Genomic DNA, 136,139 nt, shown 5'->3' with positions numbered 1-136,139 from the left:
ACTGCTCAGCAACAGCCAAAATGTTGGCGTGTTACCAACGCTATTTTAGCCACAGATGCAAGGCACAGCACCATACGGGCTGCTGTGAAGAAATTAACTCCATCCCAACCAGACGCAGTACAAGGCCATCTTGAACACTGTCCTACACACAGCTTAATTTCTGAGAGTGTTCTTCTTGAAATCAGAAGTCTGAAATCAGGCACGCTTCTATGTCAGACTTTTTGGCTGAAGCTGCAGATAACTTCTAGCTTGAGTTTAAAGTAACCCAAGATACTGACCTTTCCTTTTAGACCTGTGTGATTTTGTTGGTGACTTTTCAGTCATGCTCCAAAATATACAAACTGAATTTGTTTGACTGTAGACACAAAGTCACATCTTTTCAGAGTGGCCAGGCTAAGTGTCTCTGTGCTTCAAGTGAATGAAAGGAAAATTAACCTAAATCACAGACCTGTCTACCAGACTCTGAGGTGATCGTGCATGATGCTTTCAGAAGAGACAGGTTAAATGTGCTGTCATCTCGAAAAATACTTGTGTCTGTCAAACTTGTGCTGAGTGCTTGCGGTTGCCCTGTTTGCATCAGTTGTCAGGTTGGGTCAATATGTTGCTGGGCTCTGTTTTGAATTCTCGCTGACCTTTTGCAAAGAAAGCAAGCTGGAAAACCGGGCAGAAGCTGACAAGATCATTCATATCACAAGAAGGTTCTCGAACAGAGGTCCCTTACTTCTCTAATGGGCAAGAAGGGTCTTTTGTCTCCTGTTCCCATTCCATACAAGTGAATGAACACTGATGTGTGTGCTGCCAGCCTTCTTCTGAGGGGAATCGGTATCAGGCATCCATCTGCATGGATACATCCCTGGTAAAAAGCGTAGTAGGTACAGAAGGGGAGCAGTGTAAAAGGTATTAGGACACAGCATAGTTTATCTAGGCTCAGGACAAGTGTGTCTAGTTGCAGCATATAGCTATGCTAATAAATTGTCCAGATAAATGTAATTCATTCTGCGTTAAGAGCTGAAGTCCCCAGTATCTTTATCTTACAGTTGTTTAAAGGAAACCTGGCACACAAAGGAAGGAGTTAACATGGTTAGGGGAATTATGAATAGTTCAATCGTTATTACAGCCAACAGGCCACCCATAAGTGTGTATCAAATGTTGAGCTCAGCAGGAGTTAGTTACAAAACTAGGACATTTAATGAGTCATAAAGTGCCGAGAATAATGAGAGATGGCATTAAACAAACCATTTCTGCCTCTCCTGGGCTTGTCCAGAGACGGTGACAAGAAGCCCTCTGCTGTTTCAGCTTTTCCTGCCGAAATAAATTTTTTGACTCACACTGAATCATAGCTGTGGCCGAGCTGCCTGAGCCGGGGAGCTGGTGCCGCCTGGGAAGCTCTGGTGGGAGAAGGAGAAGCTGGCAGTGAGCATCTCTTCTCCGCTCCTTTGCAGGGCATCGATTGTAGCAATTCATTTTCTTCTTCATTTTCTCCCTCTGCTTCCAGCTCCTTGTGGGAGAGGCTATTAATAGTCACGTAACATCGAAGAGTGAGAGAAGAAGAGGTCATAGAATAAAGTATGGTGGCAATTAAAAAGCTGGATGTCTGAGGATAAGGCTTGTTATTGGCTAATTGTTAGAAGTGCTTAACCAGCCAAGGGGTAACATTATTCCTAGGCTTCCCCTCACGATGACTGTCACCAGCAAGCTGCCATTGCCCCTACCAGCCTCCTCTGGACCCTCCATCACCTGCTGGCCCAGAGGCGGCATTGAAGCTCGGACCCTTGGCCTTAGCTCTTGCCTGAGCTGTCTGGAGTGTGTGTTGCATCTAACGTTGGACTCGAGTTCCCAGCTTGACCTCAGACCTTCCTTGTCATTTTGGCCTTGCCTGGACATCACTGGAGTGTGGCTGATCATGGTTATTGCCACTGGACCTGCCCTGAATACCTTGTTTGGCTCCCAGCTCACCTCCCCCCGTGGAGCAGCCCAGTCTTGCCATCCCTGGACTGCACTGTGACTCATGGAGCAGTGCTCAACCTCGTGACCGTAGGGATTGTATGTGGCACCAAGGATGGTCTCGTATTGATGCCAGTAAAAATTCAAAAAGTGGTTGCCGTAAGAGTCAGGGAGAGGAAACTCAAGTGTTGCAGGAAATGTCTCACGCAGGGTAAGGGGAGGCATCTTTTCTGGCCTGTTGCTCCTGACACAGATCACCACCAGCAGCTGACATTTCTTTTTTCCCCATTTCTCCCCAGGTGTTTTGCTCTGTCCACAAAAGAAAGGCTGGATCTGCCTCATTCAGTCTATCAGAAAAGTAGTGATGCCTGCTGTGAACTCTGCCTGCCTCCCTCTGACACAATGGAGGAAGCTCCGGATGGTGAGTCCTCCTACCATAAGACATGTCTGAGAGGCTGTAAGCCATCCCCTGGAGATCCTGTCTTTCCCCGTGGGCTGTGGAAAGACTCTAGTTTAGCCCAGATACTTCCCAGCCCTAGGAGTATCCCATGTGTGTCAGAGTGCCAAACGTTACACAGCCTTTATTGTCGCTGGAGGATGCTCCTGTAAGTTCTGCCTACACACATGGGCGAAACCCTGGACTTGCTGACAACAAAGGAGAGCCCTGCAAAAAATGGCTCTGGCCCACAAAGCTGTCAGATTCCCTGCAACGCCTTACTTGAAGTTACTTCATGGGTTTAGCTGGATTTCCTTTCACAAACAGAATCCGAGTGTGAGGAAAAGGCTGCTCTGCAAAGATCCAACCAAGAGGGGCCCGTGAGGCTTGAATCCCCAACAGATATGGCCACTCCTTCTCCTCAGGACAAGAAATACAGTGCCCCAAGGGCTGGTTCTGTGTCAGGGACTTTGCATGTTCTGGTGGGGTCCGCTCATGAACACCATCTTGGAGAAAGCCTCAGTTTGTGGGATCATCCAGTCCAAAACTTCTCCACAGCCCAAAATTAATTTTTAAATGGAAAAGGAGCAGGACTTTATAGACAATAACTCTTTAAGAAGTCACAAATTTCTTCTTTGTACAGGAAGACACTCAAGCCCTGTGTGGAGAAAAAAATCCGGCCTAAAATCTGTGATAGATGAGCCTTGAAGAAGAGGCAACTCCATTGTACAGCTACATAGAAAAAGATACTTTATTTTGCTTTACATCTTTTGTTGAAAGTCTGGAGCTTAAATTTTAAAGCAAGTCTTTGGGAACACACTGTGAAGCAGACCATCAGTATGAATAAAATATGTTAGCAGGGACATATTGAATTTAGTGTGACTGTTTGGCAATCTCTGTATCGCAGTGGGGAAGTACTTAGTTGTGGCAATGCAGAGTGGTTTTTTTTGCTCAAGTGAAAGACAGAATACAAATGAGGCTGTTGCTGCAGAATGCCAGCTAGTGGGAAAGATATACAGTGTCCAGCCTGGGTATTTCAATGTTTAAAAAAAAATGATGGCAATACTAAAACCTTAAACTTCTGACCTATAGAGAGAGAATGGCAGAGCAGTGCTTTCCTTGGGCTCTTGTTATCATTGTATAAATCAGGAACATTAACTAAACAAGAAACATCCTTAGCGTTGCAGAACCCTGTATCCATCAGGTTTCATCTGCCTTGTTGGGGAGACTGGGTAAGGCAGCTGCCAAGGTTAAAAATTGCCTCCTAAATTAACGTCTCCATACTCCGCTAGATAACCTCTTAGCAGAGAGGTTTGCTCTTCAGATAAACCACTTCTGTTTACAGTGGCATGTCCCCCTAATCCAGCCAATGTAATTGTGATTTGCAACCCCTAAAGGAAAGATTTCTACCTCTGGTGTGACCCTTGCAGAGCCCTACAGACACAGTGCTTTCCCCGCTCTCCTACTGCCCCTCGCTCCGTCCCCTTACATGCATCTGCTTCTCCCCCACTCACCAGCAGATGTTTTTCCTCTACCCAACCCTCTCCTCCCACACTCCCACCACTGCCAACGGGTTCTTTACTCTTTGAACATACTCTGACTTCCTCTGCCTCCTTCACTTGCTGCTCAGTTTTCTCCCTGCTCTTCCCTGGCCATATCTCACTCACTTTTCTTCCAGGCGTCTTCACAAGAAGCTCCAGTTGTGGTGGCAAACACGTGCAAAATGCTTAGCAGATAGCAATTGCCAACCTTGTGGCACTCTGCTGTCTGTTTCCTCTCATTGTCTCTGTGTCAGCCAACCTGTACACGACACATTTGGAGCAGGGGCATTCATGTTCTTCCTACTTCTCTTTCATTTACTTTAGAGTCTTCCTGTGGCCTGAAGCCAAGGGAAGTGCAAGCGGCCATCACACTGCTTGCTGGTCCTCCTCAGCGCGTGAGGGCTGATCGAACTCAGTTTCTGCAACTAGCCTTTTAGTTTTACAAACGAGTGACATGGTGAAGGCTACGGAGAAGGACCCGTCCATCTCTGTACAAATGCCTCGCATGGTTAATTCTTCCTTTCTTTGTGTGTCGTAGTACCATCAGGAGCGAGTTTGTCTTTGCTGAGGCACAGGCATGGTATCCCCACCTTCTGATGCTGTGTTGGTCTTGCTGCAAGCTGCTCCAGGGAGGCGGCTCCCTCTTGCTCATGTCATGGCCCACCAGTCACTGCAGTGACAGGAGCTGCCCACAGCACATGGTCACAAACTGAATGAGTCCAAGGGAAATGGCAAAGCCGAATGCTGTTATGTCTGTATCAGTCTTTCACAGCTGGCTGGGTTGCCTCTTCTGTTGGACCCTTTAATAGGGAGCCTGCATTTCTCCATAATTTCCCTGGGGACTGACTGAACACATCCCATCAGCTGAAGGAACAAGGGCAGTGACTCACCCCTCAACCTGCCCAATTCTTTCCAGGATAGTCCTTCCCACCAAGGATTGAGAACGTCTGGGATGTACCCACGGGAAAAGCTAATATGCTAAAAATCTGTTTGTCTCAAATCCAAATAAAAATTTGAAATATGGTAAATGACGCACTCTGCACAACAGTCACCAAAGTCAAAGTCCTTTTTCTTTACAGTTACTCCTCCCCAGCACAGAGCAAGACCCCGTTTCCCATGCCTTTGCTTTGCCCTGTGGCACTACATCAACTCCTTCACCATTCCTTGTTTTACTTCACTGTGGAAAGAGCTTGGACAAAGCAGGAAAACGGAGCTCCTAATCTTAAAAATCTCCTGCATATTTTTTTAAGACCAGTGAAACTATGAAGCTGAAACCTTTGGCTTCCTTGTTCTTAGACATAGTTTTTGCAGATGGGTCACAAGGGTGAGATCTGCTCCTGACAGCAACACTGCCCTTTTGTCAGGCAATGATGGAAAAGGTCTTTCTGGCCTGCAGAGCAGTCTCAGAGCAGAGTTACCTCTATCTGTACCCTCCCACCTCTGACAGTAGTCAAGCAAATCACTTCAGCTGACAGCTCATGGATTTTTATCATATTTTCTCACAGTACGACCTCTTCCAAATACCAGCATCTCTATCTTGTCTGAGTGGACCTATATTGCATCTGGCACCAGCTTATCAAACATTGGGTAAACCTGTCCAGCAGCTACATCTAGATTTGTGAGAAGATTTGGGACAAATTCTTCTGACTTGCTGATCACATAGCCTACTGCTCATACAAACTTCTTAGATGCCCTGTGCGTGATGCACAGGTACGCAGCTCCAAGATGTGACACTGTGGTGAGAGGTCTCTTCCCTGGAATCTCTTGGAAGGAGAAGCTGTCACAGCACGTTATCTGGATCTTGTTCAGAAGCAAAGGTGCAAAAGTATTTCTTGGTCCTAGAGTCTGGACAGCCACAGCTTTGATCGGTACTGAGTTTAAGCAGTTTTCTACAGAGGATACTGGGCTTTATCCATTGACCTAAGGAGACCTTGGGGCACTGCATGCAGCCCAGCTTCCTGCAGGGGGACGACCCTAGCAGTTTAGGGCTGATCGTGGTGTTAGCATTGGCTTGTCCTTGCCTGATACCTTGTTCCTGGAGGAAAACTCAGGGACTGAGTGAGATCTCCCTTGGTCAGAACATTAGTTGATCAGAGCATAGATATTTGGAGGTGACTTCTTCTGGCAAAGGGTTATTTTCTTTCTTGAGAGTTGCTTGTTGTTTGCACTCTGTGGCAGTGAAAGATCAAGATGTGACGAGGAAAAGGTGGTCATTAGTCCAGGGACAGGAGCAGTGAATCACCAGCTCCACAGCTGGAATTGCCCTCGTGACACTGCTTGACACCCTCCTGCTTTTATGGTCTGACCCTGTCTCAGGAATTGAGGTCTTTGGATCCACTCCAGGACTTCTGAAGAAATCATCAGTCTTTCCTAGCAGTGAGAGGTAGCGCTGAAAGCATAGTGGGTTAATGATGATGGTGATAAAAATACCAATAAAAATAGTCTGACAAAATTTCCCCCAACAACCACTTTCACAGATTTTCTGTTTTGATGAAATATTTCTGTTTTGTTTGGCAGAAACAGAAGCACCCTCTCTCCCTTCTATTAAAAAAATATTTTCATTTGTTTATTTTTCACCTCCTTTTCTCCTCCTTATACCAGTTGCTAAGGAAAACAGGAGTAAACAAGAGGGAAAAGTGAGAGGGATAAAGGAGAAGAAAACAATTCAGGTTTTGCTATTTTGAATACATTTTTTCAACCAAAAACCAGAAATATCGTCATGATAAAAATATGAGAAAACTCCTTTCAGCAAAAGCTGTCGGTTCTCCATGCTTCCTCAAATCAATTCCTGCTGCATTGTGTGTCCCTGAGTGTAGCAAATGCAGACTAGCATGAGGCATCCAGAAAATGTTGGCTCCTGAAAACATCCCTGGTTCAGTTTTAGAACTGCAGAAAAGCAATGGTAAACAGGAAATCCTATTTATTTTCTCAACAATTATCCATAACCGGTGCTTCACTTTAGAATGTAACTTTAGGTTGCTCCTTTCTGCACTAGTGATCAAAGCCTCCTGAGACTCTACATACGCTGGTCTGGTAGGTGTGCTGCAGCCTGGCCAGGTTTGCTGGAGCATGCTTGAGTCCTGCTCCAAGAGTGTTATTATTTATGTGAAACTTCAGCTGCCTTTCCTGAGATGGAATCAGCGAAGCTCTGCAGAAAGCAAGCGGTGAATAGCAGTGATGCAGCAAAACTGTTTCCTGCAAAAGGAGATCTTTTCTGCAAGGGTTCGCGCTGCCCTGCAGAGACCGAAAGAAAGTCAAAACAAGCCCTGTACTCCTATAGGTGGTATCAAACATCTTGTAGCAAAATTATTGTTCTTTATTAAGCTCTAGAATACTTTTCTGTTAGGTAGTCAACAATTATGCACAGCTGAATGGGGAAGGAGGTTTGAGCAATGCAGTCACAAACTAGTAAAACAGTGGAAGGGTTCCAAAAGGAAGGGATCTCTGATCTAATTCAAAACTTAATATACGTTTTCAAGATGTGTCTCGGCTGTAGCAGTAAAAGCAATAAGAATCAATAGTAATTCTGCCCAGTATGCTGGGTTTCAACCCAAAGAAAAATTCCTAGAGGGAAAAAAATAAACATTTATAATAGAAGCACTGCCCAGACTGGAGCTGTGATCAGTAATGCTTCTTCTACACCTTCATTCTTAACCCTGAGCTGCTTTCTGAGGGAGAAAATAGCTGCTGCCAAAATACTAATTACTTTAAAGAAGCTGCAGTGCTATCACTTCCAGAGAAACTTTCTATTGTTTCTGTGCACAGCATTAAAATAAGCATCTCATTCAGAAAATAATATTGAGGTTGCAATAGAGCTCTTCCAGCTGCTGTTTAACTTTCCCAAAGAAAACAACGTAGGGGACAAATGAAAATACAAGAGCCTCACTTACACAGAGCCCTCTCTTCACTGTAGGCAACACCGAATACGTAAGATCGCAAGCTGAGCTGAGACAGACCTCCAGGAATCCGTCCAGAGGGGTCCCTGGCAGACGGCTTTGGGGGCCGTCGGTGACAAGGGGAGGCTGGCATCTCGTTGGGAGTGCAGTGAAGCTGAGGGCTCTTCACCAGAAAGGACAAGCTGGTGCGATGGCCCTGCAAAAAGGCACAAAGGAAGAAGGACAAAAGCAATCTCCCTCTGCTTGGTCCGGTAGCCAACGCCTGTTGTGAAGATGCAACGTGTGGGAGGGCTGGAAAGAGAAGAAAATACACTGCCAGGCCCCAGTCTTGGTGGATTATTAAATGTCAGAACACCTTGCCATCTGATGATAAGGTCAAAACTCATTCTTAGGGCTGCTTTGAGAGGCCCATGCACAACACACCATGCTACAAAAGGGTGGGCAGGAGCTCTGTACCATTTCTTTGAGGCAAAGAGACAGGGCAGGGCTGTGCAGCCCTGCTGCCTGCTGGGGAATGCCAAGAGGCTTTGTACATGTGCAGGCCAGCCCATGGTCCCCATCACCATTATCAGTGGGACAGTCAGGTTTGGAGATGTCTGTCGTTCTTACCCATTAAACCAATGTGACTGATGAGCCTTTACAGTGATGGCTGTCCATCTCCTTTGTGGGAAGTGCTCATTTATCCCTCACTACTACCAGCTGCAGCCTGGTGGGTTGGGTCTAACAGCAAGCAGTGGGAGGCCTGATTTTGCTCTTGGGTCTCTTGCTGACCTTGGGAAATCTCTCCCCTTGCCTGCTTCAGTTTCCCTGCCTGTACAGTGGTAATAATATTTTTTATCCATTTTTGTCGACAGTTTTGGGAATTATAAGCAGACCACATCCCATATGCTGGAACTTCTTAATGGAGATTGCGTGTTCGGTTTTCTAAGGAACCCAGGAGTACATCTGGAGTGTCATGGTTGCTACGTTATCATCTTGAGGCTTGACCCTACTGTCACAAGGGAGGCATAGCCCAATGTCTAAGAGCTGAAGCAAAAATTTATCCATGGGAAGCTCAATAAAGAATCCCCTCCGGTCACTGCAAAAGGACCACTAGAGCAGATCCCTCCAGACTAAAAGGCTGGGTAGAAAGAGAACTCAACATCTGAGTTATCTAGGTGCTTAGTGCACGAGGTCAGGAGACAGTCCAGCTTTTTCTGAGTTCCTAATTCAGAAGTTTTGCCCAGGGACATTGCAGATTACTCATGTCACCTAATATTTGGAAATACATAGAGAGCCATTTATAGCACCAGACATTTTCATCTAAGATTAATGCAGTGGGACCGCAGTGCTGCCAGAACAAAGTCCCTCAGTACCGTCTCTATTGTGCCTTTGGCAGAGAAGACTAAAAGCCATTTGGCAACTGGAGGATATAGGTTTAAAAGGGGACAGAGTGAATGGTTTTAGTTGCCTCCAGTTGGGCACGAGATACCGAAAGAAACCAAGGGTCACATCACAGGGGTTTTTACAATGATGATGATGATGGATTCTCATTGCTACTGCTTCTGGTGGTGGGACTACAGCTCCCAGGCCGGAGTTCAAGCACGGAGTAGTAGTAGCAGCTGTATCGCATCGTGCGCATCTGCCCACCCTGTTCTTGGGGGCCTGCCTTGGGCTTTTTCAGTGCTTCTGCAGCCCACAGTTTTAGTGCCCACATTTCACGTGTCCTTTGGGATGAACTCCACCAGTCTCCTGAGAAGGCACCCCTCAGTCGCGTTGTGCTCCTCTTCGCTGGTGATAATTGCCTTTCCCTTGCTGAGTCTCCAGGGCTGGCTGCCTGGCAGCTCCGCAGCCTCGGAGGCATCTGGTGCGTGTAGAGAGACAAGTTGTCAGGGAGAGGGGATGAAAACAGATGTTTAAGACACCCATTAAAGACCTGCTGATGCCTCCTGGTGAGCCTTCATGAAATGCTGATTTGTATACATTTCTGCTTATATAAAGCGGATCCTTTCAATCTCCTGGTATTTTTAGTAGCTTGATCATTTGCATGGGAATACAATCTTAGTTGCTTGGGAAATCTGTATGTCCTAAGTCACTGCTTGCAGACTCCTGATCTTTTCCAGCCCAACAGGCTCTGATACCTGGCACTTGGACAGAGCAGTATCTTAGAGTGTCTTTTATTTTTGCTTTTACTACTAAATTGCTAAATTCCAATTCATATCCATTGTATCTGCAAAAAAATGAAAATAATGTTTATTATTGTTATTCCTTATTATTAAATGACTGCTTTGGTAAGATCATGTTTGCCTATTTTGCATGGATTTTTGTTCATATGGATGGAAAATTACAGTTATTTGTAACTCCATACACATTTGTATCTGAACAATTGTATTCATCGCGATCAAAATTAGTAGTAATTAACGATAAACGAAATCTTAGTTCAGCAAACTAAACGAAGAAGTTTCACTAATTCAGTTTTTGTTTCTTCTGACTTCTAATGTTTAAAAACAAAGTTTCATTATTCTAATCAGCAAGCCAAAAAAATGATGATGCTCCTGTTGGAGACCAGTCGCATGTGTCTTATCAGGAACAGCGAACAGTTTGCCAGCACCTCACAACCTGAAATGCATTTGCATAAATTCTTGGATGAACACTCATCAGTGAGAAATACATCTGGGAAATTACTTCTGGGTCCTCATACAGCATCAAAAAGCCCATGCTGGTTTGGAAATCCATTTGTTAGCGAAAAGGTGGCCAGCTTTGCTGCAAGCTAAAATTTTTTGCTTCCCAGTGGCTGTTGGAAAGCCTCGCTGTAACCCGCGTGGGACTGAGCCTCAGGCTAACGCAAATTACCATGCACACAGCGTTTCTTCTTTGTTTTACTGTCAGTATTCCTGAACTCACCTTATTCTGACTTCCCAAAGGCATCACTAACATCCTATATTTTAGCTTATATTTTATGTATGGTAAAAAAAATGAGTGACACAAAAATGGTTGAAATCCGTCGTTGCTCTGGTTGGATTTCTGTTGCCACCTCAAAGCAGAGGATATGCTGGTTGTCACACTGTGCTGGCAGTGGCTGCTGAAGAAGAAATAAAATAAAACGTGCTGTTTACCAAATGGTCTTTGCAGAAAAAGGTCACTGTCCTATTACTCTCTGCCCTGCATGCCACGGTGCTGAAATGGCCGTGAAGGAGGAGTGAACATCTGGTTCGGTACTCAGCTCACTTCCCACAAGGTCAAGAGCTGCAGCGAGCCTCACCTGCCCGTGCCCCAGTCTTTGCCAGACAGCGGGGTGTTTGTCCTGGGGGATGAGGCAGAGGGTTATGACTTCAAGCAGAAAATAAGCTTCAAAGTGCCTGATGCTGTCTTCTAAGTACAAGCTCATTTCCAAGAGCTCTGGGGGACAAAGAGGGAGATCCACTGCCTGGGACTCTTTATTCTTCATCCTGCTCTAATAAGGCTTTTCAGACATAGGGTGGCATCTCTCCTTTGCCTCGGAAAGGGACAGTCCCTGAAAACAGGGTGGTACAGACTTGCACAGCTTGTCCTGCGGTGCCGGGAAACATCACGGACACTGAGGCAGGGCTCTGATTACCGCACAAACCATGGGGTCCATGTAGGATTGAGCCGTATGGGGTCCACGTAGGATTAACCGTATCGGATGCTCTCCCAAGCCACGCAAAGTGACAGCCAGCTGCCTTCCCTTTTGCCTCAGCAAAAGTTCTCAGGTACTTTCTTCTTCTCAGACAGGGCTTTAGGTCCAGCCAAGAGGCTGAAAAGCAGGTATAGAGGGAGGTGGGAGAAACAGGACGTCAAACTTCTCCGGCAGGCAACCCCCCTGCCCTTGCTGGCTGCTGCGTCCCCTGGCAGGGAAGGGAGCCGTGCCCTCTGGTGGCAGAACAGGGGAGAAATAAGTTTAAAACCTTCCCAGATCTCCCGTCCAAGGGCACCAAGGCAGGATCTGTACACTCCGACCCTCGGCCAAAATGTTTGGCCTCTGATTAGGTTCGTACTGCCCTTGAAATTCGAGCGACTCCTGCGTGCGGTGGGCTTTCCTGCTGCAGTCAGGGTTTTCTTGCTGCAGCCAGAGGCTCTCCTGTCCTGGGCACGTCATCGTCCAGCCAGGACAGCAGATTTCGGAGGAGTCCTCCGGCGACTCATTGAGAACCTGCCCCGCTGCCCCGCTCGGTTATCGCAGCTCCGAAGTACGCAGCCAGGCTTATCGGCATTTGAGCACTTCAATACTGTCTGTGTCTCTCAGAGCTTTATAACAAGCCCGTCGCACAGCACTGTTAGGAAGCTTTTAACAGTTCGTGCTGAAAGATTTAGTTGACTCAGACGCAGATGCGTGTGACAAGCAAGCAGAAGAGTTCTGCTGCTTGCAGGGAGAGCCCAGACCAAATGGATTTTAGTAACAACACCTGTGATTAGGGTGAGTAAGCTCTTTATCAAACAGTGAAGCTTTTGTTTCCTACGCATGATGTCTTTATGCTTCCAGAGCAATCTTCTGGACAGTGGCCACATTGTAGCTGGCATTGGTGGTACCCGTCCCGCATGGGACCATGGCTTCACACCTTCCTAGGTGCTTTCCTTTCATCCTCACTTGCTTCTTTGGGTGTGAACTGCAAGTCACTGAAGAATGAGTTTCTTATGGTTGCCTTTCACCTAAAGGAACGTGGCAAAAACATCACATGTGAGCTACCTCAGCGCAGCATCTGAATGTTGCTTGAGCAACTGACCATCCCCTTCCATCATGCACAGGCAGGAGCCACCGCTGTTGCATCCACTACTGCTGACGTGACCTTGCAACCTAAGTTTGGAGATCCTCAGTTCGCAGACTGCTTCAATCCGAACGAAATGACATTGTTAATCCTAGGGACACAGAGCCTCCAAAAGGACTCTTCATTCCCATTAGCTTTGCCACTAGAGGAGGTCAGCAGCACCCTTTCTGCTGCAAAGACGTAGCTGCTGACTGCTCCCCTCCTGCATCTTTCCTTGCACAGACAGTTGGGTGCAGACCCCACAGGGTCATGCCCAGAGCCAGTGAGATTAGGGAGGGTGATATGGGGAGTTAGGAAGAGATATAGAGAGGGAAGTAATTCCTGAGCACCAGGTCCCCAAATCTGTTTCCTCGTCAGTACAGTGGTACGTTATCGTTAGCTGTAGTTTGAATACACTAGACCTGCTGACTTTAAAAGGACTTTCCAAGTGAAAACTCGAACCAGTCTCCCCCTTTCTGCCTCACCCTCAGCATTTCAGCACTATGGAGTAGTAGAGCAAGGACAGTTCTCATCACATGAGTCCTCTGTATCTTGGTTTCAATTTTCTACTCAAGCAAGCTTGGTGCTTGGTGTAACTCTTGTTGCTGATGCTGCAGGGACATGGAACGTGTTCGTAGATACCTGAAAAGGTTTGTGCATCGCCGTGGTTGCAAAGGTATCTCATCAAGTGGAGCTGTCTGTGCTTGGATATTTTATTTCAGTGATTATTAAGATGTTCTGTTGTGGAGAGCTCGGGAGAGCTTAGGTATGTGTATAGCAGTCTTTGAAATATTTAAAACAGCTCGTGTGAGAAGACTATATGGTCAGTCACACCTAACATTAATTGCCAGGGAAGGCTGATGCAATAGTCTGTTAGCTGAGAAATTATTTCTCTAACTGCGTGCATAGGGGGCTGCTCAGTTCGCTAAACCCAGGGGACCTGGGAAGATTGGTCTTAAATGATAAAATAGTAGACTGAGATTTATTTTTAAATGTGTCCCACAAACAGGAACAGAGCGCACAATCGTGGGCTTTTTATGTCTTCACAAAATGTGTTAAGAGCCAAAACCTGTTGGCTTGTTGTTTTAATATTTTTTCTACTTAATTTTTGCTTCCAAGTGGGAATGCAAAGCCTGAAATTAACCCTGAGTCTGGTCTCAGTTTCTGTTAGACAGAGCCCCGTGGGCAGGCCTGAGATAAAGCCCAGGATTCACTTTTAAGGCTCTGAAGAATGTATTGCATGAATACAGGTGGCACCTTTCCTGGTGTCTGACAGCATCTCTAGGTCTACAGACATATCAGCAGGCAAGAGGGGTCTGGACACAGCCATCCTATTTTGGTGGAGAATTTAGGTGGCTCGACATGACTCATGCTATGCCCCTCAGCCCTTGGACCTCTCATCCTGGTTTATTTAATAACAGATGCAACCAGACATGGAGCGGGCCATCGCTTGGCTAGAGCAGTGATGAGGAGAGCACCTCCCAGGTAGTCCTGCTGCCAGAGGTACAACCCTCTGATGCACAGAGGGATGGCAATGGGCTTTGGTCACCAACACACTGGGGCCAACGCAGGGGACTCGCCTGCCTGCAGTGCAGCAGCTTTCAGCAAGTCTCATTTCACTCTGTAGTGCCAGGCTGGCAACTTTTGTGATGGTTTTTGGAAGATACTTCTTTTTCAGTTCCCATTTGGCCTCCCCAGTGCAGATGCAAGTCTCCATGAACCAGACTCTGCATGGCCTGGATGGAAAAAGTTTACACAGGTGAGATTTTAACACAAACAAAATCTGCAGGAGGTTATAGGATTAACATTCACCCTGAAGGCATCAGGGGCTGCTGAGCCTCTTGATGAGAAAAAGGAAAAAAAGGGGAAATGGAGAAGATTAGATTAAGAAAACCAACTCTGCTTCACCCGACTAGAAAAATTAAGCTGGGCAAGCCTGCGAGGATGGCAGAGGGTTCAAGCACAGCAAATGTTCTTGCTATCGACTGACCCCAGCTCACCTACACCCTTAATAGTGTAGCCTGGAGAAGAGGCGGGTGACAAGGAGGAGAAGCAGGTGCCACAGTCAGTAGCATGCCAGCCCCAGCGCCGAAGTTGGATGTCTCCAGCTGCAGCAGAAAGGCAGGCAGGAGGGAAGTCGGGAGTGAGCTGCTGCTGTAAGGTGGCTCTCTCTTTCTCCTGCCACTGTCTTTTTTGGACTTACTGTTGGTTGAGCAGAGCTGACGTTTGTTCTGGTCCCATCTGCTCTTCGCAGAGCTTCCAGTAGCAAACCCGGCTATGGCAGCCTGATATTGCTTCACAAAATTAGCCCTCAAAAGGCTCTGGGACAGCTGCTGAAGGGAGAGTTCCACCTCAAAAAGTGGTACAAAGCTGCCGAGAAATGGGGTGGGATTGCTACACATCCACGACGTATGAACACATTGCCCATGGGCTTCCTTGACACAGAGTGGATGCAGTCAGCTCTCCGCTCCCTGCAGAAACCCACAGCAGGGGTTATGTCCGCTGGGCAGCATCCAGCCCAACAGGATCCTGGTTCTCAATTGGGTTTCTGAGATATTGGTGACATATAACCAGAGCTTATTTACCTCTGTCTTCTATGAAATGAGGTGTTTTGAAGACTCCTTGACACCTACAACAGGCATTACTGGCTTCTCCTCTCACATCCTGCCCATGGCAGGATGGTCTGATCTCCACCTGCGCAATAGAAACACAGATGCACATAGCTTTGCCATGAGTTTCAAGGTTGTAGCTACAACCACAATGTTATCTCCCTTGCCTCCAGCAGTTCCAGGCTGTCAGGATCAGATGTGGTGTCCTCCATAGGAGCATGGCACTCTGCCCATTCATACCTCCAGATGCCTCCTCAATCAAGGTAAGCATCATCTTAAAACCTGGGTGCCCCAAGACAGCTATTATCTGCCTGTTATTTCAGCAAGCTCTCAAAGAGCTGTTTTGTTTTCATTTTACAAGGGTACCTATGCCAATCTGTTCCTGGTACGAGTCTTTGGGGATTTCAGTGCACAACCTGAATTCCGCTCCTTCTGGATGCCTTTAGAGATAAAAAATGTCTCCTTTCTTAGTCATATTTTGCTTTTTTTTATTTTGTAGCTGGACGTTGCTTCACCTTCCTTTTTGAAATATTCCTTACAATGAAAATGCTTTATCCTGCTTAATGCCCACACTTCTTCCAACACACCTCCTAAAGTCTTAGAGTTTCTGTGACAGTGACATCTATTGCAGATGATGTCTTCAGATGGGAGACAAACACTCCTCTGCTATTCACTCAACACAGAACAGATGCAGCAAATTCCCCACACGCTCCTGTTTCCTTTGTGGAAGCAAGGGCAGATGCAAGAGAACATCTCTTTGGGGATGAACAGATGCTTCCCAGCAGATCAGGATGGCGTAGCTAGGCTGTGCAGTACCTGTATGGTACCCAGCCCATATTGCAGAAGCCATCTCCTGGAGCTCCTGCTCTGAAAGACGAGGAAGGGATCCCTGCCTGTCTCCTGGTGTAGACCTGCTGTCAATCCCTGTCCATGCTCTTATACTCAGCCCTAGGTCAGAGATACTTTCTGCAGCCCCAGTCAGTCTATGCAGTGCAGGATCTGTGCAGCAACAGTTCCCCTGGCCCTCCGCGGCTGCTACAGCCCTGGTGTCTTTTGGCAGTGCCGGTGGGATGGACGCAGTGTGCCACTGGCCATCCTGCCTCCGCTCCGGACAGTTTTCATCTACTGCCAGGAGATTTCTACCCTTCTGCTCTACCTGCATGGAGGATTGGGAAATGTACCTGTTGGTAAGCCAGCCTGTTTTCCTAGCTAGGAATAAGTAACTACCATTCCCAGAGTTACTGGTGGGCAGACATTTTATTCTTTAACATAAACCTAGACAAAATAGTTCATCAAAGATTTGCTATGCCTCTGCCACAACCTACTGCAAGAACACCCAACCTCCACCTACTAGATCCTCTCTAAGCATCTTTTATAAGTATTCCTCCAGTTCCTCCAAGTTAGGGATAAGGGCTGAATTTAAGCAATCAGACCATGTCATCTTACAAAAAAGCCTTTGCTCTTGAACTGGTTTGGATGTACAGCAAGCCAGCCAACCTTCACAGCTCACATACTTTTCAGATAGCTATTTGGCTTGCATCAGCTATCAAGTGAATGCATTGAAGCAGATGAGATGATTGTCCCAAATTTACACGGGTAGGAATGAAAACATCTTGCCTGGGATTTTCAGATGACTAAAGTGACTTTGTGTTTTCAGATCAATCTGCCGGAGAGTGACAGATGCAGTGGAGAGAAGGCAAATTTCATATTGGGATGTCACTACACAAATCAACTGAACTCAGATCATAAGAGCAAAGCAATAGAAAGGAGTTTGGGAAGGGGGAGAAAGGGTAAGTCATCTCTTCAGTTTGTGTACAGACTTTTATAATGTGGTATTCAAGAGAAGTGCTATTCTCCCCCTCCCTTTGCAGTGTCCTTTGCGCAAAACCTTAAGAAAAAATTGCTTTGGCTCTGTCAACATGGAAATTGCTGCTGCTTTTGCTCAGCATCAGCTCTGGTGGCACTGAGCACTCCAGGTTTCTTGCCCCATGTCTGTCCAGTCCCACTGCACATACTGGCTGTCTGGGTCCTCGATTCCCTGTCGAGACCCAAAGGGAGACCTGCGCAGGTACCCACAGTGATACAGAGGCATAGGTGATCATAGATAAGCCTCCTGCTATTGTGGCCCTGCTATGGAAAAAGCTACTCAGTGGAAGAACAGGAGGCCACAAGCTGGTGGCAGAAGCATGGTAGCCCTTGTCTGCTGGACCGGGCCTCTGAGTGCTGGAAACTTTTCTCACTGCAGCCTTTGAATGCCACCTGCATCTAGCTGTACCAGCCTTGCTCCCTCCCAGGGCACAATTTGGGCAGCAGGAGTGCTTTGGCCCATACAGGTTATACTGTTTCCCAAGGAGAGCACAGCTCTCTGGCCAAAAGGATTTTCTGGCCAGCATAATCACATTTACACGAAGGCTTTTGCCAGCTTTGCTATATTGGTTGGGGGTAGAGAGCAGGAGAGGGTAAATGACACTGTTAGAGAGAGAGCTTTGCCAGAAAAACTTTCAGTGTGGCTTAGTCTTAACAGCTACCGTTCTGGTGCTATATCTCTGGTTATTTTTAGTTTGCCTTTGCAATAGACAGATCCGTACCTTTCTCATGAATAATGTGAAATTTGCCAAGTTCAGAGTGCACATTTTAATTAACTCAGTGTTTGCTTGAAAGAAAATGATATTGCTGCACTTTCGTTTGATAATTCAATTAATACTCGCTGGGTGTTCACTCCTGACCTGCAAGCCCTCGTATTTAAAACAAGCTGGGGGGTGGTGGGGGAAGAAAGGCATTTTTTGGCAAAGAAACTGCTGCCCTCAGGCTATTAATGCATCTTAATCCTGAACAGAAAATGAAATCACTTTGGGCAGGTGCCAAGCAATACAATAACTTTCCTCTAATTTCAGGGAGTTCTTCTTGAACAGCCTTTCCCGCATGAAGTAAGAGCCATACGCCTAGGGCTTCATTCTGCTCTCACTTTACACCCATTTTATACCCCTACCAAGGCAGTGTCCCAGTAGAGTTTCCCCAGATTAACAAAAGAAAAGCTGACCTCATTGGTGCTGTTATTTATTACTTGTATTATGGCTCAGGGCTCGTATTTACTGTTGCTGACACTGGACTTCATGCCTGCGGAGCCAGAGGACACATTTTTTCTTCTGATTGTGCTTTTGAGCATAATTACCTCTAAACTGCATCATTTGCTGGTCCCCTGATAGTGTTACTCAGAAAGAAACATGCCTGAACATCTCCCTGCAAGGCAGAAGACCTGTGATAGTCATCGGGCTGCTCAAAGAAGCCAATCCTGTTGTCGCCAATTTGTCCCGGGGTGCGGTGCGTGGTCCTGTTTAGCTAACCCCTGGTTAACTGACCATACAAGTACGACACAGCCTTTCTACGACAGAGAATTCAGGATGGAAAAAAAAAAAAACCACAGAGAAAGCTCCCGAATAAATTTGTGAAATTTCTATCTATATATTGAATTGTCTAAGGTTGACGTTCATCGCCTGAGGAAGAAGCGACATAAGTAGCCGTCCCCCTTCTCTTCTCCTGCTCCCCTGGGGGCTTCTGGACACCTCTTATCCCCCCACGTGGACCTGGCACAAGAGGCTGTGGGGTGAATCAGATCAGCTCACTTATTCTGCTGGAAATTAACCCAGGAAAATGTCCGTGGGGTGAGCGTGCTGGTCTGAGTGGCTGCCCAGCCGTGCAATGATGGGGAGAGGTGCAGGAGCAGGATGGCCTTGGTTGCTGGCAACCCACACTTAAACATCCTCCAAGTAGTAGTTGGTAAGATGTTGGCTCCCTCCTTGATGTCGGCAGAAATGCAGGCGTCACGTGAGAGGGGAGCAGGAGGTGAGGGGAAGGAGCAGAGGGGAGCAGAGCAGGGGCACAGGGGATTTCTGGAAAGACAGCAAAAGAGGTGGGCTGGAGCTGAACGCTTTGTGGGCGGTGCGGACTGGTGAGGAGCTCAGGGCAAACAGATAGGAGACAAAGCGAGCTTAAAGGAGAGGGACTGGAAGGGAGCAAAGCACCAATGGGGGTGTCTGGTGGGGATGAAGTGCAAAAGAAGGTGTCCAGAGCATAACAAACTGTGAACAGAGGGATGTGGTGGGGAACAGATGCTACTGCCCCCAGACCTGATCCTGACCCTGACTTGCTGACTGCCCTCCCCAGCTGCCCCCGCTGCTCCCTGCCACGTAGTGAACAAGGCTGGAGTGGAGGAGAGCTTGGACGGGTGCTCCTGAAGAGGGGGGAGAACAAACAGGGGGGGTCTGCAAGGACAGAGAGTGAGCGCAGGGTTCTGGAGGGAGCAGAGTGTGACCAGAGGTCTGGAGGGGAGCACTGCACATATGGAAGCTCGCCAACGGAAAGCGTTTCTGCACAAACACAAATTATCCAGGGGAAAAAAAAAAACCAAACAACTGGGCAGGATGAGCCCAGTGGTGAGTGGGTAGCTGAGGCTATAGAAAAACTCTGCTTTGGCAGGCAGGAATGGTGTGCTGAAGGAGAAGGTCTTAACAGGGTCAAACCAGAAAGGGGCACAAAGAAAATTAGTGATGAAGAGCCATTTAGCACTTGAACAGAGAGGGCTCAGAGAGCACAGGCATCTAGAAGTACGCGGGGTGGTGGTACCTCATAAAATGGAGAGCCAGGGACAGCAGAGTGCCATAGGCATTGCTGAGAGAGGAGGGAGGCAGCAGAGGGCCCAAGCTACATCCAGTAATTAAAGCGAAGCATGAAGCAGAGGTACATCAGCAGGACGTCAGTGCGATGCATTGCACTGCACAAAGCAACAGGCAGATCTGGCTCTCAGGAATCCAGGTGAGAGCTTGTCATTTGAGGAGATGGAAAGGTACCTGGCCCTACCCACACGTGTGACTGCAGAGCACCTCTGAGGACAGCAATTCAGCAGCAGTGACATTGCTCTCTTCTTGACACGGCACAGAGCAGGAGAAAAGCGGTGAGGCATCTCTAATTCTGGTAACAGGGCCTAGGAGACACGCTGGTGACGTTGGATCTTCTAATGGGGGCACAGCCCAGCCGCCACCCTGGGACAGGGTAAAGGAGCCCGAGTCACGACGTGAACACCACCGCAAGACTGGCAGGTTGCAGAGACCTGCCTTTGGCACAGCAGGGAAATGCAGTGTTTCATGCAGGTATACATCAACGTGTCCAATATCTCCAGCTCTGTGCTATAGAAATGCCAGGAAAACTGGTCCTGGGACCAAAAGCCTTCAGTCCCTGAAATCTGATAAAAAATCTTAAAGTCTTCCTCACAGCAGAGAAAATCAAATGCTTTCCTGGATTTTGGAACATGGCAAACATACGCCTCAGGAACAGTTTGTCAGGGCCCTGAGTGCTCTCTCCCCCTTCTAGGATTTTGGCTGGCAGCTCCAGACCAGCTGGCTGGTCAGAGCTGGTGAGGAAAAAAGAGCTGGAGAAAGCTTTTGTGGAAGGTCCCCTGCATAGCTCTGCTGAGACGCTTTCGTGGGGGATGCCCCCTCCTTAGCCCAGGAACTGCTTTTAAGCCATGGCTCTCTCACGCTTGGCCCCCGCCTGAGCTGTGCCGTGGCCGTGTTCACGCCAGGCCGGTACCCTGCTGATGGGAGCCCTGACCCTGCCGTGGGGTCTCGACTTCCCGGCTGCACCTCGGACTTGCCTCGTCACTTTGGGCGTTGCTGCTCCCTGCTACGGTTTCATTGCGGCCTCCAGGCTGGGGCAGGGGCACTTATCCAGCAATGGAGCTGTGCTGCGGCAGGGGATGATGGATGATTTCTCTTCTGCTGCAGGGGAATTGAATCGGCAGGAATCATTGAGGATGACATCCCAGGTTCCCTTGGGATTCCCTTGCCAGCACAACCCCTCCCTGCAAGAGAGCAGTGGCTGCCTAAAATTATGAACCCAGAGGCGCACGCACCATGGCATCCACCACCGGCAAGACTCAGAAAGGACTGGGGAGGAGAGCCTGTGCTGCAGCTAAAGACAATTGAGCGAGTGGAGGAAGCACTGGAATGATTTTGCAGAATAATCACAGGGAAAGAGAGAAACATCATTATAATCTGTAGCTGCAGAGACTATTGACACACAGAGAAAGCAATAAGAGAAAACATTGCTCTTTACACACCCAAGATGAGATGACCTATCTGCTCTCTACAGCAAATACACTCCGTGTACTAAATGGTCCATCTGGGCACTGGCAGTTCAGGCCTGGCTGAGAAAGCAGGGTGTTAATGACTTTAAGAAGATGGCATTTCAAGTGGCTGCCTCTTAAAATACTGCCTATCCTGGAGATATGCCCCAAAAGATTCACGAAATAACACAAACCCGATGAAGAGCGGGAGTCACTCTTGATGACATTCTTATGCATGACAGCCCCAGTGAAAAACCTATCAAAAAAACCTAATAGCATTACCGACAAGCAGCAGAGAGTGCAGCCTAAAACTGAGTCACAGCAAAATGCAAATCCACACAGATGAACTGAATTATTTTGTCCACGCTGCAGAAAGAGGAGGCATCAGATTTGATTCAAAATAAAGAAAGCAGCTAATGAACAGCAACTTCCCTCTGGAAGTCAGCAACCGCACAAGGAATATTGACATACCTATCAAGATTTATACCATGAGCAGCATGAATGAGCAGCTTATGAACTGGGGAAGGGTATAAATGAGGAAGACTAAGAAGGGGTAGTGGCAAGGAAACCTTGAACAAGACCTCCAAAGCAATTGCTTTGAAATCAGGCTAAACTAGCAAAAGCAAGGCAAATACCACGTCAGACAGTTAAAGCAGTAGGAAGGAGCTCTGGTAGCGTATGGATGAACTGAAGCCAATGCTGCAGAACTACATTCCTAGAAAAGCACTTGTTTGCCATTGTCTGGATGTCAGAGTTTTCTCTGGCACATACTGGACCACAGGCTAACATTGCAAGCAATTCACAGTCCCCTAGGAGATGTTCTTCACAAGCCGCGCACTCCTGTACCACCGAGTCAGCACACAATTCTAAAACTAGAAAGATTCAAATTGAAAGGGAAAACATAATCAAGGGAACACAAGTTCTTCTAGCATACCTTCTTTCTTGAAATTTGTTGCAGAATAGGAAAAGAGGAGGAGGAAGAGTTTGAGGAAGGAATCCATAGTGATAGTCCAACACTTAACAGTGTCTACAAATACGTTCTCAGAAATAGCAAGAGAAGCAGAGTGTGGGATGTGCTGGATTTTAGAAAGAAGCGAAGAGAGCAGAGTGACCTGCACAAGAATAACAAGCTCCCTTGGCTATCGCAGGCTTTTGGAGTGAGAAAACATTGTCTGCAGAGAAAAGATGAAGGCTGAAAGGTAAGGAGAAACAGTGATTCCTAGCAAAACAGATACAGAGGACCTGAAAAAAAGATGGGTAAAGGGCATTTTGCTATAGTGCTTTATAAGAAGAAAGTAAAAGAAAACATAATTTTTTGACATTGTGTGAAAGCACAGGTAGAAGGAAATATTGGACATTGTTGCTCAAACAGAAACAGTACTGCAAGAGATGAATCATGGTTTGTGTTATTGGCAGTGACTGACAATTGATGCACTCAGTAGAAGATGCACTCACAGCCTACTTATTGCAAATTATTGTTAGAAGGTAGGTTTTGTTTAGCTACGCCATTAGCTAACAAATTTTCCAGCACTGTGTCGAATCCCACGAAGGTAATATTCACTCAGTATACAATGATGCCTGCAGTTCTTCAGATAAAGACAGTGGGGTGAGATGGTTCAGAAGTCCCTGGGACGTCAAGTGCTGTCCGTGTGATTAATGTGTCGCATGTGGGGGCCGTGAGGAGCTGGGAGCCAGCTGTCGACAGAGACATGCACAGAGTTGTTGTACCGTTAATACTTGTTATCATCTACAATTTCTGAGCTGGCCTTAGAAACGTTGTCACCAGCGGGGAGGCCATTTACACCACAAGGGATGTGCTCGCTAAATGACACAGTAGAGTTCAAATGCAATGGCGAGCTCTTCCTCTTCTGTCCGCTACCTCCTCCAGCTGCCCCTTATTTGAATTGAATGGCAGCCTATGTCATGCTCTGAGCTTTTTTCCATTTGTAGATGGGATGTAAAGATGGGGAGGCGAATTTTAAGAGAGACTCAGCAAGTGATTCTGGGATCCTGTTTCCTCTTGTTCGTGTACATGCGTGTGTGTGGAGATGAACTGAGCTGTGGGGTGGGAGGAAGGCTTGAAATCTTGACTTAATTCAATGCTGATCAGTGTTTGCTGAGGGCAATTGCAGCTAAGACAGTGCAAGACTTTGGGTGTTTGATATGGTATCAAAAGTGTCAGAGACTGACTCCTGCAATTTAGGGACATGGTTTAGTGGGACTTGGCAGTGTTAGATTTATGGTTGGACTCGATGATCTTAAGGGTCTTTTCCAACCTAAATGATTCTATGATTCTATGAATTTTAAAATTCATTAATTCAAAGAAGAAACCTGTCGTTTCAGACCAAAAAATGGAAAATGCCACCCAGCTAGAACCAAAGATTAAAAGACAAAAGAAAAACTTTGCCAATTCCTCTGTTTCTCTGAAAGCCCACCGTGAAGCCCCCAAATTTCCCACACGTCCACGAGGGGACAAACAAGCACTGAAGCAAGAATGGCTCTTCACCTGCAACAGGCGTCAGAAGAAAGAGGTAAGGGTTTTATCTTCCCTTTGAACACTAAATGATATTTTGTGTTGGTCCCAGCTGTGATCTAATTTTCGGCCCATCTCAACAGAAAGGCAACAATTCTGCAAGGGGAGGGAGATGGCCAGCAGGACTGTGCAATCTCGATCTCCAACCTGAGCATGGAGGGAGGAGAAAAGAGAGCTTATTTTAGAGGTGGGCTAACCAATGTCACATCCAATATGCATTTGCAAAGGACAAGTCAGTTCTGGCCCATCCCGAAGTGCCAGGCTCACCAAAAATATCAGCGCCTCATGGGGGCTTTTTCAAAGGTCTGTAATTTGAGCATTTTAGGACATTGAGGAATGTGAGCCGTTTAGTGAGATTAAGGAATTCCTTTGTGAAATTTGTGTTGCTTTCAGTCCTGCTGCACTGTCTTTGAAGGGTTTAGCCAACAGGTATCTACAGGCTGAGCTCCCAGAGAGTGGAGTTACTTAACTGGGAGGGCTCAGATGTCTCAGGTACTGGTTTTAGGGGACCAACTTGGTGGGCAAGACCATCCACATCCCCAGAATGGGTGTCACACAACGGGGATAAGTCTGGGAACATGCACTTACCACCCCAGGTTATAAAGTGTGAGATGACTCTGTTCAGCTCCCTCCGGCAAGAATAGTTGTGAGACCCAGTGTCCACATCTGCTCGCAGCAGACAGGTGACCGTGCAGTGCAGCACTGGTCCAGGACGTAGCACAAACTAGCAGCAGAAGGAACGAATGCTCTGTATTTACTTTCTGCAAATCAAGGTGCTTTAATCAAGTACAAGTTAAATGCTTAGGACAGCAGGAGCTGAGTGAAGTTTTGTGACTTTGACTTATGGATTACTCAACTGTAGCCATGTGCCAGTCTGCCACCCCGGCCAAACCTCAGCTATAAAACTCTGGCTGTTTAAGCAAATCTCAGTCCTGTTGTTTGTGAGGTCCTACAGTTGCATGTATTCAGAGTCAGAGAACTACATGGGTGGGAGGAGACCTCTGGAGGTCTCTAATCCAACCCCCCACTCCCAACAGGGCTAATTCTAAAGTTAGATAAGGTTGCTCAGGGCCAGATGAGTCCTAAAATCTCCAAGGGAGGAGATTCCCCAGTCTCTCTAGGCACCTATTCCAGTGCTGAACCACTCTGCCCTGCCAAAAAAATCCATTGGAATTTTTTTGTTGTTAAATCTGATTGGAATTTCCATTGCTGCAACCTACATCCATTGCCTCTCAGCCTTTCAGCTTGGACCTCTGTGAAGAGTCTGACTCTCTCATAACGCTCCTTTTAGTCAAAAACAGCAAGTAGGCCCCCCACAACCTTCTCTTCTCCAGGATGAACAAACCCAGGTCCCTCAGCTTCTCCTTATACATTACGTGCCCCAGACCCCTGATCTTCTTGGTGGACCCAGTTCAGTATATCAATATCACTCATACCCTGGGAAGACCAGAACTGCAAACAGTGCTCCAGATGCAGCCTCATGAGTGTTGAATAAAGGGAAATAATCCCTTCCCCTGACTTGCTCTCTTGCTTCTGCCGTCCAGTATGCATTTGGCCTACATGGCTGCTGAGGTGCACTTCTGAGTCTTGTTCAGCCAGTAGTCTTCTGGGAGCCTAAGGCCTTTTTCTGCAAAGGTGTTTTCTAGACAGTCAGCAGCCAGCCTGTGCTGGGAATGAGGGCTTTGCAAGCAGCGCAAAACTTTGCATTTGTCATTGTTGAACTTCGTGAGGTTTCTGCCAACCCACTTCTCCAGCTTACTTAGGTCCTTCTGAATGGCAGCGCTGCCCTCCAGCATGCCCACCACTTCTCCGAGTTTGATATCATCTGTGAACTCTTTCAGGTGTTCTCTGCCTCCTTTTCCTCCTGTAGATGAGGATGTCAAATGGTATTGGTCCCAGTATTGACCCCCTGAGGAATGTTACTCGTAACTGGCTTCCTATTAGACTTTGCAATGTAGACCTCTACACTTCAAGCTCACCTGTCCAGCCTGTTTTTCACTCACTTAGTAGTCCACTCATCCAGTCCATACCACCCCATGTTGGCTACAAGGATACTACAGTAATCCAACACTTCATTTTGATGGGGGAGAAATACAGATGCACCTAGACATCAGCTGTCAAAGAGTTTTCCTGTATCACATTTGGCCGCATCTTCTCTGCTGGCAATAGATCAGCTGGACCAAAGCTCTCTGGAAAGTGGTAGAGCGGGACGCAGGGCCAGAACTTGCACTTGGCAGTAAAACTGTCAGGGAGTTATGGCACGTGGCCAGAACCACAAGCTGTGCTATGCCAGTCACAGATGGGAAATGGAAATTTGTGACATTTTGTACTTCAACCCAAAATCTGAACAGATTTTCACGAGACCACATTTAAAAAAAAAAAAAAGAAAAGTTATCTTTCTCTCCCTGACTTATGTACCCTGCCAAATTTCATAGTCTTGCCGCAACACCGCAAGTATCGCAAGAAAAAGGAAAGTCACAAAAAGGTGGGGGAGGAACTTTTTTATTTTATCTCTAAGGAATGTTCCAGGTTGCCAAGATTTAGGAGTGTGAACTCCTCTGTAAAAATCAAAGGAATCAGGATCCAGTTTTTAGTTAGGGTCCACTGGTTATTTCTACCAGTTGGCCACAGCAACCAGTTAGCTGTAGCCCAGAAAGACTGGTATTTCTGCTGATAAATGCAAACACAGTTTCCTGAGGGGTCTGATATGGTCAGCCGAGGATCTGAAAGAAAAAAATGAAGGGGGTGGCTCCTCTCTGTCGTCTAAAGTTCTTGCTTCAGCACCCTGAATTTCTACTCCTTTCTGGAATGGTTAGAAAAACAAATCTGCACTGTTAAAACTATTCTTTTCCCAAGCCCCTTTTCAGAAAGCAAGGATGCTATTTCTGTAAGAACTTAAAAGGAAATACATGTCTGAGACAGAGAGCAAGAATGGAAAATTTCAGTACAAACAAACGGTGAATGTTTGGCAGCCGGGAGCTGACAGGGTTTTGTAATACGCTGTAAGAGAGGGGTTGTCTTGTTGGCTCTACCAACAGTCAGATTTCTAAGGAAAGAAAAAGATGTGCCTGTTGGAATGTTTTTTTCTTTTGCAGAAAATGCTCCAAAAGGCTGTTACAGTGGAGACGTAGCGGTTATTTTTTCAAATGGAGTCCAGTACGTTCCCAAAAAATGTCTGTCCCCTCCTTCTCTTCCTTTCCCGTGTCCCAGCCTTGGCCGAACTCTTTAGCCACAATTTTTTTCTTCCTTCTGCTGTACTCAGCCTTCCCAGCTCCAGCCCACTTCCTTCTGCCTTTATTTTACTGCGATCAGCCTTGCCAGCAGCGTGGAAAGGGAAACAAATGGCTTTAGCCTGTGTTTTCTCCACTCTACAGGGCTGTGAAATGATGGGAAGCTTTGGTGCAACCTTACCTGTCCGTCAGGTAGGTCAGTTGATGTTAAGTACCATCATTAGGAATACAAGACTGCAGCCACCAGGTTTCACAGCCTTTCCCATCTCCCATCAGGAAATGACTCGAGGATGTACATTCGTCCACAGATCATCTATTGCTTTTCCCAAGGATACAAAGCTCGTTGTGTTAAGAGGGCTTTGCTTTATTGTGTTTCCATACGCAAACACAAAAATGAAGCATTTCTACTACAGAGCAGCACTTTTGTTTGAAAGGTAATCAATCAACCACGAGAAGGTAAAATGGAGCTGTGTCTGAGGAGGAACACAATGTCCATATCTCCATGTCCTCACATCAGCTGAAGGCCACTGAGATGGCCTGCATGCTTCCCAGGTGCTGGGTGGGTGCATGGCTACCAGCTCTGATCTCCATAGGTTTGGGTGAGGGCAGCAGCATCAGTTTCTTCACAGGGTGGACGACTTGGCTCGTTTGATTCCCATCTGGATGCAGGGATCCTGTTATTTCTGTGCTCTTCTGATACCTTTGCCAGTTGCCCAAGCAGCTTGGAGAAGGAAAGGCCTGCAATGCAGAACAGAGTGGCGAGGACCAGATGGGAAGAAAAGGATCTGTATTGGGACAAGCCTCCTGGTCCTGAACCAGGGAGAAGGCAGTGACTGTGGTGGCAAAGGGTGACCAGGGGTATGTAGGACAGGAACGGTAGGATCTGGATTACTGGGAGGGATCAGACCGGGAGTGGGGAGACACAGCCAGAAGCAGCTGAGGTGGAGGGGCTGTGGTGAGCCTGAGGAGAGAGACTGGGAGGTGGGTGACTGGACAAGGAGCCAGAGGAGGGAGCCTGGGAGCAGGAGATGGACGTTTGGGGGTATGCCGGGGAGAAGAGGAGGGAGACTGAGCCTCAAAGCTGAAGGTAGGCAGGTGCTTTGGGGGCCGAGTGGAGAAAGCAAGCAGGGAGAGATTCGGAGGAGGGGAGGCAGTGACCGGAGAGAAAAGGGGACTGGGGTGAGAAACCAGCCCTGGGTACAGGAAGGACCGGGGCAAGGCAGGAATGAAGGAATCAGACTGGGAAGCTAGGGCTGGGTCCCACCGTCACCATCCGCTGCCCACCAGCCTCGGTGGGACGTGCTGGCAGCGCACAGGCCACGTCCTCTTCTCCTGACGGTCCATTTGCAGAGGCTGTCACTCCCCGTTGGTAAAGGCTCCAGCCCCACTGTTGTTCTTGGTGGGTATCCATCTGATACCACAGGGTGGGGGGTTTGTTGTTGTTGCTGTTGGTTTGGGGTTTTTTTTGGTTGTTTTGGAAGACGGGACAAATGAGAGTCTTGCCAAGTTGAAATGGTTTGAACCGTCAGGACATGGAAGGTTATTTCAGATTGTCCCTTGCATTGCAGTGAAACCCCAAGTGACCCCCTCACATCAGTTGCTCTTCAGGAGCTCCACATGTGGCCTCTGCCAGCCCGTGTGCTGTCACCTCAGCGAGGACACCCCTGCTCCCACTTCCCTGTCTCTTCCCTCCCCTTTTTGTGGGCTGATGTCGTTCGCCTCTGGGTGACACACTCACCTTCTTCCCTGAACAGGTACACCAGGAGACATCTGTGTGTGCTTACGGCGTGTCTAACCACCGCCTGCTCCCCAGCCAACCCGCACCTGCAGTGATTGCAGTGTGCCCTCTGCTGTCTTGCTGTCCACGTAGTCCGGCGTTTCTGAGATCTACAGAAGCTGAGCCTCTGCCCAGAAGCGAAAGCGCTTGTGAGCCCCTGCCCTTGCACCGCCTCAGCAACGTGTTGTCAGAGGTGTCCTCCCAAAATGCGGGAGGCAGTTCCTCGCTCAGAGCTGCCGTGGAAGGTGCTCTGCCAACGGCTTTGCAGGGGCTGTACCTCCAGGCTACGCCTTACGGAGCTCAGTCGGTATCAGCGTGGCTCTCCTGCATATGCACTGTGCAACCTGAAAGGACAGCAAGACCCCAGCCCTCAACTTTTGCACATGGACCAGTGACTAAAAGACATTGAAATATAAAGAAACACTTTTTTTTAAAAAGGAAAACATCCCGTGCAGGTGGGTCAGGTAATCTAGTTCTATTAACTACCCTCTTACTTCACTAGGTATCACCCTCCCACTGAAGGACAGGTAAATTTTTTTACAGGACCACCTGTCCTGTCTTCGCACTCTCTGATGCACCCCCACAGATCTGAATTCTCCCAGTTTATCTGCCTCAGTTCTGTCGTGTTTTTTTTTCAAACAACATCAGTATTTCCTCTTTTTTCCCTATTGCCTGTTCTTGCTTCTCAGTTGCAGAAGCTGACTCTCTCCTGGGGCATCCTGTATCTCTCCATAAACATGCGTGAACTGACAAATGATCTATCACCTTCTTACCAGAGCATCTCATCTGTTCAGAACAGGTTTCATCGGGGCAGCATTTCTTGGCAGCCAAGGAAAAATCACCATTGCTTTGGGGAAAATGTCTGATCTTTGCTCTGACCAAACAATGTAACTAAGTTGGTTTTGATTTTGTTTACCTTACCATTGCAGTATTACATTTGCAAGAAAAGGAAGAACGAGATATGACCCCCAAAGGGGAGAGTGATTCAGCTAGGTGAAGCAGTATGTACCATTAGTCTTAACTAAATTTGCCAGGTTTTCCTACTGTTGCTGTATCTGTGCCCAACAAAAAAAAAAAAAAAAAAGAAAAGAGGCCTTTAACCAATCTTATGCCTGATCAGACCAGATGAACAGGAGCAGGAGGTGGCTCTGTGCAGTCGAATGCATATTTACCCACTATTAATGAAAGAAATGCAAGTGGAGGAATTTGTAGAAAAGAATGAATGTAGTTAGTTATGTATTTCCAGTCAGCATTTTAGGTTATTTTTAGGTTTGTAGCAAGTTTACACTATTACTGCCTGAATACAAAACTGTAGAATGACCATAACTCCTAATTTGGAGCCAAAGCCTAAATTCAAGCTAATTCCCAATGTTGAGTAGAGTGTAGTGGCAGTGTCTCCGGCAGCGACTCAGGTCATCTGTGGCCAAGATCCATCCAGGTCCAGGAAGATTCTCAGATGAGCCAACAGGTCCATTTCAGATTACCGATCTCCTACATATGGAGACCCCTACAGATGTTGAGGAACCCCCATGTCTGGAGGGGTTGAGGGTAAGCTTAGGGAGGGCAGGAAAACACTAAAGGCTTCACTGGGACAGTGGGGTGGCACTGGAACAGGTGCCCAGGGAGGTGGTGGAGTCCCCATCTGCAGAGATTTTCAAGATTTGGCTAGACAGAGGCATGGTCAACCAAACGCGTGTTGACGATAGCCCTGCTTCAGACAGGAGGCTGAACTACACGACCACTGAGCTCCCTTCCAAACCAGCATTTCTGTGATTCTGCAGGACCACCCAAATCCCCATGGAGGCCCAGCCTGGCAGAGGTACCCAGATCACATCCCCTTCACTTCGATAGTCAGTTCAGCTCTGCAAACAGCTGCCAGGGAAGTAGTTGTGCTCCATCTTTCACCATCTAACCAGATGCTCGGAGCATTTACCTGGAGTTTGTGAGACATGCTGCTAGGCTTAGGATGGCAAAAAGGGAGAGAAAAGGAATTTTCCAACACTTTTGTTGAAATCATGGGCTTGTGAGTGAGGATACGTCAAACTCATCAAGCCAGTTGAAATGAGGTCTGGTCCAGAAGGTAGGGGTCATGAACTCTGATCCTAGAAACCAGGCCTGCCTATGCCTTTTGCTTCCCAGAATAGCCTGATAAAATGCAAAACATAGCATTGGGAATAGCGTAGGTCTGCCCAGACATCCCTTGTCCTAGGGCAGCCCTTGCTCATGGAGCAACAGAGCCCCACTCCTTCCCGGGTAGGGTGCTGACAGAGGAGTCCTGGCAAATCTTCCTGCAGCAACATAAGATGTGGTTGTGAGTATCTGTTTCACATCTCTGCTGTAGCTTTGTTTCCATTCCTAGAGCTGAGTTGGCTGGAAGGGGCCCTAAGTTCTGTAGGGAACCTAATTTCACTTCTGGATGGTTCTCATCTAGTGGCTCCTTAGCTTTCTTGCAAACATGAAATAAGGCATTGCTGACTTTCCTTCTCAAGGCAGATGAGATCATGATGTTTGGAGAAACTTCAGCAGAAGGCTCCAAGGACCAGAATGGCAAAGTTATGTGAGGATGCAGACAGGGGCTTTGTGGGTTCTTCAGATGGGACCTCCCAGCTTGGTGACCTCCTCTCCAGCTGAGCTTGACCAGATGGGGAGTCTACAGAGCGGAGCCTGATGCCTTTCCAGTAGCTGGCTTCTGTTTGCAGGAAGGGAGTTGCTTGGGTCTGTGCACTAAGCAGGTGGTCCAGCTCCAAGCTCCATACATGTCGTTCCCCCTAGCAGAGGATGATGCTTTGAGGGGGGGGGAAGAGGAATGGAAGAGGAATCCAAACAGAAAGCCTCACTTGAGTTTTCCTTCCCTTCCCCCAACCTCCTTTGGTAGTTTTGGGGCAATTCGATCACCAGACGGGGGGATCTAACAAAATATGAGTAGGTCTCAAGGGTGCAACACAAAGGCCCTTTGTGCTGTATGCTGCAGAGTTAATCATCAGCCACAGTTGTCTGCCACCAGTCTCTATAGTCAGTTCCACACAGCGTGATTATACCTCATCAAAGTTAATTTACCAAGCTGTTTAAACGGCTGTACAGTAGAGCGAGCCTCCCTCCCACCACTAGCATCTTTTTCAGCTGCTCCCCTGCTGAGGATGCTGCAGGCTGGGTGGTCCCAGCAACACCCCGCAGCATTTTTCAGTCTTGTCAACAGCCTGGAATAGGGTCCTTTCTTCTGAGCTCTTGGCTTCGTTTCCCAGCCTAAGTTACAGGAGTCCTGTGGAAAATGATTTGGAGGACAAGAGGCAGCTCTGATAATGGGAAACGTCTGTGAGGGATTGGAACATTGGCTTGTAATCCCCGGACAAAACTGCCTCATTCAGAAAAAGGGGGGGAAAAAAAGCATGCAGAACAAAGATCTTATTTCATTTCATGAAACGAGCACGTGATGTTTTCTCTGGAATGCCTTGCTGACAAACGGGCCCAAATTTTCCAGGGACCATGGCTTTTATTTAGGCTCAGACAAGGCCATAAATGGCTGAAAAGTATGTAAATTCACAGCTTATGTTAATTTGTCATTTCCAGGCTCGACACTAACTCAGAGCTAGGCCATTGCCAGGGTTGCGTTTCCTGGGGAGTGGGATGGTGGGAGAGGCCTCTATCACCCCCGCCCCCGCGCTTCTGGCCAGATCTTGTGTGCACGTATAGCTTTGCGTGGGGACAGAGTTCCAAAGCGTGGCTCCATCCAGACCTGCTGTGTCACCTGCCTGTCAAGCGTCTCCCACCAAACTGGGACTCAGAACCAGGACAGGTACCAACAGGAGCCAAAACTGCCAAGCCACGTGTTTTGTCTGGAGCAGGTGACCTTATACCTGGCTAAACGGAGCTAGATGCAAGCTTGTGAAAGACACTGGATGTCTGGGTTCAGTGGAGAGATTTTATTCAGCATTTTGGGCTCTAACAGAGCTATTGCTAAATGGCTTCACCTCTTGCTATGCGAATTCATGGACACAGACATTTAAACGGAGTCAAAGGTTCGGATCCAGTGAACAGACTCTGTTTCTAAAGGTGGGACTGCTCTAGTGTTAAAGTCAATGATCTTGCGAGCCTTAGTTGTCCAGCTGGGATTTGAGAAGGAGATGCCACACTTCCACCGCGAATCTGTCCCCTCCCTCAGTCTCCCAGCGCCAGGCAGGCCCCTCCGAATCTGTGCCATTCAGCTGGAACCTGCCTGTCCTCCTTTCCAAGCCCTCTCACGGTGCTTTCATCCTTTCCTTTTGCTCATGGCTTGCTTTGCTCATCTCTTCCAGTCTGTTGTGCTACCAGAAAGGTGCCTCTCGCCTCCCTTGCCTTGCCATCTAAGGTAGTTCAGTGGTCTCTGCAGCACTGCGCTGGCCCGGAGTAGTGAGTACAACATCCGAGCTCCCCCGCGCCGCTCTTCCAGTTTCCATTCTGCTGGGACAACTCGTCCAGTTTGCAATCACAGCTTCCTATCCACTTTGCCTCCTGTCACTAACATTTCCAATCCAGAAGCTTTCTCTCACACAGGTTGAAAGCTGTGACCTTTTCCTTTGGATTGGCTTTGCTTACAGCTACTTATCCTCTTCTCACACGTGAAAAGTCTGGCATAAATCCTGACCCACTGGGGCAGCTTGGCTGCAGCAATTAAAGGCCAACATGTTCAAATATGGATGTCTAAGGTCAGACACTTTCTCCATGCTTAGCACCTAATGCAACAGCCTGATTTGCAGGTGCTCAGCAACGGCATTTGCCAGCCTCTGTGGTGGAGCTGAGGGTGCTTAGCATCTCCTAGGGCATGATAGCTCTGGCTGAAGACAGGCATTGCACCCCTGTATGGGGGAAAACTAAAAGCCCTTGGTTTCCATCGCCTAGCCCAGGGCTGGGAGGGGAACCTATGATTTCATAGCATTGCTAAGCAATGACAAGAGCTAGTCTCTAGGGTGAGCTATGTTTACTAATACATTGCACATTTTTTTGCTTAACAGCGCAGTTTCTCATTTTATAAGAGTCCCTGAGCTAATGTTTGTGTCCTAGATCAGCTGTCCAAACTCACATTGCCAACTCCCAGGCTTTCTCATAGACCACCAGAACACCGAATTTGTGTACTGAACATCGCAACAGTCTGTTAAATAAGGCTGTGTGGACCTCTCCTCCTGTTCTCACAGACCCCTGGTGACTCACAGAGCTGCTGTTCCACACCCAGCCCCCACTGACCCAGGCACGACTCAAATAACTCAAATTTTGGGCAGCAAAATTCCTGAACGCCTTCTAGCAAGCATCCCAGGCTCTGCCAAGGGCTGGGACAAACAGCTGAGCGTGTCTGAACATGTTCTCTGCTAGCAGAGGATGAGAAATAGCTAGCAAAATTATTCAGTGTGGGTGGGAAAACCCAGGAACTTCTGTCCTCTGAGCCATACGCCTGACCTGCACAGTCCATGAGAGGTTTTTGTGTATATATAATGTAAGGGCAAGGAGTCGGTAGCTATGGGAAGTGAGTTTGAGATGCACTCTGACAGTCCTGTAACAGCGTTGGGAGCCAGTATCTGCTGCGGCAATTGTTTGCATGAATTGGTGGCATCTTGAGGTGCACTCAGTTTCCATCATCGCACAGCTGTGGACACATATTACCTCATGAAATTCAACAAGGCCAAGTGCGAGGTCCTGCACGTGGGTCGGGGCAATCCCAAGCACAAATACAGGCGGGGCAGAGAATGGATTGAGAGCAGCCCTGAGGAGAAGGACTTGGCGGTGTTGGTTGATGAGAAGCTCAACATGACCCGGCAACATGCATTTGCAGCCCAGAAAGCCAACTGTGTCCTGGGCTGCATCAAAAGAAGCATGGCCAGCGGGTGAAGGAAGGTGATTCTGCCCTTCTGCTCCGCTCTCATGAGACCCCAGCTGGAGCACTGTGTTCAGCTCTGGGGCCCCCAACACGAGAAGGACATGGACCTGTTGGAGCGCGTCCAGAGGAGGGCCACAAAGATGATCAGAGGGCTGGAGAACCTCTCCTATGAGGACAGGCTGAGGGAGTTGGGGTTGTTCAGTCTGGAGGAGAGAGGAGAGGAGAGGAGAGGAGAGGAGAGGAGAGGAGAGGAGAGGAGAGGAGAGGAGAGGAGAGGAGAGGAGAGGAGAGAGGAGAGGAGAGGAGAGGAGAGGAGAGGAGAGGAGAGGAGAGGAGAGGAGAGGAGAGGGGAGAGGAGAGGAGAGGAGAGGAGAGGAGAGGAGAGGAGAGGAGAGGAGAGGAGAGGAGAGGAGAAGAGAAGAGAAGAGAAGAGAAGAGAAGAGAAGAGAAGAGAAGAGAAGAGAAGAGAAGAGAAGAGAAGAGAAGAGAAGAGAAGAGAAGAGAAGAGAGAAGAGGAGAAGACCTTATAGCAGCCTTCCAGTACCTGAAGGGGGCCTACAGGAAAGCTGGAGAGGGACTTTACAAGGGCATGTAGTGATAGGACAAGGGGTAATGGCTTTAAACTGAAAGAGGCTAGATTTAGATTAGATATAAGGAAGAGGTTCTTCACTCTGAGGGTGGTGAGGCACGGGAACAGGTTGCCCAGAGAAGCTGTGGATGCCCCATTCCTGGAAGTGTTCAAGGCCAGGTTGGATGGGGCCCTGAGCAATTTGGTCCAGTGGAAGGTGTCCCTGCCCATGGCAGGGGGGTTGGAACCAGATGATCTTTACGGTTCCTTCCAACCCAAACCATTCTATGACTCTATGATTCTATGATTATGCAAGTTAGGAGACATCCCCAGACAGAGCTGCTCTGCAGAGGGTCACCTCAGAGGTCTCTGAGCTCCCATCTGTCATTGGTGGATTGCATGGTGCTGAGGCACCCAAAAGCCTCTACACGAAATCCACCCATCTCCCCAGGCTCATTAGCTCTGTGTCCACGCCCTCCCTTCCCAAAAAGGGGCTGGCTCCGTATACCCCAGCATCTCCTGTGGTGCTCCTATTAATCCAGGTACAACCCAGCCCTTTTGCCTCAGCTGTGGGAGATCCGACAGACCTTTATTGCCAGCATCCTTCATTTGAAGAAGCTGATTTCCCCGACCAATCTGCCCCCACCAGCAGACACTTTTTCAGCACTGCTCTGAAGCATCCTCCTCCAGGGGCTCTTCCACAGCACCTCCTCTGCCCAGCGCTGGAACAATTCTTCAGCTTTGGCTGCAAGCAGTGCTTGAGGAGGGTTCAAACGCTGCAGGGAGGGGAGAAGGGCACAGCTGAGAGAGCGTGGGAAGGGGGCTAATCAACACATCCCCTTGAAAAGCCCTCTGGCTCTTCTGGCACTGGCTCTCTGACTCAATAGTCAAGAGCTGTGGGTCCCACAGCCAAGCCGCAAGTGATGACCGTTGGTTGGCGAAGAGAGAGCGAGCCTGCTTCTTTACAGCAGGATGGCAGGCGTTAGCACCCTCCTGGGGAATGTTGCTGGGTATTTCAGTCGAACGTTAAGCTTGCCCCTGCGTGACGGCAGCGATTGAGAGGTGAGACAAGTGAGTGGCATGCGGAACACTTGTGTTTTGTTGCAAGTTGCAATATAATTGATAGGTTATAATGGCCTGTGCCTGAGCTCAAGACATCCTGGGTTGATTTCCTGCTACATTCATGAGCACAAACCCCCTACTGTTTCAGCTAATGGAGAAAGTGCTCTTAATTGTGTGAATCGGGATTTGCCGGTGGCGGACAACCACTCGCTCCGCGGTAATAGCGGGTTGGGGTGCCTGGGCTTATTGTATGGAACATGGCAGAGGCAAGTGCATCACTGTAGCTCAAGGATGCAGAAAGACAAGGTAGCTGAAATTTCAGCCTGCCACGGGAGAGTCTTGGGTTTGACTCTGTGCTCTACCAGAAGTGACCTTAGCAACTTCTCAGTGAACGTATCTGCAAAATGAGGGAGATAGTGGGGAAGGAAGCGCAAAGAAGTGATGATTCCTCGCTTACAGAGGAGAATAATGTCATATTTAACAGTATGTGCTGTGAAGTGCATGCAACATTAGGAGGTGCGGAGGCGAGTCGGGACTCCACCTAGAAGTGTATCACCGTGGCAGTATGTACCTGCGTGCTGGTTTGTGACGTACTGTTAGAAAAAGTAGAAAATCCACACTAGAAAATCCATCTTATGAACCGTATGGGCCCATTCAACTGCCTGTACAAACTCACCTTACCTTGATGCCGGTCCCAAGGCTTATTTTGCCAGAGTCCTGCAGTTGCCCATTGCATTACCAGACCTCTCTGAGGGGCTTTTCTGAGGTCAAACTCCAACGAGCTGTGGCAGTAGCACATCGGCAAGGACGCCACAAAATAAATGTGGGTACAGGTGCCTTGCTAACAACTGCCTTGTTTGGATGGAATAAGGTTCTTGCTTGTCTAAGCCAATAAGCCACATCTCCTCTGCACCAGCGTAGACGTGCCAGGCAGTCTCTATGAACCAGTCTCTGTGTCCAACCAGCATCCACACAACGGAGGAGCTGGGATGGCCCTTATTCCATACGAGGGTGGAGGGCAGCCCTGTAGGGGCCATGGGGCTGCCCGGGACCCCTGTTTCCTTCACGCCAGCTATTGCTCCAGATGCAGGAGCCGCGTTCATTGTGGGTAAGGAATCACAGGAATTCTGACAGGACCGTATCCCCCGAGCACAGCTAATGGGTTTGCTAACTCTTGAGCTGTTTGGCCGCGGGCTAGGAGCATCCTAGGGAGCTCTTTGAGGGGATGGTACCAATCTGCTTCTGGCTGGGTAGGATTTCCTTGTGAGAGTGCTTTTAGTTGGAAGGCTGTAGCAAACTTGTAGGACCAAACAGGTTCATTGGATAAGTCAGGTTGCAAGTGACCTCGGGAAGTCTGTAGTCCATCCTTCTGCTCCAAACAGGGTCTCTTCTCCAGGCTGAACAAGCCCAGTGCCCTCAGCTTCTTTACAAAGGGCATGTGCAGGGTCAAAAGCAGAGGCATTTCGCTTACCTGCATCATGGCCTGGCAGCAGCTGCAGTGAACTGGCATGAGGAACACGCTGAGACAGAAGCACGTTATGCTATTCAGGACAGAGGGACTGTTTCCACGCTCAGGTTTTGAGATAGATTTTCCTTTCCTGCACCACGACGTGGATCTGAGTGTAGTTCAAGGCTACGAGACCACGGCAAGTCCCCCTTGGCCAGGCTGTGGTAAATGCAAAGTGGATGTGGTTACGCAGGCTGGACACGGGTGCGGTTCTGTGCTTTGGCTGCTGCTGGTGAGCACGGCTTACCTAGGTGATCGCACCTGGGTGCTGGATGAAGTCTGTGAGGAAATGACACCTTGGAAACTTGTCTTAGGTTAGAAAAAACCAAAAATCTCACCTTGAATAAGGGATACCAAGGGTAAAGTTTAAGGGCCAGGCTGTCTAAAGGTATTTAGGCATTTTACAGCTCTAGCTAATGGAATATCCAAAAGCCCATCAAATGCATTAACCATTAGAGAATGCATTTTATACAAACCACGTAGCCTGCTAGCGCCAGACTTGTGTGCCCTTTGGTTAGCAATGTCCCCAGTAAAACCTGCAAAATAAAGACATCAATATCCCCAGTAAAACCTGCAAAATAAAGACATCTGCTAGGGGGGAAAAAAGGGACGGTACAGCACTTTACTACATCAGGTCTGAAATAGAGCTTTAAGCAATTAGTACAAATGCTGCAGCTGGAGCAGGAGCAAGGAATGGAGAAACTACAGTGAGGAAGAAAATTATGAGAGCAGGGAAATGAAGCAAAAAGCAAAGCTAGGAGAAGATAAAAAAATAGCTGTATTTAACAAAGCGCAGGCTGGAAGGTGACCAAACTACAGGAAAGTGATATGGATGCGAGAAATAACTGTGCTGTAAAAGAAGGAGATTTAAGTTATCTGCGTGTCGTGTGTATCCTCACATCACGGTTAATCACAGTTACCTCTTTCCTGTGTTCGAATTTTGGTTAGAAAAGTAACTCCCTGAGTGACTCTCCCTGAGCCAGAGAAGCCTGAGACCCGAGTTAGCTCACCCGGCAGGGTCCGTATGCTAGAGGCCCATCCTATTTCAGCTTAAGAGTTTGGGTCGTGCGCTGCAGGTGGGAAGCTGGGATAATGAGAGTCATCCAGCATCTTCCAAAAATCCAGGGTAGGAAGCTGCCTCCTTACTTAGGCACCATTCACCCCCACCAACCCGCTGCTCCCCGGTCGCAGGCTGAGAGCAAGGTGAAGCTCCTCGGGGGAGCCAGGACACGGCATGCTTTGGGGGTGATGAGAAGTCAGCACCACCACGTCAGGACACCCGGGAAAGGTTGCTGCAGGCTCGAGTGCTCGCCGGAGGCGGCGAGGTGTCCGCGCGATCCACGCGTGACAGCCTGGGGACTCTCGCGCCAACCTCACGCTCACCCCAGCATTCGCTCAGGTCCGACGCCTGCACCTTTGCCTGGGTAACCCCGCTCCAGGCTTTCCCCCTCATGTCTCGCAGCCCTGGCCTGTTCCTGCTGGAAGATCCCAGGTGTCCCTTGGCCCTTGCTCGGGCTCCGGTGCAGAGCTGCAGCTGGGTCCATGAGGAGGCACCGCTGACGTAGCTCAAGACGACGCGGATGCCTCCCGTCCCACACGAGCTGAGCCTTCTCAGCTACGACCTTACAAACCTGCTATTCAAAAGTAATACCCCGCTTCCTAATTCCGCCAAATAATGCTGCTGCAAATCTCTTACTCGTCAGCGAGATAGGCTACTGCTCCATCATGAAGGCCACTTGCCAAACAACTTGGTTTCTTGAGTTGTCACCTAAAATGCAGCGCAGGCAGGGCGGTCGCTGACTTCAGCACAAGGCTGCAATCACAACCCCGTCCTTCAGGGCTGATATTTCGTACGGCAGGGGGGACAGAAGGAGACGTGAAGGGTGTGGGTGGTAGATGGGAGTGAGGTAATGTGGAGAGGGTGATATCATGGTATAGCCACAAGGGCTGGGTGAGGGCTTAAGAAGTAATTTATTGCCACATGTTTAGCTTAGTTTCCCTAGGAAATGAGGCTTGCACAATCACTTTGGGTGTATATGCATGCACATGCTGTAATAAGGGAGAGGCTGCGGCGTGCGAGTAACCCTCATGAGACAGCAGAGAGTCCAGGGGAGTGATGCTGACGGTGCCCCAAGAATGGAGACAGCGTCAGTCGGAGCCTGCGCTTTATTAAACACAGGAGAGCGTATCCACCCATGAGATGTACACTTGCGTGAGCCCAGGCTTCGTTTGCGCTGCTTCTCAGGCAACAGCTTGTTACTGAGTTTCGGTTGTGTGGACACTTGGGCATATGTGTGTGTGTGTGTATCAGAATTTGTGGTCCCATGTGTATAACAAAATGTTTGCTTTAGAAGTAGCGGTGGCTGGAAAGTAAGCATCAGCAGAAATGAAATATTGATGTATGTAACAGAATAACATCTTCCCTGTAGAGCAATGATTCCCAATTTCTTTGGCCCACCAGAGCATTGCAACCTTCAAAATTTCAGGCAAGCATCGTTCACCCTTATGATGAAGCTTTTAGCTGAAAGCGTTTTTATGATACTACTTTGGTTGCGTAGTCAGCGATGATGAACTACCGTATCCATTACGGCCACAGCGTGAAACCACAGCTGTAAATGCATTTGCTTTCCCCTTATTTAGTGCTTCTGATTCAAGCTCCTTGTTATGGGTCCATCACAAAAGAGCAAAGATTCCTGGCAGACTTTATTACGCACTCAGGTAGTACACGCTGCTCCTTTGCAGTTTACGGGTTTAAATGGTGAAAGTTTGGAATAAACGGGAACAGTTTGTCAGATATCGTGTATTTGGTTACGAAATGTGTGCCTTTGTACACGGCGTTAAGGCTGTGCTGAGACTGTTTTGTGCTGCCTGTGACAGAAGAGAGAGAACACACCTCTTCCCTGCCTCGGCAAGTTTCCTGACATGACAGACCTCCACGCTCCCACAAACAACTCCGGCTCTGTCACCGTCATCATCTTTCCAGCCAAGCGCTAAAGCCGGTTCCCCCCCAGTCTACCAGAGATCCTCAGGCCTCGGCTGCACACACAAGTGTTACCTGATTTCAGGGGGGAGCTGTACAAACGCCCGTCTCCCCTCGTGGGCTCCTCTCCTCCTGCGGGAACACACTGATGCTAGCGTTAGAGATGCTCTTTGGTTTTCACCTCTACCCATTTCCACATGATAACAACTAACTTGAAGAAATACGCTTTCGTGTACCTGAATGCCAATGTAGAACGGAGGATTAACCCTTTACTTTGTGTTTCACATTCAGTCCTTTGATTACACAGAAAAAAACCCATGCTCATGGCAACCTATATAATCCAGCACAGCAGCTAATCACACGTAGGTGAGGTGACTGCCCCGGTACCGGGGTGCAGCGCGGGAGCTGGGAGACACCTCCTAGTGCTCTGTTCCCAAGGGTGGCACGAGTCACTCTTACCCTCTGGAAACAGCGAGCCTCCTCGTGTAGCACCGCTTGCGCAGAGCCGGGCGTCAAGAGGCCAGAAATCGATGAATCTTTTAAAACGTATTTATCATTTGCCACTCGTTTTTTTCGTATCGCGGCACTCGCGTCGGGGTGACTCGGGGTGAGCCTGATCCTATGATGCTTCCGCAAGCTAGAGACCAGCTGAGTTCAGCCATAACTCTGCCTGAGCTGTATCATCAGGCGAGGCAATCAATGACTGCAAAACAAAGAGGTACATTGTGAAAGGTGAGTTTAACAAAAAAAAAAAAGAAAGACAATGAAAACCACATTGCTTAGCATCAGCAGTGAAATAATTAAGACATCTCTTCAGGACAGATTTATAGGCTAGTACCACTCACAGACAGAAGCAGAACTTGCTGGGGAGGATGCTTTATAAGTGCAAAATTAGTAACAGTAATCCTGAAAACAAAGCAGAGTGAGGGAGCAGAGCCTGAGGAGGCACAGCTAAAGGGCACAGCTGCCGTGAACAGTCCAGATGTGGGCTGATCCAGGAGAGCTCTGTTCCAGAGTTTACTCCTTCCAGCAGGTTGCTAAAATAATCTCTGGGCTTGGTGAACGATGAGGGGGCACACCCCAGCACCTCCCACGGCGCCCGCCTGTGTTGAGGGCACAGAGTAAAGCAGGGCAAGGAGACAGGCGGGCGATGGGGACGCTCGGTTACAGAGCAAGGCAGGATTTCAAAGCCAGTGGTGTCATTTTTGGTTACAACCAACCTCAAAACTCGAGGAAAAGCCCTTGAGAACTGGTGTCATGGTGTCGCTTGCTGTAACAGGGATTTCTGTATGTGCCCAGTCTCTCCGCGTTGTCATGCCCTGCCTTCTAGCTACCAGAGGCTCCTGAAATTCAGAGATGAAGAGATTAAACAGGAGGACCACAGCTGTTTATACCCAAACGAGCCCCACCAGCCATTCCAGGCGGGATTTCGGCCCCCCGTGCCTGGCACAACGCCGTTCGGATCCTCCCGCATACGGGCTTGAACCCCCACTGCGAACCTCGCTGCGCCCCGACGCGAACGGCACCGGTCGCCGCGGCCCCGGGGCGGGAGCGGGCTGCCGGTGGCTTCCCACAGCACGGAAGAGAAGCGGAGAAGCCACCCCGTGCCTCAGTTTCCCCCTTCCGTGACAACGAGGGGGCGGCTGCCGCCCCCCCGCCGGGCCGCGCCCTGTGCCCCCCGCTCCTCCTGCCCCCATCAGTGCAGGGCTGGGGCGGCCTCCCCGGACCCATCTCCTGCCCGGCCGAGGCGGGGCGGGAACCCCGGCCTCGGGCACTCGCCGGGCCGGCGGGCCCCAGCCAGCCCCCCGGCCGCCCCTCCGCCGTCAGAGGCCGCCCGGCTCCCCCGTGGGGCCCGGGGGCGGGAAGGCCGGGGGCACCGCCGAGGGGCGGCGGGGGCCGGGGCGGGGGGGGGGGGGCCGCCCCCTCACGGCGGGCCGGGGAGGAGCCGGCCCCGGGGCGGGGGGAGGCGGCGGGGGTCGGGCCGGGGGCGGAGCCGCGGGCTGGCGGGTCGGGGTGAGGGGGAGCCCTCCCCTTCCCTTCCCGAGCGAGCCGGAGCACGGGGAAGGCGCCTCCGCAACTCCTCCTGCCCCGCCGGTGCCGCCAGCCGCCCGCAGGATGGTGAGCGGGGCCGCCCGGCGGGAAGTTTGGCGGCGGCGGCCCCGGCCCCGCTCGCCCCGGCCCGGCCCGGCCCTCACCGCCCCCCCGCTCCCTCTCTTGCAGATCTGGAAAACTCTCCCGCTGCTCTGCGCCCTGCTGGCCGTCGCCCGCCTGCGAGCCGAGGTAGGCGCGGGGGGGCCGGGCAGCGGGGCGGGGGGCCGGGGTGCGGGGCCGGGGGTCACTTTCTGGCCTTTTCCGCCGCGGTCCCCTTCCCCGGCGCCGCCCGGGGCGGGGAGCGGGAGCTGCCGGGAGCGGGGAAAGTAGCAGCCGGGGCGGGAGGGAAGTTGTGGGGCCGCCGGACCCCTGCGAGGGGGCCGCGTCCCCGCCCGGGCCGGGCCGCCCCCCCGCCCGCCTGCGGGCAGCCCCCTTCCCCTCCCGCTCCCTCTCTCCCTCTTTCTTCCCTTCCCTCCTTTACCGCAATGACACTGAGAGCCCCCCACCCGCAACCCCCCCAGCTCTGCTGACAGAAAATGAACGGTGCCTGAATTCCCGCTTGCGGCGGCCTCCGTAAAAGTGAGGTCAGAAACAAAATATTTTATAATTACGGCAGGGGAAATGTGGAAGTGATTTGAGGAAAATGAACTCAAGCTGGGCAGGGGAGGGAGGCCGAGCCTGCTTTCGGAGGGAAGCAGTCCCGCTCGAGGGGCGGCTCGTCCTCCCCGCCTGCATTTTTTCTCCCTACATATTTCTCCCAGATGGCCAGCCCCACCCTGGAGCATCGCCGTTTGGCTCCGCACAAAAAAATGCATAAACGCGCCCGACTTCCCCCAAACGGTTCCCTCTTTTTTCCCTCTTTTTCTGCCTCCCGCCCGTGGACCGCACTGCCCGGGTGCTGGCAAAGAGGGGGGGTTTTAGGGCGAAACCCGTCGCTGTCGCTCCGTCCCCGTAAGCAAAGCTCTTCGGCGAACTCCCCGCAACTGCCAGCTGCTCGCTGAAGGGACGAACAATGCAAACGCTGGGGCACGTGAAGAGCGGAGGTGAGACAGGGCGGCTGCCAGCCGACACTGTCGCGGTACAGCTCTCGTCGCGGCTGTCGTGAAGACCGAGGGGAGCGGGACCCAGCTGTAGTACGGGCTAGCGTTTCACATCTGCCTGTACATGGAAATATTGTAATACACTTTCTTCCCAAGGCATGACACACTTACGTAGTCAGCGTTTCCACACATCCTCTCCAGCACTGTCCTGAAAAAGCCAGATTGGTTTTACTCATTTTCTTAGGAACCCTAAATAAACCTTAACCAGTTCGGGTCGATGTACAGCAAAACCTCTGTAGGGAGGAAGCGCACGGCAGTGCATCCGTAAGATGGATGATAATAACAGCTAAATAGTGATGGCAGTGGTCTGAGTAAAGCCTCCTGGAGTCAGTCACCAGGAGAAGCGTAGCCAGGATGTGTTTGGCCCTTGATTTCTGATTTCGCTGGTGCCGCTAACGTTATGTTGACACGGTCAAAGTGCTAAATCCTGGGTTTTGCCTCGGGTACTCTAATTTGGAGTACCTGGATGGCTTCCCAAGTGTAAGTACTGTCATGTCTCTGTGCCTCATCTGCAAACCGAAAGTAAGAAAAACGTACAGCCATCATGTTCAAAGCTTGGTTTTAAAGGCCAGTTCATGCTTGAGTGGATAAATGAATAATTTGACTGTTTTCGGGGGTAGTGGTCCAGGTGTCAAACCAGTGACTGTCTTGGTTCGACGCCAGTCTAAGTTCAGCAAAACTTGAGAGTGATGAGTGAGGTTTGGGTCCGGTTTCAGGGAAAATTGACACCTCGGACAACTTTTGTTTTGGGGTTCGGTTTGATTCCTTGTTGCTGGTAGCTGCCGAGTGGTGACCATCAGTTCACTCACAGGTAGTATCCCACCCTCGGGGGTATCATCTGGACCTTCTCGTTTTCTAGGGAGTGGGCTGTGCTTGCAGGGCTTGAGCTGCTTGCATTTCAAAGACGGCTTTGATGGTTGCCCCCTTCTAAATGCCCTCTTGTTACCGCCTGTATCACTTAGTAAGATTAGCATGGCATTTTCCTGTGTGGTTTTCCCTCTTTCAGATTTTGGAAGTGATAACCTCTCTATTTCTTCTGTTTCTGCTGCAGTTTGCACTTTGTGCCTTTCAGTATGTTCAGAATATTAACACCGAGCCTTAAGCTTCTAATCCTTTTGTCGGCAAAACTATATCTGAACTGTGCTGGGGTTTTTGTACAACACTCATTTCTACAACATTGTTAGGTACATAATTAGAGTCTTTAAAGAAAGAAAGAAATTGCTTCAGTAAATGTTCCTGGCATGATTTTGTGCAGACTGGAAAATCTGAGACATGCCAAAACTTGGGAGCTTTTCTTGGCCTGGTTCAGTAATAGTCACAAGAGCAATAGACGGTGAACTGTACTCCTCGGATGGAAGCCAGCCACCAGCTTCAGACGGCCCTTTTTATCTCTTTCTTCCTGGGTCGGAGCCTCGATGAGGCAGCCCTTCGCTAGTATTAACAGGGACGCTACGGAGGCGAAGTTGCTCGTGCTCTCAGCTGGAGCTTTCTGAAGCAGATGGAGTGATTTTTGGGAAGCATCCCTCGCGATAGAGGAAAAGGGAGAGGCTGGAAATGTCTGATGAATGTATTAAAAGTTCATCAGTTGTTCGTATCCTGCTGGAGTAAGTTCCCTGGTTAACACCGGGGAGGAGGCCGGTCGCTGTTTGACTGCGTCCATGGGGTCTGAAGGGTGGCGTGCGGGAGCACTTCCACTGCTGGTACCACTCTAAACCAGCATCCTTGTGTGTCCCACCAGGATACTTCTTTCAGAATAAGAGTGAGGGTTTCTCTTCTTTCATTTTGGCTTAAACCTGATTCAGAATCATCAAGAAAGTTATTTTCACCATGAACTTTAGATGTTAGCAAAGAGGCTTATGCCAGCATGAGTACCTGGGTGCGGGCTGTGGACAGAAGTCCTTTCCTGAATCCAGCCTTGCCAAGAGGGGAGGTCACTGCCCTGGCCTGCCCTCTGCTCCTTGCCAGTTTTCTGGCCATTCAGATTAATCTCTGGGACCTGTAGCTGTTCTCCTGAACTATCCTTAACCCATTTCTGGCCAAACGAGCCAGCCTTTGGAAAGAGTTATGTAAACCGTTCGATCTGATTTGTCTCATTTTGGCTGAAGAGGGCTAGGGGAGGAGGGCTAGAGGCTCTCCTCTTGCAAGGAGATCTACGGACAGATCTGAGGGGGCTATAACCCCCGAGCAACACGGCGATGACAAGCATCTGGAGGCAGATTTATAACCTTTTCTAATAGCACCGTGTTTGCAGTGTCTACATCTGTTGTAACCCTGGGATTAATTTTTTTCACCACACCTCCTCTTCCCTCAGTGTAATTTTTCCATGTGAAAAGCTGAAAAGGGGATGTTACGGGGGAGAGAAAAGACAAAGGTTTCGGCCAAGTTCTGTTTGCTGAACTCACCTGAGCGCTCCCTCTCGATCCGACGTGACTGCTTTTGCACGTAGGGAGGGCAACACTCGACCTCGTCCAAGTCCTGTGCCCTTTTTGCCAGCAGAGTGCTCGTGTGCCCTGGGGGAGATGGAGCTGGGAGTCCAGCTGGTCTTCGTAAAGCCTGGTGTGCTTCCTCCCATCGTCAGCTTGCTTTGGTTAAGCTTTTCCCACGTTTTTGCGATGGTGAAGACTAAAAACTGCTCTTAATAAATTAAACTGGATAAATGAAAGTTGAGATCCTGATGTGATTGCGTCGCTGTATTTGGCCCTGAAGCCATCATTTTAAGAAGGGTCCATTTGCCTTTGAAATTTAGTGATACTTTGTAGGTAGTTCAGTCCTTCTCTTGCTGATATTTTGTCCACGGCAGTGGAAGGAAAAGACACTGTAGTGCCTATCATGTGAGTAACTTGGGCTGTTTTTAATATGCACGAGCTTTGTGCAATAAAACCCAGCAGTCACATGTAACCCACTAACGTAATAAAACTAGCTTCCCAGGTCTAGTCTAGCAGGCACATCTTCAGTCTTCAGTGGAAGGAAAAATTGCATCTGTTTTTCTCCTCCAGCTGGTTTTGGAGTGATAGGCATCTTCCTCCTTCAAATCCTGCCCTTGAGTGCCAGACCAGGCATTGCTGGAGCTGTGCCTCAAGGCGATAAGCATATTTTAAATGAGGAGGCAGGGAAAAAGTGATTCTATCCTGGGCACACAGCAAAGGCTCATCTGTGCAAAGCCTGGATTTTAAGGCACGTGCTGTGCCGTCGGGCAGCTGCTGTGCTGCGGCTGCGCCCGGGGATCAGAGCCTGGGAGACGAACCGGGTGGCTCTGTCTGAGGCACCTCATACCATGCTGAAGTCACTGGCCGAATGCCCCGTCTACAAGTGTTTAAATCACCTCCCCAGCTGCTTTGACGGGACCACAACCTCCGAGCAGCAGCGCGCGTGGTGCCAGCTCTGCAGCCGAAAGGATGCCGCGTAGCACGTCGGTGCGCGTGGCACCCTGATGCTGCTGCTCGGATGGAGCTGCTGTCAGATCCGAGCTGCTTTGTGCAAATTCGCGGTAGCTGAGTGAATGACTTTATCTGCCGGAGTGCAAATTCCTTGCCGGTAATTAACAGGGGGGCTGCTGCTGGGGGCTGCCTGGGGGGCAGCTCCGCTCCCCGCACGGGAGGAAGGGACTGGCTGAGAGTCTCCTGTTGCATTTTCCAGCTGCTGTTATTGGTACAGCTGCTTACCCATCAGGAGGCACCGGGGCACCTTTGATCTTTCTTGTGTGCTGTTACATGAGCTGGGGAGTGTTTCTCTTTGTACAGAAGAGAGTTTGTCACAAATCTCAGCCAGATGTGTCTTTCCGGGCTCGTGAGACTCCTATTAACCAGGCTGTGTTTTTGCCACATATCCCGTGAGCTGGATGAGATTGGTTCCCAGAAATGCCTTATTTAGCTGGGTTGTATATGACTTTGCAGGGGGGTCAGCTTCTGCTGTCCTGTGATGTCTAAGCTAATCTGTGAATAACCAGCATTTCTTCGGAGAGATTTATCCCTCACAACGTTGTCTCTGAGCTTAGCGAAAGAAAAGAGCAGCCTGCTGTCTTCCAGACCTGCGTCTGGGCGGCAGACACGGGGATACATCCCTCTCGACTCTCCCAGAGGTTGTAGATTTTGCCACAGCTACACAGCTAGTGTGCTAAGTTAGATGTGAGCTGGTTAGAGCAGGGGCTTATTTCTTCCTTCGCTACGGGACTCAGATTGCAATTCCTAGGCATTGCAGCAGTAAATAAAGAAATGGCAGATAAACAGGCCTGGAGGCTTCAGTGCTATATTAAAGCACAGATAACCGTAGCACGAGCAGCGACTGCACAATATTTTCATACTACCTGCTCTTAGGTGTGCTCCAGTTGTGATCTGGGATGAAGACACCAGCCAGCAGTAATGAGCGACTATGTCCCTTCTCGGCCGCGCAAACCAGCCACCCAGAAGTGAAGTTCATATATGTTTCTGTGAAATCTTACTACTTGCTCTATGCCTTAGCTCTCTCACGTATTACACTGTACCTCTCGGTTTTGACATCGGGCCTGTGGTTGCTTGGGGCAGTGGATTAGATGTGGGCTGCCTGCAAGAGATGATGAAGAAAAGCAAGCTCATGCTCCAGTCTGCATATGTGGAATTTCTTGAGACACCCGTGCCTTGTTTGGAGCGTGTCAAGGGTCCATAACCTGGAAACAATTTGGAGGCTCCTCTTGGACCAGCACATTTGGAAAGAACAAGGGGTTTAGGGTGGATGATCGGGGAGGGATTTGGTATCTCATTAGCTCAGCTGTAGGTGGATCCCACATTTCCACAGTTTGACAGCTAAGCAAATATTTTGGCAGAAGAAACTAAACATTGCTTGAAGACTGGAATCTGGTTTTTGTCTCACTGGGGAGAGGGTGCCAGTTCACCTGTGCTTCTGAGGAAGATACCCAGTGCACCAGAAGAACCGGGAGGTTGGGAGGTTCTAACAAGTCTTTCCTATCTCATTCGTCTCTGTATGGGCATTGCAGGACGGCTCTCCGTACAGCGCTGCCCTTGGCTGTACCCTGTCAGCTGCTGTCTCAGAGAGGGACCTCTAACCGCTTTCTCCAAATACTGTAACACTATGTAATGGACCCCATAGTAACCAGCTTTTCTTGTTGCTCCTTCTCCTTTATCCTTCCCTCATTTCATCTTGCAGCTCTGTTACACAGCACTAAAGCCGTAAGCATATGAATTTGTGTTTTGTTTTTTTTTTTTTTCTCTTTATCATATCTCTGTAGAGGGCCTTGCAATGGAAAGAGCAACAAACCAGCTTGAGGGAACAATGGAGAGAAACAGATAAAAACACCAAGTCAGAGCAGCTGGGTTTCAGTGGTAGGAGGAGAAGATTTGCACAACTTATGCCCCAAACCAGGGTAGCGCTGGGCTCTGAAGAGCAGAAGGACTGGTTGGATGGCTATTTGTCACCCACTGCTGGTTGTCCCTAGCCAGTACATGTTCCTCCTGATCCCATCCCTGCTACTAACACAGTCCTGATACAGCATCAAGAGGCTTTGGGAATATGGATGCTGGTGGAGCTTTCCATGCTCAATCAGCTCTTCCCCACAACGAAAGTTTTCAAGAAATAGTGATAGCGTCAAAGATTACCTATAGCCAGAAACAACTTCTTTGTTTCTTTATCTGTGAGGAGACCTAGGGAGATAGTGGAAGGACTTGCTGCAGAGATAGCTGTGGCAGGAGTAAGACTCAAGCCTGAAATGGTCTTCTGAAGCTTTCCAAGTCAGGGGAGGGGAGAAGAGGGCATTAAAATCTTGGATAACAGGGAAGCAAGAGTGGGGTGACAGGGGTGGGCTGGCAAAGGTACCTGCCTCTGATGGAGAGAGGTACTGGTGAACCTTCTCCTAACGCAGGAGCCCGTGGGCTGGATGTGCCTCCTGCCGTCAGAAACGCTGCCCTTGGCCGCTCTTTCCTTGTCGCCCTGCTGCCTGGGCGAGGCATTTTGGGGCTTGAGCATCAGTGGGGCAGAACAAGGAGTTTCTGTCCATCTGCCAGGACGGATGGAAGAGGGAGCATTCGGCAGGCGCTGGCAAGGTGCCAGGTTGGCCCTCCAGCGCCGCGCTGTCTGGGGATGGTTTTGATGGCGGAGTTTTCCCGACGATGAATCGATCTGGAGGACGGTGCCTGGGGGCCCCCCCCTCCACACTAGAGTGGCCCCTGCCATTTAAGTGCTGGTAATTGTAGCCTGAAGCCAAGAGCTTTCTTTCTGCATAACGTAACTCTTTGCATATGCACTCCTTGCTGCTCTGGGACTTTCTTTCCCTCCTGTGTTTTGGCCACTTTTTCATGTTTATGTTTGAGGAAGCTTAAGTATGAGGGATTGGAACTGTTGTCTCGTTTCCTATATGTAGGAGGAAGAGATTTCCTCAGGGAATTTTTGCTATGTCTGGATTGTTTCGTTGTCTGGGTGAGTAAAATTCTTCAGGGATAACCAAAAAGGTTGTGACCCAGCTCCGGTCTGCAGCTCATGCATTCAAACCCAGGGCTCTGGAAGATTAAGGTGGCAGCGGACCAAGCGTTCACGTCGAAGGCATTGCTTTCAGCTTGGCGGAAAAGCCGTGGTATTCCCGTCTGAGGACAGCGTGTTTGCTCCACGTGATGCAAGCCCTGGGGTATTCCGGCCTCTAGACAATGAATGCCGCACAAGTAGTAGGTGCCTAATCTTCTTCAGGTGGCACTGCCCTTCTCCAGTTGCTCTGGGGGCAGACGGCTGAGAAGTCAGGTTGCAACAGAGGCTCCGTTTCTCGTGTCCCCAGGACTGGGTTCCAGACCCGTTGGTAGAGGATGATGTGTAAGGGTAAGGAGGGAGTACTTTTAAAAATCTTTTTCTTTTACTTTAACTGCCTGATTTATACCCAGTGTGCAGATAAAGAGCAAGCCTTGGCGTCTGGGCTTGCTCATGCACTGAGCTTTGCTCAGCAAGCAGCACATTGCCCTTCCCGTGGCCAGGGCTGGGCAGGTGGCCCCTGCTGTCCCTGGCAAGGAGCATCCCCATGTTTGACCTGCTGCGGTGTGGCCGGTGGCACACATCAGTGGCTGCTCGCGGTGCCTCCTTGGTCACATCCCCTGCCGAGCTACAGATGGGGCGGTGTGACCAGCCCTGCCTAGCTGGAAGGAGCACTTTCAGGAGGGCGAGAGGCACGCCTTCGGGCCTTTGTTCACCTGAGAAGTGTACGCGGGAAGACATGTGCACGCTTGCAGCCCATGCATTTCACCAAGCTTTTCAGAGGGGCTAGTGACAAATGTGATAATGCTTTTCAAAATCATTCAAAGCATCCCCCTTTAGAAAAACAGACTGTTTCTTCTACAAGGTATCGGCTGCATGCCCTGGGATTAGTAGCTGCTTGTACAAACCGTAGCCATTAGTGTCTTGTCAAATCCAGTTTTACACATCCCCGATAAGTGATGCTCCCTTCCTGTTCTGTGAAAAACGATACCATGCTCTGGAGTATCTCAAAGTCAGTAAGTTTATCTTCATGGTCCTCTTCAATGACCAAGTAGACCATTAATCTTTTTATTCTGTCCCAATGGTCCTAATTACGCCCCTGTGTTCAGTGATAATCAGTGCAGTTATTTCCACCTTGTACACGTAGCTGGTTTATGGGGCCCCTCAGCAATGTGCTTCACCCACCTCTCTTAATCTCCTTGTAGCTCCCGTCCTCCTGTCAAAGCAGAATATTTTTCCCTGGCTGCCTAAAGAAACAGAGCTTGATGTGATCTTATTCTCTGTTTGTTGGTACCTTTGAACCTCCTCAAATAACTTTTAAACTCAACAGTCAGTTTCAGCCATGTTTAGCGAAGCATATTAATTTCCTACAATGTTCCTCTAAGTTTTGTAAAAATAGACAGTGTGGTACAGTAGTTACTGCCCTACCTGAGTGTCATGGTTTAACCCCAGGTGGCAACGAAGCACCACGCAGCTGCTCGCTCGCTCCCCCCTGCCAGCGGGATGGGGGAGAGAATCGGAAAAGTAAAAGTGAGAAAACCCATGGGTTGAGATACAGACAGTTTAATAGGTAAAGCAAAAGCCGCGCACGTGAGCGAAGCAAAACAAGGACTTCATTCACTTCTTCCCATCAGCAGGCAGGTGTTCAGCCATCTCCAGGAAAGCAGGGCTCCATCACGCGTAACGGTTGCTTGGGAAGACAAAATGCCGTAACTCTGAACGTCCCCCCCTTCATTCTTCTTCTCCCAGCTTTATATGCTGAGCATGACGTCATATGGTAGCCCTTTGGCCAGTTGGGGTCAGCTGTCCCGGCTGTGCCCCCTCCCAGCTTCCTGTGCATCTGGCGGAGCAGGGGAAGATGAAGAGTCCTTGACTTAGTGTAAGCACTGCTCAGCAACAACTAAAACATCAGTCTGTTATCAACATTATTCTCATCCTAAATCCAAAACACAGCACTATGCCAGCTACTAGGAAGAAAATTAACTCTATTCCAGCCAAAACCAGGACACTGAGGGGAAAGTTCCAGCGTAAGATCAGCTTTTACTACAGACCAGAGAAGTGTTTTATGAGTATTCGCCTTTGAGCGTAATTCATACCTTCGTAGCCACCAAATGCAATCAGCCTCGAGACAGGAATCTGTGGGAAGCAGCGTGTAGAACACCTTGTTGTTGCTCGGCTTTGCACTTTGTGGTTTGTCCTTCCCTCCTTGGCGCTCAGAGCTGTGTGCAGTCCCCCAGGAGGGTGTCGTGGAGGAAACTGAGCCAAAGAGTGCTTAATCATGGGGCAAAACGGTCTTTACCTGTCGCGTGAACGTACAGACACACGCACAGAGCCGCCTTACTCAGCCCCATTAGGGAGTAACTTGCCGGTAACTCCCGCAACCCAGGCCTGGGACGGGGGAGCAGAAGGGAGCGCAGCAAAATTTCCAATCAATGCGGATTATTTTGGGGATTTTTGGATCCTACTGGGTGAGTGTTGAATCTCGCTGCGGTATATGAATAACCTGAAACCGCACGGTGTCAGTGCAGCGCCTAGGCCACTCCTAACTTTGTGCACGTGAAAAGCAAAAGAAACAGGAGAACAGCTGGGCGTTAATACCGCCTCACAAATCACTGCCAAGCTCTTCTGCAGTGCAGCAGCACACGTCCGGACGCTGGGGTGAGTTAGGCCGTCCTGGCTGCAGATGCAAGGTCAACAGTAAACCAGCATTAAACAGAGACAAGTGTTGGTTGTATTTCTTAGCTTTGGGGTTTTGGCAGGGTGGAGGGATAAAGGGGACTCTGAGCATATGTGGTTCAAACAACTTCAGAGCCTGTAGGCATTGAGAAAATGCAAACAGACTCTTCTCTCCAGACCTATTTGTTCTTGCTCTTAGCATCACGCCATGATTTGTCTGTAGGCTTTGGGCAAGGCACCAAATTCCTCTAAGCTGCGGTGTTCACCTCTGTAAAATAGGGGTAATGATGGTGCTGTGCCTCTCAGAAGCGTTTATGAAGCTGAATGCATTCCTGTTAAGAAAAGTTTAAAAGCTCTCTTGTAGAAGGTGCAGCAGGCATTGCAGAGGGTCGTTATCCTTATCAACAACGATAGTAAGGAAAACGGCGATAAAATGTGGACCGGGATTGCTGTGTGATACAGCAATTTCTTGCCAGGCAGTAAAGGTGTGCAAAAAGGGCTTGTATGGGCCACGTTTAAGATGTGAGCTGATGGCCCACAGATGGGAGGGCAGAGGTGGTTGAATGTTTTTATGGAGCCGGAGAGAGAGAGGAAGGGCATAAGGTGGGAGAGCCGGGGTGTCTCTCAGTGGGGATTGCAGTTCTGGCGTGTGTTTGCCCTCGGAGGGGAGCAGCAAGCACCTCTCCACCTGTTTGTATCTCAGAGGAGACAACCCGGAGATGTGCTGTAAGGGGAGCACTTGACATTGTGGCAATGCAGATTTCCCTGTGAGCTCTATGTTCTAGTTAAGTAGAGAATCTTACGCGGGGCATAGTCGCTTGCTTTCCCTGACAGGTCTGCCAAAGGTTGACAAGGGAGAGATGATGGGTTAGTGATTTCCATTGGTTGTCATGGTAACTAATGGAAATTACTCTTTTTTTTTTTTCCCCCTTGTCTGTCTGTCGTATATGAAGATGTTTGTTAAAACAACTAGGAAGCATTCTCTCTTTTTTTTTTTTTTTAAAAACATTTTAACCGCTGACTTCTAGTCTTACAAAGTACATTGTTACCAGAATTTTTCTCGGGAGGTTATACAGAGTTTTTTAGTGCTGTAAAGTGTGTCCTGAGCAGAGGCATCCAGAGAATGCAGCTGCTGGCCAGTTCTGTGTGCTGAGCCGCTTCCCACCCCGAGACCTTCTGCAAGGCGCCTGCACGAATGTTCTCTCACCAAGAGGCCTAAAAGTAGGTGCCCAAGATGACAGGTAGCCCGAGTGTACTGTTTCCCATGTAAATGGTAAGCAGAGGATTAGCTGCGCTGAAAAAGTTCAAGCAGGATGAAAGGGGGATGATAATGCCAATTATTATAACTGCCAATCAGCCAGTGAGTTGTCAGGCATACTGACACAGTGACGGTAAAGAGCTTGGAGAATTTCAGATTAGAGGTGTGGGTGAAACACAATGTATTACTGTTTCATGTAAACATCAGCATGTCTTGTCACTAAAAACATGGCTGTCTGCCGACTCCACTGACACTAAAAGGGGCAATTTTCCCCACAGGTTAGTAGATGGTGAGGCCAGAAGGAGCTGTTGTGCTTTACGTCTGCCCTCTTGCATAATACAGCCCATATATCCAGCTTTTTTTATTAATTCCATTTGCTCTGGACTCTAAAGCGTGTCTTAAAAAACATCTAGTCTTGATTAAGTAATTACCACAAATGGAAAATACCACTGAGTTTGGTATGTTGCTGCAGTGGTTAATTACCCACATGCTGTTACACCTCATTTCTGGCTTGCATTTGTCTAGTTTTGATCTCCGGATGCTGAATCTTGTGTTTAATCCACTAAGCAGAAGAGGCCTTTAGTACCGCGCGTCTGTTCCCCACCATTGTAGCTGTGGTCTGCGACAAGGACCACTCCTAGGCTTATCTTTGGCAAACTGAGCAGTCCGAGCTCCTCCAGCCGACCCTGGTAAGGTACGTCTCCTGGTCCCTTGCTCAATACTGGGTCTCTGCCATTGCGTCCCCTTTCCCAGTCTGTTAGCGCTCCCTCGCCACGTGATGACAGGGCATCTCCATGTGGTGTTACTGGGAATCTGGACAGCCTTGGGCAATTTAAGTGGTAAAAAGAAGAGAGAAAAAACCAGTATGAGCCCTAATTTAATGGTAGGGAGTTCATATACATTAACGCACACACCATCAGGAAGCTGGCCAGGTTTTCATAATGGGAGTCTTCCCCCAGTATGCAAATGTGCTGCTGTCATTACTGGCTAAAACCTTGGGTTTGAGTTTCCTATAATACACGCTTAAGTTAAAGCTCAATATTTAGAGGCTTCTAGACCCTCTTGACCCCACAGGTGAGATGTGACTGGGCCGGGGGCCGGGGGGTGCGTGCTCAGCGCAGCTCATGCCATGTAGTGAGCAAAGGGCCACATCGCAGCACTGTGGCCAGCTGGAGCCTGTCCTCTGGCAGGCGGCTTCGGTCGAGCCCTGCTAGAGCTCGTACGCTCCCCAGCCAGTGCCCCGAGCACGGTGTCTCTTCTGTCGCAGGACCCTTGACATCAGACCAGTTGGCCGATGGGCTCGTGGGCCAGTTTGAGCACACAGGCTCCCGGGGCGGGGAGAGCAGCTAGCATCGTCTGCTAATGCGTTCGGCACAGTAGCGTGCTCTCTTGCATGCCTACACTTACAGTATCTAAACCAAGCGGTGATGGCTTGCAGAACCGGGGCCTGAGAGCTGTGAAAAGCTGCACTGCTGACACTGAGCATGTCTCTGTGCGCTGTGGAGTCCCATGTGAGCACTAGCACATACCGCTGTTGCTCTGATTTGTATTCCTTTTCTCACGGCAGCGACTGGTGGATGAACGAGGCTGTCTCGGGAGGGAGGGCTCTCTCTGATGTCGGAGGCTGGGTCTGTTACTAGGTGCGACTTGGTTTGTTTTACACACAGGCATCGGTCCTGGGACTGAGGGGGGCACAAAGAGCACGCAGGCCATCGCCCACCAGTCTGACCCACATTGGATACGGCTAGAGAGATGGAGGCCGAGCCAGCTCTCTTGCTGTTCACCCCACCCTTCTCAAACGATCCATTTCTAACCAAGGAACAATACAAGATTTTTTTCCAAGAGCAAATCTTGCTTGCTTGCTGTCCCAGGGGCATGGGCTCTCTTCGGAGATGTGTTTGTACAGAGCTTGTCACAGACTGGGCTGGATCTTGACTTGGACCTTGGGAAGCTTCTGGACTAAAAATGCATAATAAAGATTCAGGGGTTATTAAAATACCCCTTTTTTGTTTCTCTTTCCATTTCCAACTTTGTCTTTAAATACAGATGTCTGGGGGTTTTTCCTCCTCTCAGAGAAAGTAGAAAACTCTCTGCATTTCTCATTCTCGAGTCCCTTCCAGTTTACACTTCGGGAAGACTGAGTGGGCTAGGCTGAAGGTTTGTGCTTTCATAGCTTTAGGACATCTTCCTGCAAGGCAGCCTTCACTGGGTAGCAGAGGCATTCAAATAAAGAAAGCTCATGCACTTTTTCTGTGGGCAAGCTAGTTGGAAGTCCTTTTTTCTTTGGTCGCTGATGAGAGGTGAGAGGAGGTGGTTCCCTCTCCTGAGGCGATGTTTTCACCCTGCGTTCTGCCGTGAGCTCAAAACCCATTTTTTTAATAAAAGTCTGGCAAGAGGCAACAAAGCCCTGTGTTCCTCGGGGCTGTGATTTTTTTTTTTTTTTTTAAAACTTGGAGCCAAACTTCTTTGCAACCAGCGTGGAAAGGAGCGGTTTTGCAGCGGGTGCGAGCCGCTCTGCCCGTGAGCTGCCACGGAGAAGGGCGAGCGCCGCCCCTGCTGCTTTTCCTGCGTGCTGCCTCTGCCCCTGCGTAGCTGAAAACTGAGCTCTGCCCCAAAAAACTTCAGTTGGTGGGGAGGAGGGGGTACATAGCTTTTCATTTTTTGTCTTTGCACAGGCATGAGAGAAAGCGTGGGAAAGCAGAGCGCGGGGAGGGGAAAGGAGGTGCCTCCCTCTCTGCCCCGTCCCGTCCCCTGCTGCTGACCACAGCCCCCCATGAGAGGGGCACCTTTGCTGGCTGCTCATATTTTTGGATGCAGACAGAAGAGCATTAATTCTTTCTCAGAGAAGCTGTGGCCTGTCCCCATCGTTCCTCTTGTACAAAACCCGTGGGAGCCACCATGCGTTGCCAGGGTAGAGGAGCGTGGCTAGGTGGGCTTCTGCACCAGTGGCCACCCTGCTGGGGAGAGCGTGGTGGCTCGAGGGGAACGGGCTTGGGAAGGCTTCAGCAGCTTTGGCAGCTCCGAGGAAAGAGCCTGGCCAGCGGGTGCTGGGGTCTGGCGGGGGAGGCGAGGAGTGTGGCCGGCGTGGCCTGGAGCCGTGCCGCAGTTTGTGCTGGACACAGCCCAGGATTGCTTGCCCGTCCCTGCCGCGCTTCCCCGCGGTCAGCAGGGCGAGAGGCTGCCAGAGCCCTTGGCTGGGGCTGCAGCAGGGCCTGGCGCGGCCTCTCCTTCACGGCCTCCAGCAGCGTACAGCGGCAGGGAGGCGATATCCACCTCCCCGAGGGGCCGTCCGCCCACGGGGTGCTTCCCTTGCTGGGACGGGGGAGCTGTCAAGCGCTCATTTATTGCAGAGATGGACCCCAGAGAGCACTAGGTGATGTACTTAAGGATACCAGGAGCCATGACTGAAGGATGGACGTTTCTGCATCCGTCAGCTTAATTCTGCATGAGGGAGGCTTTGTGCCCTTGCTGGTACTCACGCAGTGTGTGGGCAGGGTACTGTCACGGACTGGCTGCAGTTGTTGGTGGAGGGGTGGGGATGTGCTTACCTGGCAGGACTTGTAAGGCCCAGTTTTGCTTCCCACAGACTTCCTATGTGGTACCGGATAAGCTGCTGAAACCCAGGGCGCTGAAGACAAATAATATATCTGACGTTTACAAAGAACAAGGGAGTTCATGTCTTAAATGGTGATATGGCTCTGGGACCGGCTACTTCAAGGTGAATGCTTTGGTAGGATCCCAGGTCCTACATCAGTGCATGAGATTCCTGAAGGAGAGCTTTCCACCTCATGGCTGTGTTGAGGTGATGATGTGGTGCTGTTCGTGCCTGCCCTCAGGAATTGGCTGAAGAACGTGCGTACAGCTATCTCTACTTTCAGATGTAGGGCCGTTCGTTTAGCCAGCAGGTGTTCAAACAGTAAGTGCCAGAGTCCCAAATTTGTTCCTTTCGCCCCCTGTCCCATCCAGCAGCATTATGTGTTCCTAAGAGGTTGTTGAAAGCATTGGGATGTCTTGGGGAGGAATGCCCGTGTTTGCATCATGATTTTTGATAGGATTTAGCTGTTAAAAGCCAGGCACACGGCGTACTGCTGGCTGCTGTCCCAGTATTAGTGTAGTCTGATCTCCCTGCAGTTGCATGGTTTCCGACAGGGAGGGGGGAAATTACAATGTCTTGGCTCAGATGAAGATACGAAACTCGGGTAAGATGGAGAAACACAGTAAAGTGCATGCATGGAGCACGCAGAAGTACAGCATTTGTCTCATGGACTGTTGCTTAGTGTGTTGGATGGCATATGAGCAGGGGAAGAAATTACATTGATGGGACTGAAGGAACAGGGTCCCCCTGGCAGGGCTGTGCTGACGTCCTGGTGTTTTGGAGGATAGGAGGCTCAGGAAAGTCAGTTGTGTTCTGTTATAACAAAGGAGTTGGAGGATTAAACCCGGGCAGCTGAAGTGCCTCCATGGCCATCAGGCAGCAGGGATGACTGGGCAGGTCACAAAGCGTGTCGTGAATTGCTCACGGGGGACACAAGCAGTGCCCCTTGCAGATACTTGATCTTCATCTGGTGCTGCACCCTGGACTTGATGCTGCTGACTGCAAGGGTAAAGGCTTCTCGTATAAATGATCACTGCTGGGACTGTGCTGGTCCTCGGCTGTGTTTATGTACAGGTTTCGCAGTCAAGGGTACCAAGTGCAAGAGCAGGTAATACTTGCACGGGTAAGGATTTGTGGTTCGTACGGTAAGTGAGAATCAGCGTCAAGTCCCCATGAGTGAAAACCTCTCACAGATCATCACGGAGGTGATAGCCAGTCGTGTTCACTCTGAGATACTTAGTCTCTCTTCGGTCCGGGCTGTTTTCTTCTGAGTTAGCCCACTGAAATGACTCAGGTCATACGTGCTAGAGCACTTACAGTGCAAGGAGGGACACGCAGCCAGCAGCTGGCTTTGCGTAGGCTGTGATCAAGGTGTAAGATGTTGTGATTCCACTAAATCTTTCATTGCAGGCTAGGATTATTCACCTTATCTTACTTTTTCCATAGGCTAAAGGAGAACACGCGTACTGTTCCTTCAGCTCAGCGGGATAACTTTCTAGAGCTGGTGCCTTACGTGTGGGTCTGACCTGAAGTCTCTACACCCTCGCAGGGTCTGGGCATTTGGCAGGGAAAGACTGGGGCAAGCTTTGCAAGTTTTATCCTCGGGGGGCTGTCAGACCTGCAGCAAGGAGCTTTTGGGGCTTCTTTGGAAGTGGTTTTTTTTTGGGTGGGTGGGTGGGTTGTTTTTTGGTTTTTGGGTTTTTTTTTTAATGTATTTCAAACTGAGCTAACCCAAATTATTAGGGAGCTGAAAAGTAAGGTGTGTTTTCTTTGGAAAACAGACCAAGAGGGTTTACTCAAAAACTGAAGTGCGATGTTGTGTTACCGAACCTTTCATTGCACGATATTAGTCTTTCAATAATTGCAAACCCTCAAGGTGGCCTGCAGCACCCTACATCTAGTTATTGTGGCTCTGTACGTTGTTATAATATCCCATGTTACTTCTAAAACCATGTGGGGTGAAACAGATCGTGTTATAGTTATTTCCTACAGCCTGCGCGTTTGTACAGGTAGCATCTAGTATAACTTTGTTCAGCGTGGCGAGCGTGATATCCAGTACGTGAGAATAATGTCTACACATACACAATGATATGTTCTTCAGCAATTTGTTCTCAGTATTCAAAAGGCTCCCGCTGGTTTCCTGGTGTGTTGAGTCAAAGCCAGCTCTAGGAACACGTTTTAATAAACGCTTTGGGTGTGTGAATTTCCTGGGTTTTCTTAAATCTTTGTTGAAAAAGAAAACCTATTGTCCCTTCTGAGTTTCCTGTCTTAATTTCTTTCGATGCACACCATTTTACAACTGAAATCTCTCCTCTGCATAGGAGAAGAGGGTCTGGTTACTTTAGGGATTGTGAAAATAGACTGCTTATACATTCAGGCGCTGTCATTCCTGGAGCCGAGCCCTGGAGAGGGGTGAGCGGTGTCAGAAGTGCAAGCCTTGGGGTCAGGAGAGCTCTCGGCTTCGTTATACCTGGTTCCAGCCGGAGGCGACGGAGGATGCTCCTACTCTGACAGTGGGCTCTGGGCTAGTGGGGGCATGAGTGGTGGTTGCAAGCCCTGCAGACCTGGCGTTACCTTCTGCCCCTACGGCTCCCTTCCCCCTGGGGCGAGCAGCAGGTAGCCAAACCAGTCTTGCCAACAGCAAAGGATGCAGAAGAGAGGCGCTGTGGCAATTTCGGTAGAGTAAACATCTTGCATTAGTTCATTAGCCCATTTACTTGCCCATTTTCTTTCAAATCTCTTCTAAGCCTGTCCCAGCAAGGGAGACATTTTGTTCTGTTCTTGTCTGCTCTTCCCCTCCTCGGATATACAGCCGCGAGTCTGCGATCTTACTGAAAACCAATGATCGTCAGCAGTTCAGTCTAATACACCGGGCTGCGAGCTGTAGTGGCTGAGGCACAAGCATGTATTTCTTTCTGCTGACTTTATTAGAGGAGCAATAAATTCTGGCTGGCCGACAAGGTGGACAGCCAAGGCTGGCAGACAGCTGTGCAAGCTAATGTCTTAAACTGCTGTGGCTGGATTTGCCAGAGGCTGCCTTCTGAAATCCTTAGTCTGCTTCAGTTTTATGTCTATTGGAGTTCATTTTTTCCCCTCTGAAAGTAATGGCAAAAATCTGCTTGTCTTCACCGGGTGCTGCAGGAGAAGCTGCTGTCCCACAGGAGAATCTCCTCTCGCCTCCCCAGCGCAGCCCCGGCTGCAAAAGAGCCGCTTAACTTCGCACACGGATTTTGCTAATGGTGCAGCAGAAGCTGGGGCTGTCCTGTGCTTAATTGAAACTGCAAAAATAGTGTGACCTTCTTTTTAGTGACTTGCCACGTTCATTAAATGGGGAATTTTCTCTGTCGAATACCAAATTTGTTTATACTGCATTAAGCGAGGGAAACTTGCCAAATATTTTATGCATGTTTAACTTAAAATGTGTCCAAACTCAGTGTGCTCCCCCTGTCTTTGATTTGATTTTGACATAAAGCATATAAAACACCAAGTTTCAGCCTGCCACAGATGTCTCTGTGGCGTCTCTACAGTTCCACAAACAAGGGGATTTGTAGAGAAACATTAACTCTGCCATTTCTACATCATTGCTAGCAAAGGGAGAGCGTGGCCGGTGCCCTCTCTTTGCGGAGCTGAGCGCCCCAGGTCGGAGCGGATATTTTTCAGGCAGTGTTCGGCTGGTGCTCTGGGCTGGGTTTCCAGCGAGGCTGAAGGCTTTTGTTTCCCTTCCCTATCACTAAGCGTTTCCAGCGTCTGACCATTAAGTTGTTTGGGGGGGAAAACTCTGCCCTGGCAGAAGAACTAGAGTAGTTCTGATGATTTTTTTTTTTTCTCTTCAAGGAGGTTAGAGGGAGGTGTGGATACAAAAGGTGAATAGGAGAACATCAGTCTTCTGCAGCACGGTTCCCAAGAAGCTGAGAAGCCAACCTCATCTGATCAGAGGGGTCACCTCCAATTCAAGGAGGGGTGATACATGGGAACCCCAGTGGTTGAAAGCATTGGTGGGGTTGTGTTTGCAAGTTGCATCACAGATACTCCCTCTCATTAGGGAGGCCTAGCAAAAATTCCTGATGTCTGGCTTCTTGCTGTTATATGGGAAAACAGATACACACAAAAAATGTAAGCATTAAATGAGCAAGCAAAAAAACCCCATGGAAATAACCTGTCCCTAAGCCAACGGAGCTGGCTTTGGTAATTGGAGATCTGTTGTGTGTGCAGAGATCTTGGCTTCCACTGCTGCTGTAAACTTTCAGGTTTCTGGGACGTTTCCCAAGGTCTGGCACAGTCACCTTCACTGCTCAAGCAGGAATGGCTGCTGTGCAGGTACCGTTTACTTCTGCGTGAGCCACTGCCTTGTCATTTATCTTGCTCTACCACCTTTGTTTTGCCTTGGATGTCCCCCATCCCGTGTTCCCAAGCTCCAGGGCGTAAATCCACTGAGCTGCAGCTCCAGCTGCCATGAAAAGTTCATTTCTGTTGGGAGATATGTGCTGCTTGGGTGACTGCTGCTTGGGTGATCAGGGCAAATGGCACTTGGAGGCCGTGCCTTGCTTGGGCAAGACCCTGGCCCTGCCAGGAGTGAGTGCCGTAGGGAGGTGCCATTGGGGAGGAGGAGATCTGGGACCCGTAGTGCTGAGCTCTGGCTACGGTTGGTTTGGCGTTCCTCGACGCTGTTTGCCTCTGTGGTACAGAGCGTTTGTAATTGCATTTTGCCGTCTGCTGCATCATCTATTTCAGCCCATTAGAGCATTTGCTGGTTAATTACTTGAGCCTACATCAAACCTCTGTAAGGTAGGCTGTCACTACATCTCCGTCACTGCAGGCAAAAACAAGCAAATGACGCCATCACCTCAGGTGGTCTTCATGCTCTGTCTGGAGATGTGGCGGCAACCGCTGACTCCATACCGCTAAGAGCACAGGGCTGGGCTTGTCCTTGGAGAAAATATAAAGAAGAAAACAGTTGAAGGTCAGAGATGAGGTGTGAGGCACCCATGTCCTTGGCTCTTGGATCCACAGTGCTTGCTTACCGAGTGACTGAGAGGGACAGCGGTTTCATCAGTGGAGCAGCAAAGGGTTTGTAGTACCTGCACATTCAGACTGCTGCTGGTACTCATTCAGGCTCTGAGCTGGATCCCACCACGCGGCTGGCTTGATGAGGGAACATAAAACACAGACTGGGGCCTGCTGCCAGGGGATCCAGGTCCCACACCAGGCTCTAGCTCCAGGGGATGGTCATGTCCTACCTGCCCTGCCCTCTTCCCTCTAGTCTCAGTCATGTCCTGAGCCTGCCTCTTCTATGCAAAGCATCTGCTGATTCAGTTCTCCACCCTTGTACTATTTGTCCTAAATTACTGTTTTTTTCTGGCATCAGCCCTGCTGGCTGTAATTACTGATGACCTGTGAGGGAGATGTAGTCCCTGCCTTTCATTTCATCGCTCCGTGCTGTACCCCAAGCAGCAGCTGCCTGTGAAATCCCACAGTCCCAGAAGAGCGCTTCTTTGGTCATCATGTTCAGCTAGTGCTTGGGCAACGTACTCAGGATCTGTGAGCCGTAAGGAGGATTGTTCTTAGCAGAGACTGAAGTTCCAGAAGTAATCAGATGCTAGAATGGTCACTGACTGCATGTAAACCGGTGATTTCCACAAACTCCCACTCACACAAGCTTGCTACAGTCTTTGAGAGATGCGGATAGCTCCCCACAAGCAGGAGGCACCGGGGTGACTCTGCCACCAAATTCAGGCTCCTGCAGCGGCGCTGAGGGCTGTTCTGTGTTCTGAGCACAACAGCTTTAACAATTCCTCGAACACGGGCACAACAACTTACTCAATCTTGTTCTCAGAAACCACTGACCTTTTTCTGTTGACACTTTAAAAAGGAAAAGTCAGTCTGAGGCAAACACCTGGCGTGGAAAATTTCAACCTGAGCAGTTCAGTGCTGGCAAACTTCTCAGCGACAGAAAAGATGGTTTCGTAAGGGGAAGAGTCAGGCTGCTTTTAAGCGTTGGTTTGCTACCCTTTCCGCCCGTAACGTGGGGTGACAGCTTGACTTCTGTGGATCAGCCAGCTCGACTGCTCTCCATTCCTCTGAGGACCTTCAGAGGAGGTCAGCCCGTGAAGTACAAACGCAAGCGAGGTTCGAGGTGGATCAGAGCTGCTGTTTCAGATACGCAGCTCGGTGTGCCTTGTTTTTTTTCCAGCCACAAGTATGTCTTGCAAATACCAGATGCATGGAAAACGATGCCTTTTTCTTGGCTGTTACTAGGTTTCCCGTCGTGGTGCTTGACTTCTCGCAGGTTGTGGCTGAGATTCTGCCATGGCTTTGGCAATGTCTGCATTAAGAAATGAAACATGCACAGGGCTGTTTGCTGACTATGAGGCCATGTGAGACAGAATGGCCCACATCTATGCTGTCTTATCTCCTAATTAGGGTGGCTGCATGTGAATTACCTCTTGGTTACCAGTGGTCTGGGCTAACCCCTAAACCGTGTCTGAGAACTTGCAGACCACACCGGTGGCCCTGCTCACGGTTTGACAGCCCGGGCGTTTGAGCTTGGGTGCCTGGGATTTTCCTGCTAGTGTCTGGCCCTCTTGAATTTCCCAGGGTAAGCGCAGGCTCCGAGCCTCGGTGCTCTGTGCCCATCCTAGAACTACCCAGTTCCCTCGATTTTCCTTTTCTGCGTGGTGTTTGCTGGGGGGCTCTCAGTCAGCTCTTCGTGGCTTCTGCTGCCTGGGGCTATTCCTGTCACCGGCTGAACTACAAGCGGCTTTGCTGGGATTAGCCTAGACGTGGAGGATTACTAGAATATCTGTGATATCTGTTATGAATTCACTCCATTTAGTACTCTAAACTCCTTCTCCTTACCCCTGGATTAGTAGTCTTAGCTATTGCTAATGAGTTTGTTAGAAACACCAGTATGGAGATGAACTGACGCTGGTGAATTGGCATAGTTCGATGCACGCCACGGAGGAGTCTTCAGATGGTTACAATTTCGAAGTATCGGTGACCCAACTGCAAGTAGCGTAGAGGCGAAAGCTTCCATAAGTCACTTATCCGGCATATGGGTTGTGTCCATGCTACAAAATGTCTTCTGTATTTCGGAGCAGTGGAGATCTATGCAGTAAAATACATCTCCCATGAAATCTGCTCTTGTCCTCCTTTCTCTCCATGTAAAATTCCTTCACCCACAGCTTCAAGGACAATGCTGCATTGCTGAGATGTTTAAGACTGTAGAATTTGTCTTGGGAAATAATATAATTGTATTTTTTCCGTAACAAAGCCATTATACTGTCAAAAGCTTGACTTTCTGTTGCATTAGCCGAGAGCCAGCAGAGATAGCTGGGAAAAGAAAGTGCTTAGCTTAACCTAAATTTTTTACTAGCGAGAAAAATGGAATGAAAACAAAATGAATTTATAATGAAATGGATTTATTTCTGGGCTTTCCTATTGTGCTGTTGTTTGCTTTCTTTGAGGGCGTTTAGAGCTGATTAGCAGCCTGGAGACAGAAGTCCATTATTTACCCAAAGAGCAGCCAAGAGCGGAGAGACGACAATGCAGCCTCCCCCCGTCCCTTTCTCTTTGCTCCATCCTCTGCATCCCTCCTGCATTCCCAAAACGAGCCTCAAGTTTGTCCTGAAGGGATCCTTCTCCATCAGGGAGAGGACAACTAATTCTGTGTGGTCTGCTGCCTTCTGTTGGAGATGCCAGCAGAGACAGAGGATTTGCTGGAGGCCTCTGGCTCCTCAGGGTCAGGTCCCCGTGGTGGGCAGGAGCGTGGGACGCCTTCCCGGGCTGCGGGAGGCAAAGGGCTGGCGTGGGTGTCTGAACCCATCTGTGCTTAACCGGCCTTCTTGGAAGCGGGGTCACAAGGGCCGTTCGAGGAAGAAGGAGGAGGATGAGCGTGTGGTCCCGCTGAAGAGATTTTGCAAAAATCTGCACAAAAGAATTGTTTCTTTCCATGGGAGTTAAAGCTAGGGGAACAAAGTGGGAGAGCCAGATGTGAGCCGGTCTGTGGCAGCATCCCTACCCTCCTCCTCCTCCCTCTCTCCCAGGGATTGTTCCTGAGCCCTCCACGTGCTCCGTCTGGGGCGGCACGGGCACTTAGGTACGTGAAGAGATCCCAGGCCTCTGCAGCAATGGTTGCCTGTAGCGTGGTGGTTTTAATTGCAGGATACGTAGCCCTGGTTTATTGGAGCAGGTTTACAATGTGGGGAAAATGCTGCCTTTTGTCTTTCAGCTACCCCCTGAGATAACAGCATGGCAAGTAATGGATATCAGCTCCAAAACAAGGAGGGGACTCGGTTCTGGAGGGGGCTGCTCCCTCTCTGAAACGCAACTAAAGCTGCCTCACGTTAGGAGCTGTTGTTCTGTTCGTTCCTAGGCTAATGCAATCAAGAGCAAATCCCTTCTACTTTCTGTCTCCATCCCTAATCTTGCATGTCACGTCTTGTTGTACGGAGGATTCTTTTTCCCTGGAAGGAACAGGAATTTGGCGGTCATGACTTATTATCCTGACTATAATCTTGGCTAAGCTTGCACTGTAGCAAAAATATTAAATTCAGTTTTGAAATTTTTCTTTGCCCTCTTCTGGCCATAAAATGGTGTTAAACTGCATATTTTCACCCCTGATTTGGCCTGTCCCCCAGATTTCCGCTGCAATGGAAGCTTTTTGGATCCCATGCTTCTTTAAAAGTGTTGTTGATAACAATCAAAATGGAGATCACTTTTATAAAAGAGCATTATTTATTAAGACAGACATCTGTTACTGCTATCTCTTTTCCTCCCTTATGCTGGGCAGGATGAGGGAATGAAATGCCAGGGAGGGAAATGTGCTGTTTAAGTTAAAGTATAGAATTCATATGCTTTAAGTTAAAGCATAGAACTTATTCGTATGCCAATACGAATAAATAGGTGTGAATTGGCCATGAATACAGTCAGTCTTGACGTTAGGGGAAGGCTCATAGCTGTAAGAGGGTTTTGAGATCAGGCTTTCAATGGGTGTGAGACAGGCAAAAAATAACATCCTTGAATCAGTATCATGTAAACGGAGTTGTACGCAGAGGGGGCACTGGTAGCGTGGAGATGGTCTTGGTGGCTCAAGAGGTGCCTCCCAGCCCCGTGTGCTTCCTACCTGTCTGTGATCCCACCAGGAGCTTTGCAGTGAGTCCGTCGCTCAAGGGCAGGCATTTGTGATGGAGGGTGTTGCTGGGAGGCAGTGGGACCAGTGTCTTGGGAAAGGGGATGAGGAAAGTCATCCGGACAGGCAGGGAGTGGGGAGCCAGAGCTTGGCGGGGAGGCAGGACACGGTCGGACCTGTCTCCGTGGCTTGTGTTTCACCAGCGAGTCCTGCCCCTCGGGTCTTATGAAGATCTTTTCTCAGTCTCCAGGGAGACTCCTGAACGACAAACAAGATTAAAGCTTTTATTTCTGACCTCTTTGAGAGAATGCAGTCATGATGTCCAAGTGATCATTGCTAAAAAAAAAAAAAAAAAGGGAGATCCAGTTTAAGTTTCCTTTTGACCAAAAGAGCCAAAACTCAAATTCTTACACCAAAGCATTAGAAAGGATTCAAAGACCATGACTGACCGAACGCCCTTGAGGAAACCGAAGGCTCCACCAGTACAAAGTTACAAGAGTAAAAATCAATCAAGAGGGGGGAAAAGCAGTCTTCAGTTTGACAACACAGGGCAAGGAGAGCTGCCGGCAGCTGGAGGAGGTTCAGCACTAGCAAACAGAGGGTCTGGCACTGGAGAGAGAAATTAAACAGCCAGTGGACAGCAGGAAAGGTTGTGTAGCAGAGAGACACCCCAGAGGACTGAGTTTATGACCAGGAGCATCTTTGCTGAAAACACCATGCCACAGCAGTAGTGTGAAGGGAATGCAACAAATTTCCCCTCTGGGCTGGTGGCTTTGCTGCTCCTGCCCGGGGCTCCCTCCTCCGGGCCAAGGCTGGGGGTGGGAAGGACGGTGCCAGGGGGACCCGAGGCTCAGCAGCGCAGGGATGCAGGGACAGAGCTGTGCCGGCCACAGCTCCTCCAGCAAGCCGTCGGTTGTGCTGGTGATCGGGTGGGTGACGCAAAGCCACCTTCTCTTCACTGCGATTTCTGTGAGGCGGTGTGGAAGGGGGCCGTTTGACTGTCCCTGTGATGGGAAACAAGAACGATAATTGCCTCAGGGAGGCGTGGGGGAAAGGACCCATCCAAAGAGAGTACCTAAAAAGAGCCACTTCTTTGCTTCGTCTTCCTTTACTGACTGTAATCTGTCTTGTGTGCATATGGCATGGTGCAGCTGATACAGAGAAAGTGCATGCCATTAATTCAGCCCACCTCTGAGTCATGACGGTGGAGGGAAATAGGAGAGTACTTGCCTCAAACCATATGACAACACACAGACTGCAAGGACATTGCTTTTCAGAGCATTCACCCCAGGAACAGGCCAGCCCCAGCAACAGGGGCTCCCTTGCACAAAGAAACGGGAAGAGCGGCCAGCTAAGGGAGTCTCACGGCTTTCGAAGCGGTCCCCTCCCCGAGTCTGCTGGCGTGCCTCTTGTTTGGTGGCACGAAGCAACGAGGGCATCAAGAGCCCCCCAAGACGGGGAGTTTTGTCTCTCATTTCAGTGAGGCTGAGATTTTTCCCTTTGGATCCAGCTGGTTTGGTGGTGTCTCTTCCACACTCTCTGGTGGTTGTTTTTTTTTTTTTTAAGGGGGAAATGTTTATAATTCCTTGTCTCGGCGTGTGAGGGAGCGAGGGCTGCAGCTGCCAGCCAGGCTCTGAGCTTATCTCTGCTAGCAGCCTGTGCTGCGGGCTGGCGTGATCCTCGAGAGCTGCCTGCGGCTCTCCTGAGCTGTGCCAGCTTCGCCCTGCCAGAGGGAAGGGGTGGGTTTGGAGGGGCGCAGGGCAGCCCCTTTTCTTGCTGGTTGTGAGGGCTGAGGCTGAGCTTCTGCATCGGTGCCAGAATTTAAGTGGGAACCGCTGGTGGGGACAGTATGTTGGGCTGAAATCCTGCCAGGCCACTGGCAGGCTCTCCCTTTAACACCACCATGGGGCCAAGCTGCATGCCAAGACCGCGAGCGAGCTTTCCTCCAGTGTTCGGGGTTGGGAATCTGGTTTGGCTTGTGCCAGAGGTGGGCAGGGGAGATGGGGTGCACGCAGATGTCTGCATTGCAGCCCCCCAAGCTCCTGCTGGCCGCTCTGGTGTTGCACAAATCCTGAAGTTTCTGCCCAAGACCTCAAGTGCTCTTTGGGTTTCCTCCCTATAGCACACATCACCGAGAGGTGGGCAGCGATGCTTCACGTGCTCGGTCTGTGATGTGCTCTGGGAGCCGTGGGGACAGAAAAGATGAGAAACACGTGTTGTTATTAAGGAGGTTTGTGTGCTGATAGGATCATGCTCTCGACATTTTGCACCATGTCTCCTTAAGGCCGTCATAGCCCTTAGGGGAAGCAGAGGAGCTGCTTTGTTTTCTGCCGGGCTGGTTGGGGGCCCCGGCAGGTCGCTGCTGGCCCCAAAGCAGAGGGGTTTGTGCCGGGACCTTGCAGCATACCTGGCGAGCACAGGTTTGCCAGCCGGCAGAGCGGCAGCCCTCTCTGCAGGCTGGGAGGCAGCTCCTCCTCCCCGGCAGCGGGCCCGCAGCTGCTTCGAGGAAAGCCTGCGAGCCAGGAATGTGTGAGGATGCCGGCGTCTGTGCGCGCTCACGGCCTTTCATCTCTGAAATGCGGCCCGGCCAGGCCACAGGGCAGAAAGCAAAACATCCTGGGAAGAGCTCAAGAAGTATTAGAGAATCGTTCGTGCTTTTGGAGGCGATTCAAGCAGCGATCCCTCTTCTAGGAACGCGGGCCGCGGGAGGCGTGGAGAGCCTCAGGGTCACTAGCAGGGCTTGGAGCCCTCTCCTTCTAGCCCAGGGCAGTACCAAAGTTCATAGCAAGTCCCTAACGCCTTGTCGCTGTCTCCAGAGCAGTGAGAAAAGAGAGACAGGCAAGTGCTTGGGTCTTTGTCATTGCATCTGGCTGGCACTGGTTGCCTGCCCTTGCTGGTTGGGGGCCAGATAGGCTACCGAAGTTCAAAAGCCCCGTTTTTAAGTGACTGCAGTGATGTGCTCAAGTCCTTTACGTCTCTGCAAGTTGAGTCACATGTGGGTGTGTGTATAGGTAACGACAGCAAGTCTCCTGAAGTCACCCATCGGAGAACGAGAGCTGGGGAGAGGACGCAGGCACCCGCTCCCCACCCAGTCCCGGTACGATTCGGACTGGGAGCTGCCTCGTTAAGTTTGCTTTGCTGGAGTGGCTCAGAGGAGAATATGCTTTCCTGAAGCAACATCTATCTAGGTTATCATAACCACCAAATGGAGCTGCGGCTTTATTTTTCTGTTTGTTTGGTTTTTAAAGTCGGCATCAACAGTCTTCCCAACTAGACAGGAAAAAATTCCATGATTGCAGAGAGAGGGGGAGAGAGATGTCTGCAACAGTTCTTCGTTATTTCCAGACACGGTCACGAAGAGCCAGATGGAAGGAGATGAAAGAATGAGAAGAATAGGTTGCTTTAGACACCAAATAACGATGTTTTAGGAATAAAGCCATGGGAATATTTTTTTTTTTAATTCCCTAGCTGAATCAGAGACTCAAACCAAAAATTTCATTGCGGGTCAGCTGAAATTCATATTTTATTCTCAACAGAAAAAAAGGACTGACCAAAAAAAAAGTTGCTAAGCTTATCAAAACATGTTTTTATTTTGCTCTCTTTGACGTATAAGTTTACATACAACACTTCATGAAAGATATTTCCAAATAAAAAAGGGAAAATAGTTCACTTCATCTTAGAAATAATTTTGGAATCAAAGCTGTTCCCTGAACTGGGCACAAATTTCCAAATAGTTTTGGTCAACCTCAGATTGCATTTTCTAGTGAATTAGCTCTCTGAAGAACGTTACCCGGCCTTATTTAGGAATTATAGGAAATCAATAATCACTTTTGTTAATCACAGAATCGCCTTCAGGCGGCCAAGGCTGGCGAGACTGTGCTGTCAGCCTGGCACAGAGGCCGCGGGGTGCTAAGGGGAGCTCTGCTCTGGGAGACGGGGGGGTGGCTGAGTCTGCTTCCCTGAGGCTACACGCGTGGGTATGGGGCCTGCCGCTTCCAGTGAGCACGGCAGAGGTTATTCACTGCTCGGTTACGTTTACCTTTCGTTTTATATACCGCTCCGCTGCTGTGAGAGGGAACATAGTTGTGACAGGTATATTGTGAGAGCAACAGATTGTAAGCTAAGAGGTCAGGCGGGTGTTGGGGAAATACCATCTGTCTTCCTTGCTGGGAGCCCGCACAGCGTAGTTTATCTCCCGTTCCCCCTCTGTTTATGCTGGGTCCCACGAAGGGGGACCCACGAGGACACACCAGTGTAAGCAGAAGCAGCTTGCCGAAGAAAAAGCCTGGGTGTTTGGCCAAGCACCTTGAGTGAGAGCGGGTTTGGCGTGAGCTGCAGGGAGCGGTGCGGGGCAGAGAGGCTGCGGGCAGCTGTGGCGTCGATGGCCCGGTGCAATACCCATCCTTGGAGCATCCATGGGAAGGCTGGAAACCCTCGGACTTCGGAAGTTTTCTTCTTTCCTCCCAGCTGTGGCAGTTACCATGGTGACAGGATTTTATAGTGTATTTCATAGCGATGCTACCAGTTTTCTCATGGCCTTCTCGCCTTATCAGAGCTCCCTCTTGGCTGCCTCAGTAAAGAGGTCAGCCATTAAGGGCAAGTCAGAGAGACTTACAGCGCTTTCCCTATCGCAGAGGGAAGCCGCTTCACGATAGGTGTGGAATGGTGTTAGCTCTGCACAGGGACGGTTTCAGGGCTGGCGGCTTTCTGGGGGATAGTAGGGGCAGCAGGAGTTGAAAAGAAGGAGCTGGTCCTAACTCAGGGGTCACAGTTCCCCTTGCACGGGGTCCCAGATGGCCCAACACTGCTGCTCTGTGGCCCCGGTGTGGGGCTGCGGGGTAGCTGCCTTTGCAGTTTAATGGGATTTGCTTGTTGCTGATGTGATGTTTCTGAGAGCAGGGGAAAACACATGCACGTCTATCCCTGTAGTTTGTATGCTTGTGCAGCCCTCCCTGTGTTCCTCTCGCAACAAGGATTTTGACTTAGTTTTTACAGCAGTGTTTTTCCTCTCCTCTTTCCAATACAAATGAGTAGGTGCACGCACCTTTCTGCCAGTTGTCAGGTCTTCAGTAGTGAAAGCTGAAGTTACAAGAACCTAGAGAGCTTTCTTTGCATCTGCCCACCTCCTGAAATCCTAGTTTGCATTTTGAAGGTTGTAATGTGACAAAGCTTTGGCAGACTTGCCTTCAGCTCCCTCTGGCTACAGGGACACAGTTTAACCTTTGACGGGGCCGTACCTTTTTGGCAGATGTACCACTGGTAAGTAGACTCCAGGTTAGTTCCCCAGCCTTCCCAAACTTCCCCCCTCTTGCAGGTTTGTTTTAGCCGGCTTGTGTTTTCAGATTTTCCCGTTAGTCTGAAAACTATTCCTGACTGTATGGTTTCAGGACGGGGATGCTCTGTCAAGACCACGGGCCAAGAAAAGTTGTCTAGACAAAATAATGCCTAATAATGGGGTTTATTCTGACCCTTCCTCACTGTTCCCACTGTGTAAAGGGGACCTCATGACTTTTCATGTGGTAAAGAAGCTTCAAAGGCGAGAAATGACTGTGGCAGAGAGCACTGTCCCCTGGGGATTCGCTCTTGCAGAGTCTTCTCCAGCAGAGCCATAGAGTGGAGCAGCCCTGAAGCTGCTCTGCTTTAACGAGGAGCTGAGCAAGTCCTTGGCCAAGGCTAGAAGATGGGAAGTGCAAAACTGGCTCATTTCCAATTCTGTTCTCAGTCTCCCCCCGCCCCGAGGCTGACTCAGTGCTTCCCTCCGATCGCATGGCGATTTCCATTGCTTTTTTGCAATGTGCTGTGGTAGAAAGCGGGTAAAGAAGGACCAAGGCGCAGAGCTGGGAAGAGGGATCATCAAATCCGTTGCATTAGTGATGGGAACAAAATTACTGAGGTCTCTTGCGCAAAAGGCCGGAGGCTGCTGGTAAACCTCGGCATTTCCTGCGCTCCACGTTCCTCTTGCGTATCCAGTTACTGGAAGAGGTGAGGAGATGCCATAGGGTTGTAAATCCTAACTTGCCTCCAAATGCTCAGCTCGTTCTTCCCTCCGTTGGAGCCAGGTAATGGCTGAGAAATGTGCCAGATTTGGATCCCGTTCAGAAATAAATCATCCCAGCTGGTCAGAAAAAGAGGCAACAAGACTTACTGGCAGGACCAGTAAAATCTGCAGGACTTCTGAGTGTGGGCAATTAGGGGGACGAAGGATGGAAAAAGAGGGACTGCCATGACACAGAAAGAGCTGTGGGTCACCACAGATTTAGAGGTTGAAAGGGAACATTTGAGGTTGTATATGGCACAAAAACCACCTCAGATTGGGGGTGTGTGTGCTGCTGAGCAAGTGCACCCCAAAATGGGGCAGATGGTCTCAGGGCTGTGGTGCTGCGCTCTGTGGACTTGGACTTCTTCTGTCCTGCAGGGGAAGGAGCATGCCTTTGGGAAAATGCTGGCTAGTGAAGAAACCTTCCTTTTACTGTTGAGCCTGGGTGTGCTTGGAGAATGAGAGGTGATGGGGTCTGTGTTTAATAGCTAGGAGGAGTCTGTGATCCACAGCTCTGCTCGGGTCTGGAGGCCGGGACAGTGCTCCACCTCTGCCTGCCTGCCCTGAGGAGGAACTCCTCATCCTCCTCGTCCTCCTCGTCCTCCTCGTCCTCCTCGTCCTCCTCCTTCACACCCTCCTGTCGGCAAGGCCTTCCTCTGACTGCTCCTAAGGTGCTGTGACTTGTCTCACATGCTACCCGCATACAGAACAGACCCCTCCTGTTGAAATTCAGGAGTCAATGCTGGTCTTGCTTTTATTTTTATGTTTTAAACAAAACAGGATGGAGAATTGCGGTTCCCAGAAGCCCAGCCACAGCAAAACAGAGCCTGGCCCAGGGCACTCGGTGTCTGGGAAGGATGGTCGTACCCCAACGGGGAGTATGACTTGTGTGTCAGATTGCGAAGTGGTCCTGGCCCCGGACCAGGGAGCAGAGGGGGCTGAGCCACTGCCTTCTGGTCGTTCTTGAGCAAGTCCCCTCCCTTGGGCCTTTCTTTTCCAGTCTGTCACATGAGGAGGATGATACCAATCTCATCCCGCAGGTCCTGTGGGACTAACTTCATTTAGGATGTTTCGTGTGCACTGAGATCCTTCCCTGTGCAGGAGGGTTATTTTCTTATCCAAATACGAGGTGATTAACTGGATTCCTCCCCCTGAGAACCGCGGTGCAGCAGCAGCACCTCCTCTCCTCCCGTGGGACTGACTCTGCCCTGCTCCCAGCCGAAGCCTCTCCAGCTGGGTTGGCTTGTGCAAATCAGTCTCTGATCTCCTGCCGCCGTGCCTTGCTGGGAGCCAGCGCGAGCAAGAAAGTTCCCGGTGGCTGCAGAGGAGCTGGCAGTTTCGCTGCGTGATGTGGCAGGAGGGAATCCAGCCCCTTCTTCCAAAAGTGCTGCAGGGATGGGTGGAGGGAAGAGTGCTAAGAGACAGCACAGTTTTGGGCCATCACATTTTTGAAGCTGTGAGTGCGAGGGGGGTTTTAGGGTGAGCGGCAGAGCGAGGCTGCAGCAGGGAGAGCGCTGCCAGAAACAAGCTCCCTTCCTTCTAGCAGCCATTTTCCAGACTTGTTTGCGGTAGAGATTTCCTCTTCCCCAGACTCTCGTGTCATTGTTCCCCTTATGGGGCCTCACCGGTCATTGCCTTGTGGTGGAAAATATGAGGTTGTGGGGGCCAGAGCACAGACATTCCTTCCAGTTTAAAAGGGAAAACAGAGTCCTCACGCAGCGGAGTCCCCAAGAGAGGTGTGCCTGGCTCCGTAACTGTTAGCAGCATCGCGCTGTAAGAGAAATCAGCTGTTTGGCAGATGCCTTTCTCCTCTTGATTAGGTTGTGGGGAGAGAAGCCTTCTTCCTCCCAACTCCTGCTTCCCTTTCCTTGCGGGCACCAGCTCCTGCCGGCTTGCTGTGGGACATGAGACGGCCGTGGCTGGTGTGTTAGGGCTGCAGTCGTGTCAGGGGGCCAGGCCATACGCCCACTGGGGTCAGTGGGGAGGTGGAGCTCTCTCTACCCACCCTGCCGATCTCTGCAAGGCAGTACTGCCAAGGCAGTCCTTTGTGTAGCAGCAGTGGCATCAGATGTCTTCATCTCCCTGACAGAGCCACGGACAAACACCCGCAAGCAGGCTGCCACAGGCAGTGTTGTTCGTCCACGGCCTCATGCAGAGGTCACCGGCCTGGTGGGCCCCTCTCATCACAGAGCTGTTAGAGCCTCACTGCTCTCCCGCTCGGTGTGCTGATACGATGGACGTGGCTGGTTCACGGATCACGGCCTGAGCAGCCAGCAAGGCAGGACGGGTCACACGCCAATGGGTGAGGTACAGGTTTTGCAGAGAGGGAACCTCCTCTGAGCTCTGGGAGTTGCAGGTCCCTTCCTCTCTTGGCTCCTTGTCTCTGAATCCAAGTTTTCTGGGAACACACCCCAGTTCCCAGCATGGGCAGAGATGTATGCTCTGGCTTGTTTCCCATTAGGGAAAGTCAGCTAGCATTAAATATTCATCTATTAAGCATTCAAAGGCCTTTAAGGGGTTGCATTTTGTTGTGTGATGTATTTGCAGCAAGCTGATCCTGGATGTCAGCTGAGAATAGGTGGAGGGAGAGATTTGGGAAGGGGGGTGGTGAGTGGGGACTGGGTTGGGGCACGTGCTCCTCCGTGGCAGGCATCCCGCAGGGCGCACCGCAGCTCCCAGCGCTCTGTATGGACGGCTGTTCGCAGCCCTGGGTTGCAGCTGGCCGAAACACCTCGGCGGTGGAAGCTCCGAGGGACAGATGAAAGCAGAAGAGAGATGGGGTCCGTCCTCCAGCGCAGGGAAAACGCTGGCGAGGGAGCACAGGGGTCAGCATGGGGGAGACTGAAGGGGGACTGGAGTCGCGGCGGGGGGCTGGGGTGAGGACCTGCCCCCAGGGCTGCAAGCGGCGGCGGTGTTGAGTCTGCCGAGACAAGAGGCTGAGCCAGAGGAGTGTTTCACGGGGCTCTGCAAAGGAATTACAGCCTGGTTCCCTCAGGAAGCAAAGCTATGTCAGCAGGCTGTCTGTGCCTGTCTGTCTCGCCTCCAGTGAGTCTTGAATCTATCGGCCTGTTTCCGCCGCAGCTGATAAAGCGGTGGAGGCCTCCGAGATAATGGGATCCAGCTGGTTTTGTGACTCTAGGTGACTGGCTTAATGAGAGGGGCCTGCAAAGACCCCCTCTGAGGAAGGAGTCCATACGCTGCCCTGTAACTAGCTGACAGACAGGCCACGCAGAGAGAGCTGTTGGAAACGGGGCTTCATTAGTTCTGCTGCATGCGGATGGCTTTAGGATTTGGGGGAGGGAGGAATCCTGAAGTTTTAATGGTGCTGGACCCCTTTGCATCCAGCACAGACCTCACACTGACACCCTTCAAAGAGGATATTGTTAGCATATTGTCAAATGTGTCTGGTCGCAGTGCCCTGGGGAATCAATCCAGCACTGGTCCAGACTTTGCCTCACAAACATCTTTTCTTTTCCTTTTTAACTAACTAGTTTGGGGACAGCCTGTTTTCGAGCCTTGTGAGCTGCCCATCAAGACCTTTGCTGATCTGAGCCCCGGGACATGTACCCTGTGCCTCCCAGGGGCAAGGGGAGGGGGACCCCCTGCGGGGGGGTGGCTCCAGAGGGGATCCCGCTTTGGGGCTGGATAACACCAGACCTGAGGACGGGTGCAGCTGGAGACCCTGCGCCAGTGGGTTCAGCAGCCTCTGATGGCAGCTTTCCTTCCAGAGTAGAGGATATGGATCACTACGCAGCCCACCATGCCATCCTAACAGTGATGATGTCCTAGGAGGCAGGTTTTATTGGAGAGCTGAACTGGGAATCAGGCATGGTTCAATCCCGACACGCTGGGTTTATCTCTGTCTTATCTTTGACATCTGAAAATCAAACCTTCCAAGTCGGACTTAAAGGTAGTTTGTATGGGGTTTCTTCCAGAGTGTACAGATGTCCTGAGGCAGTAGCCCTAAGGAAAAGAAATTGCAATGTTCGCCTTACTTATCTATTTATGGCAAACCCAACGTCGGGGGTGCCTGCTTGTTTCACGCTAATCTGCTCAGTTTACGCTGCTGCCAAATTTCCGCCTCGTCACACCAGAGTGTTAGAGGATCCAGGGAGCTGCCGCAGGAATTAGGTCAGGTTTGAGGGGAGGGACGGGCTCTTTGCTTGTTAGCCGCAAACCAGAACAACGAGACAAATGGCTGGAGGTGACAGGCCGCCTGTCCTGCGTGCCCTCCAGCGAACACGGGATCTGCTCTCCCTGGAGCTCTGCAGGAGGGCACGCTGCCGAAAGAGCTGTTTTGCCCAGAGCCACGCTTGGGTAACGGGTTGAAACGCAGGAGCCAAATGCTTTCTCGGTGCCATTGCTGTACAGGAGTTGCTAAGTTTTCCCGACCGCCCCGAGCTGCTCTGCTGCCCAGCCCTTTCTTTGGATATCACAGCACAACGCAGCGCCTCTCCCTCCCAGCCCCACGCCAGGGGAGAGGGGAGGTTTGGGAGCCAGGAGACGTGGCTTCTTGTCTTAGCTTTCTGCATCGTTGACCTCGCACATTGTGTCTCCGAATCTTTCTGCGTTGAGGAGAAAACATTGCCAAGACAGCAGCTGAATGAAGCGCTAGATTTCGTGGCTGGATGCTGAGTTGGTTTAGAAATTGTGCAGGCAGTGCTGTTTACAGGTGGCACCTTAGTGCGTTCGGAGACCCCTTGTATCCCTACTCCTGTGTCGGTCGTGGCAGGGAACAGGCAAAAGGGATGTGGACTGGCTGAAATACCTAGCTGCAAAGCTCATTTTTCCCTGTCTGTGTGGAGGGAGTCTATTGTGAATTGTGTATCTGCTTATATCTGAAAATTTTCCTCCCAGCTTTTGCTGCTGCCTTCCCTGAGGCGTGAGAATCTGTGCAAGTCCCGCAACCCCAGACGTTATTTCGGTGCCCTTTAGTTTTGACTTATCCGTGTGGTACTCAAGTTTGTATAATACATGGGATGGCCTCCCGGAGGAGCTTTCAGTTCTACAGCTCTAGAGCACTTTTGATTTCCTTGCACATCAGGCAGGGCAAAAATGCAAAGCCTTGATTTTACAGCAAACAGCACAGAGCATTATATCACGGGTCAAGTAATTTTTACAGATTTCCACAAACTGATGCCAAGAGGAAAAAGACCTGCAATTGCTGCTGATAGCAGAAAAGCTTTTTACTCATGCCAGTAGGAGCAGAATGGCAGGTAGTATTTCTCCAGTGCAGCGTGGGCTGCTGAGAAAAAGACTTTTGAGATCTCCAAGAGGAGATTTTGTATGGAAGGATGTGCAGAAAGCAAAAAGCAGTTGTTTTCAAGCACGTTAACTCATAGCAAGGCGGTCTCCATGCTGGTTTCCCAGAGCATGCGTAATGGCAGAAATCCCTGCTGCTCCCTTTGGGCAGCGGGGCACCGTGGACATGCAGCTGCTTGCATGGCTCTTCTCTGCAGGTGGAAGCTCGTTGTTCCTTACAGAGGTGTTTTGTCACTGAACTGTTAATGGCTTCAGCTTTCACAGGCTGCGTAGGAAAGTCCCCGTTTCCACCAAGTGACGCCAGGCAGTTGTGGCTCAGCATGGGCCAAGGGAGAGCTGCAGCGAGCAGGCTCCCTTGCAAAGCCAAGGAGCCACGCCGCCTCTTTTCCTTCGTGCCTGTGGTCACTCATATCTTGCTGCAGACACCGCGCTGTTTTCACGCAGTCCCACCAGCGCGGAGCGGGCACGGCCGCTTGTAGGACCTTGGGACCCCGTGCAGACCCTCGTGTGGCACCGCGTGTCGGCGCATGGAGCCGCGCTCGGTCCTGGACATCCAGGCTCCGGCAGGTGCTCGGAAATGCTCCCGACATCTGCGCTTACGCTGTGTCGGGGGTCTGACTCCTCAGTGCTGGTTGCTGCTAGAGATGAGAAACAGCCCTTCCCACTGCCTAATTTTAGCTCTCCACCTTGAGGCCCCGCATTGCCGGTTGCCATGGTGATCCCTCACCGCCGGCACTGCCGCCGGCTTTCTCTCGCCCGCGGGTACCTTGGAAATGTCTCTTTTTCCTCCTTGCTCCCCAGGAAGCAACAGCTGAGGCAGAAGCATTGCATGTGGCTCGCTGCACTGTCAGTTCACGTCTTCTGCTTGGCGCTTGCCTGTTTGCACGCGAGAACCCTTCATCCACGGGGTTACGCTTCCCAGCCCCCCTGAAAGCGGCATGCTCCATCCCATCCCATCCCATCCCATTCCCATTCAGCAAACAGTCTGGGCTATGCATTTGTGACGCTACCCTGAGTTTCTGGCCCGTGAGCCGTAGCAAACCGCTTTCTCCACGGTCTTTGCCCAGGAAGATGTCTGAGGCTGTGCCCCTGCAGAGGCCGCGGGGTGAAGAGCCAGGAGTGCCCCTGTGCCGTGGCGGATGCTCGGAGTGCAGGCGCTCCTGCCCTGGCTTCATGCCCGCCGCTTTTACGCCTTCCCACTTGCTCTCTGGGCAGCAAAGGAGTAATTAAAAGCATTGCCCAGATGGAGAGAGCTTGGGCATCTCACCTGAGGCGGAAGAGGGAAACCGCCTTGTCACGGCTTGCGGTGTAAATGCCACCGTGCAGCAATTCATTAATAACGACTCTCTGCCCTTTCCCTTCCACCTGCCTGAGCGCGCTGTGCACCGGGCCGAGCAGCACTTCCCAAGCCCACAGTGACAGAAAAGGCAATGGCAGCTCGCAGGGAGGAAGCAGTGTAAAAAACACGATTCCAGCCCCCAAATCCTGAAATTCATTTAAGGATGATGGCATTTAAACATATAATACACTGTGGAGTCTTTTTTTCTTCTTTTTTTTTTTTTTTGGGTGACCTGGCATTTAAACTTTTGCAGTTCACATTCTCAAGCTTTTACATGGTAGGTGCAAAGATGAGCTATTTAGTATGGAAGTGGCAGCTGTCATTCCTGCTTACTCACATGACTTCAGCAGATGGAGCTTTATAAAGAACAAACATGACAAGGTCCAAGGTAAGATCAGAATATCTGTCACAAGAAACTAGTTGGGCTGGTAGCATCTGGGAGGTCACCAGAGAATCAGGAGTGAATATTATAAAGCCTCGTTTGCAGACCCCCCCACCGTACTCATCCATTCATCCACCGCCGTCTCCGTTATATTCCCAGTTATGCACAGGAGACTCAGGCATTTGCTGGGAAGGCGGCCGGAGGCTGCTAGAGAGAGCTCCCACCCTGCGGTATGCTGTGAACCCCCTCAGAGCCGCGTGGTCGTACCGAGCGGTAGCGGCGGTGACTCCTAACTTCATCAGTGGGCAAGCTGGCAGAGGAAGGCGTTTTCTGGCTCTTGCAGGAGGTGAAGGCGGGATCTGCAGCAGCAGATCCTAACACCCGGCAGAGGAGCGCACCTTGAGCTGCGAAGCAGCCGCAGCGGGTCAGGTTGCAGGTGGGTGGATGTAGGGTAGGAGAGGTGATGTCTGGTGAAGGAAGGAGGTGAGGCTCTTGGGGATTTGGGGAGGGGGGCATACGAGTAGGAGAGGTTATGGTTTGTAGGTTGTCGATGGAGAAAGTATGGTTTGTGGGGCGAGCATTGCGAGGATGGGGGGCACGGGGCTGAGTTACTGCCTGTAACTTCCCTGCGGCACTGGGCTGGAAGCTGAGAGCTGCTTCCACTAACGGTGGAGCCAGCACCCAGCCTGGTAGCTCCTGCCAGGGCCGCTGCTGCCAGGAGGGAGGATGAGCAAGCTGAGTCTGCGAAACCCCGTGCCAGAGTGAGAGGGCAGGCAGGCAGAGTAGCTTGCTTCCTTTCTTTCTCTAGCAAACCCCTGGGGAGGAGACAGCCGTGCCGGGACGTGGCAACCAGCTCCGAACTGCTGCCAGCCTAAGACAGCTGAAAACAACAAAGAAGCAACCACCAAACCATCTTGCTTTGATTAACAAGAAAAATCAGAATAACGTGGCTTTCTAGCCTGGCAGGAGGCAGGTTGTCCTCAGAGGCTGTTCTGGCGGTGTCACCCTGCCAGCATCCCCACCCCTGGTCCCAGGGGGAGAGCTGTGGGATGGCTCCTGGGCTCCGGCGCTACAGGGGAGGGAGCTGTGGCCAGGACAGCCGTGTTGTGGGCCCGGTTTCCAGCGAGCTGGCGAGGGGAGAGGAGTCTTGCAACCCAAGCTCGGTCCCTGCGGACGCCTGCCGGGGCCGGCTGTGGTTGCAGCGGTGCCATCTCAGCCCAGGAGGCAAGAGCCAGGTTTGGCATCGGTGGGCACGGCGGTGAGGCTGCTGCTGGCGGCCGTGCCTGGCCACGGTGAGGAGAGGCAGAGCACTGCCATCTATTGCCAGGCACCTGGATTACAGACTTTGGTGGGTGGCCATTCAAAGCCCTGTCTGGTTCTTTTTTTCCTGGTCTTTGGTTCGGCGAAGGCGTGGGCACGTTGTTCGAAACCCTTTAAATCGATCAGCGCTTAGGTGCCTACGGTGCATTTGAGGTGTGGGAGTGCCCTAGCCAGACTCCAGCCTGGGAGAATTTGTTTTTTCTCCGTGCTTTTTGCAAAATGAGTTATTCTTCCTTTCCTGCCCTAAGTTGCGTGAGGTTGCTTTGTGCGGTGAAGCACTCGTGCTGCTCCATCCCACCCCAGAAGCGCCCAGAGCTTTTACCCCAGCCCTCCCCAAAAGGCAGCTAGGGAGAGGTGGATGCAGCAGATGGGGCAGCGTGTCTTTCATAGCTCAGAAATGACGCGTGAAAGGAGGACGAAGGGGCAGAGGGAGGATACCAGGCTGTCTTCATGGGGTGAGCAGGCCTGGGACGCTGCACATTTCTGAGCTCAGACTGGTGTGTCTGAATACTATATTTTCATTTTACAGGATAAGCAGCGAGGCAGGAACATTTGCAGAGAGTAGGAAAGGTGTTTGTCGCTATGTGAACCTGGAGGGAATCCTGCAACGCTTTGAAAAGACCTTCTTGGGCTCAATGACCATGCAGTAGGCCAGCAGACAAAATATTCTGAAGACCAGGGCAAGGTCACTCAGAAAATGATCTGGCTGTCGCTGTGGGCTGTTTAGAAAAGACAACAACTCACTGTGAAATTGTAGTTTAAAAGCAAAACAAAAAAAAAGAAAATTAGGATAAAGAAGCAATAGCAGAAAAAACGTGCTCAGCATTTGTCATTAAATGTATCAATAATGCTTGCGCCTCAGGCAAATTCTGCTCCTTTTTGATCACCTGCTTTCAAAAGTGTATGATGGAGGTACAAAGATACCACAAATGGGCAGAGGTTAAGAATAATACTCAGATAAGAAGGTAAAAAAACCTTTGTGTATTAGAGAGAAGAGTCACGGCCGATGTGGTTGACCTCTCCCACTGATTATTTTACATTCCTCCATCTTCTGTCTCTGATACAAAACTGTTGAGGAAGGCGGTTGGCTAGCCTGAACCAGATACTTACCTTCCAGGTGGAAAATGTTAGATGAAATGAGAGTCACGAAAGAAATTAATGACAAAGCAGGGAGTTAAACCAGGATCTCCAAAGTCTGAACCCATGGAACAGTCTTCTCTTAAAAAAGTCTAAGAAAAAAAAGACATTAAACTGATAAAAGTAAATGGTGGTTTTATTGAAAACATGATTAACCTGTGGAAATCTTCCCTGCTAGGTGTCACCAGTTTGGCAACACAGGGGGACTCAAAAAAAAAAAAAAAAAAGATTTGACAGTTACGTGAACAATAAGAATACTTGTGATGACTTTGGATAGGAGAAGACTGTAAACCGTATAAATTGTGCTGCAGGGCATGAGTCAACTGCTGGCTGTCAGGGGCCAGGAAGAAATTTTCTCTGTGAGAAGGTTACAGTATAATTATCTATGACAGTGTTTCCTCCTTTGAAGTGTTTAATCTTGACCAGTGGAGGCAAGATAACGGGTCATGTAGTTTTGTGAAGGTTTTTTGTGACAGGGGCATTATCTGGTGCCTGATGGTGATTTCTTCTGCCTGTTTGGTATCACACCTTTCTCCGGGGTTATGTTCATCTTCTTCTTAAGTGTCTCGAGCAAAGACATTTCTGCTCCCCGCCCTCCCTGAAAAAGGTTTTGAAGATGGCAGTCCTTGACATGAGCGAATTATTCTTGCCATTCGTGCTAGATTTTCTCTTGCTCGTGTCTGCTCCAGTTCTCCTAGGTGATTTTCCGGGAATGACCTTAAGGAAGCCCTCTCTTGCTGGGGCTGTAGCCCTAGCTCTCGTGTCTGCTCCTGGTTATTGTCTGAGCTGTCCACCTATTGCAGTCATGTCTCTCGTGTTCTGTAATCTGTGTGTTACAGCCTTGCTGCTCTTTGTTCCAGCCTAGAAGTTAAATGTGTTATCTTTTAAAGCTATGTTGCTGCTCTTCTGGGTAACTTGATATATTTTGTGTCCTTTACTTTGTATCTTGCAGGAAGAGCCAAGGAGCAAATCCAAGATCTGTGCCAATGTTTTCTGCGGAGCTGGGCGGGAGTGTGCAATGACAGAGAAGGGAGAACCAACCTGCCTCTGCATTGAGGTAGGAGGGCGGCACAGCTTCTCCGTCTGGGATGGCTGTCACACCGCCACCACCCCCCGTCCGGGTTTCGGTCGCTGGAAGGATCCCATGATGGGATGAGGCTACGGCTGTTTTGGAACAGCTGCAAATTCACAGTGGCTCTTCAGACAGCAGGGTCTTTCCCAGTGTGGTGTGGGAGAAGAGCCCTGTAGGGTAGATACTGTCTGGAGCTTGCAGCTGTGCTACTCACACAAGTGCCTAGGGTCTTTACATGCACAGGAGACTTGGCTGGAGGTCTTTTGTTGGGAAAGCCCAGTAGGGTATTGATATGCAGCTGGCCTTGGAGGGCACTGTAGGGAGTGGTCTGCGAGCTCCAAGACAGCCTGCCCTCACTGGCGTCTTGTTTGAGGAGGTTTCAAGCACCCTACTAAAAATCAGCTTTTGTAAAATGGAAATAATTGCAGCGGAGTGCTGTGAGGATGAATAGCTCCATCCAGCAGGGAGCTGGAGATGATTAGAAGAGCCTTTCCCAGCTGTAGAGACACAGTGTCTCCCTACTCCGCTCTGCCTCGTGCTTTCAAACCATTCCTGCCTGGCTCCTGGGAATGGGTGTGAGGCTCTTTGTTCCCACTTCCCTCAGATCCCGCAGCTCCGATGCGGCCAGCCTGGGCACTGGAGAGCGAAATGCCCTGTTAGCAGGAAGAGAGTCTGTCATTCTGGCTAGGCTTGGCCAGGTTGAAAGGGACACAAGAAAGAAGCCCACAGCCTGAACAGTGGCACTGGTGAACTCTCCCTCTGCTGTAGGGTGTGCTCTTTGCTTGTGGCTGATGGCTTATTCTACATTCGGTTGCAGAAAGGTGGAGCAGAGTCTACAAAGAGATGCAACAGAGCTGAGCAAGCAGAGGTGCACAGAACAGATTCACAGAAACACCTCTGGACAGGCACATCCACGGCACACAGAGCAGCACTTGCAGGATTGCACTCAGTATTTACGCTGGGCACCAATTTCTCTGCTGGGCTCTGCTTTCAGGAAGGCTCTTGTGGTGGTGGCGGTGACAGGGGCTGGGATAAAGTGAAGCCTTTGAACCCGCACCCACAAGCTTCTCTGTGTGGGTTTTTTTGGGGTGGCGATGGGAGTGTTCAGCCTGCTCCAAACACCTTTTGGGCCAAAGGGGCTGTGCCAAGGGCTTCTGTTGAGTTGGGCTGATGCTGGGACTCACCTGCCTCCCGCTCGCTGTCCTGAAGAGGCAGGCAAAATGCTGTCTTCTCTGGCTCTCTCACAGCAATGCAAACCTCACAAGAGGCCTGTGTGCGGTAGCAATGGCAAGACATACCTGAACCACTGTGAGCTGCACCGTGATGCCTGCCTCACTGGCTCCAAGATCCAGGTGGATTACGATGGCCACTGTAAAGGTAACCCTGTGTCAGGGAGCGATGAGGGCTGGCTGCTCTCTAAGGGAGGGAGCCGAGCGTGATAGCAAGGCAAGGCAGAGGTCCCGCTGGCCAGGACCCTGTACTACGGTTGCAGAGCTGGGTAACCAGGGGAAGCCTGGGAATGATAGCCAGGTTCAACCAAGAGTCCAGATCACCAGGTGAGTTTGTGGTGATGAAGTAGGCCTGAAGTCAAGTCATGAAATCAGGTCAGCATCAGTTCTGGTGATGGTGACCAGGATCAGGCACAGGCCAATAATTGCCAGACAAGGCCATAGTGATGCAGTCTATAGCAGGTCTGAGATCAAGTTGGGAAGACAGTCACCAGGTCAGGGCCTAGATCAACAGGGTCTATGGCAGGTACAGGAATGGTTGCAACAGAGCGGGAGACAGGCATACCTACAACATAATCCCAGGCAAGGACTAGGGGCTGAGACATCAGCTGAAATGGAGCTCATGGGTAGGGAGTGTGAATGGAGGCCCTAGGTGAGCTTGGCAGGGCCATTAAGGCCCTCATTAGTCCACTCAGGACCCTGACACCTTGGCTGCGGTGGGATCTTGGAGCTGTTGTCTCTCTGCGTTGCTGGAAGGGGGGCACTCAGGAGAGCACGGCAACTTCTTGCTCCTGCCTGCCTCTCTCTGGATTCAGCCAGGCAGGTCTCTCAGTCTGCCTGCTGGGGAAAGGTCAGGATAAACCCCCAAAGCCCATACTACCATCCATGTTCATGAGGGACCTCAAGAACTTTAGGAGCAAGGATTTTGTCTCAGCAGTGGGGCTGTTTAACTCACCCCCACACCAGCCGCACAGTAGAAAAGTGTTTCCTTATGTTCAGACAGAATTTCATGCATTTAAGTATGTGCCCGCTGCCTCTTGCCCTGTCACTGGACACTGCAGAGAAGAGTCTGGCTCAGTCTTCTTCATTCTCTCCCATCAGATTTATAAACGTTGATGAGATTGTCCCTGAGCCTTCTCCAGGCTAAACAGTCCTCAGTCTCCCCTTGGGGTGATAGATGTTCCAGTCCCTTAATCATATACGTGGCCCTCGCGTTTCCAAAGCCTCCCAGGTTCTTCTGCTCTTGCCCAAGCGGCTCCCAGGGTGGGAAGAGGTTCGTATTGCTTCATGTTGCATCAGAAATGTCCTCTTCTGTCTTTCCATTAACAGAGAAGAAGTCTGAGAAACCAGCTGCAAGTCCAGGTAAGAAGCCATCTCCTTTCTGGCTGGGGCCTCTGTATGAATTTGGGAAAGGAGATGGGGAGGAAGGTCTGCAGGGGAAGTTGCACAGCTCTGTGTAAGAGGCATACCTCTGCACTGGCTGTAGCAGAGTCTGAGTTGATAAATCAGCTGAAATATGATTGCCCAGCTCTTTACTCCTGGGTAACCCTTCAGAGCTTATACATCTCCTGGGCTCTTCACTGTGCTGGGATGTCTCAGGGACTCGGAGCACGTACAAGGTGCAGTGAAACCCAGCTTGCCCCTAGGGTCTCTTTGATTCCCTGTGCCTGGTTTCTCCCCTTATGCATTGCCTTGTGTACTTAGACTATGGATTTTGGGGCCACGGCCTGTGCTTCATCAGGGGATCCTTCTCCCATCCATGGCCTCTACGTACTGGAGCTGTATAATCATCAACTTCAGCTTCCTAGGACAGATGAGAGCAAACCCTCGTACAAGCTTAAGGGAAAGGACCACGTCAGGGCACGGCCACCGCCGTAAAGCAGTTTTAAGGAAGTTCAAAATTAAACATGCAGAATCTTTATGTTTGGTTTTTTTTTTTTTTTTTCCTTTGTCTGTCTCATTGTGATTGTAGTCACTGGATTCAGAAGGAGATCCTTAGTGTGTGTAAATGACATGAATGCACACTGATTCCCCTTCTGGCTCCATTGACCTCTGGGCGGGTGTGACAACTCACAGAAGACAGAAGACCTAGGCTTTCAGTTCTGCTTCTAAATTCATGGTTTGGTACTAGCACACAAAGTGATGTCCACCTAGAGAAACCTGTGACTGTGGAGAGCACTGCGAACAAGCCCAACTTGACCCCCTCTCATTTCCAGTCAGAGTGGACAAGTCAGGGCTTTGAAAAAACAAAATCTCCTGAGACAGGAGGCCCTAAAATTCAGGTCTTGGGGACAGCATGGTGGAAAGGCTTGCTCAGTCTAGTCTTCGCCCTTGCAGAGGATAGAAGTTTTGGTACTTGAGGGTTGACGGTCGAATGCCTGTTCTGCACAGCATCGGGAAGCCTGGGGACGCGGTCAGTCACCTTCCTCCCTCCGTCCGGGGACTCCTCACACCAAGATGAGTCAGCTCTGGGTTGCTCTTCCACAACCTTCAGGGCCGGGAACGCAGAAGAGCTTTGGCAGGAGTGTCGTTTTCTGGCCTTGCCACATGGTGTCACCCACAGCCCATCAGCTGTGGCACCTCTGCTGGGATCTGGCAGTGGAGCATGCCGGAGGGGCCTGCAAACTGCCATCAGGGCTGGCCGGCCGGCTTTTATTTCCAGTCGTCTCTCTGTGGTCTCCCTGCCACCTTCATTTCTCTCATCCTTGGTTTTTCTTCTGCTACACCTTCTCCCGTTACAGTGGTCTGCTACCAGTCGGACAGGGATGAGCTTCGTCGCCGCGTCATCCAGTGGCTGGAAGCTGAGATTATCCCCGACGGCTGGTTTTCCAAGGGCAGCAACTACAGTGAAGTCCTGGACAAGTATTTCAAGGCAAGTAGAGCAGCTCCTGCCTCAGAGGCCAGAGAACGCTTCTTGCCCTGTCACTGCAAAGCAGCTGCCATGCCCTAACCCGGGAGGCTCCGGTGTGTGATGGGCCTGTCAAACTGGGGGCCAGAGAGGTCTGATATGTCCCACAGCGCGATGCGTTACGGGCTGCCCGCAGCAGCTGCTGATAGAGCCATCGGCATGGCTACGTGACAGCCCAGACCTGGAGCATCCCTGGGGATCTGACCTGCCCTGGGGAAAAGGAGGAGGGCAGGCCGAGTGTGCCTGTGGCAGGGGAGAGAACTGATCTTGGGAGACGAAAGATAGCCAGAGGAGAAAAGGTGGGTGAAAGTGCTGGAAATGCAGGAAGGCTGGGCAGGGGCTGCTGATCCTTTGTGCCAGACAGTCCCAAGGCCACGTTGAGATGGGGATAGGGGACACTTGGGGGCTTCGAGGTGGATATTTGCTTGCAAGGAGTACGGCCCAGTTGTGACTGAGAGCTGGCAGTTCCCTAGTGCTCTGCAGAGAGAGAGGAACTGCCGTGAGTCTCAGGCCCTGCAATAATCCCATTCCTCTTCCCTCCTCCCTGTCAGTCTGTCCTTCAGCCCATCCCCACCCCCTTTGGTAACCAGCGGATCACAGGCTTCTCCCATGGTCCTGCCACATGCGCCGCTGCATCCCTCCCCGTCACACCCGGCTCCTGATAAAGACTTCAAAGCATTCAGGATGGAGCTGGAGGAGCAGGTGGGGAAAGGGGGAGAGTGTTTAAATCATAAGCTGTTGACAGCGAGAGATTAATGGTGCCTGACAGGAGTTAGCGCTGCAAGCAAATTTGCCATGGCAATGGCACCCCCTGGTGAGACAGAGGAGCTGGTCCCCGCGCTCCAGAGAGCATCTTCACCTTTGTAGCCATTAATGCTGCTCTGTCTGTGGAAACCCACTTGTGACCCACTGCCTCGGGCACCCCCGCCGGTGCCTGCCAGCACCTGAAAGCTGCGGCGTCCTGCGGAGGGGAGCTGCGCCGTCCCTCCCCCTGCGAGCGTGCTGTCCCCGGCCGCCTTTGCAGAATCTCCCCAGGCCATGGGCTTTGCTGAAATGCATGAGCCAGCCGCAGGCTTGCTCCACTGCCACCGCACAGCCCCGTCAGCCCCAGGCCTGTTGGGGGCTGGTGAAATCCCGTGGCCGCAGCTCAGAGGCAGACGGCCTCATGCTCTTTTTATTGTCCCCTTTTTTCTGGAGCACTGATCCCAGGCACAGGTGGGTGAAAGTTTCCATGACAAAGCCGTATGGGACCAAAGGGGGAATGTCCTTCTCTGTCAGGTGGTGGTACCCCATGTCAACAACCCTTAAAGCTTTGAAATACTTCTAAAGCAGAATTCAGAGCTTGGAGCAATTTGGGACAAACACAAGCAAAGCAAACTAAATGGGTTCAAACACACACAAATTTGTTTCACCAATGAGGCTCTGCTGTAGCTGGAGGAATTTTGCCGTGCCCAGCCCCAGGGCTCCTCACTCTGCCCTTGGAATGGCCCGATTCCTGCCCTGCAGGTAATAAACACGGGAGACAAAGGTGACATGAAGCTTTTCGCTTTTCTCCTTGGTGGGGAGGTTTGTAGATGTGGCATTAAGCTGTTTCCCTCCTGGAAGCCTGACTTGTGTGGATCACTGGGATGTGGGCTGTACAGCAGGCAGGCCTTGACCTTGGAAGATGTTACTTCAAGAGGAGTGAGGCCAGTAGTGGGAAGCCGCTCTGTTTTGGAAGGTCTCTGGGGGAACACGTAAATGCATACCGTAGCATTGAAAAGCAAGAAAACTAGCTTAACTGAGTCTCGGTTGTTAAGGGAACTGCAGCCACTTTCACAAGAAATAGCGGGACGAGAGGCTTCAAAGTCTAGTAGAGGTTGAAACATGTTAGTGGAGCAGTTACACACAGGCTACGGTGCGCAGAGTAACTCTCCTAGCCCTACAGGTTTCTCCTGAACCACATAGAGGTAACAACAGGCAGTGTCTCTTCCAGCATTCCTGGAAGCACTGCACGAGGAGACACAGTGACCTGCCCCAAGTCGCACAGCAAAAACAAGCCAGCGGCAGTCTGTGTGCAGAATTCATTTTCCCCTCCCAGCAATGCAGCTGTCTCTGAGGGGGCCCAGCAGCTCCTGCTGGGTGCCCGGCACTGTGATATGACATCTCCAAACAGGAAGGCAAAACGCAATTACTTCTTTGGGAGTACAGCCAGGATTTCAGGGCTAAAAATCCTGCTCTTCAATGCCAGGAGTCCTGTCGGGACCTTAAGAAGTTGGTGGCGAGGCGTTGTGCCATCGCATTAAATTGCTCTTTCTTTGGGATGGGCAGAAAATGGCTTCCTGTGATTTTCCCTGTTGTCACTGTCACAGTCCAGGCACAGCTTTGGATTTACACGTATTGGAAACCTCCTTGAATGCAACTGGTCTGCTCTAAGGCAGGCGGTATAGAAGAAGGCTAAGAGCTGGCTGGGACAAAGAGAAGAAATGGGGTTAGAGCCATAAATCAAGCAGCAGGAGGTGAATGAGAGGCAGTGTAGCTTATCGGTGAGAACAAGGCTAGGATCATGTCTCCCGGTTCTGATGCTACTATGGATATGTTGCTGCTTTTCTCTGAGCCTCTGTTCTTTGTGCAAAACAGGGCTGATGCAACGTCTTTCGCTAAAGCTTCAAAAATGCTATGTATGGAAGAGGGAGAAAGAAGGGCTACCCTGAACTGATAAATCAGACTCTCTCACATCTTCCCATCTTTCCCTGCAGAGCTTTGACGATGGCGATTCTCGCTTGGACTCCACTGAATTCCTGAAGTTTGTGGAGCAGAATGAGACTGCTGTCAACATCACCACCTACATGGACCAGGAGACCAACAAGCTGCTCAGGTGGGCAGTGGGCAGGAGGCCAGAAGGAGGGCCAGGGGGCCAGACATTGCAGAAGGTGGCATGAAAATCCACTCATGGAAAATATCAGTTAGGGCTTGGACTAACAAAGATAACTGTGTATGAAGTGGCTTCTCACTTAATTAGGCGTGAATACCACCAAAAGGAGCAGTCCCACCCCTACCCTTCACGTTAGACATATATTCCAACCCTCTTTTGCCTTAAATCTAATAGGTGTGCAGCCAGAAGGTGAGTCGGGCGACGGAAAATGTGTTGTCTTTTTTATTTCCTAATAAATTAGCTTTCCGGTGGACTTTACTCACCTTTTACCTGGTAGCTAGAGCCAGTGCAAGGAAGATGGTGGGAAAAGACAGCTCACGGGCAGCCTGCAGTTAGAACTGGTGCAAGCATCGCATGAAAACGTAGTTTGAGAGGTTTCCATTTTTCTGCGTGTGCGACTGAGGAGAACAGGCTGCTTGTGGTTAGGCTGTGCTTGCGCCTCTACTCATGTGACAGCACGTAGATGTCAACAGGGTCCTATTCCTGCTCTTCTGAGCATCTCCTCAGTTCCCAGCCCTTCGCCAGCCAAGGGAGTATTTTGCGTCTGTTTTTCTTTTGTCTATACGCAGTGAAGTTTCCTTAGAGAAGCCACTTCTGCCAGGCATGTCAGAGCCTTCCGAGTTATTACTGGTTTTACTCATCTGTACTCCGAAGCCAGCAGAGCAGGGACCTGCCTGGTACAGCCCTGTGCAGAACATGCCTCTGTCTTTCCTTTCAGGGGACTCTGCGTAGATGCCCTCATCGAACTGTCAGATGAAAATGCTGACTGGAAGCTCAGCTTCAATGAATTTCTCAAGTGCCTCAGCCCATCCTTCAACCCACCAGAGAAAAGTAGGAACTCCTCATTTATGTTGGGGAACCACAGGGGTCCTGGGAAGGGAGGAAAGAAAAGAGACCAGCTTTGGGCCAGACATCGGATGCTGTTAACTCCGCTCCCAGAGATAATGTTGATACACGCCTGCCTCCCATCCGACCGGACCCCTTGTCCCTGCATTGTCGAAAATACTGCTTTTTCTGTCCCACAGCTCTTGCGATGAAAAAGGTTTGGATTTTAGAAGCAAGTAAGGGCATAGGTTGAATGGATATGGTATGCTTGGAAGGTCAAGGCATGTATTTAACAGTGCGGAGATAAATCATGTGAGGATTTCGTGTCTGGATAACTTAGGAAAGTCGGACCAGACCAAAGTCCTGCTATGCTCTGCGGAGAGCCTCCCTGATGAACATCTCAAAGTTCACTATCCTTCCAAACCGTGCTTAGTGCTACAGTTCACGTGGAAGCAGCTTCGTGTTTTGCTGACCAGGCGTGCCTAGCCATTCATCTGATTGCCTCCTCAGGGGGTGCTGGTCCAAAGGTGCCGGATTTACGTCCCTCTGTGGTGGCACCGAGGAGCAGACAGAGACTATGCTTCTTAGGGAATATTAAGTTGAACTCTCTGTTGCCTGTTTCAGCGGGAAGCTAGGGATGCTGCACCTCCCGCAGAAAACATCATCAGCTGGTTTTCACTTAACACCATACAGGCCCTTGAGTTCTTTGGGGGCCTTGACTTAAACATATAATAGATCTGTGAGAAGAAATGCGAGCTGACATGAGAAACCTTTTTTTTTTTTTTTTCCTTTCTTTCTCAGGACAACAGCAAATACACAGATAATTTTCCCAATTTCTCCCCACCTGGAATGGGAATTGTTTCAGAGCAACCAAAACTTTCATTTGGGGGGTTCTCTTCTATGTATCCAGATTAGGAAAGTCAAACAATCCAATATTGAGATTTCATTTGGAATTGAGAAATTGAAGTGTGTTCTTTTGAGGAAGCAAAATGACATGTTTGCCTTTCCCAAGTTATTTTTTGGCTGATTTCACACACCAAATTCAGTGTGAATGTTTTAGTCATTATGAAACTTTTGGTGGTTAGGGGAAGGAAGGCCTCCTCCAAAACCATGTACCTCTTCTCTCTCTAGGCGTCTCCAAAGTATGTTGTCTTTAGCCTGCTCGCTATCTCACAACCACTGCCCTTGTTTTGTGCCTCTCTAGAGTGTGCCCTGGAAGATGAAACCTATGAGGACGGAGCAGAGACCCAGGTGGAGTGCAACCGCTGCGTCTGTGCCTGCGGGAACTGGGTGTGCACGGCAATGACATGCGAGGGTCCGTATGCTCTCCAGACAGTTACTGTACTTGGTTTTGTACAAAAGGGGGTTTTGCTTTCTATTTTTCCAAGGGCACCAGCTATCCAGATTTCTTCTCCCTCCAGCTCTTCCTCAGCTTCTCTATGGGTGGCTTCTGCATCACCCTCCTGTGCTCCGTGTTGGCCAAACCCAAGCCAGTTTTGTTTTAGAGCTCAGAAGGTGTGTAACTGGGCTGGGGGCAATGCTGCTGGGGTTTGTAGTTCGGATTTGGTGTCGTGAAATTTCAGCACCAAACCTTCCAGAGCAGAGCTGCTCTGCGTCCAGCTGACTTGGGGCATGCACAGACCAAATAGGTCACTGTCTACAACCACATGTTGTAGGCGTGAGCAAGTCAGCTTTCCTGTATGCGTGTCCGTATCCTCACTGTACCTGTGTTTACGGTGTCTGTAAAGCAGGAGCTAGGGTCTTGTCTTGCCCCCAGGAAGGAGATAGGAGACTTCATGTAGTAACGTCAAGAAAGCACTTCAGCTTCTTGCCATAAGAACTGTAGAAGTAAAAGAAAATAATAGTGATGGAGATGAAGGGAGGTGGTGTTCATAGTAAGGCAGGGTTGTTGGTCTGTCTGTTCTTCCTCTGGAAGGTCCATGTTACAACTGTGGGAGGTCATGGTGGGGTTGTGAACAGCAGCTCTCTGCTTTGCCTTCTCACAGATGCTCCAGGGCCAGTGGAAAGCCAGCTTTCCCCTGCCTTGGGAAACGTACGGGTCCTTTTCAAGGAGCCACGTCCACCCTCCCAGCGCTGCGCTGCATTTTTCTGGCCTTCTTCCCTAGAAACAAGGCCTCTGCGTGAGCTTAGTTTTCAGTGCTGTGCGGCAGCTGTCAGCAGTACGTTGGTTCAGATCTATAGCCAGTAGCTTGGGCAGATGAAGGAGAGAGGGGAGCAGCAACAAGTATATCTAGAGTTTCTTTCACGTTTGCCTGGCCTTCTGCAGCAGAGGCTTCAGGATCACCTCAGTTCAGATTTCGCTCTGGCAGCAGGAACTTGCCTCAGAAAAGATAACTGTAATACTCCTAGAGCTGCCAGAGGAGCTGTGGGTAGGTCTCAGAGGTTAAGCAACCGAATGAGAGACTCTCTTTGCTGCCTCCCCAGGAAAAAGCTTCAAAGTTGCTATGCAACACCCGGTCTTGCTGCCTGCTTTGTTCCCTGCATCCATGGCAGAAGCATGCAATGGGACGATTCCTTGACCATGTCAGAGCAGCAGAGGGGTTAGAGGCTATTGTTAGAGGGATAATGAAACTAAAGAATCAGATCAGATACATCAGCAAGTTGCACCTCCACTGAGTGAAATTACCTCTTCATTAAGCATCAGTTATTGTACTTGGATAGCACTGAGCTTCCATTTGTTCCCTACAAGAGGCCAAGACGTTTGAACTAATTATAGGTGCTTCTTTTAAGTAATATGCAGCCTCTTCCGTGTGGTTTTGTTATTTATCACGTGGGAGGGAGAGACAGGGACAGACTGGATACCCAGGTTCTGAAGTCCCAGGCAGCCGCAAGGCCCGTTCTCTTTCTGAGAAGCCAGCCCATACCTTCCTCCAGCAAAGCTTTCCTAAGGTTGGGATGCGCTGTGGCCGACCTGCCTCTTCTTGTTCTCTGTGGTTCGGCCTCTGAAATTTGCATTCCCCATTTGTGATAACGCCGAGCTCCATTTCTGCTTGCAGGGAAGAATGACAAGGTGCCTGCTCAGAGACAGCGACCTGATCAAGACTTGACTGAGGAGGAGCTGGCTAGATACGTGCAGGAACTGCAGAAGCATCAGGTTAGCGTGAGGCTGGGACGCTCTGCTCACGCTAAGTCCCTCCTTGCTAGAGGGGTTCCCTCCGTTTCTGTCACTTGGAGACTTCTGGTAGAAGGGGGAGCACAGCAAAGGGGGATCCCTGTTGCCTATGGGGACAAACACAGGTGTGGGGCTTTGACGTATTAAGCCAGTGCTGGCACTGCTTGTGGATGGACCACAGGCTTCAGGGCCGTGCCAGCTCCTGTGTCAGCGCAGAGCTTCACTTTTGTGCTCTCTTTCTCTAGGAGACGGCCGAGAAGACCAAGAGAATGAGCACCAAGGAGATGTAAGGGGCCTCCACACCGGGGGAGCCCAGGAGGATGGGCCCAACCTGCCGCCCTGTCCTCCAGTGCTGATCTCAGTATGCACAAGTGTCTGCTACAGTTGCCCAGTCACAGATATTTACATTGTATAGCAATGGGTTATTTGTTTTGTAATACACAGAGAATGGGGCCAGGGAAGGGGAGCAGAGCCCACCTGTTCAGGGAGCTTCATTGCTGGGGCCTTGGAAGGCGGGGAGGGACTTACAGCAGCCTCTGGGACCCCTTCCCAAGGCAGAGAGCTGATCCCCTCCAAGAGCTCACAGGGATTTCTTGTTCCCCTGGATCTGGGGAAAGGACGGAGGTCAGTGCTGGATAGAAAAGGGGGTCTTCGATTGATATAATTGTCAGCACCGGCCTTGGCTGCAGAAATGCAGGCCCGGCAGTTTTGTGGCTTGGCACGTGTGCTGCAGGGCATCGCTAGCCAAGGACCTTGCCCTGCTTACCCTCCCCTTTGGTTCGAGCTCCTCAAAGCTGGGCAGCCTGGTGTGACACCTGGAAGTTGTGGTGCCATGCTGCTGGCCTGAGTCCAGCACGTTCCTCCTTGCTTTCCACCGGACCGTCCCCAGCAGCTCCTCCAGTACATTGTGGGCTCCAACACAACACGGTTCCTTTTGACCTCATCTCACTCTCACTCTCCCTGCCCCCTCCTTAGAGGTGCTCTCATATTTTTTCTTATCACATTCACATGCTGACTCCCCCTTTTGTTTTGTTCTTTTTTTTTTTTTTTTATTACTTTATTTCCTATGGTAGTAATTCAACTTTTGTATGTTTCGTAGCTCTAGATCTTTCAAGAAAACCCAGCCTGTGGGTTTTTGTTACTGACAGTGCTGTAATGCCCATGCACAGTTTGTATCGCACTGCGCTCGGCCACCGCCAACACCACAAGCAACTTGTGAGCCCTGCAGTACAGGGTATTTCTCAACTGGGGACAGCAATGTCCTCATGGGAAGAAGAGACAGGGCTGGATGTAATCAGTTTCACCAGGCACGGATTGACACTGCAGCTCTCTCTAGCTCTTGCTCCCTTCGCTAGCGTTGACCGTGTGCTCAAAGTCCGTGCTCGTGCCTCTCTGAATTGCCCAGAGGGAAGTGCCAGGTAGTCTAGAGACAGAGGGACCAGGCAATCCCATTAGTAGGGTATCTTAAAAGGCTTGACTACATAGGAAACTGTTCAGTGGGAGTCTGGGCTGTTAGCCATCATCTTGGGTTTCCCATCTCCCTCTGGGGTGAGGCAGCAGCAGTAGTCTTTGATTCCGGGTCTGAGTTTGGAGCCAGGGCTGGAAGCCTCCTTGCGGACGCATTTCACGGGGTCTTTGATCAGACCATCTTTGGCCACCCTCGCATCCCTTCGTGGGTCATTTTCGTCCCGTTTCCCAGAGCATTGGTCCTAGATACAGGTGAAATGCTGTTTTGTTGACAGTCACCTCTGTAGCCTCAAGCCCAGCTGATTTTCTCCTGCAGCTGTCAAGTGTACTTCATACGCTCACACACCTGAACGTCCTGCTTCCACATTCCCTTCGTGCCCCTGCTGTGCATCCCAAGCAGCTGCGCATCCCCTGAGTCGAGACGACTGCTTCTGACTTCCATCCTCCTGTTTGTGAGCAACTTCAGCAGTTGCTGCCAGCTGTCTCGCAGTCCCTAGTGCTTACTCAAGCGAAACTCCACTTGCATTTGCATAACCATGTTCGGTTTGAGTGAAGATCAGCAGGGCTTTTGTCCCAACCTTCCCCTTTTTGCACAGTGCTTTCCTTGGAGAGGAAGAACGAGCTGGTACCTAGCAAGTGTAGGCAAAGAAAAAAGCTTGGTCCCTCCTGTGGTCTCGCCCACGAGCCAGATTTGTTAAAGGCTGTCTGGCCTTGGAGCTGGTTTCCTGATGCGAACCCAGAGGACTTCCATTGACTTTGGCACAGCGCCGCATTTCCAGTGAGAATCATCATCTACCCCGCCATGCTCGGAGGTTTTGGCGTAACAAATACAGAAGGGGGCTGGTTCTTTTCCCATGAGGGTCTGGATGTGAGAAGCTGTCACCTGTGAAGGTGAGGGGGATGAGTCCGTAGGAGCTGAGGGTAACGTGGGCAACACTACACTGGGATGGAGTCATTCTTTGTGTGCTGGTGGCACTGGGGGAAGTGGTTGGTGGACCAGGAGCACCCATTAGACATACCCTCGCTCCTCCCCAACAGCATGAGCGGAACAGCTTCATGTGCTGGATCTGGAGTCGCAGGAACATCGATTAACAATGTTTTGCTTCATTCCGACCCTGCTCTGAAAGGTGGTTCGTGCCTCCCAGCTCACTTCCTTCCAGCTTGGATCATTAAAGTGCCTTAGAAAAAACACAACAGCTTGCCTTAAAGGCTTTCCCTGGAAGCGGGTAACATCTTATTGTCCAGTCGGGAAAATCTCCGACGGGGAGAAGCAGAGCATGTGCAGGAAGGGGAGGCTGATCCACAGCTGAAGGGCTTCTGTAGGCTGCATTATGCGATAGGTTCTCTAGTCCCCCTCCGGTCTCTTGTGGACGTGCGGCCTACGAGGACGGCTGCCGGGGTCAGCTGGAGAGGTGGGCGCTGGCGGTTGAGGTTTACAGAGCTGGCGCTTGCACCGAAGGCCGAGGGATGGGCTGCTGACTCAGCCGAGCTCTCTGACAAGCCATACAACGTAGCCTAGGGTACCCGGGGCAGCGGGGTGGGAGTGCGGTAACACGCTTCCACGGAAAGGGCTGCTGCCTCCGGAGCCTGTTCCTCCTTGTGCCCTGGGAGGGACGCGCAGCTGTGGAGAGCGATGCCAGTTCGAAGGGCTGCTGTGCCCGAAGGGGACCGAGACATCTCGCCTCCCCGCGCCGAGGGAGCGGCGAGCGGCTCCGTACCCCGCAGCAGGCTGGGCGGCCGCTAACTTCTGCAGGGTGAGCTGGCTGCTGGGGAAGGAAGCGCTGAATTCCAGCCGTTCCCTCTGGGACAATCGCTGTACAGACTGCAAGGGGCAGGGAAAGCATTTTTTTTTTTTCCAAAAAGCCAAATTTAAGCAACAAACAAAAAAGTCCCACTCCTCCCTCTATATTCCCTCCTGTACGTGTGTGAAATTTATCAGTATTCTGTAGGTTTCCTTAGTGCACTTATTTTACTTGATTTTGTAATTTTTTTTGAAGTGGGGGGTTTGGATATTACTGCCAAATAAATGAAACAAAATTTAAAAAATAACACGTTTTGTTTTATTTCTCACAAGCCACATTCCTTGTTTAAAAAAAAAAAAAAATCAGCTGTCTTTTTGCACATTTATACCCAGATCTCAATGCGCTTGACAAATGTGAGACACCACTGTCTCTGTTTTATAGCTGAGGGGAAACTGAGGAACGGCAGAGAGAAGTGGAACGCTGCAATCACGTGGCGAGCCAGCGGCAGAGATGCAGCCGGCAGCCGTGACTCCTGCCTTCAGCTTTTAATGATGAGATTGCTCCGCAGTCCTTTCCGTATCCCCCGTTGGCTCCCCCGGCACGTGCTCCGCCTGTGCCGTTGGGAAAGAAAAACCTGGCAGCTCTCCGTGTGCGATGCCATCGCAAGATGAACGTGAGTTAGGGTCATGCTGCCGATGGAAAGGCAAACCGTTGCGGAACGGGAAGAATGCAGAGGGACGCAGGCAGTGGATTGCGGGGCGATCGCTCTGTCCCGTGTGGCATCGGGGCAGCCTCAGCCGAGTCCCTTCTGGTTTGGGCAGTGCCGTTGACAAACGGGTGGAAGGAACCCGGAGACAAGTAAAAATAGTAACTAAAGGCCTTGAAAATGTGATTTGCGAGGACAGATCGGAAGCCTTAGGCACAGTTAAGAAGGAAAGCTCTAAATGTTTGTCTTCAGGTGGAGACTGCTACCGAGATGAACGTACCCACCTCGCGGTGGCGGATGGGACGCTAGCTTCAGTTGCGGCAGTCGGGGCAGATCCAGATGAGACATCAGGGAATGCTCCTGAATGCCGAGGTTAGCAAAGAACTGGGAGACGCTTCCTTAACAATTTCACAGACTTCCTCCCTGTGTGGATTTTAAGCGCAGACTAGAGTAACAGCTATCAGGAACAGACCAAGCTGGTCCTACCCTAAGACAGGAGAACAGGCTGGTGACCTTCCCGAGGTCCCTTCTCATGCTGATGTGACCTTATGAAGACAGGGCTGACTGGCTGATGCCACCTTTGCTGCACTGAATGATGAAATGGCCTTTAAGGGTGTCATATAACAGGAGGATCATGTCTTACTGTTCAACATTGCCTCTTACATGTTACTTTTCACACCAAATGGCCTCTTTGGCACGTACCAGCTGCTGCGTCTGCACTCTTAACTCTGGCATTCCCTGCCCATTCACTGCTCAACTGCAAAGTGGGTCTGCTTTATTACTTGAATTTCTACTGCTAGAATTTCCTAGGATTTTAAGAAGGAATGAAAGGAAGCATCAGCCACAAATTTAACTAGATGGCACTATACTTTGCGTTGTGCGTCGTGCATACTTAATGAAGCGAAATGATTTTGGGGTGGGAGAGAGGAAGGGCAAAAGGTCTGTTGCCCACTGCTAGCACAGGCCTGGCAAGGCCTGTGACCGGTCTGCTTATGGAGTTAAGCACACGTGAGTGTGAGCGAGCTGCTGCGCTATAGCGACATGCACTTAATCACAATTCTCCAGCACTGTTAAGCTTCAAACTGAGAAACAGGCTATTTACATGGTTGATCAAGACTCTGAACTGCATTTGTAAGGTATTTATTAACTTTTAATTCTGAAGATGGGAGAAAACTGATCTGTAATAAGACTTGGTTCCTGAAAAAAACGGAACCAGTTCACAGGACACAACTTTCGGAGAAGACAGGCTTAAAGCACTGCAGGAGGCAAGAGCAAAATCCAGATGACCTTCCTCTTGTGCTTAAATAAACCCTCCCACAAACTATCCTGATCCAGCTGAAACAGCACAACCCTTATAGAGTGGGCAAAATTATACTGAAAAGAAATAACTACACTGAAAGAAATAACTATACCGGTACAGCGGCCGCTCTTACGCAGCTGTCTCAGGGTTCACATCAGGGGTCGCATCTCTGAATCCATAGAGACCTAAAAAACAAACGAAGCAAGCGCAACGGAAGGTGGCCTGTTCATTCCCACCCACTACGGCACACCCTTTCTTGAAGGCTGGGCACAGCCCTGACAACTCCCTGCTCTTGGGAGCGTGAGCTGTCGCTTCAGAATATTTGTAGTGGTAAAATCCAGAGCTCATAGGAGCGCCAAAGGAAGGACAAGTGGACCATGGGTTTCGTCCGCACTACCCTGGCCACCTTTGAACTCACCATCATTACTGCTTCACGCATTGTTTTTAAACTCTTGGCTGGCACAAGCCAACCGTGGTTTGTTTGTGTTTCTTCCACTCTAAGACGACAAAGACTTTTGCGTATATGAAGCATTTTAAGCAGTGGGAGATTGCCACTCCCTTCTTTTTGGTTCCTCTGTGCATCACAAGGAAGCAAGTCTGTTTCTTAAGCCCGGACTTTGTCAGGGCAAAAGTTCCCTTGGGCTCTTCCCCCTTCTCATTGTCATCACACATGGCTGCTGCTTCTTCCCGTGGGCGATTACTGATTGCACCGCTGTGAACCTGCGTCCGAAGGGCGATGAATTGAAATCGCCAATCTCGAGTTGCCTGCTTGTATACGGTACAACCAGGGTCAGCTCCGTATCAGTCTGTAACCTGCATCAGGCCTCTTCGCCTGACAGACTTAGGTGGTGTAGATGAACTCCTGCCAACGTTCAGGATCAAAGCCATCTTTTCACACCCGGGCAAGGAGATACACCGAGGTGCTTCTGGGCAGGCGTCTCTCTTTCGGTGCCCGGCAAGCACCAGAGCAGACAAACCCTGGGCAGACCACCGGCCGCCGCGGGCCAGGCCCCGCCGCCAGCGGCGGGAGGCCGTGGGCACCGGTGGCCCAGAGCGCGCCTTTCCCTCGGGGGCTGAGGATGAGGGAGAAGGCCAGGAGGAAGGCTGTTTTTTTTAATTTTTCAGTCAGAGGGACTCAGAGCTGCAGCGCGGCCCGGGCCTGGCGTACAACCCTTCGAAGGGAGCAGGTGCCATTCCCAGGCCCCCCCGCGGGCACCCGGCGGCTCTCCACAGCCCGGCTGGTCAGGCCCGCGGGGAGCGGGCTGTAACGGTGACCCCGGCGGTGAGTAACGGTCCCGGGGCAGTAACGACCACCTCCCCGCCGGTGCGGGGGCTGCTGGCCCCCTTCCCACAGACGCTGCCCCCCCCCCCGTATGCTCGTTCCGGGGCCGCGGCGGGGCTCGCTCTCTCCCCGCCGCCAACCCGCGGCCGCCCCGCAACCTGCATAAGAGCGCTCGCCCCTCTCCGGCCGTGGGGGCCGTTCTGGCCCGGGATCGAGCATGGGGCCGCGAGGTGGGGGGGGGCGGGGGGGGACCGGCGGGGCTATTCAGGTTCCGGGGCGGGACGGGGCGGGGCGAGGCGTGGGAGCCCCCGGGGTGACGCAAGGGCGGCGGCGCCGCGCGGGGACGTCGGTCGGGGCGAGCGGGATGGCGGCGGCGGCGGGCGGCCCGGCCCCGGAGCTGTCGCCGGAGCCGGCGCGGCGCGGCCCGGCGGAGGGCGAGGAGGAGGAGGAGGTGGAGGAAGAGGCGGCGGAGCTGGAGCTGGCGGCGGAGCTGGAGCTGGCGGCGGAGCTGGCGGCGCGGCGCAGCGCGGAGGCGCGGCGGTTGGTGCTGTCGCCGCGGCGGCTGTCGGGCCCGCTGCCCGCCGGGCTGTCGCAGTGGTTCCCGGCGCTGGAGGTGCTGGACGTGAGCGGGACGGGGCTGGCGGAGCTGGGAGCGGAGCTGCTGGCCCTGCCGCGCCTCCACACGCTCCTGGCCAAGAACAACCGGCTGGGCGGGCCCGGCTCGCTGCCCAAGGGGCTGGGGCAGGCCCCGCTCGGCCGCTCCCTCCGCGTCCTCAACCTCAGCGGGAACCGCTTCGCCGAGGTGCCGCCCGCCCTGCTGGGGCTCCGCGGGCTGCAGAGCCTCAGCCTCGGCGGCAACCGCCTCCACGGCATCCCGCCCGACATCCAGGAGCTCCGCAGGTGAGGGCAGGGCGCCGGGCGGGACGGGCCCCCCGCGCCCCCGGGGGCCGGGCCTCTGCCCGGGGGGGACGAGGAGAGCCCCCGCGGCCGCCCGGCAAACCCAGCCGGATTTCCTCGCCGCGAAGCGGGCCGCCGCCGGCAGCACGCCTCGTGTCTCGCTCCCGCTCGGGGAGCGACTTTTGTTCAGCCTCAGATGTCTCCAAGCACCGCTGCCGCTAACGTGGCTCTTCCCCTTCGTCAGGTTGAGTTACCCAAGCTCCAAGCCGCTCTTCAGGCGGACGACGGGCCTTCTGCGCTCGCAAAATGGGCGTCTCGCTCGGGATCTCCTAGTCCTCGGGCTGCCTGGGTGCAGGGGAGGCTCTCCTAATGACAGCGTGGTTGGTATGAGTGTTGACGTGCAGAAGGCGCTCTGTGGCTTTGCTTTAATACAGAGCTCTGGATGACAGCAAAATAAACCCCCCGGTCTGGCGCAGCTCACGGCTGCACGATGGACAGCACAGGATAATAAAGATCTGATTGTGGCTTATGCAAACAATAGGGCCTTTCTGCTGGTACAGCTCCAGTCTCATCAGGGTGCTTGCTCGCATGGTTGGGTTTCTGTTGTATTTCTCTCCACTCATCCAGCCCGTGTAGATCTGTCAGATCAGCTGATGGGTCTTCCGAAGCGTAGAGCCCTAGGCCGTGCTCAGGTGCAGTGGTACGTCTGGCTCTGGGGCTAGATCAAATCACCGCAGGCCGATGACACAGAAACCCGCGGCTGAATCACTGCAGTTGGGAACATTGGTGGGGTGGGAACAGATCTTGGGTAGGACTGGGTATTAACTGCCCGCATTGACCTGGGATGGGTACTTCTGAAGGTCATCATCCTCCTGGGCAAGCCGGGGACCGTGTTCTGACTCGCGTGTTACACGCGGGCACCTCGGTGTGTTCTGCTGGTTTCTCAAGCCTCAGACTAGCCCCTGTGTGGCTCTGTGCTAAGAATTTGGGTCTGAACTTTCTTCACCCCAGCTCTTTGCCAAGGGACTTGCCAGAGGCAGCCTCTCTCACGCAAATTCCAGCAACCTTGACCCTAAGTAGCTGGATTCACCCCGATGGCTCAGCAGAGCTGCATCCAGTGGAATCATGGGATGCTGTATGTGGGGTGCTGTCTCCCATGGTCCTAGGTTGGAGGTATGAGGACTGCTTGAGTGCTGGCGGGAAATGGCTTTGTCCACTGCATACAACTGGGTGTGCGTCTTTTGCCCAGATGGCACAGCATGCACCTGTTTGAGGATCTGGAGCAGTGCTGGGTTAAGCTAAGTTTGAGAGATCCTATGAGGCATTTTGAGTGCTAGAGAACGCTCGTGCCCATCTTGGCAGAGTTGGGCTGCGTCCTAGGCTGGGGCTGTCGTGAGGAGGAGGAACCTCAGCTTTTGCTCTGTTCAGAAGCAGTTGCTTCAGGGATAACGGCAGGAGATGAGGACAGTGGCACCAGCATCATGGGAGAGAAGGCCAATGGAGGGCGGCAGTCGTGCGTGGGAGATGATCCACGTTGCCTCCATAGCATGCCTGGTAGCATCCAGGACGTGTTTGGGATCCACTTGTTGCGCCCACCTCTGAGGCAGAGGCTCCCTGCTGCTGCTTACGTGCTCTCATCTGTGGTTGTGGTTTCACTCTCTTTTCTTTTCTTTTTTCTTTTTTTTTTTTTTTTCCCCCGAAGAAGACAAACCTCAGTCCTGCTTTATGTTATGCTGCTGACCCCGGAAAGGTACTGGGCTGCGTGGCACTGCACGTGGTACCCCAGTGGGCTGCGTGCTGTGCTCCGTGCTGTACCGCTGTCAGACTGCGGCTGCATGGTCACTCTGCCTTCTTCCTCTGGCCTGCCCTGAAGCAGGGCTCCTGTTTGTCCTGTCCTGCAGCTTTTCGTGGGCTGGTCGTGCTCGAACCCTAGAATGACAATTCTGAGAGGGCAAATGCGGACAAGGCTATTGAACTGTTTATCGTTACAAAGTGATGTGTCAGGTAGAAAAACTAGACGAGACCCAGCTTGTGTCCGCTGCCCGCGTAATCACTGCTAACTCATTGAACTTCTGCTAACGTGTCACCATAATATAGTTGGACTCTAGCTCAAGATAGCGAATCTGCGCTCCACCAGGAGTGTCAGCTTCTTTACCACTATGCCACCAGTGACCCTTCTGTATCTAGGACTGCTTAAGTAACAAAAGGAAGCAGCAGCACACTTGCTTGCCAGAGCTGGGAGAAAACAATACTTCATGATCCAGTATTCCTCCAGAGGGAATCCTGAATCTGCTCATTGGGAGCCAGATAACCAGTGACCTGATACCCTTGCCAAAAAGACAGTAGATAAGTACTGGAGAGGAGCTGCTGCCAGACCGTCCTCCCGCCTGCCAACAAAAGAGGTGTCCGTATCGTGAGCGTGCATAGTGTTGGAAGTGGGTAAAATGAGCCTGAGCAAGACAGAGCAGAGCCGGGTGTTGTGGCAGGGAAACACGGAGGCATCTGTTTGTTTCTGAACTCTGGGAGAGGAGGTGGGACCTGGTGTAGGCGTTGGGGCTTCTGTTCACCTCACAGCTCAAGCTGCAAGTGTCCATCTCGCTGTTGCTGGCAAGCCAAGACTTAGAGCCTTTTTCCATATGCAGCTTCCCATAAAAGAAATTTTTCTCTTGTCTCGTGGTCTCTGACGCCACAGAGGAATGCAGGCAGCACTTTGACCAGACACGTTCCTCCTGCTGGTACTAGAGTTCCTGAGGCCAAGCAGTTCTCTTCTTCCCGTGACCCTGGCAGCTTCCCATTTGCTCCAGTCACTGATTATAGAGCTGGGCAGAGTTGCAGAGATCTTGAAATACTTCTTGTGTTTCCAGGGAATGTTTGAGCTCTGATGAGATTTTTTTTTTGAAAAAATTTGTGATAACTAAGCCTCATGTCTTTCCTCTGCACCCCACACAGTTTCTCGTTGTGGTTTTTGAAGGGGTAGCACGTCCGTTTTAATGAAGGCCAGGAATACAGCAGGTAAGGTGTCTACGTGGTGAAGTTGAAAGAATAGAAGGCTGATGGGTTTGATCTGCCAAAGTGATGCTGGCAACTACAAATGCAAAGGCCCTGGAATGAGAGATGTGCGCCATGTGTTGTTACTTACACGAAGATGACAAAGCCACAACTTTGCAGCAAGGTGGGGTCAGGCATTTTGTGCAAAAACTTTTCTTAGCACGTTCCCAGTGATTTGGCAAGTCAATGAACAGCGATAACAACCACGGCCAGTCCTGCTGCTGTCTTGTCTGACTCCTTCCAGCTTTGGCCATCTGCTCCATCCTTGCCCACGGAAATCTTTGTGTGCAGCGTGAGATCCTGCAGAACATATGTGCCCTTCACCTGATTATCCGTTGCCTCCTAGGCTGTTGTAGAAGGGACCACCTGTAGATGTCCTAATGCTTGCAGCTTCCTTCAAATGGCTTCACAGGTGGATGATCGTGGTTGCTCTGGCGATGGCAGCAGGGTGATGCTGGTCATAGCGTGCTGGCACCAAGGATGAATAGCCTTTGCTTCATGTTTTCCAGTAGGAAAGCATTGTGGAAAATGCAGTGCTCTTTCCTCCTAATTCCACCATAAGTGTCTATGGTGACCTGCAACAGCCTCTTAAGTTTCTGAGAAAGAAGGTAAGTGTGGGCCCTGCTGAGGGCTTTTTTTAATCGTGTTGAGGCTCCTGCATGCCCACCACCCCAGTTACTGTCAGCTAGCAGTGTCAGTACAGTGCAAGGCCTGAATTGCAGCATTGGCTGTTGCTGTGAATTTAGAGTAGAAAAAGGACCAGATGGATGAGAGCAGCCCTCTTTGCATTGCTTTCCTGTTTGTTGCCAGATAAAAGATGAGCTTAGCATAGGTAGACATAAGCGTCATCTTTTCTGTAGTTCTCCCTTCAACCTTGACCTTGCTCTGTTTTTGGTGTGAGGTGTTATGGTCAGTCACTCTCTCTCAGACTCGATTCACAGCCTCCAGCAGCTCCTGAACTGTCATCTGCATGGACATCCCGCTGCTGCATTGCTTGTGCGTGTCCTTCCTCTGCTGATCCAGCTGGGGATGCGATAAGGGGCATCGTGTATTAGAGCTGGTGAGCTAAGAAGCGTGGTCATCTGCTTGTGCCCGTTCTGGACAAAATTTGTAGGGCAAGCCTGGTAAAATACAGCTCTGATCTTCACTGGTCAACTGTGGCTTTTGGCTTAAGGGTGCACGGATTGCCCTCATCAGTGTGCACGCTTGGGGAAATGTCTTGCAAGTGTCCTGTAAAGGGAAGAATTCTCCAGGGCTTAGCAAAAGGCAATCGATACCTTGAATCTCCTGATGTGAATTTCCAGTTTAGTCTTACTCTTCTAGTTAAGACTCTCGCGCTCAGTAGAGCGCCCGGAGCAGCTGGAAAGAGCTTGGAAAAGAGCCAGGCTCTTTCCAGGCGTCTGCCATGCGTGCTCCTTCCCTTCTTGCTTGGATTCCTCTAGTAAAGCCCAGTTGTGCAAGGGCTGGGATCAAAGGCCTCAAATGCCTAACTGGATTCATCCAAGTTTTGTGTAAAGGCTTAGATGCAATGAAAACCAGAGTATTTGCTTTTATTCGTGGGTAGTATTAAGCATGTTAGACAAGCGTACGCTTAAGAACGGGTGTTACAGTGTGGGAAAAACGGCAAGCGAAGCTTTGATAAAGATACAGCATTAGGAAATCTGCTTGCTGCCTCCCTTTTTCTTCCCCTCTTCAAACGTTTTGCAAATAGTTTTCAGACGACCGTTTGATCTTAAATTTGCGTGTCAGCAAAGGCTATGCAGTTCTCTCAGGAATTAGCAAATCGTAGAACAGGGTTAACAGGAGTGTATTGTGGGCTGCTTTTAAATTCCTCCCTTGCATGAGCCTCAAAACTGCCCTGGAAATTTCTCGCTAAAAAGTTTATCTTAAAAAGACCTGGAGCTATCTCAGGCTCATTATTTCATTTTTAGATTACTTATTTAGATGCATCTGTTTGATGTCAGCTGTTAAATTTTATCCAAAGAAGCGTCTGTGGGGAAACGGGGTGGATTGAAAATTTGAGTATCATCATCTATGCCAGAAGACATTCTCCCCTTGTTTCAGGAAAGTGTCATGGTAATTGATAGGGTATCAAAAATACCTCTGGTGCTCAGAGTAGGCTCTTCTTACTTACTGTTTTGGGGCTTTTTGATTTGTTTTGTGCTGTATGAGGACCTGGAAGCCTCAAGGCCATACTCAAGCAAGAACATACAGTCTCTCGGTGTGTTTAACTTTGCCACCACCTGAAACAATTCGTAGTTGTTTGAGCGTTTCCCCACTCCCTTCCCATGTGTAAAAGGCTTTACACAACCGCCCTACAGCCCGGTGGTACGAAATCCCCTGCTAGAGAGGAGCGACACACGACGGGCTTGGCGTGCCGGCGGCTGCTTGGCAGCAATTAGTACTGAGCGAGGGGCCTGCGGGATATGAGGCTGAAAGGGACTCTGGCCTTTCATTAGTCTAGTTGTAAACATTGCTAAAAGGCAGGAGAGAAAGTGTCAGCCCCCATTACTTACTCTGTCAAATGGTTGGGTTTTGGGGTTTTTTTTTCAGTTTTTGTTGAGATGGATTTTGTTAGTGTTTGTCCCCTCTTGCAACTTGTTCAGCCAGATCCTGTGTTGCAGGTTGGAAGTACATAATTTATTCTAGCTTCAGAAATAGGAACTGAGCTTACGTTTGTTTGAGGCTGGTTGCGCTCTGGCTTTTATAAGGTCCTGGACTGACTTTTGAAAGTACAGAAAAATCGCAGCTCTCCCTCTGTGTACACAGCGATGCAGGAGACCTTAGCTGGCTGGTCCAAATGACTATGCAGATTAATGATTGTCAGAAAAACTAGGCCTGAGTGTGAAAGGTTAGTTAGAAGTATTCACTAAGCTCGCTCCTGCCTCTGTTACGGTCCTCCCATGAAAAACTATGGTGAATGTTGTCTCGTTAGAAGGGTTCTTCTGTGAGGAGGGCAGAGCTCAGCAGTGCTCTTGCTCGTCTTACCGAGCAGCAAACTGTCCCCCAAGCAGGACAGCTCCAGAGCCAGCATTACCTTGGCCTCTAGGTACGATACGGGCTTAGTACGGCACGAAAATCAAGCCAGGAGTAGAAGAGCTGGGAACGAACTGTGGCCCCAGTGGGATCATCAGTGCTCGCTACAGAAGGGTTGGGTCTCTTGGAAGTCCTTGCCTGTGTCGTGATTAGCTCTGCTCAAACAATTCTTGACACTTTAATTTGATGCAGAAATGACTGTTAATTTCTGCATCTTGCTCAGCCGAGACTAGGCTAGATCCTTCTTTCTAGCAAATTGTATTTTGGGGGGCAGGAGTTATAGATTTCTTTTGCCTACTGAGCGGTGCTTCAGTGGAAGCTATAAGAATATCTTCGTTGTGTTTAAAATAAGGTTCTTTATAGTTTCAAAACCTTCTCCCTGTGCTTTTTAAATAAATTTACCATCTAATTCATATCTTAAGTTGACGTTGGAAATTCTGATTTTGCTATAGTAGGCTGAGCCCAGTGAGTTGTTAATCTATGGACCTCAAAAAGGTGATTCAGACAATAGGTAAAAAGAAAACAATTTTTAAGAAGCTCTTTGTTGCCACTGAAGGAGCTATCTTATTTAGTGGATTTTTAGTTAGAGACAGTTTGTAGACTGATCTTGGGGCTTTATATCCTAGCTAGTATAACCGAGTGTTCTCATTACACAGGCTGGATTTGAAAGCTGTAAGTAGTTTGTAGGCAGAGGTTTTGCGTGCTTAGTTTGTGCAGTAAGCTGCTCTTGAAACTCTCCGCATTTCACGCCTAGAAATGAACTTCGAAACCATTTTTTACTATATATTTTGCACCCGTCTTCCCCTTCCCCAGTAGTATGTGTTTTTACACAACATGGCTTTATGGGCATTATTGTCTTCAAACACAGAGAATGAAGAGTTAATTATTGACTTTTCCTAGGAAGTGGAATCTTGTACACATCTAAACCTTGTTTAAACATTGAAATCCACGTTGCTAGAATTCCCTTGCCCAACAGTTTTCAGTGTGGGCTCCAGCAATGGCACGGAGTTAAAATATGCTGAGGAATTGTATGATCAGCAGTTAAGTCCCTAATGAGAGCCAAGCAGCCTAAATCTACCTTGGGAAACAACGGAGGTTGAAGGAGGAATTTTGGTTAAAACTCAGGGCTTTGTTAGGGGATCAAAATTTAATTAAAAATAATCTCCCCTTGATGTGGTGTCTGCAGAGCAACCTTCCTCCTGCCCCCACTCCTCACCTACAGGTTGTCTGTGGAAGGGAGGCTACTTTTGAACAGTGGGGGTTTGGTGGTGGTTTTTTTCCTGTGTACTTTCTTGCGTGTTCAGAATAACCTCCAAATGTGCTGTCCCGCTTGATCTCTCAGCTGAAGCAACTATAGTTACTTCCTTTCATATAGTCAAATTCAGTTTAAATCTAAGGCTTAGAAATGGCGTAATTCTGTGCCCACTTTGTCAAATCTCGGGTATTTAGCTTTCCTCTGACGTACTCCAAAAAGGTAAGCAAATCCAGGGGAAGTTAAGCTCCGTGAGCGTCTCCTCGTGTGTTGCAGTGGTTCTGTTGTTCTGTTCTTTGCTGATGGGCAGGTGGACCTCTATGCTGTGTTGGTGGCCTCTCTAGCCCAAGCAGATGCTGCCATTGGATCTTTGGGGTTCAAGTTTCTTGCAAGAACTCAACAAAATAGCCTCTTCTGCTCCATTCCAGGGGAAACTTCTTGCAAGAACTCAACAAAATAGTCTCTTCTGCTCTTCTGCTCCATTCCAGGGGAAGCTTCTCTGGCGCACCACACACGCTGTGGCACAGTTGCAGGGTTTAGGCCTTCTCTGGGTTGAGCACCGTGTCCTTTGGGTGGTTTGGTCGTGTGTTCCTTTGCCAGCTGTATCTGTAGCCTCTCTGAGGTGCTGCAGTGAGATGGAGGTGTCTCCTATTCCAGGAAAGGCTGACGGAGCCTGGATGACTTCTTTCTGACCTGCGGGGAACGCTTGGTAGATCACAGGGGCCATGTACACTGTAGTTAGGCAGCTAACCCAAGTATGTACCGGAGATATTGAACCAGCATGAGTACCACAGACACCTGCGGACAGGACCGTGAGATCCACCTGTTTCGGGCCTGGGAAGAAGTGTTGTCTAGCCCGTGATGAGCAATGGTGTCTCTTCCCAGCCAGAAGTACCCAAACTGAACTCGCCTTTGTTCTTCCAGGCAAGGTCTGAGGACAGAGGAGGAAAGCTATTTGGCTCTGTGAAATGGGGAATTGAAGCTAGTATGTTGAAGAGAAGTGCTTGCCAACTGTTTTTCCTAGAAGGGCAGAGATGCACAGCACATACTGGATACTCCACCTGGCAGAAGGGTGCTAGTGCCTCTCTTTGTTCCTGTCTCCCATCCAGTCAGTTTTCACGGGACGTCCAGGGAATTTATTCTTTTTATTTAGGCAGAAACTGCAGTTAAGCCCAGCTAATGTTTTTGGTAGCTTTGGGCTCCATGACTTCAGTATACTGAAATCAGTCTACCTGAGAAATTGCGTGCGTGTACTTGTGTGACTTAGATGCACTCTGTGCTGTTGCGGCTGTGGTGTTATCGGTGCGTGAATTGTATCAAAGTGGGACTGGCTGCCTCTGACTTCTGCTGAAAGGTTGCATTTAGTCACCGAGGAGTCAAATGATGCCACAAAGAGCGACTAGCGCTTGTGCAGGGCCAGGATTTTCAGGGAGAGCCGCTGCTCTCTTGCTTTGCTCCTGCTGAAACTGAGAACTGCTGGCTGCAGCGAGAGCTGCGTCAGCGCCGCAGACCCCACGTACGCAGGCTGCTCTTCCTTGGAAATAGGAGCAGGAGCTTTGCGTGTGGGGTTGGTGTAGGAACACATGGTTGTCTGGTGCCTGCCTGCAGACGTAGTGGTGACTGCAGGAGGCTGGAGGTAAATCTCAACATTATCTGTTGTGAAACAGCAGCTCTGTTGTAATTTTGATGTGCGACTCAGCTTTCCCCCCCCCCTCCAGCAAATTATCTCATACATAGTCATCTGTATTTTTCTTTAAGAAATGCAGGAAATGAGAAGACCTAGTGCTAAATGAAACTGGAAATGACCTTAATGAAATAACGCAGTGTTTTCGCTTCTCTTTTTCAGTTTAGAGTTTCTGTACCTTGGAGGGAATTTCATTACTTCAATTCCACCTGAATTAGCAAACCTGCCTTCTCTGAGCTATCTAGTTCTGTGTGACAACAAGATCCAGAGCATTCCACCTCAGCTGGCACAGTGAGTATTTACTGTCATCAGCCACCAGCTGTAATTAACTCTTTGAGCTTTTCCTTCTGCCTGTGTGGATAAAAGCACCTAGGAGGACCTATTTGTCCTTCAGTTTGTTAATGTGACTAGACTTGAACAAGAAGATCCTTAGCATGGTGCACTGCAGGCAGACCATGAATATATAATATGGAAATCTCAAAGGGTCGTGGTAAAAAAAAAAAAAAATGTCACCGAGTATACACTGTAAGGTGAACTAATAGATTTGTACAGGGAGCCCTGAGAAGTACCTGGGTAACTCAAAAGATAAACTGCCATGCTACCGTATTCTTAGCCATGAATGCTTGGTCTGTTTTGTCCTTCACCCAAAGCCTTTTTGTGCGTGCTTTTGTGTTGTACCATCCCCTGTGTTCCCTTGGCATTTCTTACTCTAGGGTCTCAGAATGGTTTAGTGTTTGTTAAATCCTACAGCACAGCCCTAGAGGATAAGTTACTGCTTTTCTGTTTCATAATGGGGGAAAGAGGACACTGCAAACTCTGTATGGGCAGCCTGAGATGGCAGGTGAAGAATTCAGTGTGTAGCTGTAACCCAAAAAGCAATTGAATGGCAGCACAGAGTTTTCCGAGTTGGAATTTGATGGTGTAGTGGGATTATTCTTGATGTACGATGTCCAGTTGTCTTGTACTGGTTTGAGAGCATCCCTGGATGCTGTGCTGGAGCGTTGCTTTGTGCTTCCTGAGAGAGGAGAACGCCTCTTCCAAGAGCCAAAAAACTGCTTGTCACCCGTGCCGATGCTAGCCTGGCCTGACCTTGCCTAGCTTTTGAGATCTGGTAGTATCACAGCGCAAGGCGATGCAGCTGCAAGCAATGAAAACATGGGGTTTTCCAGGGCTGGCTGCCTACCAGCAATCATCTTTTTAATGCATGAGCGAAAGCAGGTGACTTATTCAAAAAGTATTGCATGGAACCGTTCTCGATGCATGCACTGGGTACAAGGAAACATTATCTCCCCCAAAAGCGCTCAGTTTGTATGCTTTTGTTCTGTGCTGCCTTTTCTGGGGTGTATGTGTGGGGAATACTGAGAGGGACTGCAGCATATTTAAGACTGTTTCTTTAACAGGCATTCCGGAGCTGAGCCAGGTTTTCTAGGGCATTGTGTGTGCTGGAGTAACAGCAGCTCTTTTAGCACGGATTTATGCTTTAAAAGGAAGAAAAGCCAAAGGAGAAGAAATTGTTGGAAGAGAGGAGAGTAATCGGGTCTGTGCGTAAGGCAATTGTGGAATGATTTTGCTTGCACATCTTGACTGGGTTTCCATCTCCATCCTCAGGCTGCATTCCCTGCGTTCCCTGAGCCTGCACAATAACCTGCTGACTTACCTTCCTCGAGAGATCCTTAACCTGGTTCACCTGGAAGAGCTGAGCTTGCGTGGGAACCCACTGGTGGTTCGGTTTGTCCGTGACCTGACCTACAATCCCCCGAGCCTTCAGGAACTGGCTGGACGCACAATTAAAACTCGCAATGTTCCCTACGCTCCCAGCGATCTCCCGGAGAATCTTGTCCGGTATCTGAGCTTGGCCAGCAACTGTCCCAATCCTAAATGCGGGGGTAAGTTCTCCTTAACTGCTCTGCTCCCTGCTTTTACCCTGGGGGTTTTCTTTCCCTCTGACTTGCCACGACTTTAGTAGCTCAGTCAGGTTAGATGTGTTGTTCCATCCAAATTCCAGCTGTATTTCATTGGCTCCAGGTCTCCTGCAAATTTGTCTTTAAGGAACCTTGTTCGCTTAGGAACGACGTTCAAAGTTGTCGTGCTGGTTTACTGTATTCACATGGGAACGCGAGGCAGTGTTTCTGTCAGAGTCTTTGCAGCTCATCCCAATACTCCACTACGCTTTTATGGTCTGAAGTTTCCGATCCGTCTGGCCTGAAATAGCTCAGACTAAGTAATGGGCAGGAGAACTTTCGCAAGCACTCCTGCTGAACAGGAAGCTTCACTTCTGGATGGAAAAGAGGAGGGAGGCTGTAGTGCTTGGTAGTTACCAAGAGCAACTTGTTTAGCTCTTGCTTGGGACTACTAGCATGTAGTTCCTGGAAGGAGAGGACTTCATAGAGAAGCCTGGAATGCTTGGGCTTAATTTGGCTTAATGCTTAATCTTTATCCAGAGTAAATGATCTGTGCATTCGGCTTTTAAAAGATTAAGGGAAAAAAAATCATTAATTAGTATCTACCCTGGAGTCATAATGCAGTATGTTATCTTATCTCCTTACCCGACAATATCAAAGCGTGCTCTGTAAGCGAAGACGGAAGGGCTGGAAATTGTGTTGGAAGGGAGAGAAACGGTTCCTTTTTTAGAGTTTTGCACAGCTTGGATAACAGTGGATTGGGTTTGCTCTTGTTCACTTTTCCTTATGAACTAGCACAGCACTGCAGCATTGCTCTAACACTGCAGGAGAAAAGCTTACTCCAGACCAGCTTGGACTTAAAACACAGCTGGAAACTTCTGAAAATGTCAATGTCTAAAATCACCTGCTGTGACAAGAAGAGAACGTAATTGTGTGTTACAGCAACGCTGTTGCCATGGAAAGTAGCATCCAAACTCAGCATGGTGACTTCACTCAAGCAGAAGAAAAGTAGAGCTATGAAGGTCTATTTGTGAACACATTTTTGCTAGCTGGTAGAAGAGGTTATACAGGTTTGAAAATAGAGTGGATGAATTAATTTGACATTTAGGAAGTTTGCAAATTCCCAGCCTGAGATTTCTCCCTAATGGTTAGAAGAAATCACCAGATTCTTTGGAAGCAGCTGCCGTGTGTCTCTTCATGTAGAGCGTGCCATTCTGAATCACCTACCAAATACAGTTTTACAGGTTTGTTTGTTTTGTTTTGTTTTTACTAAGAAAAGAAATTTCACACTTCCGTAGGTGTCCTGGTCCCTTCTCTTCCTCCAGTATCCCTTGTGCTTCTGCGTCCAGTGCGTTGTCAAATAAATCCTAATTTGAGGCATTTGCAACAGCCTTGCAGAGCTTACAGATTTCTCCGCGTGGGGTCTCACGTGTTGTTACTCTTCCCTCTGCCCTTACAGGCGTCTACTTTGACAGCTGCGTCAGACAAATCAAGTTCGTTGACTTCTGTGGGAAGTATCGCCTCCCGCTGATGCACTACCTGTGCTCCCCAGAGTGCTCCTCTCCCTGCAGCTCTGCCTCCCAGAGCTCGACTTCCCAGAGCGAGTCTGACTCTGAGGACGAAGCCAGCGTCGCTGCGCGCAGGATGCAGAAAGTCCTTCTGGGATAACAGGGAGCGATGGGAAGACGGGAAGGAAAACGTATTGGAAAAGCGATAACGGAACAGCGAAGCATGAGCCTCTGGCCTGAAGGGCTCACGAGAAACTGTCCTCAAGTCCACGTAAGGGGCAGAACATCTTAGCAAGCCTAGGCTTGCTTGGTGCAGTGCTACTTAGGAGAGCTAACTCAGTGGCATGCTGCCTGTAGGGTGCCTGGGGTTGTTAGAAACATCTCCTGTCTGGGAGACACCCCCCCTTCCCTCGTACGGGCTGGGGAGGGGCATTTGTTCTCACTGGCGGATTGAGAAGGGTTTTAATATATGACACTTTGCTGGACTTCAGTCATCCTGCAGAGCAAAGGAGACTGTCCAGAGCTTTTAACACTGTGGTAAATCAGAAACAGGCTAATGATGCCATGTGAGTATGTATGGACCCCAAGATCTTATATAGCGTTTTGATTCTTTGCTGTATCCTTTGATTTCAGTTACGGATTTTACACCCATCCACTAAAAATATGAGTTGGGGGTTTTTTTGTTCAGGAGTAGATTTTTCCAAACTCTGGTTACCCTTCCTTTGCCTAGAGACGTAAGATCTCTGTGCTGTTACAGATGTTACAGCCATCATAGAACTGAGCCACCTTTCTTCTCCCTTGTTAGACCAAGCTGCTTTTAGTGTTTCCTCCTAACCGTATTCGTTATCTTTCCTCCCTCTGCCTCTTCCCATTACACCGGGAGTGTTGCTGTCTTTATGGTGCCTTCAGAAAACAGACGAGTTGTTCTATTGAGACTTGGTATTACTTCAGACTTGCACGTGCCTGTGCAAGGGACCAGATGCGATGCTCTGTTATCATGTTTTTGAGTCTCAGCTTACGGGAGCAAATCTGCTTTTCGATCTGTGAATTGCAGGAAAGGTCTTGATTGACATTTCTTGTTTCTAAACCACCATGTCCCCCTGCCGCAGCTAGCTCTGCTATGCTTGGTACAGAGTTAATGTCCGTCTTTAAGGTCACCTGCTTAAAGTAGGCAGCAGCTTAATGAATTGGAAGTACTGAGAGAAGTGCCGTGGAGAATGGGGTTTTTTCTTATTCGTAACATGAGAGGAGAAGCCAGTAGGGAGGCTAAGGCGCGTTGTCTGAGCATCTTGCACGAGGTGGTTTTGAAACCTCTTCCTTATTTATTTGTTTGCATTTGCCCTTGTTATAATAGCTTTGGCAGTCTGTCGGGTTGTTCAAATAACACGTTCAGTTATCTTGCGCGACGTTTAAAGGAAAGCCGCAGAAAATAGCACAGAATTTTTAAGTATCAAGAAATAGCTTATACAAATTAATAGTACGAATTGACAGGTATCGATAAACCTACTGTATGGGACTGTTGTGTGTTTTGCTCAGTGAGTGCTGCCCCTTTATTAATATTTCATGGCAGACGGTCCTTTTGATGCAGTTTTGGATAGAGCAAGCCCAACGGTGCCTTTGAATGCGTGAGCAGAGCAAATACATTGTGTTAAGAAGCTAAATGAACAAGAAAAACTTTTCTTAACCCACTTTGGTCCTACGGGGGAAATTAAAAACCTGTGCTCCTCTCCTGCATTCGGAAAACACATGAAACTATTGGAATATCTTATGGCAGCTCTGTGTTAATGGTCCTGTTTAATTATATTTGACACTTTAATATATTAAAGCACTTTGATAATTCTCCTCTTTGTAACTAGCTTTAGTGATTTTTTTTTTTTTATTAGACTACAATTTTTCCTTTAATGTGACCTGAAGAATAAGGTCTGTGAAACTTTGTACGTTCCAGCCTGTCTCGGTGTGCAGGTTGAACTTCTTGCCTTGCATTTCCTTGACAGCACTGCTCATTTCCCCAGTTTCCTTTGGATAGAACTGGAATTTGAAAGAAATTATCTGGTTGTAAAATAGCACCCCGTCCATTATTAATCATTGCAACTTAGTCTGAAGATTACACGCACACACAGATCCACAAGGAACTAAACTGCACATGCTCTGTGCCTTTCCAAGTAATTTTTTTAAAGTATATTTTTCAGACACAATATGGTACATGTGCAAAGCAACTGGATGTCACTTCAGCAAATTCTGTGGGGTTTGCTTGGGAAGAAGAACCTACAGATTTTGAGAGAAACGGACTGCATGCTGTTAGTTCAATCGGGATCTGTGTTTTGTTCACTGCCTGTGTTTTGTTCTCCGTCTCCTCTTTCAGATACTTCTTCCTGTCCCAAGTGAATATCGTCACACCAGTGCTGAAGGGCAGTACACTGATTGCAGGGCGGGAATTTTAAATTGGCTGCTAGTATAACAGTAGTGAGCAACTGAGTGATCTAGAGCTTGGCTCTTCTGCCAGTGAAAGTGAGCCACACAAGTTGAGATCTCAAGATCTTTTGAACTCAGGGCCATGAGGTACCACCTTCCTTTCTTCTCTTTAGCAGCAGCTGTCTTGAAGGCATGCATTTTTTCACTTCCCAAAGTTAGATTTCACCACGGTTCCTGTCTGCATGGTAGCACCTCTGTGTGTGACGGGTTAAGACCAGTGGTGGCTGGTTCTAATTTAGCTCAGTCCTTGACTGCGTTTTCTTTCCTAACTGAACAGGCATCCCATTTCTGCCCCCATTCTAATAGGGCTAATAGGCTAATCTTTTTTCACAACTTCTTCACTGTAGCCAGTTCGAAACTTGACAGCTTATGCAGTTGATATCTCTATGCATTTTTAGACTTGATAAAATGTCTTGTCTCAAAAATTTATATATATTCCCAAATATAGCTACCAATTTTTCTTTTTGCTGCTGGGCTTTAAAGTGCAATTCAAGTAAGTCAGAATTTAAAACAATCAATGACTTGTAAGAAAGACAAACGGTGGGTTGGTTGTGGGGTTTTTTCCCTCAGAGGTGGATTTGAGAGGACTAGGGATGCAGGTTCGTACTGTAGTGCCTAACGTACTGAGCGGGAGTCAAGTTTTTCCAGCAATTGTTAGCTCCCAAAGACTGGAAAATGTACTGGGCAATAAAGTAGGTAAGACAAAACTTGAAGATACGCTGTTGGATGGTCGTTGGATGGCCCCTTCTCAGGGGCCCTGAGAAGTAGACAGTGGTTTTGCCAGCATTACAGCTCTCTTTGTCGGTTTTAGAGAGCGGATTTCAGTTCTTACAGATGCGTTTCCGAGTGAAGTCTTCAGTCAGTGTTTTGGTATCAATCCCCTTGTTGCTACAGCAGCCCAGCACGTCTGGCTTTTGAAACCGTTCTTCAGGCGAGACCCAAGTGTGTGAAGCAAAGTTGCTCATTCCCTCTTCGCCGCGGGGTCCGGGGCCCTGCCTGCATTCATCCTCTGCCCCGCCATCTCTCTGCCAAGGGGAGCTGCTGGTGCGTTTCTGAATGCAGGTGCTTAACGCGAACAGTGGGGCCGTGTTAAAAAGAAGCAAAATATCAATTTGACTGGAGGCAACTTATACAGTTGCCAATTCTTTTATGTTTCTCTTCCTTCAATAAGAGGTGAGACTCAAGGAAGTCAGTAATGAATATTTAAACATACTCTGAAGTGGCCAGATGCAGTTTTTCATGGGCTTCTGTCCTGGTCATTTTAAGTCTTTGAAATCTTGTGTTGAATTATAATGGGAGTAGGGGGGAGGGAGGGGAGAACCAGCTCCTTTTTGTTCCTTACTCTTGTTGGCAATAATGAATGGAAGGAATTTAATCCAATGAAAGTAACGAAATTTAATCCCTGCAATGTGTCTTTGTTACCCAGTTCAAAGAACTATTTTAATGCATCTTATTCACCCCATGCCCTCCCCCCCCAGCTGAAGATACTTCAAATAGACTACTTCAGAATGCACACTAATACAGCAGTAACTCTATCTTGGAAACCTTTCTATTGATTATTTCATTTGCCTGCCTGACTAGAGGATTGATCTCTTTACTGACCTGAACATTAAGGGTAGAAAGGGTTCTCATCCAGCCCTCTTGTTGAATTTTTATCATGAGCATTTGTTTTAGGAAGTCTTAAAGTGCCTTATGTTTTTAAAAGTGTATTTTGCTAGAAATGTATGAATGTAGAATATCTCTAACAGTATTTCATTATGAGCTGTAAAACAAATTGCAAACACTAAACCAAAAATGTTATTTCTACAGTTGTCTGTCCATTATTTGCCGGCATCTCGATTCTGGTATTGCTGCAGGCAGAACCCTTGCAGAATTGTAAACATGAAAAATGGGGCTATGCCTGGTGGGGGAACAGATGAGATTTGACCTGTGCCGTATAAAACCAAGAGCAGGTGAGACTTCCAAAGGGACTGCCGAAACTCTTGGCTTTTGGGGCCCACTTGCGACAGACCAGAGAGCGTTACAGCCCAGACCCTGTTCTGCTTCTGGTATAGCGTTGCAGAAATTTGCTCCACAGTTTAAAGGTAGAAGTAACTCACGGACAAGATAAATGCACGAACAAGAGAAGGCAGTGTCATGGCCGAGTTTTCCAGCAATATGAAACAACAGTGCTAAACTACTTGAATTGTTTCCCACTTAATACACTAACCCTGAAACCTGTGAATGACTTTTTGAATGTTAATTTTCTGATCATGTTAACTGGCTAATGTGTTCCCTTTTCTTGTGTAATCTCATGTTTCCTCCTACATCCTGAAGAGTTTTTGTGATCTATTGCCAAAATGTTTCAGATCCTGCCGTGCAATTACCAGTTGTCAGTACAGAAATGTGGTGTATTGGAAAATGGGACAGTGGGAAACGAGAATTACGTGATATTTACTTCAGCAGGAACTATTTCAGAGGTGGTTCAACTTCCTATGTAATGAAAAACCTCTCAAATTACGTAGCAGCCCCATTTCCAATAATATAAAATACTGAGGAATGCAGTGTCCTTGCCTGTAATAACCAGACTGAGAATATTCTTGCCTCTTTTCGTTAGCTAATTTAAAGATACCCTTTTCTGTGCCTTCTTAAAACCTTTCTTCTATTCGGAAACAAAATCATAGAAGTGCTGGTTCAAAGGAACCTCTGGTGGTCTCTAGTCCGGCCTCTTCGTTTAAGCAGGACTATTGCCAGCCCTAGTTCTGTGGGTTTGTCTGGCTCTTAGAAACCTCCCAAGGACGAAGAGTCCACAATCTCTCTGCCTCTGGTGCTATAATCTCCTCCTCGTGCAGAAGTCTCTCCAAATGTCCAATGTCTTCCTGACATTAGTTGCCCATCTTCTGATCTCAAGGAGCAAATCTTGGCTCTCAAACTTTCTTCTCCGCTTTTAGCACTAATGCAATGAGAAGAGTGTAAATGCAACATGAGTTACGTAGATGCCTGAAGCAGATACTCAGAATGTCAAACTGACATTTTAGGCTCATGCAGAATTGCACAGATCTAAAAGGGAGCGCTATGTCGATGCTTTGGAAGTGCTCTTTGTAAAGTAGAGCTATATATTTCCTACTGAGATGGGCTGCCTTGGGTGGTCAAGACAACTAGAGCTGAATGTATCCGCCTTTTCCATGGCATTAAGGCTGTGAGTTGCAGTTGCCAACCATTTAAAAAAAAAATTATAGGATGAAAGTTAGTCCCAGTGCTGCACTGAAGAAGGCCAGGGCCATCTACACCTTTAGGCCTGTCCGAGTGTCTCTTCCCTTTCCAATAGCCACTGCTCTATGGTGCCTTATCAGAGGAGGGTTGAGAGCGTGTGGTCTTGTAGTGGTCCACCCAGCCTGCTGCGGTCTCCTGTCTTGCCAGTCAGCGAAGTGGAGAGTTTTGACAAGGAGGTTTAACAGCAGCCAAGGTCCTTTTAGGTTGGAGGGGAAGGTAATCCATAGCAGAGCCCAAGTCCTGCTTCCAACTGGTCTTTTGTGGCGAGGTGAGGGCGCAGCTTGTCTGGTGTCGGTTCAAGGACTGGTCACCCAGGGAATGCCCAGGACCCTTCTCTTTGTCCTGGCCTGGGACTTACTGGTGGCAGCTCAAAGCTTGCTACCAGACTGGCAAAGGATTAACGTACCGTCAGAGCGTTGTCCAAACGCCCTGTCTGTAACCCCTTCTTGACTCTGGAAAAAGCAGGACCTGAAGTCAGTACCGACGAGCAAGTTGTACGGTTATCCTCAATATCACACTTTGATCAGAGCGCCAAAGCCCCGCAAGGCTGGCTGCCATTTACACACCTCCGAAGATCATTGCGGGCGTGTTGGCAAACGAACGATTTCGCCAAGCTGCGTTGTTGCTTGTGTAAGGGAACGGGACAGACCAGGAGTATTGCAGGGTCCTTGCCTGCGCTGCGACACGGACGCCGGGGAACCGGTAAGCTGGGAGGGCAAACAGACCCTTCACCTGGGTGATGGTTTGGGTCGGGACGGGGGGGTCACAGGCTGAATCCCAGCAGGTCAGCATATCACCCTTTACATCAGCAAGGACACAAATATCTACTGCTGGTGAAAGGACCTGTGTGAAAGGTGTGGGACTGTCTTGTTTGCTGGTTCTCCCTGACAGAGTGAATTTCAGCCTTAGGGCTTTGGAAATGGATAGGAAAGGAAAATGCCACTGTGGAAAAACATTTTTCCATAATTCCTGGGGGTCCTGGCATCCGCAGTAAAAGTGACTTTATAACAAACGTGCGTAATATTGAGCAAACGTTGTCCTTTGTGCCAGACGACGTTATGTGGTGGATCTCCAAAGCCTTGCTTTGCAAGTGCTGCTTTATTGACTCTGGGGAGGGCAGCACCGTTGTCCCTCGGGAGCAACAGCCGCGTGGTTGGTGTAGGTGACTTAATGGGTTCTGCTTGCCAGCAGGATGGCACCGAACAAGTCTTCACCAAACTGGCAGATCATGGGAATGGGAGGAGTGTGGACACAGAGCTGGACACTAGAAGTAAGGGATTTGTATTTCGCTTAACAATAGCCCTCTGCTTCAAACGCGCCGGGTGTTTTTTTGGAGGTGGGAGAAGTCTGGCCTTTGGGGACCATCCTTTGCGTCAGGTAAACGGGTCACTGCAACCCTCCTACCTCCTTGGAGGATCCTCTGAGCCGCTCAGGGCAGCGCCGCGCCTCCCCGCGCATTGCCCTGCTCCGGGCCGGGGCCCGCGGGGCTCCCTGCACTCAACCCCCTGCTGATAAAACCTCCCCGCAGGCGGAGGGGGCTGCGGAAAGCGCTGGCTGAACCCGGCGCTCTGCTTCTGCTGTGCGCAGGGCTGCTGAAAGGGACTCGCTGGAAGATTTTAAAACATCCCTTGCATTTATATAACCAAACACCCTTTATAATCTAAATCAGACCTGAGTGGCTTGCAGCAGTGGTTTTTTATCTTCAAATAAACACTGCGGTGTGTTTTCCAAAGTTGGGTTCCCTAGGTGCTCTCTTCAGATATTTGGAGTTAAATTGCATCTTTTTGTTTGTTTTTCTTTCTTTCTTTAAAGCAGTCGCGAGTCTTCTACTGAGAGATATAATCATAAAAGGCCTTGCAAGAAAACCCCATGTGACTGGGCTCGTCGAAACACGTTTTGAAACGGTCCAGGAATGTCTGAAACTTTATGTTGGTCTTTCACAACTTGCAACCCCATCTGGCTGCCTTGCACTTTGAAAACCTGTTCAGAGATGACCCTTTGCCATGGTTTGTAGGGAAAGCCCACCCCGAAAGCCTGGGCACCTGGCCACGGCTCGTCCCCGGTCCCAAGCACAGCCCTCCAAGCATCCTGCCTAGAAACACTTCGTAGTGCTTTTAGGAAAGCAAATTTTGTTTGGTGTGTATATGTGGAGGGGAGAAGCATGGCCTTAGGAGGCAAAAACTTTCCTTGATCGAATGGTGCCAACTGGCATACGCCAGGCTCGTCGCGGGAGCGGGCATTTTCATCCCTGCACCGTGAGCTCTCTACGACTGTGGGCCACAAGGAAGAAAACTGCTGTGAAGCGTGTCCAGGAGCATCTCGTTTGCTTCTCCACCTCTTGATAAAGGGCTGTGGGCAGCTTACCCTCTTCATGTGGAGTTTAAAAGTATGTGTCTGCTCTGGTTTATTGCTATAAATTTGGCCTGCTTTAATAGTGGCTGGCAAAGCCCTGATGGGGTGTATTCCCGCTCCTGTGTTCCCCACTTCAAGCAGGGGATTGTGGCTAATAAATCCCCCCCAGGAAAGAGGGCAAAGGCAGGCAGGCCGTCTCCCAGGGCCAGCATGTTCCCATGGCAAGGAGGAGCCTGAGCTTGTGCTTCTTTACTTGCACCAGTTGCGTGTAAATGCCCCCACGCAATGCCGTTTGCACAGCAGGGGATTAGTGGGGTTTGTCTTCCGTCAACAGCATGGAAAAATGCATGTGCAATGTGGAAGGGGAGGGGGACCTACTGTAATTACTGCTGGCGGCGTGGGTGGCTGTCCCAGAAACAAGCTCTCCTGAGAGCTGGCTGGGCTGCTAGCAAGGATGCTAAAAGCACACAATCTCGATGTGGTTTGGGGGAGGCACGGCTCTGGCCTGCACGCAAAACCAAGAGGGGCTCATGTGAGGTGCCTCCTAGGCTTAGGAAATGGCAGGTGCTTTTGCCATGATGCAGTTGAGCTTTTGCATCCAAAAGGTCATTTCTCTTGAAGAAAGAGGTTCCCCAGCGGCTGCATCCTTCTGCTCAGGGTTGTCACAGGGGCTCTGCTCCCACCATCGCGGATCTGCCCCTCCAAGGTGACTACCTTCAATCAGCGTATTGACAACGGGTGGCAGAAGTGTCACTGCTGTGTCACGCTACCAGTTACCTAAGTTTTGGGGGGGGTTCTCTTATGGTTGAAGGAACATATAAACCCCTGGATAATGCCTCAAACCCAATACCAGCTTCCGAACCAAGGGTCTCCCGACAGAGGACACCTTCCTCGTGGTCTCCTGGCAAAAGTACAACGCAAGGTGGTGATCTGTGCCGTTTGTCACGGGGGTCTGAAGGTGGCCTCTCTAACAGGTGAGTGAGGAGGGAACGTGGTATTTCCTGAACTCCAGTCCCTCTTCAGCCAAGCCGTAGCTTTTCAACAAATTTATGGAATATGACTTCTATCCCATCCCATCCATCACAAGTGTCTAGTGAGGGTAAGTCTCACCTGATGCTTTTTTTAAACCATCATAGTGTTGTCCCCAGCTTTCTGGGGACAAAGGTGAAGTCTAATGATACGTTGGCATGACCAAATGAGGCATATCTGCTCTGGTTTGACATTACTTAAATAGCAATGGTGGTGTGATACAGGGCCTATGGAGAGAGGCAGAACATACTTCATGTGTAAAGGTAACAGATGTTGCTTTTTCCATGGATAGGGATGTAGCAAGTTGGAAATATGCCTCACAAACAGTTATTTCACATTGATCATATTAACGCACCGACAGATGAATCCTCCTGTAATATCAGGGATGATGAGGAGGCTCATGGTTCTCGTGACCCAGCAAATCCTTAAGATGATGGCTGGTTCATCACCAATGGAAAACCTTCTCATCCTTCCGAAGGCTCTCCAGACAACTCTAACGGTGGTAGTCCTGGTCCAGGCAACCACAGGAGGTGGACAGGAGTCCGCGGTAACTTTGTTCATGCAGTGCATTAATTCCTGAAGTCCAGAGTAACAGCCTGGCAACAGAAAGGCTGAAATGGCATTTGAAAAGACTGTTCCAGTCATCTTTTGCTACTGCTCCAAGTGCCAGGATAATGTATTTTCCCAAGCCTACTTCCCAGAAACCTGGTAGACCCGTGGGTTTAACTCATCGTTGCAGAAGCTGAGCTGGTGTTTTATGAGAAGGTGTCAATGCTGGCACTGCTGGTTAGAGCGATAAAAAAAATCCTCCGTCGCCCATGTTTTCTCCTGGTCGTAACGTGCCTGAACATCCCAGATCTGAGAGGTTTCCACCTGACCGTTGAATTTTACGTGGCAGCCCAACGATTTCAGCAAAGACTTTCTCTTCTCCTCTCCCCTTTCCTTTTATAGAAACAACCTTTTCAAACTTGAAAGTCCTGCTGCTTTTGTCATGAACTTTTTTCATAATTCTGCAGGGTGAAAAAAGCTGACAAATATCTTGTCTTCATGATCTTTTATTCAGTAATAAGTGTCTTCTCTATGCAAATTTCATTGGTAAACATCTAGTCATAAACTTTTTCAAAGGCATCCTTTTTTCTTTTTTTTTTTTTTTTTTTTTTTAAGAAAAGAAAGGTGTGTTTCTTTTATTTTTAAAGCAGCCCACGATTAATGGCTTTCAAAGCCTTCAGAGAGACTGAGGAGTTCACAACGTCAGGGCTGGTGTGTGTCGCTCTATGAAGTCTGTGATTATAACGCTTTTAAATGACAGCAAGCAAAAACTGTTGAGGGTTGTAAAATATTTTCCCATCTCAGTTTCTAAATGTTGGGGTAAAGCAATCTGCAGTCGCTGCTTTGAGTTTCTTTTAGCGGCAACAAAGCGGTGAGCTTATTTATCAAAGTGCTTTAAAGCTGAGTTAAAAATTCTGTACTAGAGATCTGTGATTTTTGAGGTACACGTCCTTGGCTCAAAATAACTTTAAAGGCCATGGAAAATCTATCACCTGACGTGTATTTTAGGTGTAAAATGTGGGCATATTTAGATCAGTGCCCATCCAGGATAAGATGTACTTAAGCAGTTGTTAAATTGGGTGTTGCGCATCCGCGGAAAGCTGCTGCAAAGCTGCATTTGAAGCAATAGTTCTGCTTTTAAAATTTATTTGTACCGGCTTTTACAAGGAGTAAGAAACAATTGTTTCCTTGCATGCCAGGCTCGCATTTGCCTTGCTGTTTCTCAGTCATCGCTCCTCCTCCTCCTCTTCCTGCTCCACTTTCTCTGTTACCTTCAGCTGACGAACTCCTGGCTTACAGCAACGTTGTGGCCTATCTTAAAGCACACCCCTTAAAACCAGTAGTGCTTAATGTTGTTCAGCCACTGTTACTCAAGTCCTAAAGCTCAACCTATTCTTTCTGCAGGATGTGCTTGTCCTCCCCACCATGTAAGTTCATTGTCCAACATCTTGTGCTGATGCCATAAATGAATATTATATCCTGGGCATGGAGGAACTCCACAGCAGCCCTCCACAGCAGCAGTTCCTTCAGAGATACTAGTCCTCTTTTCACCTTCCCACCTGTTCTGGTTCCTTCCTTGAATTCAAGTTTACTAAATTATTCTTAATATTACAGATATCAAAACGTGGATGGTGGTAACTTCCATTTCTTGACGCTGTTCTGCCTTTGTCTCTGAAGTCAGCAGTGCTGTCCTTGTGAAAGTCGAGGTTTCACATTGATTTAGCAGATTGATGCAGCTTTTCTGGCCTATCTTTACTCCCTTTCGCCTCCATACAGCACCCCTTTCTTCTCTCATTGTTCTCTCTTTTGCATAAGGATTTTTCCGTGACCCCATCGTACTCCTTTTCCCTTCCGTTCCTCACGCTGCAGTCCCTTCTCTGGCAGCCAGCGCATACATCCACTCTGCCAAGGATCCCCATTTGCATGGACGTGCATTTCCACAGTGCTTGTGCAAGTGGTTGGTGGCCTTTCGTCCTTCTGTCCTTACTTCTTCATGCCTCCTCTTCTTCCTCCTAGTGGGCCCAGAAACACCTTCTTCCACCACTGGCCCCCAGCACGCCGTAGCTGTCCTCACGGGGCTGGGTAAGGATGCAGCCAGCTGGTCTCTGCTCCAGGATGGCTCATTTGGGATGGACGTGGGAACCTCCTCATTCAACACGCTCCCACCAGCCTCAGGAACAAACATCGAGTGATGAACATCTCCCACCACTACCCTCTGCTCCACGTGGTTGTCGGCCTCAGGCTCAGACTGAAGTCTTTGTCTCTAAGGATTGCCACGAGCAAGGGTTTTCCTTGACTGTGAGGATCCAGAAACAGGGATGTGCTGTCCTTGCCGGGCACCAGAGTGCTTAGCAGCCAGGGAGACAAGTCCCAGGCCCCTGCTGTGACAAGGGACCACCTTAAAAGAAAGGGGCTGGCCTGTCTTTCCAACTCTTCTAAGGAAAACTGCTTCAGATATAGCAGCTAGAGCCAGAAACAAGGGATGCTTCTGTTGTGCGCTGCATGTGCATCAGATCTGCATTAATAGAAAGGGTTTTGTTTTTGTTTTTATTCTTTATTGTTAGAAAGAAAAACATCTTCACCGTGCCAGGTAGAAGAAAGAACATGGTGAATAACTGAGGTGAGATCATTATATGACTTCATGAGTAGTCACGAACTGCTACAATTGAAGGAAACTATCATTTACCACCTGTTATTTAGCAGACGGGCACAGCTGAAACTCGGCTCCACTGCAGACTTTATTGTTTCCCTGTCAAACCCTAAGAGGCTGAGATACCTCCCAGGAGACCACTAATCACTGCTGGGCTTGGGTGTTGCTGGCAGCACTAAGTGAACCTTAAAAGGTTTGGTGGTTCAGATTAGCATCAAAGAGGCTGAATGCTTCCCCTGGGTTCCAGGTCATGCAAAACCTTTAATAAAAATCCTACATGGAGACTCGGTATAAAAGGAAGGAGCGGGCAGGTTTATTGACTGCATCTGGCATGACCAGTCCCTTACCTAAAATTAGCTAAACTCCTGGTATCCTGTGTCAGCATGCACTTGGGCAAACCCTGGCTGGTCCCTCGGGAGTTCAGTCCTCTGCAGTCTTCTCTGAAGTGTGGCACCCAGGCATGGTCTTGCACTGAAGCACCATCTAACCTTGGTGGGCATTAGTCATCCACTCACCAAAAAATGGGGACTGATGAAAACCAAGTTTCCAATGGAAAATACAAGTAAAAAAAACGACAAGCAGAAAACCACTTGGTTCTTTGGGGTTTTCCCCATTTATCGTAAGGAAAACACCATTCTGTGGGTGGCTCAGTCGAGGATGCCCTGTTATCCCACCAGCAGACCCTCTGGTTTGCCATAAGTTGTGATTCTGCCTGATCCCATCCCCGTGAGAGGGATTCGCCGGTGTCTAATAAAAGCTGTGCACGTGCTCCTTCTCCCCGTTGGAGTGGGAGAGGGAACGATTCACCAGGTTTCTCTCTCCCTGTCCAGCCACTGCAACCTGTAGAAACTTAACAGCTTTGAGACTCCCAGCTCACTGTTAAATTTGTTGCAATTTGCCAGGTGGTGTAAAAATTGTTGGTGAAGAGGGGATGCTGGACAGAAAAACACGTGCACTGAATAAGCCTTGCTCCCTTAGGATATCACCCTAAAACTGGGAATGGTCCTAACTGGTTGGAGAGGATCTCATCAAAAATGAGGCAATCGTTTGTCTCGGAGTCCTGGCACCAAATCTGGATGAACATCCGTGTTTGCCAGAGCCAGATGGGTCCTTGGTGCCTCCTCTACCAGAAAGCTTGGTCACAGCCTCCCTCGGCTCCCTTACGCACTGGCTACGCGTTGTGGCATAGGGTCAGTCTGCTGCTTTCTCAGAAGCCCTACCCTGGCCCCCTCTTCCTTGACGCAGTACGTAATTTATAACCTCATGTTTTCCCCTTGATGCCATCCCAAAAAAATAATAATTAGAAAGCGTGTGGGAAACCAACTTACAAAATGTTGGCAACCTCTCTCCCACATCCGACAGAGGATTTGCTGCCTTGCTCTTGCGGCAGATCCAGCCTCCCTGCCCCGTCTGCAGGCGGACTGATCCCCACCCAGCGTTGTGCCACTGCCGGGGTGCAGAAAGTCTTCACAGAGAGTTTTTAACGCCCCATGGATCTCCTTAACGGGTGGAGCAGAAAGGATTAGGCAAAGTTGAAGCAGACCAGCCTTTCCACCGGCAGCGAGCACCAGCTCCTTTCTTACAGGGAACCAGCCAAACGGTGGCTGGAAGGAGGTCATGTCTCAGGCCCAAGCCTTCCGTGACTTTCTGACCTGACCCCCTGCCAGGTGAATCTTGGATTAGCCTTATTTTGCGTAAGAGACAGGCGGGATGAGTAGGGTGTTGCTAGCAAACCAGTTTTCACCGGTGGGAGTGAGCTTAAGCTCTAGGCACGGTGGAAACCATGCTGGAGCTGATGTTCCTGCCCTAGGCGTGTTCGAAGTGCCACGGTTTCTGCTTGCAAGGGGATGTGGGTCTCATGCTGCTAGCAGGTGCTTTTCTTCCACCATCTTCTTAAAGTCTTTCCTTGGATTCCTCTGGTTCTCCCCACATTTTCCTATTCCTGACCTCATCTGGGTCACTCTTAAGATCTTGGCTTGTCCACCTAACAACAGTGGGGTCCACGTCAACCATACAAAGATTGTATGATCATCTTTCCGAGAGATTATTTCAAATCTGGGAAGATGCAGGGCCGCGTGTTACAAAGAAAGCTGCTTTTTTTTTTTTCCCCTTGCCCTGGATGGAGCAGCACTACAAAGCCTAATAATTTGCTGTGGCAGGAGTGAGTTACAAAGTTATCCTAAAGCATGGAAGCATAGAAAACAGGCTTGAACGGGAATGTGACCTGGTCCATACTGCTGTCCTCAGCTACGCCTAACTTCTCCTGGCAGGGATTTCACCATCCAAATGAACAGTCTTCCAGGATGTATTGGGAGGAATGGAGCGAGCAGCGGGAACCTCCCTGAGTGCAGCTCTTTTTGGCTCAGTTTGCAAGGGTGGCCCACACGTGTCCCCCAGTTGCCTTAACAAGGCAAGCAATTATAATGGACAGCTTCCGTTAAGGAGAATGAAGAGGAGTTAAGAAGAGGCCATTCAGGAAGCATCACAAAGCCGACAGGGTGGTGTGGGAATAGCAAAAGATTATTCAAGGCTTCAGGAACCTCAGCAAAGTAGAACGTCCAAGTGGTCACCTCAAAGGTCCTGTTCCTGTGAGCTGGAGGAGAGGATAGAAGCTCCTGGAGGTTGAAGCAGTGGCTGGTGTTCGCTGAGAGGCTGCGTTGCGTGGGGCACTCAGCCTTGGTCCGTGGGGACGGAGTGGTGCTACGGGCTGTCCTGCCTGTCCAAAGCCTCATGGCCTGGAAAGGGGCTGGAAAAGGCAGGACGTTTTCAATGAACCCTGCAAAGAGAATCTTCAAATGGGCAAAAACTTCAACAATATAATGCAAAGGACCATGGACTAAGCGGGTATGTGAAAAGAAGAAAACAATCAGTTGTTTAAGTTCCAGAATAAGCAACTTTTTGTCAATAAGAGGAAGAAGTTTCACTTTTAAGAATGAATTGGACAAAACTGGTATTGCCTAAGTGTGGACAGATGCTTTCTTTAACGGCGATGTTACGACTGCTGGCTACCGCATGCTGAGCAAGGAGACAGTGAGTGAAAGAGATAAGGGTGGTGCTTTATGCTAATGGCAACACCATTACCTGTTTTAGAATCGGGTACCTCGGAGCAGACCGTATGTAGATCAATGCGCTAATTAGCAAAGCCCAAGAGGGAGTACTGTGTGCACGCCTGTGTGTATAACTGACTACCTCATCAACCGAGGCCCAGGACGGATGTCTCTCTACAGGCTTATTTGCAACGTGTGAAAAGAAAACTATATTTGCATAGAGAATTTAATTCTAGGACGCATCTGTGGAGATTGCCTGCAGGCCACAGCCAAGTCTCATGAGAGCTTCTAAGTGTGCTGGATGATGATTTCCCAGCGGAGGATGCCTCCATCGAGCACACGCTGTCTCCCTTTCAGATTCATGGTGGTGAGTAAAGGAGAATTTATCGCTGAGCTACCAGCAGTTAGTTGCCTCCTCGCCATCAACGTGAGCAAAGTCAGGACAATCGTAGGTAGTCATAGATGAATTTGGATTTTCAAAAAGAAGCTAGTTTTCCCCAAACTGAAGAAAATACAAATTGCAGTTCATCCTGAAGAAAACTTAGACAAATTTAGTGAAATTTGACTGAAAAGTGAGTTGCTTAATTTCAGCAGATGACCAAAAGCCGTAGTTAAAATAGAGGCCAGTTTTGACGTTGCTCTGTGTGACACTCTGGTTGAACATGAACTCCTGAGTATGGACAACGTGTACGTGTTGACCCCAGAAGAGAGGCGTTACTGCTAATGACTGACAAATAGGGGGTCTCATTCCACAAAAATCGGCTCCAAGCCCGCTTTTTTCAGCAGTAAACTTGAAATAAATACAAAATTGTTGCATGCATCTTGGAGCAAATGACATGGGCCAAACCTCCAAAAGGAGGTGCTGTGTGTCAGGCGGCCACAGCTCCGAAGGAGGATCCAGCAGGCATAACGCGTAAATGGCTCTGCGCAGGATGGACGAGGTGCTGGGGATGAAGAGCCAGAGGAGCAGTGAAGAGGTGGTTTACCCTTCCTATCAGGCAGCGTTGTGATGGACACTGAACCCCTCTGGGTAGCTCTGCAGTCTAACTTTTCAACAAGGTGTTTAAAAAGAGCGGGGACCGAGCCAAGCTGAGCTGTGGAAAACAGCTGGAGAAAACCGCATCCCGCCTCCCTCGGCAATTTCAACTGAGTTCAGCTTTTGCTTTCCCTTCCTAGGACCCAACCCCGCCGCTGCTGGGCTCGTTGTACCCTGGCATGGGGTGATGTGTTCCCAACACAGGGTTGCTGACGGCTCTCTAGGCACAGCAGCATCCTTTGGGATGAAAGGGGCCTCATCCCTGCAGAGATAATAAGACAACTCACCTTAACTATGGGCTTTCTGCCCTCACCTGTGCCTCTCCAGACTCCTGTTCCTGCCTGCCCAGCAGCACAAATCCTTCCTCGGTGTATACCTGGAGCGCAGCGCACGCTTTCCTGCCTCCAGACAAAACACCTGGGCGTTTTCCCGGAGTCCCTAACACCCTGGCTGCAGCCGTGTGCTGTTTGACGAGGCCAAAGGACAACCGGAGGGATGCCCCAGCCCTCGGAGGGCTGCAGACCTTGTCGGGATGAGGTCGCGGTCCCGCTTCTCCTGGCTGAGGAATAAGAGGTGACGCACGTGCCCGCGTCTGGAACAGTCGCCGCAGAAATGTCAATACCCCCCGAGCTTTGATTTTTTTTTTTTGAGAGCTAAACCCAGGAGCAAAACCCAAGCACGGACAAAGTGGTGATTTCTTGTTATTGCTGTTTACAAGAAGCATGAGTCAGTGGGGCACCACGAGCGCTTTCTGTTGGCATTGGGAGGAACCAGAAATAAGGCACCTAGCTCCTGTTTCTGTGTGAACAGTCAGGTTCCCGCTCCCCTCCCTCCCCTTCCCGCGGTGAGACATTTCGGTTTATGATCCTGGGTTTACAGAGGCAGAGGCCAGATTGGTAAGTCCAGTCTAAGAGCCTGCATGTTTTAAAAGAGATTGGATTTCCAGTGATATCGAGATATGGGGGACCTTCATCACAGCCACTGTGAGCTGCAGATGCTCTGTGCCTCTTCAAATCGAGGTGCTGCTTGCAGTGCCAAAATGCAGATTTAATCCATGTTAGGGCCTCCAGCTTTCAGACTGCTGGCCACCAGGGCTGGCTCTTGGCCTCTCAAGGCTTTCCAAGGGGCTTTTTCATTCTCCTTTGAACGTGGGAGAAGAAGGCTCCTAGCTCCTTCACCTGCTCCGGACATGACCCTCCGCCCCACCAGCAGCTCCAGGTGCAGGACTGACCCCCAACACCTCTGCCTTCGTCACCCATCGGTGCCCCAGCTGGAGAACGCTTTCCAGAGGGCGATGTGTTAGTCTCGCTGGGAAAGGGCCCATCCCTCCGTTTTTTCCTTCAGAAGTGGGTGGGAGAAGGGAGTCAAGCGGTCCTACCGCGGCTTACCCGCTTTCTCACCTGGGACGTCCGTAAAAGGGGGTGGGAGCTGCTGCCAGAACCGGTGGCCGCAAACTGGATGCTTTTACCGGGCTGGGGAACTAACGGGTCTGTGTGTTTATGACAGCGCAGCCTGGCACAGCGTGCCTAACAGGGCCGCGCAAACCTCCCCGCTCCCGTTCGGACCAAGGCTGTGTCTGGTCCGTGGCTCTGAAGGTCTGGGAACGGGCAGGAGTGAAAAACGAGCACCTTTCACGCCAAGGCCTGGCAGAGTCAGATAATGAGGTAAACAGAAGTGTATAAAGAGAGAAAACCTGCACGGCCCAGTGCCTTTCTGCAAACTGCTCTTTCCAGTAGTGCCTGGCACTTCGCTGCAGGCTGGGAGAGAAACTTTGATGCTTGCAGGAGAGATGAGCTTTCGGCTTTTGGAGCTGGGGAAGAAAATCCAGGAAAACTGAGTGGACGTCTTGTGGGGAGAGAGCAAGAAGTTAATGAAGGCATCGGGGCTGTGGGAGGCAGGAGAGGGAAACGGGCGGCACGGGGATGCTGAGCGAGGTGGTGGGTCTGTCCACATGACACTGAGTGTTGCTCACACAGACATACCTATTGCAGTAGTCACGTTGGCTACTACTAGCCATGGGGCTGCACAAGCAGGTCACGGAGCGCAGGGCTGGCCACCCTCGCATTTACTCACCTTCTCCGGCCGGTTTTGCCACAAACGTGGGGTTTTTGTGCTGCCTCAGCTGCTGCCAGCACCCGAGCGAGACGGCCGCTGACCGGCTGGGCCGCGTCCCCCCCGCAGCCGTGGGGCAGGGACGGAGACGGGCAGTGCCGTGGGGCAGCGGGACGGACCGTGGGGCTAACGGGACGCGGCGTGGGGTCAGGTCAGGCGGGGCCGGAGGGGTGACGGGCTGTGCTGGCGGGATCGCTGGTAACCAGGCTCTGGGCACGGCGGGTGTTTGGTTTTTGGGAGGGGGTGACGCTGCTGCGGGGTGAAGCGGGCGCGATGGCAGCCTGGGGGAGAAGGCGGCCGGCGTGAAGCGGGCTCCGGCCCCGGCTCCCGGGTGTTTGGCGGCTGAGGAGGAGTTTTGCCCCGGGGCGGGCGGCCCGGGGGCCGGAGCCCCGCCGGGGCGGGCGGGGAGGAGCGCGGCGGCCCGGCCCCTCCCCGCCTGCGGGGCGCTGCGGGGCGGCGGCGGGCGCGGAGCTGCGCGTCCCCGGGCGGCGGGGGCTGCTCCCCGCCCGGCCCAGCCCGGCCCGCCCCGGCCCGCCCCGGCCCGCCCCGGCCCGGCCGGCGAGGGCTCGCCAGCCGCCCGCTCCGCTCGCAGCCGGCCCCGCAGGGCTGCAGCCCGGGCCCGGCCGCCGTCCCCGCAGGTGGGTCGGGGTCCCCGGGGTGCGCGGGGGGGGGGTGGGCTGAGGAGAGGGAGGCCGGCTGCGGTGGATGGGTGGTAGCAGAGCGGGGTGGCCGAGACGAGGGGTGCCGCTTGCCTCCCGAGTTGCTTTGCTACCCCGAAACGCTTCGCTTTGGAGTCTTTCGCTGCCCGGGCCCCCTGCCCCGCGGCAAGCGGGGTGCGGTGGGTGCAGCCCTGCGAGCCCCGCAGCGGCTGCCGAAGGGAGGAAGGTGGCAGCACCCCGGGGCTCCCGCTCCGCCGGTGGCGGCCGGCCGGCCGGGGCTGGGGTCGTATTTTGGGGGATGGAGCGCTCCTCCTTTGCCGTTCGCTGGCTTGGCGGTGCGCAGCGCGCACCCCTGAGCCCGAAATGGTGGTGGAGTTGTGCCGGTGCTTCGTAGCTCCAGAGAGCTAAAAAACCCCGTCCCGAACGCTCCGAGCAGCGCTGCAGAGGGAGGCCGTGGCCCCGGAGCCTGCCGGCGCCGCGCAATGCAGACGGGCCGCCTTGCAGGAGGCAAAGATGCGAAGTTGCCGCGCTGGTTAGTTTGTTCTAACAAAACTGCTGCTGCCTGGGCGAGCTGCGTGCGTTGCAGGGTTTAATTTGGGGGGAAGAAAGGTTGTAACCCACCCCACGGTGCAACCCGCCTCCCTGGGGGAGATGGAGAGAGGGGGACCCGTGTGCCCCTTCGGTGCTGGGTCCTGCCCCTGCTTGCTGGGGGTGAGAGCCCCCCGGGAAGCACGCCGGGATCCCGGGCGTTTGCTCCTCCTCGGCTGCTGGAGTTGAGCATCACGCAGCACCCCGGGGTGCGGGCACGTCTCGGGGAGGGCAGCTCACGGAGCCCTCACCCAGACCCGGATTTTCCGCTGCCCCACAGGTGCTCTACAGCCTGAGAGGGACAGTGAGGAGGCCGAGGAAACTGGATCCCTGGCAACCAGGAGCTGTAAGTGTTGAGTTGCAGCTGGCGTTTCATATGTATCCGTGATGTAGCTGCCGCATCGCCTCACCCGCCTGGTGCCGGGGCATTGCGTCCCCCTCTCTTGTTGCAGACCCCTGGGCTTGCGCAGTTTACAAGCAGCGCTTTCCACCCAGATTCGGTTGCGCCTCCAGTTCTGGAGCTGCACCTCTCAAGCCCTGAGCGAGCCTCTCCGCCGTCTGCGGAGAGCCCCGGCCGGTGGACCTCATGGAAACCTTGACGTGGCCATGTCCCTTGACGGGGCGGTTGCTTTGCCCAGCAAAGGGACAAGAAGCCTGAGTGAGGGTACAGCTCGGCAGCCTGTGGTACCTGGGAGGTGAGACAGATGAGCCGTGGACATCTCTGGCTTTCAGAGCCTTGAATTAAATCTGGCTCCTAGGGGGAAATATTCCCTGCTGCTCGGTCAGCAGGGGCAAGGCGAAAGAGCTGTGGCGCTCCGTTCTGCCTCCTCTTTCGGGCATACAATATGTCACTTGATTTCCAAAATCTTGCCAAATTTAAAAGACAGAAAAGAAAGAAAGAAGATGCTGAGCTTGTTAGGGTTAGCAGCTGTCCCCATGTTTGCGGCTTTGCAACCTGGCCATCCTAGCCCTGCTTGCGAAAACACGAGCTGGTGCTGCAAAGGCTGCGAGGGGCCGGTGTCTGATTGCATGAACTGTGCCTTGCTGCCAGCCTGTGAAACGGAGAGCTCTTGAGGGCATAGACTTGATCTGAAATGTAACTTTATGAAAATATCCCCTCTGCGGCCTCTTCCTCCTCTGCATTTGATAGCTCAGCAGCAAACAGCTTCAGTGGGGGTGAGCCTCTGCTTTTTAATTAAGTCATACACACCTCAACCACAAAGGTAGATCTCTCTTGTAAATCAAAATACTAAATCATCAGGCTTTTTTACCTCTTATTCACGGCGGCTCTCTAAAGATGGTACAGTTAAGAGAGGAAAAAATTGCAGGCTACACCTTCCCGTAAAGCTCCTTAGCCCGTTGCAGTTCACGAGGCTGGTGCAAACACCCTGAAGACAGGGGGAGCTGACGGCGCGAGAGATGCTGGAGCTGCCAGCGGTGCTCAGGGCTGAGCCATGTCTCGGAGCAGCGTATCAGGGCGCACGCCCAAAGCAGTGGCATTTGATAGGAATAGCCTGGGAAAAGGCAGTTTTTTGAAGGAGGTCTTGTCCGCGGCTGGAGGGAAGCAGGAGAGGACCGTATAGGCAACGGAGGCAACGTGGATAGACAGGGACCCCAGGCTCTGAGCGCTGAGAGCTGGCGATGCCGCGCTGGGATGCTGTCGTGGTGCTTTGAGTCAGCATCCCAGTGGGCAAGTGCCAGCGTCACGCAGCCACAGCGGGGTGTCCTGCAGCATCCTTGTCCTGCGGCAAGGTGCCAGCCTCCGTGGGGCAGGGATGCGGGAGCGATCCCTGGCAGGGATCCAGGATTGGCCAGCCCCGCAGATGGGGGGCTCACTGCTTGCCCCGCAGTGGCTGCAGGGACGGCAAAACGCGAAGCAGATGCTTGGGGATTCTTGCATGCCTCCAACGTTTCTTCTCCTTGGGTGTGC

At 50.3% G+C, this 136,139-nt stretch overlaps 2 protein-coding genes across 2 annotated transcripts; both read left to right on the top strand.

Moving 5' to 3' along the window:
• Positions 1-42,845: 42,845 nt before the first annotated feature.
• Positions 42,846-98,138, top strand: FSTL1 (follistatin like 1). The gene is made up of 11 exons (XM_082304120.1): positions 42,846-42,909; positions 43,012-43,071; positions 83,512-83,616; positions 84,879-85,008; positions 86,190-86,222; positions 87,602-87,732; positions 90,507-90,625; positions 91,401-91,513; positions 92,712-92,822; positions 94,525-94,622; positions 94,886-98,138. Exons 1-11 carry the CDS (start codon positions 42,907-42,909, stop codon positions 94,928-94,930), a joined length of 948 nt encoding a protein of 315 aa, XP_082160246.1. The 5' UTR covers positions 42,846-42,906; the 3' UTR covers positions 94,931-98,138.
• A 3,363-nt stretch (positions 98,139-101,501) lies between these two features.
• On the top strand, positions 101,502-118,738 carry LRRC58 (leucine rich repeat containing 58; the record flags this gene model as incomplete). The annotated part of the gene is made up of 4 exons (XM_082336693.1): positions 101,502-102,037; positions 111,217-111,345; positions 112,663-112,940; positions 114,415-118,738. The coding sequence occupies 4 exons, from the start codon at positions 101,502-101,504 to the stop codon at positions 114,621-114,623; spliced, it is 1,152 nt and encodes a 383-aa protein (XP_082192819.1). The 3' UTR covers positions 114,624-118,738.
• Between the last annotated feature and the right edge of the window lie 17,401 nt (positions 118,739-136,139).

This window comes from Platalea leucorodia, assembly GCF_965183815.1.
Source record: "Platalea leucorodia genome assembly, chromosome: 2".
NCBI classification, from domain to species: Eukaryota; Metazoa; Chordata; class Aves; order Pelecaniformes; family Threskiornithidae; genus Platalea; species Platalea leucorodia.
Note: the sequence above shows the minus strand (reverse complement) of the source record. Positions and strands in the feature narration are given on the sequence as shown.

What these genes read in the sequence shown, in the direction of transcription:
- FSTL1 (XM_082304120.1), top strand. An exon ending in GAAACCAGCTGCAAGTCCAG is followed by an intron (nt 86,223 to 87,601) that starts GTAAGAAGCCAT and finishes CTCCCGTTACAG; the next exon opens with TGGTCTGCTACCAGTCGGAC. An exon ending in CTTCAACCCACCAGAGAAAA is followed by an intron (nt 91,514 to 92,711) that starts GTAGGAACTCCT and finishes GTGCCTCTCTAG; the next exon opens with AGTGTGCCCTGGAAGATGAA.